At 49.2% G+C, this 140,578-nt stretch overlaps 5 protein-coding genes and 1 long non-coding RNA gene across 9 annotated transcripts in view; 2 read left to right on the forward strand and 4 right to left on the reverse strand.

Moving 5' to 3' along the window:
- Window positions 1-35,651: 35,651 nt before the first annotated feature.
- LOC125114327 (leucine-rich repeat-containing protein 37A3-like) lies at window positions 35,652-74,781 on the reverse strand. Of its 2 annotated transcripts, XM_047757552.1 has the most exons (15): window positions 74,393-74,781; window positions 71,008-74,176; window positions 67,528-67,599; window positions 63,032-63,103; window positions 58,805-58,876; window positions 58,100-58,180; window positions 47,170-47,241; window positions 46,526-46,600; window positions 43,027-43,142; window positions 39,098-40,905; window positions 38,430-38,534; window positions 38,123-38,172; window positions 36,471-36,525; window positions 36,244-36,383; window positions 35,652-35,875 (listed from the first exon to the last, which is right to left on the reverse strand). In XM_047757552.1, exons 1-15 carry the CDS (start codon window positions 74,703-74,705, stop codon window positions 35,773-35,775), a joined length of 6,303 nt encoding a protein of 2,100 aa, XP_047613508.1. In that variant the 5' UTR covers window positions 74,706-74,781; the 3' UTR covers window positions 35,652-35,772. The 2 variants fall into 2 exon arrangements, with proteins under 2 accessions (XP_047613508.1, XP_047613507.1); XM_047757551.1 differs by having other exon boundaries at window positions 71,008-74,781.
- A 295-nt stretch (window positions 74,782-75,076) lies between these two features.
- RDM1 (RAD52 motif containing 1) lies at window positions 75,077-85,641 on the reverse strand. Of its 2 annotated transcripts, XM_047758826.1 has the most exons (7): window positions 85,188-85,641; window positions 84,641-84,820; window positions 82,338-82,460; window positions 81,796-81,964; window positions 80,780-80,878; window positions 78,063-78,148; window positions 75,077-75,318 (listed from the first exon to the last, which is right to left on the reverse strand). In XM_047758826.1, exons 1-7 carry the CDS (start codon window positions 85,281-85,283, stop codon window positions 75,232-75,234), a joined length of 840 nt encoding a protein of 279 aa, XP_047614782.1. In that variant the 5' UTR covers window positions 85,284-85,641; the 3' UTR covers window positions 75,077-75,231. The 2 variants fall into 2 exon arrangements, with proteins under 2 accessions (XP_047614782.1, XP_047614783.1); XM_047758827.1 differs by lacking the exon at window positions 78,063-78,148 and having other exon boundaries at window positions 85,188-85,639.
- Window positions 85,642-104,320: 18,679 nt separating this feature from the next.
- On the forward strand, window positions 104,321-120,529 carry XYLT2 (xylosyltransferase 2). 2 transcript variants are annotated; one of them, XM_047757355.1, is made up of 11 exons: window positions 104,321-104,511; window positions 112,094-112,583; window positions 112,842-113,017; window positions 113,300-113,502; window positions 113,924-114,004; window positions 114,416-114,632; window positions 114,722-114,898; window positions 115,429-115,691; window positions 115,983-116,181; window positions 116,925-117,258; window positions 119,344-120,529. In XM_047757355.1, exons 1-11 carry the CDS (start codon window positions 104,377-104,379, stop codon window positions 119,664-119,666), a joined length of 2,598 nt encoding a protein of 865 aa, XP_047613311.1. In that variant the 5' UTR covers window positions 104,321-104,376; the 3' UTR covers window positions 119,667-120,529. The 2 variants fall into 2 exon arrangements, with proteins under 2 accessions (XP_047613311.1, XP_047613312.1); XM_047757356.1 differs by having other exon boundaries at window positions 115,983-116,178.
- A 7,167-nt stretch (window positions 120,530-127,696) lies between these two features.
- Window positions 127,697-133,958, reverse strand: MRPL27 (mitochondrial ribosomal protein L27). The gene is made up of 4 exons (XM_047757181.1): window positions 133,876-133,958; window positions 132,120-132,251; window positions 131,650-131,717; window positions 127,697-128,130 (listed from the first exon to the last, which is right to left on the reverse strand). Exons 1-4 carry the CDS (start codon window positions 133,913-133,915, stop codon window positions 127,924-127,926), a joined length of 447 nt encoding a protein of 148 aa, XP_047613137.1. The 5' UTR covers window positions 133,916-133,958; the 3' UTR covers window positions 127,697-127,923.
- LOC125114100 (uncharacterized) lies at window positions 129,535-131,643 on the reverse strand. The gene is made up of 2 exons (XR_007131696.1): window positions 131,375-131,643; window positions 129,535-129,613 (listed from the first exon to the last, which is right to left on the reverse strand). It is a non-coding gene; the product is annotated as an uncharacterized LOC125114100 (long non-coding RNA).
- EME1 (essential meiotic structure-specific endonuclease 1) overlaps window positions 133,944-140,578 on the forward strand; it is an 8,301-nt gene continuing 1,666 nt past the window's right edge. Inside the window, exons 1-7 of the mRNA XM_047757179.1 lie at window positions 133,944-134,025; window positions 135,801-136,609; window positions 136,693-136,820; window positions 138,553-138,642; window positions 138,736-138,857; window positions 139,061-139,184; window positions 139,407-139,522. Coding sequence (XP_047613135.1) covers window positions 135,826-136,609; window positions 136,693-136,820; window positions 138,553-138,642; window positions 138,736-138,857; window positions 139,061-139,184; window positions 139,407-139,522 — 1,364 coding nt within the window. The 5' untranslated portion in view covers window positions 133,944-134,025; window positions 135,801-135,825. The remainder of the gene's footprint in view (window positions 134,026-135,800; window positions 136,610-136,692; window positions 136,821-138,552; window positions 138,643-138,735; window positions 138,858-139,060; window positions 139,185-139,406; window positions 139,523-140,578) is intronic.

Here is a 140,578-nt window from a genome sequence, read left to right on the forward strand (position 1 = left end):
ACCACTGGCTGTGGCCAAAAACAACCCCAGAAGTCCATTAGATGGAGAGGAGCGACTGGGGCCTCTGTTAGCCACTTTGTGAAGAAACTGTCACCCAGTCCAAGCTCATAACTGCTAGCCACACTCCAGGCCAATGAATAAAGCTGTTGGGGCAAGGAAGAGCAACTTTATTAGGAAAGGCAGCAGTCGGAGAAGATGGTAGACTAGTGTCCCCCAAAACCATCTTACCCAAGTTAGAATTCAAGCTGCTTTTATACTGAAGTGGAGCAGGTGTGGCTGGCTGGTGCAAACTTCTTGCTGCCCAGTTCCTTTCTTCTTGCAGCTGTCCACGTAGGACGGGTCAACGTTTGCCTATAAACTACCAGCAAGACAGGAGTTATTATCTATCTATGACTTTTTTCTTTTTCAGTCGCACCCCCAGCATATGGGAGTTCCTTGGCCAGGGATTGAATCTGAGCCACAGCTTCGACCTAGGCCACAGTGACCTATGTATGCCACAGCCATGGCAACCCTGGATTCTTTTTTTGGGGGGGGGGGGGCTCCACCCAAGGCATGTGGAGGTTCCCAGGTAGAGGTGAAATTGGAGCCATAGCTGCTGGCCTATACCACAGTCACACCAATGACAGATCCAAGCCGAGTCTGCAGCCTACACCACAGCTCACAACAATCCTTAACCCACTGAGCGAGGCCAGGGATCGAACCTGCATCCTCATGGATGCTAGTCAGATTCCTTTCCAGTGAGGCACGATGGGAAAAACCCTGGATTCTTAACCACTGTGCCAGGCTAGGGATTGAACTGGTGCCACCACAGAGACAAAGCCAGATCCTTAACCTGCTGCACCACAGCAGGAACTCTGAACTTTTTTTTTTTTTTTTTTTGGTTGTACCTGCTGCACGCAGAAGTTCCTGGGCCAGGGACTGAACTCACATCACAGCAGCAAACCAAGCTGCTGCAGTGACAATGCCAGATCCTTAACCCACTGAGTCACAAAGGAACTCCTTGTCTGCAACTTTTTATCTCTATATGAATAGAAAAATGTTATACATTTAAAGGTCAGAGCCTTGGGAATGGGCTATTACACATATTTCAAGCTATAGGCAACATTCTTTTACAAAGGTGCAGAGCCAGCATGACTCAGCACAAGGCAGCAGAGCACAAAGGATAGAGCTAAAAGAACAAATCCAAAATGGAGTCAGGTTTGTTCTTCACTGTTACAAAACTGGTTGAATGAGAAAAAAGCCAGTATTCAGAAGAAAACAGAGACAGGAGACAGAGAATGTCCTAATGGCCATGAGATGCCTGGTTCCATTTGTTCCTGAGGTCCAGCACCTTCTCATAGCCTGCCGACTCCACCATTCTTTGGCAACCAATAGCTATGCATCCCTAGCTCAAGTTAGTGTGAGTTGATTTATTGTCACTTGCAACCCAAAGAGCCCAGAGTAGCCTGCTAGATCAACCCCTTTACTTCACAGACGAAAAAACAGATTCTCTTTTTTTTTTTTTTGTCTTTTTGCCATTTCTTGGGCCACTCCCTCGGCATATGGAGGTTCCCAGGCTAGGGGTTCAATCGGAGCTGTAGCTGCTGGCCTACACCGCAGCCACAGCAACGTGGGATCTGAGCCGCATCTGCGACCTACATCACAGCTCATGGCAACGCCAGATCCTTAACCCACTGAGCAAGGGCAGGGATCGAACCCGCAACCTCATGGTTCCTAGTCGGATTCGTTAACCACTGAGCCACAACGGGAACTCCGAAAAAATAGATTCTGAGTAAAACTATAAGTTCTCTGGGTCTACAAGATTAGTGAGTAGCTTGGCTGGAATTAAACCCAAAGTCTCCTGATTAGAGCTCCCATGTGTGTCTCTAGCTGTAGCTCCCATGTGCATTTCTAACACCTGGCAGAGATTTCCACTGTCCTCAGTTGGAGGGAAATGCACAGAACAAAGAAGAAAAGCTAAAAATAGACCATCAAACTACAACTGGAGACCTGGGATCTGGAGGGTTGGCACAGGAAATGGAGACAGCGAAGAACAAAGTCAGACTCAGAAGTGAAAACTAAAAGGAAGCCACGCTATTTGTGGCTGAGCTCTCACACGAGGAAGACGGGATCAAAGGAAATCTTCACCTCCTGCAAAATGCTCATGCAGGATTCAGATTAAACTGAGCTAATAGATCCCCTAGCTGAGGCTAAAGGGAGATCAGAGACCAGGTGCTGGCTGCCACAAGCCTTCTACCCATCAGAGGTCACCCTTACCTTGAATATAAAATAGGACAGTCCCCCTTATTCCTCACCCCACGCTAGACACAGCCGTCCTTCCCACTTCCCATGTCCCAAGCACCCCTGACAAAGTCGTGTGTATGTAGCTGTCCCTAAAGGTTTGGGATGACGGAGAGGGGTGAGGGGCCCTGGCAGGTCTGTGGGTGTTTTGGTTCCCAGCGTTAGTTACAGCCCTGTGACCTGCCACACTACAAGCAGGTTTTACAACCCGTGAGACGATTATGCAGGGAAGAAGTGGCAATTACTCAGGAAGAAGTGGCTGGAGGAACAGGTTGGTGAGACCTCCTTAGAGCTACTCAGGACGAGGCAGATCTGTACCCAGGACAGGCAGAATTCCTTGGCCACCACTTTAAGGACCCAGGGGGACCCAAGAAGCCACAATGGCTGACACCTCCTTGCTTATTGTCTTCTGATCATTTTTGAGTCTCCCACAGTCTAATGGTACTTCGGTGGCTTTCCAGGGCAAGAGGCAATTTCAAGGCAACTCCCAACCCCACCCTCCGCAGAACTTGTCCAGAGGGTCATATTTCATGCACATACACGACACCTTATCAGTTATCCCTGACCTCGACCTCAGGGACACCTCACCTGGTCTTTTCCTGGGCCCCCCTGAGGCTGGGCTTCCCTTCTTCCCTTCGAGTTCCCAACAGAACCCCCAAACCCTCACCTACGGCCCCTCTGAAGGTCATTTTAACCCCCTTTCTCTAAGACGTTCCATTCCTTGGAGATCTTGCCTTCCAGGAAGGAACGTGTTCATCAAGGTGTTTTTTTCATCCAAAGAGTAATAATTGTCTCTCTAAAGGCCAGTCCGCCTGATTCTGGACCAACAGCTGCAATTCAGAAACCCTAGCAAACATTTTTAAATAGCAAAAAATGCCCCTGACCCCCATCTCCAAATCAACAACCAGGCCCATGTCATTCCACTTCCCATATTCCACGCTGGGACAGATATTCTGACAACGGGACAGAATTTTCTTGATCAGAACTATCCTAGAGGAGTTCCCGTCTTGGTGCAGTAGAAATGAATCGGACTAGGAACTATGAGGTTGCGGGTTCGATCCCTGGCCTCGCTCAGTGGGTGAAGGATCTGGTGTTGCCGTGAGCTGTGGTGTAGGCTTGGCAGCTGTAGCTCTGACTTGAGCCCTAGCCTGGGACCCTCCATATGCCGTGAGTTCGGCCCAAAAAAGCAAAAAAAAAAAAAGAACTATCCTAGAAATTCAGGATGTACTGTCATCCAATCTACTTTCTGTACATCTACCACTCACACTTGAAATGGAAATGGATCCATTCCTTGACTCTCCTTTGCCTGGGAAGCCTCAGGACTCGCAGAGAAGTCAGAGTCTTGGTCACGGGAGAATGCCTTGGGGAGCCTTTAGACTCCAAGAATAAGCTGTGAGAATCAGATGGGTTTAATTTCAAGCACTCCTAGCTGTCCCACAGAAAACTCCTGCATGACAATTATCCTCAGAGGCCCTGGACACAACGTGCAGGCTGACCACCAACCACATTCCTCTTTGGGGTTTCTCCTCCTTTAGCTCCTGTTCAGTTCCAGTCCCACCAGGTCCCCTGGGACTGACCCACAAAACTTGTGGAGCACTCCAGCTCCATCTTCGCTTGGGGGTCCCTTCCAATCCCAGCCACAAAGGGTAGGACACCCCACCTGTCCCGGTCTCCGGCAGGAGTAGTGTCCAGATAGCCTGCAAGCAGGTGGCAGAATGCCTGACTGGTGAGAGACCTGTTTCTCACTCCTTCCAGATCCAACCAAAATCAAGCCTTGCAGGTCTGCTGTTCTTCTTCACTAAGATTCCAACATTTTACATCCTTGTTGGAAAAGAGTAGTCTTTCTTTTATTCTTTTTAGTATTCTTATTTTTTTTTTCTTCCGAGGCACATGGAAGCAATGCTGGATCCGAGCCTCATCTGTGACCTACACATGGCAACACCGAATCCTTAACCTACTGAACAAGGCCAGGGATCGGACCCACATCTTCATGGCTACCAGCTGGGTTCATTACCCCTGAGCCACAAAGGGAACTCCAATTTAGTATTTTATTAAAAAGTACATGTATTGGAGTTCCCGTCGTGGATCAGCAGTTAATGAACCCGACTAGCATCCATGAGGTTTCGGGTTTGATCCCTGGCCTTGCTCAGCGGATTAAGGATCCGGTGTTGCCGTGAGCTGTGGTTGCAGATGCAGCTGGGATCTGGTGTTGCTGTAGCTATGGTGTAGGCCGGCAGCTACAGCTCCAATTCAACCTCTAGCCTGGGAACCTCCATATGCCCTGGGCATGGCCCTAAAAAGACAAAAGACAAAAATTAAAATAAAAATAAAATAGTACATGTATTATTTTATTGCAATTTTCTGAATATTTTGGTTATTGCATTTTAACACAATTCGTTCCCTTTGTTCCAATTTTTTTAATTTTATGCAGTGAAAATGCATTTATGCATTTTTCAGAGAAGGGGTGCACAGACTTCACCAGATTGACAAAGGGGCCCAGGGCAAAAAATGAAAAATAAAAATCAAAGATCTGGGGAGTTCCCGTCGTGGTGCAGTGGTTAATGAATCCAACTAGGAACCATGAGGTTGCGGGTTTGGTCCCTGGCCTTGCTCAGTGGGTTAAGGATCCAGCGTTGCCATGAGTGAGCTGTGGTGTGGGTTGTGGATGCGGCTCGGATCCCACGTTGCTGTAGGCTGGTGGCTGCAGCTCTGATTAGACCCCTAGCCTGGGAACCTCCATAGCTGTGGGAGCGGCCCAAGAAATGGCAAAAAAAAAGACAAAAAAAAAATCAAAGATCTCTGAACTTTGGGGATAGAGTCCATGCATAAGGATGTTTCTACAAAAAAATCTGCTTTTTGTAAGGAAAGCAAAAATTGTTTGCTTGGAAGGGGCGTCTCTTTATGCAGAGACTTCTGCATTGTAAGGAGGAAGGCTCACGAGGTCCCTGCAGTGGCATTTCTGTAGGGTGTGACGAGCCTCACCTTCCATGCACTTGCCATCTGTGTGGTCCCCTCTGTCACTGTCACGTTCTGTCCCCTCTGTTCCCTCGGGCTGTGCCGTCACGTTCCCATCCCCTCTTACATCTTGTCACTTGGTTTACATGTGTCTGCATGTGTGCTGCATGTTCCTTTCAAGGCTCTGTCACATTTTGGTCCAGTGCCTGCCCCAGTGGGTCATGTGCCCCCCATATGTCAGCTCCATGTCCACATATGGATTTCATGTGTTAGCCATTTGTCCCCTGGGTAATATTTCCCTCATAGGCCAGCAGGTGCTTGACACGTAGCTGTCAGGGTAACTCATTCAACATCCCATTGAAAATTACTATTCAACCTATAACAACATAGTAGTAGTAAGCATATAAATAAATAAATAGCATAATGCCTCATCAGTTGTGCAGAGTGTCCTAGAGGGTGAGGACTGCTATGGGAAAAAACAGGGCAAGGGGAATAGGGCTGTGGGGCAGAATGGATGCAACCAAAAGCAGGGAGGCCAGGGGAGCCCTTTGAAGAGTCATTTGAGCAAAGACTTGAAGGAGGCAAATAAGCGACCTTTGTTGATATCAAGGAAACTTGTTCCAGGAAGAGGGAACAGCAGGTGCCGAAAGCCAGCAGTAGGATCACATCAGGAGTGTTGGCGGACATTGAGGAGGCCGGCGTGGCTGCAGTGGAGGAGATCTTCAGAAAATAATACGACTGGGTGCTCCCTTTGTGGCTCAGTGGAAATGAATATGGCTAGCATCCATGAAGACAAAGGTTCGATCCCTGGCCTTGCTCAGTGGGTCGGGGATCCGGCGTTGCCAGGAGTTGTAGTGTAGGTTGCAGACGCGGCTCAGATCTGGCATTGCTGTGGCTGTGGCGTAGGCTGGCGGCTACAGCTCTGATTAGACCCCTAGCCTGGGAACCTCCATATGCCTCAGGTGCAGCCCTAAAAAGACAAAAAAGAAAATAACAGGACTGAACCAGTGGATTCAGTTTTCCTGATAACTCCAGCCTTTGATGTGGTTTAGCACATACCCATTTGTGACTTAGAGTCTGGGCCTAAACAACTGTCCTGGGCAACACTGTGGTCCCGGGTCACTTTACTACATTCTGAAGGGTTTAATCTCAAGGAAACAAGCAAACCCTTCTCTCTGCAAAGGGGGGTAAAAAATGAAAATGGGCCAGAAAATGAAAATTGTGTCACCCAAAGGAGGCAGAGGGATGTGCAGGAAGGGTCCCAGTTCTGCCACTTAGAACAAGTCCCCATGCTGGCCTCACTGCATCTGCTTCCACATATGTAAAATGGGGAGATAACCTCCAAGACTATGAGGCTAGAATTCAAAAACAAGCCCCCAGCCCTCAGCATATGGCCATGCCCCCTGTCTCCCCCCAGATCTCAAATCCACAGGCAGCTCAGGTGCCAGGTGAAATCTCTGCATGGCTTTGTCTATTTTTTAATACTGAATTCTTCCACTTAGAATAATGCTGGGGAAAAAATGTTGGAGCCTAAATCCTAAACAAATAAAACTCATGAAACAGCTGGCACCGTTCACCTTGTAACCATTCAAAAGGACATGGCCTAATGCCCACTTGACTCCCTTGGTTGCTGGGCAGCTTGCCCTCTGGGACTCCTTGTCCTCTGCTGCCATCGCCTGGAAGGAAGAGGGACTGCAGGGACACAGAGGGAGGGAGACCCATGGAGAGGACAATTAGCAAGGACCCTTCTTGCCGGTATGGAGGCTCTGGACGTACCCCACAGAGGCCAGCAGTGCATCTCGCATGAAAAGGCAAGTGGTGTGGCTTGAAAAGCTTGGTTTATAGGCCCTTTTTCAGCACCCACAGATGGTTCACTCTCCAAGGAGGAAGTCCTAACAATGAGAGATCTAGTCCACCGCCTTCCCCAAGGCTGAACTACACCACAGGGTAGAATCAGAATTCCAACTCACAGCCCTAAATCCAAATCCAGGGTTGTTTTAGAGCCTGGCTCCTCAGAGTACAGTCCTCGGACCAGCTGCCACTGCATCATCTGGAAACTTGTTAGAAAAAGGCAGAATCTCAGTCCCAGCAGAAATCTATCAAATCAGCATTTTAATAGGTCCCACAGGCACGTGTGTGAGAGCACATGGAGCAGTGACTTTGAACACACTGCCTTCCAATTCTCCTAGGCACATTACAATGCTTATTTCCCCCAATGAAAATCATATTGTTTTTCCCTGCTTATAAAGAAATTCAGACAATATAGGAACATTTAAAGTGGAAAGCCATAAATATTGTGATGTATAAATATCCTTCTAAACATCTACCATGTGCGTACACAGACACTTTTACAAAAATCAGATTGTATTCTAAATACTCTCTTATAGTCTGCTTTTTACTTAAGATTCTCTTCTCTTTTTTTAATTTTAATTTTAGTTTTTTGTCTTTTTGTCTTTTTAAGGGCCCACCTGAGGCATATGGACGTTCCCAGGCTAGGGGTCAAGTCGGAGCTGTAGCTGCCAGTCTACGCCATGGCCACAGCAACCGGATCCGAGCCGCATCTGCAACCTACCCCACAGCTCACGGCAATGCCGGATCCTTAACCCACTGAGTGAGGCCAGGGATCAAACCTATGTCCTCATGGATCCTAGATGGGTTTGTTAGCAATTGAGCCACGATGGGAACTCCTAAGATTCTTTTCTTTGCGATATGCAGAGGTTCCTGGGCCAGGGATTGAACCTGTTCCATAGCAGTGACAATGCCAGATCCTTAACCCATTGAGCCACAAGGGAACTCCTTACTTAAGATGCTTTAAATGAGCACTTGCTCAGTGAATATTTGTCAAATGAAAAAAACAGAGTAAACAGGAGTTACTGTTGTGGCTTAGCGGGCTACAAACCCAACTACCATCCATGAGGATGCAGGTTCAATCCCTGGCCTAGCTCAGTGGGTTAAGGATTGGCATCGCCATGAGCTATGGCATAGGTTGCAGATACAGCTCAGATCTGGCATTGCTGTGGCTGTGGCATAGGCCAGCAGCTGCAGCTCAGATTCCACCCTTAGCCTGGGAATTTCCATATGCTTCAGGTGCTGCCCTTAAAAAAAATTAAAAAATCAGGAGTATTAGTTTATCTACCGCTACATTAAAAGTTACTCCAAAACTTAGTAGTTGGAAACAACAAATACTTTTTACTTCAGAGTGTCTCTGAGGGCCAGGATCTGGGAATGGCCTAGAAGGGGTGATGCCGGCTCTCAGGCTCTCAGGGCATTGACTTCAGTTGTAGATGGGCACAGTCATCTGAAGGCAGTGTCACCTCCCACTCGAAGCCCTCGCTGTCACTTACCTGACGTCATACAATGGCCACATGTCCTGTCAATTCCCCCAACATCTGTGCTTACCTCCCACCCCACCTCAACCATCTTTTCATTTGCCAGCCAGAGTGCGCTTAGACAAGGCAAATCCAATCTTATGGCCCCTGCTTAATATCCATCCGCAGTTTCCTATGGCTCTTAGAATAAAGTATAAAAAATTAAACAAGAAAAGGTCTTCAAAGCCCACCTTCACCTCCTGGCTTTGTCTCCTTACCTCCCTCTCTCAGCCCCTCCTGTGTGCCAAGCTTTGTCCCACCTGGACTTCTCCCCGGATGCAGTTCCCTCTGACCGGCCCTCCATCCAGGCCCCTTCACCACCACACTTACATGCACACACAGGCCACTCACAAAGCTGCTACTCCAGCCTTCCTTTCTGCTCCCCAGTGCCCAGTAAACAGCCCTCAATAAACATTTGTTCAACTTTTGTATCTCTGATATTGTTTATGCCTTACACTAGTGGCAAATATTTCCCCCCTAGATTGTGATTGCCTTTAACTTTGCTTAAATTCAACCTTCAGAAGTTTTACATTTTTTTTTTTTTTAAGGCCGCACCTGCTGCATAATGGAGGTTCTCAGGCTAGGGGTTAAATCGGAGCTGCAGCTGCCAGGCCTACACCACAACCACAGTAACGTGGGATCCAAGCCATGTCCGCCACCTACACCACAGCTCATGGCAACTGGATGCCGGATCCTTAACCCACTGAGCAAGGCCTGGGATCGAACCTGCATCCTCACGGACACTAGTCAGATTCATTTCCACTGAACCACAACGGGAACTCCTTACATTTTTTTTTTTAATAACTTTTTTTTTTTTTTTTTTTTGCATGTGGAAGTTCCTGGGCCAGGGATTGAATCTATGTCACAGCAGTTATCAGAGCAGCTGCAGTGGCAATGCCAGATTCTTAACCCACTGAGCCACAAGGGAACGCCAGGAAAAGTTCTACGCTTGGATGTAGTCAAATCAGTCAGTTTTTCTTTGGAGATTTGTCTGTTGCTCTAAGCGCAAAAGTTCTAGAGTTTTTTAAGAAGAGCAGGTGCCCAAGCGTGGGACCAAGTCTGTGGAATTCAGATGGGAAAGAACAGGAGCTGATGAGGAGGCTGGAAACTGACAGAGGAAGCTGCGTGGGGGTGGGGCCAGGTATGCAGGCAAGGTTTGGTGGGGGTGGCATTCGCTGTTGACCAGTTTTCTCATGGTGCATACCACCCCCTTATAGGCTGGGACAGTATTTGTGCCCAGCTCATGTCAAGTGAAACCATTTGCCAGGCCGTGTGTGAAGCCCTGGGGAACTGACTTTTTAGGTAAGAATTGAAGGAGGGAGTGGTAGTTTATTAGGTTCAGGGGTGTGTGTGTGTGTGTGTGTGTGTGTGTGAAGGAGGGAATGGTAGTTTATCAGGTTCACGGGTGTGTGCGTCTGTCTGTCTGTCTGGAAGAAAGTTCAGGGGGATGGAAGAGTATCTGGCAAGAGCCCAAGGTGGGATATGTTTAGGTGGGCTTTATTAAATCCCCAAAGAGGCTGCAATCATCGCTCCCTCATTCAAACTCATTGCTTCTTCATGGAGCAAGGAGAGGGTATTACCCTGATGTGTGTTCTTGAGGGTCTCTGCCCAACCTCGGCTTCCAGCCAGCTCTGGTGCTGCCATGCTTCTCCACACCTGCCACGAGAATCAAAGGCAAAACCATGAGTGTAACACAGCCGTCGTCCCAGGTGAAGCCCTCATTCACAGGTGGCCTCGGCTCCCCGGCTGGCTGGCCCATCTTTGGCTGTGAGAAGAGGGCAGCCTTCAGAAAAACACCTGTAAACTGCAGCAGTTTGGGCACAGGTGTGGCTCAGCCCTGCTCAGCCCTGCTCAGCCCTCAACCCAGCAAGGTGACATTGCCAGGGGAGGGGGGGTGTTGCTCACTGTCTTGTGGGGACAAATCAGAATGTAGGAGTAATACAATACGATGACTCCCAGGGGCCAGGCCTGTGCTTGCGTTTCCCCTGGTAAACTTTTTTTTTTTTTTCCTTTCCCCTTTTAGGGCCACACCCACTGCATATGGAAGTTCCCAGGCTATGGGTAGAATCCGAGCTGCAGCTGCTGGCCTATACCACAGTCACAGCAACACAGGGTCCAAGCCACATCTGCAAGCTACACCAGAGCTCACTGCAACCCTGGAACCTTAACCTGCTGAGCGAAGCCAGGGATGGAACCCGAATCCTCATGGATACTAGTTGGGTTTGTTACCGCTGAGCCTCAATGGGAACTCCCCTTAGTACAACCTTAGACAATAGGCGTGACTCATCCTCAGCTTAGGGGTAAGAACTGGAGGCTCAGAGAGGCTCTGTGATTTGTCCAGGGTCACTCAGCTATATCTGGAGACATCCAGGATCCGGACCCAGGTTGCTTGGCTCTAAAGCCCATGAGAGGACCTGGGATGCCACAGACCATGGTGGACAAAATGTGTCCAGGGGCCAGGCGTGGGCACGCATGAGGCAGCACTGGGACCTCGATGTCTGGCACCTGGGGGAGGAGCCTGTCAAGGACTTTGATTCCAAAAAGGAAGAACTCTGTGGGACGCAGGGCTGCACAGCTCTTTCTCTGTATCCCTCTGAGTGCCCACTGTGGCTCAGCGGGTTAAGAACCTGACATAGTTTCCAAGGGGATGCATGTTGGACCCCTGGCCTCCCTCAGTGGGTTAAGGATCTGGTGTGGCCACAAGCTGTGGGATAGGTTGCAGACGCAGCTCAGACCCCGTGTTGCTGTGGCTGTGGGGTAGATCTTCGGGGCAGCTCCAATTCCACCCCTTCTCTGGGAACTTCCATATGCCAGGGGTGTGATGGTAAAAAGAAAAAGAAAAAAATACATCCTCTGCCCCACTGCAGGGCTGGAAGAGGGCTATTTTAGTAGCAGCAGAACTATGTGGCCCCCAGATGAGTGGCAGGGAGCTAGCAAGCCATGTATGGACAAAGCTGAGGAAACAGTGAAATGGGGCCGTTAGAACAAAACATTACATGCAAGGAAGGCTGATGGGGTCTGGGCTGTGGAAGCTGTGAGGGGCACAGGCGTGCCGACAAAGACTGGAGAGAGGCTGCCTCCCCCTGCAGCAAGAGCCCTGCCGCCTGCCTGGAGGAGGGGGCCCTGGAATGAGGACCAGAGACAAATGGGGAAAAGAGTGAGGTGCAGCAACTGAGGTAGAGGTCTGGGAACTTGGACAAGCACGCTGGACTCATGAGCTGGTGATTCCTGGCAGCATTTGTGGGTGTTCAGAAACAAACCCCCTTCCAAGTTGGACTCAAGACTTATTTGGCAAAGAACACTGTCTCGGCGAAAGAGACATTGCCCAGAGACGGGAACATGTAGGTGCTTTCATTTCCCAGAGTTCTAGATACAGTGTATTTATCCACCGCTCTGGTATTTTTCTAAGATAAGTAATTGAATTGCTGAAACTGTGAAAATGAACACTTGTGTAAACTTCGGAAGAATTCTAGTGTATAAGTCCATGGGTCTGTGTTGGTGAAGCTCGTGTATACAGTAACTGCTTATTTTATTGTTATTATTATTATTTTGCTTTTTTAGGGCCCACATGTGGCATATGGAGGTTCCCAGGCTAGGGGGCCAGTCAGAGATGCAGCTGCTGGCCTATGGCACAGCCACAGCAACACAGGATCCGGGCCATGTCTGTGAGCTTTGCCACCACTTGTGGCAACGCCAGATCCATAACCCCCTGAGCAAGGCCAGGGATCAAACCCGCATCCTCATGGATGTTAGTCGGATTCATTACCACTGAGCCACAATGGGAACTTCCTGGAACTTCTTTTAAAAGTGATAAACTTGGAGTTCTCATTGTGGCTCAGTGGTTAACGAATTTGACTAGGAACCATGAGGTTGCGGATTCAATCCCTGGCCTTGCTCAGTGGGTTAAGGATCCGGCGTTGCCGTGAGCTGTGGTGTAGGTTGCAGATGTGGCTCAGATCCCTCGTTGCTGTGGCTCTGGTGTAGGCCGGTGGCTATAGCTCTGATTTGACTCCTAGCCTGGGAACCTCCATATGCCGCGGGAGTGGCCCAAGAAATGGCAAAAAGACCAAAAAAAAAAGTGATAAACTTTGAGGCTTACGTCTTTTTTTTTTTCCCCTGTGTGTTAAATGGTTTTCTTTGCAGAGAATATAGATATAGTGATAATGCAGTATAATTTTTAATTGGAGGAGACTAGAAATATAATCTTCTATTAGTAGGTTTGTTTTATTTTAATTAATTAACAGACTTTATTTTTTAGAGCAGTTTTAGATTTACAATAACATTCAGGGAAAAGTACAGGAAGTTCTCACACACACACCCCTCGCCCCCCACGCCTGCAGTTTCCCTGTTGTTAGTATCTTGTATTATTGTGGTCTATTTGTTATCATTGAGCCAAGAGTGATGCATTATCATTCACTGAAGTCCGTATTTATATTAGGGTTCGCTCTGCCTGTTGCACATTCCAGGCATGTGGACAAACGTGTAATGACATGGACCCACCAGTATTACATCACTCAGAATAATTTCACTGCCCTAAAAATCCCCTGTGCTCCCCCTATTGTACGTAGATTTGTAGAAGGAAGACTTTAGTTTTAAGCGATTTTCTCCTCTGCTTTTTTTTCTTTTTTGGCTGCACCTGTGGCACGCGGAAATTCGAGTCATGGCAGTGACAACATTGGAGCCTTAACTTGCCCAGCCATCAGGGGACGCCTCCACTTTCTTTTATGTATTTGTGTATTTATTTCTGTACTTATTTATGTATTTTGGGCCACACCCATGGCATGTGGAAGTTCCTGGGGCCAGGAACTAGACCCGAGCCACCGCAGTGACAATACCAGATCCTTAACCCACTGAGCCAATAGGGGAACTCCTCCTCCTTTTAGAAAGTAGAAGTTATATTGTGCCCCTTCCTATGCCATGTCCACTTCCTCCCAATTCTAGGAAGCAGGTCAAATTGGTTCCTCACTGACAGCCTCCGAAGAGGTGGCCAGGATATGCTCAGCCCCTCAATTCCATATAGCCACATGGTGGCACCTGAGGAACTCAGCAGATTAGTGGCATTGTCGTCTTCTGAGGCTATGGGAGACAGTTACCCACAGTCCTAGCCTCGAGCTCCTGGACAGAATCCTCTCAGCAAATCTACATGCTGGTGTCACTTTTGGTTGAGAGCAACAGAAACCCAACACAAACTAACTTAGGCAGCAGAAAAAATCTAAATATGTAGTTCCCTTGGTGGCTCAGCAGTAATGAACTCAACTAGGCTCCATGAGGACACAGGTTGGATCCCTGGCCTTGATCAGTGGGTTAAGGATCCCAGCGTTGCCGTGAGCTGTGGGGCAGGTCCCAGATGAGGCTTGGATCTGGCGTTGCTATGGCTGTGGCGTAGGCTGGCAGTTACAGCTTCCAATTCAACCCCTAGCCTGGGAACCTCCATGAGCCACCCATGCAGCCCTAAAAAGAGCAAAACATAAAAACTAAATGGGGAGTTCCCGTCGTGGTGCAGTGGTTAACAAATCCGACTAGGAACCATGAGGTTGTGGGTTCGGTCCCTGCCCTTGCTCAGTGGGTTAAGGATCCGGCGTTGCCGTGAGCTGTGGTGTAGGTTGCAGATGCGGCTCGGATCCCGTGTTGCTGTGGCTCTGGCGTAGGCGGATGACTACGGCTCTGATTCGACCCCTAGCCTGGAAACCTCCATATGCTGCGGGAGCGGCCCAAAGAAATAGCAAAAAGACAAAAAAAAAAAAAACCTGAATGAATGAATGAATAAATAAATATCATACCATGGACCAGATTTGGAGCTGGCCCTGTACCAGGTTAACTCTCAGTGGTGCCTGGCACTTAGGGATCCGTCTCCCAATGGCCTCTTGCTCTTGCTGAGATGATGATGCCTTTCATCTTTCATTATTTGGAGGATCTGACTCAATCTAGAAGAGCTGCATGTTCTCTCCAGCCGGTGTGCCTCCAGGCATCAAACGTCAGGGTCTCCTGTCCCTCCTTCCTTTTGTACGGAAGGGGAGACTCCCTGACCTAATCTCTGTTCAATGGCAGTTGCAGAGTTTCCGGCGCCTCGGTGAGTTAAGGATCTGGCATTGTCACTGCTGCGGCTCGGGTCCACTTGCTGTGGTGTGGGTTTGAGCCCTGGCCCAGGAACTTCCAGGTGCCTTGGGCATGGCCAATAAATAAATAAATAAGTACGACTTTTTTGTAAATGGCAGTTGCATTGTCTTGCAGGGAGGGGCTGGTTTAATATGTTATCTTGAAGAGCACAGATGGGTTTTGACGCTAGGGCCGCATACCTGCGGCTGAGATACATTTAACTGTTCCTGTGAAGCTGAACAAGGAGGACTCCTGAGGAAGAGCCATTCTAAAGCAGCTTCCCTGTGGTTTCCCACTGCCTCTCAATTCCCCTGGACCAGGGCTTCCAGCCTTGGCTGAAAACCCACTCTGACCCCTCTGGTCATCCTTTCTTCCAGTCCCTTCAAGTCACAAAACATTGTCCCTTTCGTCATTAAAAGGTCAAGTTCCACAAAACAGTGGAAACAGCAATCCTTTTTTTCAAGACTTCTCTCCAAACTGGGGCCCATGCTGGGGTGAAATCTGTGTCTGGAGAGAGGCAGGGGCATCGGCTTTGCTGCTTCAACAAGGACTTGCCGCCCCAGCTGCTGGCCACCCTGTAGTCTCCCTCAGGTTTTGCCTCGCGGCTTCACCAGGAGCAGCCCCCACACCTGATGCCAGGACTGGCCATGGCCCTGCTGAGAGGTACCACACCTGCCTAGCCCCTCTGCCCACTCTCGCTCCCTCCCCTTCCCTTATTCAGGTGTAAGAAATACCCTGCAGGCCAAACCCCACCCCTCAGCATCTGCTTCCACCCAGAGAAGCCCTCCCCCACCCCCTTTCCACTAACCAAGGTTTCCTTTCTGAGCAGTCCAGGGGTGGAGTTCAAGGTGCTGACCCGGCTTCTGTGTGCTCTGGACCTGGGATGTATCTCAAAAAGACCCCTTAACCTTCTCACCAGCACTTACAAGGTTTTCTGAGGTTGGGGCTCAACCCTCTCCCTAATGAGGGGAATCGCCCACCTTATCATCAAGGACTGGCTCCTCTGATATCACCTACATAACCTACTGATAAGACAAAGCTTGCTGCTCACCACACCCAAGTCACCACCTTGCACAAAACTAGTAGAACCAATACATGAATTCAGCAAGGTCGCAGGATACATTAACATACAGAAATCTGTTGCATTTCATTACACTGACAATGAAATATCAGAAGGAGACAGTAAAAAAAAAAAAAAAAAAAAAAGCCATTTACAATCACTTCCCCAAAAAGCACCTATGAATAAATTTAACCAAAGAGTTAAAAGACCTATACGCTGAAAACTATAAAACACTGATAAGGGAAACTGAAGATTATGCAAGGAAATGGAAAGATATTCCCATGTTCTTAGATGGGAAGTGTTAATATTGTTAAAAATGGCCATACGACCTGAAGCAATCTACAGATTTAATGTAATCTCTATTGGAAGGCCCACAACATTTTTTCACAGAACTAGAAAAAATAATGCTAAAATTTATATGGAACCACAAAAACCCCAGAATTGTCAAAGCAATTCTGAGGTAAAAGAACAAAGCTAGCGAGTTCAGAAGATATTGCAAAGCTACAGTCATCAAAACAGTATGGTATCAGCCCCCAAAAGACACATAGATCAATGGAAAAAAATAGCCCAGAAATAAGCCTACACATCTATGATCAATTAATCTATGACAAAGGAGGCGAGACTATACAATGGAGAAGAGACAAGCCCTTCAGCAAGTAATGTAGGGAAAGCCGGACAGCTGCATGTAAATCAATGAAATTAGAACATTCACTCGTGTATATATATAAAAATAAACTCAAAATGGTTTCATGACTTAAATATAAGACATGATGCCATATAGCTCCTAGAAGAGAACATAGGCAAAGCATTCTCAGGCCCAAGTCATAGCAATATTTTCTTAGGTCAGTCTCACGAGGCAAAAGAAATAAAAGCATAAATAAACAAATGAAATTTAAAAGTTTTTGCACAGCAAAGGACACCATCGACAAAATGAAAAGACAACATATGGAATGGGAGAAGATATTTACAGGTAATGCAATTGACAAGGGGTTAATAACCAAAATATATATGGTTCATACAACGCATTATCAAAAAACCCCAAAATAACCCAATCAAAAAAGTGGTGAGAAGACCTAAATAGACATATTGCCAAAGAAGACATACAGATGGCCAACAAGCACATGAAAAAATGCTCAACCTCACTAATTGTTAGCAAATCAAAACCACAATTAGGCATCACCCCATATGGGTCAGAATGGCTGTCATCAGGGAGTTCTCATTGCAGCTCAGTACCTTAGGAACCCAACATAGTGTCTGTGAGGATGCGGGTTCAATCACTGGCTTCACTCAGTGGGTTAAGCCCCTGGTGTGGCCCTAAAAAGACAAATAAATAAGTAACTTAGTTTACTAATAAATTTTCCAGTTCACAAACTTAATCATAGCTTCTGGTTTTTAAAAAGGCAATAAACTATTAATGTCTGTGCTTGGATTCATAGATCATGGAGCGTATTCATGTTCTAACTGATAGAAGGCACTGGTGGAAGAAAATTCCCTGGCATTTAATAAGTTCAAGGGAAGTCATAAGGACAGAGGAATCACACGGCTTAAAGAAAGACAATGAGGAGTTCCCTGGTGGCCTAGCAGGTTAAGGATCCAGCATTGTCAATGCTATGGCTCAGGTCATTGCTGTGGCTCGGTTCTATTCCTGGCTGGGGAACTTTTGCATGCCAGCAGTGTGTTCCCACCGCCAGCCCCTCCTTGCAAAAAGGGAGAAAGCCTGAGGATACTTAATCACCAATTCAAGGCAACACGTGAAACTCTCCTTGGCAGCAAGTAAAGATTCTCATCAGGTCTGGGATTTAACCATCCCAGGAGAAGCTCTGGAGCTCTGGAGAAGGTCAAGTTCTCAACCAAGACCTTTATCAACCTTGATAAAGAAGGAGTGGGACTCAGAGACTTGGGATGGCAACATCTGGGTCGATGCACTCGATAATCTTGAATCTCCAGATTCCACTGAACCCTTTGGACCTACAGAGGTGACCCTTCCTCCATGTTAAGGGCTCCCTCTTGCTTTTAGGTGATACAGAGCCTCTGCTTTGTAAGACAGGATGCATCCGCCTCCTGGCCACCAGGCAAAGAACCAGAGTCAAGTCACAACATCCAGCCTGGAAAGTATTACAAGAACTTGCCAACATGTACTGGCAGGAGTCAGAGCAAATACGGGACTGGATTCTGAAAATGAGGACCAAAGGGGCAGAATATAAAGTTTTATTAGAGAGATTTTATTAGTATGGAGCACTCTCCTGATGCAGGATTTCACTCCCTGCCAAGAACCCCAGAGAAAGGTGCTAGGATAGCTCCTGAAGCCTGAGCATGGCAATGGCCCACCCTAAGTGAAGTGAAAAGGCCCAAACTGCCATGGCTGGTGGTAGAAGAAGGGGTGAAACTGTTATAGAAAGTGAGGTCTGCATGAGGTTGAGGGATCAATCCCTGGCCTCACTCAGTGGGTTAAGGATCTGGCATTGCCGTGAGCTGTGCTGTAGGTCACAGACACGGCTCAGATCTGGTGTTGCTGTGGCTGTGGTGTAGGCCAGTGGCTACAGCTCTGACTAGACCCCTAGCCTGGGAACCTCCATATGCCACGGGTACAGCCCTAGAAAAGACAAAAAGAAAAAAGAAAAAAAAAGTGAGGTCTGGATGCTCCCTGCTCTAAAGCCAATAAAGAGGCAAGGCTGGTGGAAAGGAAAGTTTGCTTTATTTCATATGCCAGCAATGGGGGTCTGGGGTGTGGGTGGACTCCTGTCCAAAGGCCAACTCCCCCTCATTGACAATCAGTGGGCAAAGATTTTATAGGTGGAGGGAGGGGCTACATGCAGAAACAGCACAGTCAGCTCTGACAGTCCTCTTGAAATTGGTCCTGCAGTGGTCTAACCAGTGTTACCTTGATAGTTTAAGTACAGTTAATCTTTAGTTCCAAGGATTCTTGCCACATCCAGCACTGCAGGGGAATGGGAGATCCTGAAAGAGGAACAGCGCGGTATAACAAAACACACAAGACTCTGTTACATCTAGAAAGTGGGGGACCAGGAGGCACTCTGTTCTGCAGAACAAAGGTGCCTAGGCTTTAGCCCACATGACTTTTATTAAGGGAAGGTGACGTATGTAGGTTAGTGAGCAAAATCAGGCGTAGGCAATGACAAAGCTATCTCGTAGTGAATAACGAAGGACACTGCTAGCATCAAAGTTACTGCTGCACACCTCTGGGGCATAGCGCAGCTGCTTATAGAACAGCATGGCTAAGGCATAACTCCTTTGTCTTTGAAGAAGACCCTGTACCTTAGAACTCTGCGTCAGCAGACATGCTTTTCTGGCTTTGCCATCGTAAGCATTCCTTCGTTTATTGTGCTTTTGTAAGTACACCAAGTTTGCTTTCTGCAGAGTTCAGCAGTTCAGTGGTCTCCAACAGTTTTTGTTGCCTTTTTTTTTTTTTTTTTTTCCTGCCACATGGAGGTTCCCAGGCTAGGGAGTCTAACCGGAGCTGTAGCTGTCAACCTACACCACAGCCACAGCAACACCAGATGCTTAACCCACTAAGTGAGGTCAAAGATCAAACCCACATCCTTTGTTAACCACTGGGCCACAAGAGGAACTCCAGTTCCAAGGTTTGTTCCCATTTCTTTGAGGCCAGTTCTTGGAGTTGTGGCAGCTTAATGGCATGGCTACCACAGGCTGGTCATCATGTAGTTAACTTCTTCCACCTCATGGGGGTTTCTTTTTTTTTTTTTTGTCTTCTTGCCTTTCTCTGGGGCTGCTCCCACGGCATATGGAGGTTTCCAGGCTAGGGGTCGAATCAGAGCTGTAGCCGCCAGCCTACACCAGAGCCATAGCAACTCAGGATCCGAGTCACGTCTGCGACCCACACCACAGCTCACGGCAACGCCGGATCCTTAACCCACTGAGCAAGGCCAGGGATCGAACCTGCAACCTCATGGTTCCTAGTTGGATTCGTTAACCACTGAGCCACAACAGGAACTCCCAAGTTTTCAGTAACTGTAAGACAGCTCGTAGGACATGGCTCAGAAAATTATCTATAGCCCTTGAGGAGGAATGAAAGGTCCTTGACTTTGCTTAATGGCTAAACTATTATTATTTGCTCTCATTTGACTGTTTTCCTTTACTCCTGCATTTTCTCACTTCTCTGATTAAACTTATTCTTTAGCTAAAGTTTTTCTACAGAGAAAAAGCAGATGGAAGACATGGAGCGGAAGGACCACAGGGTCTGCTCTGTTCCAAAATGGCTCAAAGGAGAGGGCCTACTAGACCGGGTTATCCAACGGAGGGCCTGCAAGACTGCCCAGCTGTGTTCTCTGGGAGGGCACATGGGACACTCTTAGCCAAGCCTGTAGGAGGGGCATCAGCATCACTGAGAAGTTCATGCTGGCCGTATGCTCCACAGGCCAAGGCTGAGGGTGGGAGATGCTGTTACAGATCAGGGCTCCCTGAGAGTAATGGGGATAAGAGCAGCCTAGACTAACAGAGGCCAAGTGGTAGCATTTATCTGTCAGAAGTGGCCATGATTCTAATAATGAGCAGCAAGTTCAGACAGGCAGCCAGAGGCCCTGACACTCAGAGAGCCATGGAAATGGTTATAGGACATGGTGTTCCTAGAGGCAAGACAAGGAGGCAACCAGAAAGAGCACTGCTTAGAATTCCTGTCCTTTTTCTATCATTTAAGATGAACACAGGAGTTCCCGTTGTGGTTCAGTGGAAATGAATCTCACTAGTATCCATGAAGATGCGGGTTCGATCCCTGGCCCTGCTCCATGGACTAAGGATCTGGCAGTGCTATGAGCTGCGGTGTGGGTCACAGAGGTGGCTTGGATCTGGCAGTGCTGTGGCTGTGGTGTAGGCCAGCTGTTGGAGCTCCCATTCAACGCCTAGCCTGGGAACATCCATGTGCCACAGGTGTGGCCCGAAAAAGGAGGGGAAAAAAACCAAGATGAACTCAGAGATTCAAGAGGAACCACTGGGTGCCTCTTCCATAGGCATCTTTTCCAATTCTCTACTTCCCATTCCCACTACCCATTCTCCACCTCCTCCCCCACCCCCACCTGCTACCCGGCTGCATGGCTTTCATGTTTTCATCCACATATCCATCTTTCTCCCTCCGGTGTGGAAGGTTCTCAGGGACAAAGTCCCTGTCCTACTCTTCTTCACACCCCCAGTACTTATCACAGTGCTGACACACAGTGGGCATGGCCCTCAGTAAATGATTTTGAAGGAATCCATGAACTTTCATCAACTGTGATTCCACAATTTATTTCCCTGTGCTGCCTACGTTACCATAGTGACACTCTCCTATAAGGGACTCTCGGTGTTATAAAATGTTCAGAAAATGTGGTGAGTTTAAGACCCTGTATTGATGCTGTTACTAAAACCTCCTGGTGGAGGGCCCTAATGAGCCTGCTCTCAGATGGGTCAGTTAAAAAAACAAACAAAAAACAGGAGTTCCCATTGTGGTGCAGTGGAAATGAATTCGACTAGGAACTGTGAGGTTGCAGGGGTTCCATCACCAGTCTCGCTCAGTGGGTTAAGGATCCAGGGTTGCCAAGAGCCGTGGTGTAGTTCACAGACACGGCTCAGATCTGGCATTGCAGTGGCTACAGAGTAGGCCAGCAGCTATAGCTCCATCTGATTAGACCCATAGCCTGGAAACCTCCATATGCCACAGGTGCGGCCCTAAAAAAGACAAACACACAAACAAAAAACCACTGACCCTGCTGCTCACTCCCCAAGCAGGTGTCAGCAAATTAATGAGGGGATGAGGGAGGCCACCACAGACAGGCAGCTGCAGGAACTGTTCCTCTAGCTCCAGGCACACCCTCAAGACCATCATTACCCTGAAGGGAACCATGTGAAGCTGGATGTCTGAATTCAGGGAAGGGAGTCTTTTCCAAAGCCAGGTTTAGAAGACGCTCTTCACCTTAGGTCTAAAATCCACAGGCAGGCCACTGAACGTACCCACTCTGATTCCCTTGAGTCACAGAGAAATCACAGAATTTTCTAGCTGCAGGAGTATAAAACCCACCTCTCCTGCTGAAGAGTAAGCAGGAAAGAAAGCATATAGAATCGTATGTGCTTGTATGTATGTGTTTTCTTGATGTTTTCCACACTACAGCTGAACACAAACCGCATCTCTGGCCATACTTCAAGGTTCCTGTTGGCCACAGATAACTCACCTTAGAGGTGTATACTTGCTGAACAATAATGTTCTGGGCGGTTGGGGAGCGAAGTGCCCGTGGTGGGCGTTCAGGAATTCCTTCTGCTTTGCTACTTAAAAGTAGCTCATGGTGAGGAAGCAGCCACACCTTTTGCTCCCTAAAGAACTTTATGCTAAACATGGTTCTTTGCACCTCTGTGCTGCATATAGTTTAAGCAGCTAGGAACTCAGCACAGGAGCAGGAAGCAAAGGTCAATTCAGAAGGGGAATTTGGGAGTTCCCGCTGTGGCCCAGTGGTTAACAAATCCGACTAGGAACCATGGGGTTGTTGGATCAATCCCTGGCCTTGCTCAGTGGGTCAACGATCCGGCGTTGCTGTGAGCTGACTCGGCTCGGATCCTGCGTTGCTGTGGCTCTGGCGTAGGCTGGCAGCTACAGCTCCAATTAGACCTCCAGCCTGGGAACCTCCCCTATGCCGCGGGAGCAGGCCCAAGAAATGGCAAAAAGACAAAAAAAAAAAAAAAAAAGAAGGGCAATTTCATGGACCGGCCACAGACTGGAGCAGCATCAATGGGATTCCATGACAATGCTAATTTGGATGATCTGCTTGGTGCCTTTTGCTGCCCCTGCCAAACACCAGTACGATGGAGAGTAGAGCATTTCACCTCTGAGTTGGACAAGGCTCTTGGCCTCTTTGTACCTTCGTTTCCTCATTTGGAAAATATATACATAAATGGACCTCAAGACGTACTTTCCAGAATTCATACTGGGCTTACGCCCAACTCACCAATAACTGCCTGATTTCTTTTTCCCTTTTTTTTTTTTTTTTTTTTTTGGCCACCCCAGGGCATACGGAGTTCCCAGGCCAGGGATCACATACGAGCCGCAGTTGTGACTTAGGCAGCAGCGGCAGTAAGGAAGGATCCTTAACCCATTGTGCTGGGCCGGGGCTCGAACCTACATCCCAATGCTCCTCAGATGCCGCCGATCCCACTGCTCCACAGCAGGAACGCCTGTCTTAGGTTTTAATGCATGGTGTTTTTTACATGTATTCATCTTCTATTTCACTTACAACTTGTGTAAAAACTGCATTCCATGCCAGGCCTGAAACGTTCCAAAGCTCACTTCTGTGATTAAATTGCAACCAAGATTTCTACAAAAGACACAAGCACAAGAAGCAAAACATTTATTCTTTCAGAACATTTCACCATTGCCAGTCATTCTAATCTATATATGATGACACATAACCTCAACACCCCCTCCACACTTTAGAGAAACCTCACTGGGGAAGGCATTTGCTTAGGATTCTATATGCGGTGCCTTAGATACCAACCAGCAGATGTTCAATAAACATGTGTGTCAAGTGATTTGTATTTCTCCAGAAAAGGGCAGCGCTCTTGACACTCGGGGCCGGATGATTCTTCGTTGGGGGCTCTCCCGTATACTGCAGGATGTTGAGCCGCACCCCTGGCCTCCGTCCACTGGATGCCAGGAGCGTATCTACAGTTCTGACAACCACACACAGCTCCAGACATGGCCAGATGTCACCGGCGTGCAACATCACCCTGGTTCCTGGGGGAGAACCGCTGCCCTATCATGATTCACTCCCATATGCATAATCATTCTCACATGAATCTTTGCTTAGAGACAAAAAAGGTTTCCTTCCTAATTTTTGCAGTTAAACTTTTAATGTTTCAAAATGAGTAACACATTCATTTCTTTAAACAAATCACTTTTACAAAAATTCCAATATAATGAACTTCTATTTGTAACTTACACATATTGCAAAAAGGGTAGTGATTCAAAGGTACGTCTCTCAATAGACTGTATTTTATTGCAGGATAAGTCCCTAGGAAAAGCAAAAGGAAAAGAGGGCCTCAGTTAGCTGTTAGACATCCAATTCGTAGGAATAACCAGTAGAGGTCAGAATGAGAACAATGACCAAGCAGCTTTCGTCTAAACTCTAAACCTCAGGAAATGTTATTTGAACCTTCCAGAGCCCCAAACCCTGTCTTTGCCTCTCTGAAGTGTCACACCTTCACGAGCTTCATAAACAAACTATAGACCTTGATAGATCTGGGAGGTAATCTTTCCTGAGAGCAGAAGAATTGATTAATGAACTTTCACGGTCTCAACAAATTCTAGATTATGAGCTCAAAGTTTTAGTCTCCACATTTAATTACCATTTCTTATATTAAAAGGACTGTTCTTTTTTTTTTTTTTTAAAGAGACACTTTTTTTTTTTTTTTTTTTGTCATTTGCTATTTCTTGGGCCGCTTCTGCGGAACATGGAGGTTCCCAGGCTAGGGGTCCAATCAGAGCTGTAGCCACCGGCCTTCGCCAGAGCCACAGCAACGCGGGATCCGAGCCAAGTCTGCAACCTACACCACAGCTCACAGCAACGCCGGATCGTTGACCCACTGAGCAAGGGCAGGGACCGAACCCTCAACCTCATGGTTCCTAGTTGGATTTGATAACCACTGCGCCACGGCGTGAACTCCAAAAGGACTATTCTAACATTTACACCCCTTCCAGTTTCGTTCTGTTTTTCTAGGCTAATTCCATACCTGAAGAAATAAAAGATAGCCTTCTTGGGAGTTCCCATCAGGGCTCGGCAGAGACAAATCTAACTAGCATCCATGAGGATGCAGGTTCCATCCCTGACCTCACGCAGTGGGTTAAGGAGCTGGTATTGCCGTGAGCTATGGTGTAGGTCACAGACATGGCCAGCATCTGGCGTTGCTGTTGCAGCCTGGAGACTTCAGCTCCAGTTGAACCCTTCCACCCCTAGCCTGGGAACCTCCATATGCCGTGGGTGTCGCCCGCAAAATCCAATCCAAAGATATCCTTCGATACAACTTGAAAGGAAGGCACTCCTCTCATGAATGCGTGACTCCCAGCTAACTCGGTACTATACTTCACCACCAGTCTCTCCCTTTCGAAGCCATCCTGTACACAATCGCCACATTAACTCTACACAATGGTTCTCAAATATCAGCACCATTTGTGAACTCACTGAAGACACACATACTCAGCGCTACTCTGGACCAATTGAATCAGTACCTGTGGGGGTGGAGCTTGTGTTTTAACAAGCCAACTGACTGATGCTGCTGCAGGCTAAAGTCTGTTCTAGAGCTCTGCTGCGGGAATGTGATAGGGCCTGTTAGCCTTGGCTTGGCCTCCCAAACCCCAGAGGATCTGGCTCTAATCTCCTACTCTCCCTACTTGGACTCTACAGGTACTCAAAAGTATTTTTCTGTGTTTTGCCTTTCTCCCACTGTCCTTTGCAAGCTTATTCTTCCCAAGATGTCTGATGATACGCAATGGCCCTCTTGGTCCATTTAAACAGCACTGTTTTCGTAACATCTCTCCCGATCCAATTTGAAGTGTTCTCTCCTTCTGTGTTCCAAATCAACTTACAGCTCTCACTGCCCATATCCATTTCTTCTTCTTTTTTTTTTATCTTTTTGCCTTTTCTAGGGCTGCTCCCGCGGCATACGGAGGTTCCCAGGCCAGGGGTCTAACCGGAACTACAGCTGCCAGCCTACACCACAGCCACAGTAATGCCAGATCCAAGCCGCATCTGCGACCTACACCACAGCTCAGGGCAACGCCGGATCCTTAACTCACTGAGCGAGGCCAGGGATCGAACCCACAACCTCATGGTTTCTAGTCGGATTCGTTTCTGCTGTGCCACGATGGGAAGTCCGTGTGTTCAGCCTTTCGATAGCTCCCTGGTGCCTAAAGAACACAGTGACAAAGTCTGATCTTGGCAGACAGAGCCCTCTTCACTGGCCATATGTCTGGCCACCTCCCCCATCCTAACTAGAGTAATTATATTCTCACAAGGGCTTTTGTGTCCTCTGGCCTTTGCATGCATTGTTCCCTGTGCTTCAAACACCCTTCCTTCTGCCTCAAGCCTGACTAACTCATTCAAGTCTCATCTCTGGTTACACCTCCTTGGGCCCCTGACACCCAGGCTGATTGGAACTCAGCCCTGGTGCCCCTTGGCACCTGGTGCTCCTTCTCAGTGCTTATCACAAGTAGCCCCAGTCTCTGTCCACCAGCCCGGGAGCAGGAGGTGTGTCTTTCATTCCTGTATCTTCCTAGCATCCAGCTCAGAGGTTGGTACGAGTTAGGTGCTTATTACATATCTATTGCCTTGAAATGGACTCCATCTAGTCACACCACCCAAGTATTCCACCTGCCTGCCAGTTCGGAAGCCCAGCTATTTGAAAGTTGACTTTTTTTTCTTGACTGGGAAGGGCCACACTTGTGGCATATGGAAGTTCCCAGACTAGAGGTTAAGTTGAAGCTGCAGCTGCTGGCCAATGCCACGGCAACACCAGATCCGAGCCACGTCTGTGACCTACGCTGTGGCTTGCGGCAACGCCAGCTCCTTAACCCACTGAGCAAGGCCCGGGATTGAACCCGCATTCTCACAGACCTTATGTCAGCTGCTTAACCCACCTCAGCCACCGTGCAAACGCCTGGGAAAGTTGACTTGTAGGTATTATAAACTGCCTGCATCAGGAGAGCCATTTGTGCCGAAAGCCTCGTCGCTTGGAATCCGAGCAGAGGGGGAAACAAAATTGCCTCCTCTTCGAGCACCTTCACGACGGTTTCTCATTCTGTGCTCACAACCACCTGACTGGAGGCAGGACAGGCGGCAGCACCCCGGTTTTCTGCACAGTGTACTGAGCTGCAGAGACGCACTTGCCCGCGCTGACCGCGGCAGAGGGGAGCTAAGTCCAGGCTGCAGTCTCACACCCCCTCCGGGCAGCTGCTCTGTCATCCTGTCTTTTTGACTCCAAGAGGGTCTTGCCCAGATAAGTACAACACCTCTGATGGCTTCTGTTGTGGACAGCCACAAAACCCTGGTCACCTCCCGTCCCCAAAGCCAGAAACATAATCCCACTGCCTCTGATTTTCTCCCCAGCCCCTTCCGTTAAAGCTGAGCAGACAGAAATTATGACATCTCTGAATTCAGAGGCTGCAATGAGCTGAGAAAAACAAGCATCTGTGGCTCCTTCCAGGACCCACCAGGTGGAGGAGATGTTGCCCAGGGTGGGGGGTGAGGGTTGGGGGGAAGCAGGGAGGAGGCACCAAGGAAACTGCCCCCCTGCAGAGAGTCCATCCGCAAATTGTCTCCTGTAGCCAGAACAGCCAGGAGCAAGGTCAGGGGAGCAGAGTTTGGTCTGAGGAGAGCCAGTGTATTGTCAACAGGAGAAGAGGGGTGGAAAGCCCCACTTATCACTGACTAATGTGTCCCCGGGTCCTCGGGAAGCTGGACCCCCACCAGTAGCCCTGAGTGCAAAGGAATTCCCGATGAACCCCATGGGAATTGGATCAGGGGCAGAGCCAGGGCAAAGCTCTGGCTTTTCCCCTTGCTAAGTGAGCCCAATGGTCATTAAGCCTTTGTGGGGCTCAGCACAGTTTCTAGGGAGCCCTGAGCCAGACGGGAGAAGTGTCTCCTGGGGTCCCCTGGAGTGGGGCCTGCGTGTGGGCATCCTTGGAAGGAGAGGGGTCTGGAAGAAGGCAGAGGCAGTGGGAGGCCGGAGGCAGTTGCAGGAGCAGCTTACTTTCCTGCTTAATCATGGAGGTGGGGAGGCTTGAGGGTCAGCACATGGAGCAGTGGGTTGGCTAAATTTGTTTACGTTTATTCTAGCTGATGTACAGTGTTCTGTCATTTTCTGCTGTCCAGCAAAGTGACCCCGTCATACATACATATATACACACACACACACATTTTTTTTTTCTCACATTCTCTCCATCACGTTCCATCACAAGTGCCTTAATGTAGACTTGAGGGACTGACCGAGGGCTCCATCTCTCTGGACCCTAATGATCTCATTCATTCCTTACAGACCCCTTGTGTGCAGGTGTCTTATAGCTGAGAAACCAGAGATTAAGTCAAGTGTCCAAAGTAAACAGTGGGTCAGTGGCCCGCTGGGAACTGAACTCAGGCCTGGCTGATCCCAGCCTGGGCACTTCAGGTCAGTTGGACCAGATGCCCCCCATCGGTGTTTGAGTGTGAATCCCTCCAGGGGGCCTTCCGTGGTCATCTCTGTCTCCTTTGGGGCCCCCATTTTCCTGGGCCCCTGAGCATGGCATAGTAGCAAGAGTTCAGAGTGTGATACAGAGAGTGTGGGTTTGTTTCTCCAACTTGTGCCCTTTCGCCAAATCGGTTAATTCCTCCAAGCCTCAGTTTCTTTATCTGTTAGATGGGGACACTAGTAGTATCCACTCTCAGTATTTCTCCAGGGTGAAGGAGGATTAAATGAGAAGGGCTCTGCCCATGATTTGAAGGCTAATTATATTCACAGTGATTGTCGTGGGACCTCCTGAGTGAATTTCTTGCCTCCAGTGTTCAGCCCCTTCGACCTCCTGTCTCTCAGGAATATTGCCTTCATATTCACCTGCCTAAACCTCACCCAGGGCATGTCTCCTGCTCAGGAGCCATCCTGTTTTTTTTCTCCACTTGAAATGAAGATGCTGTCACCATAGCCCAAGCCACGTGGTCTGGGGCTGCCCTGTCCAATATGCTGTCTGCTAACCACATGTGGCTATTGAGTACTGGAAGGGTGCGAATTGGCTTTTGCTGCAAGTGTAAGACACCCACTGACTTCCAAAAACTTAATACAGCAAACTGCAAAAGACATCAGTACTTCTTTTACATTGACTCATGTTGAAACAAAGGTTTAGATGTCAGGCTTAAATGAAATGTATCATTAAAATGAGGAGTCCTCTTATAGCACAGTAGGTTAAGGACCCAGGCAGGAGCCACATCTCCCCAGAGGTCCATGGCTGAACTCAGCACAGTCCCAGAGAGGTCCTCACAGCCCCCACATCCCATGGGCAAAACCCCCACTCAACAGACACCACATTGGCCTCGAATGATCAAGCCAGGAGTCTTCAGTAGCCAAGGCTTTCTCGCCTGACATTCAGGGCCTCTGGGAGACGAGCTGCATTCATGGCGATAATGTTGCCGCTTGGAAAGGGAAGCGCCCCAAAGCCCCTAGGCCTGGGGCTAGAGGAGCCCTCTGAGGAGAGAGCCAGACAGCAGGCATCCCTCAGAGCCAACACGTCCCAACACCAACAGGCTTTCTCGCACAAGCCAGACCTCACAGAGGGAGGGGGCGCGCCAGGAGGGTCGGGAGCTCATCCATCAAGAACCATCAAACAGCAGGGCCACAGGCTGTTTCAAGGGGCCTTCTGCACCCCCACCCCACCCTCCAAACCTTAGCCTCCTGGAATCAAGCACATTCCACTGGTGGGGGATTAGGGGGTCGGCAACCCAGGCTGGGCTGCCCCACCCACACAGTGCAGTGACCCATCTCCTATACGCCCCACCCCACCCCCAGCTGGAGCTGTGGTTAAGGGGCCCAGGGCAAAATAGAAATTGGCAGGGCCGCTTCGTCTGCCTCTGCTTTTCAGAAAATAGCACACACATGGAGACACAGTCTTGACTGTCTTGTCTTTTTTTAAGTCAGAAGAGCTGGATTGTACAGAGGATCTCCACAGCTTTGTTTATACCAAGAGCTGGGGCTGGGCAGTGTGGGAGGGATCCCTGAAATGAAAGCAGAGGACCCCCCGTCCTGCCTACCCAGCCTGACACCTGCACCTGGCTCGGTCTCCTGAAGCTGACCAGGGGTCAGCCGGCCTCAGGTGCCCTGAGTGCTCACAGCCAGGTCCTCCCTGCCAGGTGGGACAAGAGTGTGGACTTCCCTTCTCTCCTTCCCACGCAAGGGAGCCCTGGCTGGGGGTCTGCTGTCCTGACTACAGCAGGGCCAAGAAACACCCCAAGCCTTGGCCATTGCTCCTGGAGGCATCAGAAAGGCCTGCGTCCGACTCCTAACTTAGCCCCATTTCTTTAATTGCCATGCTCCGCATGTATTCTTGGTAGCGTGGAAAGCCAGCTGGCCTTCCTATCAGAGAGATGTGGGTTGGGCCGGTGGCTACCTGTGCATCCTTGGAGACTTGACTACTCTGATCTTTATTTTCCTTATGAACTTCTACAAGGATTCAGTGAAATCCAGGAATTGAAAAGACCTGGCGCAATACACAGTGGATGCTGCCATTAGATGGAATTCCTCCTTCTCCCTCCTGCCCTCCCACTTCTCTCGGTACTTTCACAAGGTAGCCCTGATCACACTAACCGCCCTAACTACAGTGGAGCTAAGGCATCGTTATATGCAGGGCTCCCAAGTGGTGGGCTCCTGGCAGGACCCCGTAACAGAGCCTAGTACCCTTGTGGTGCTCAGGCAATGTGCTTATGTTTATATCTTGGGGAGGTAGGGTTGCATATTAGTTCCGAGCATAACTCTGCAGCCTGAGTTCAAATCTGGACTCTGCCATTTACTGGCTGGGCATCCTCAGGCTAGATACTTCTCTGTGCCTCAACCTCCTCATTAGTAAAATGGGCATAATGATGGCACCTTGCTCTTAGGGTTGTCGTGGGGTTTAAAGAAGGTGATAATTCCAAAGGGCACATGATACATGCTACAGGAGTGTTCTTGGTTTTGGTTTTGGTCTTTTCTAGGGCCACACTCATGGCATATGGAAGTTCCCAGACTAGGGGTCTAATTGGAGCTGTAGCCACTGCCCTACGCCAGAGCAATGCAGGATGCTAGCCGTGTTTGCGACCGACACCACAGCTCATGGCAACGCCATATCCTTAACCCACTGAACAAGGCCAGGGATCGAACCCGCAACCCCATGGTTCCTAGTCGGATTCGCTACCCACTGCGCCACGACGGGAACTCCTGCAGGAGTGTTTTAACAGGTGAAGTTTATTGACCACCTTTCCTGACCAGAGATGCTCACCATCCACCTGCTGGCCCCGGCCCAGGGCTCGTCCTGCTAGGTTAGGGAAGTCCTTTCTGACCCTGTGTCTATTTCCTTATAAGATGGGTAGGCAGGACCCAAGCTCCTGAAGAGGCCGGGTGAAGGACTTGGCTTGGCGGCTGCTCCTTGTCTCCCACCCTGCCATCAGCGCTGGTCAGGACCAGCAGCTCCTTACCTGCACTGGTTTCTCGTGAGTGGGAGCTGGGCTGGGGTGGGCTAGCTGCCTCTCACGGCTCAGGGAGGGTCTGACAGGCCGGGAACGCGTCTGTAACCACCCCATGGTGAGCGCAAAGGACCCCAAGGAGGCATGAATGCCTCATCCCCAGGGGAGGGGCAGAGTTCTAGGCAAGAGGCTCTTTCTGAGATCTTTGTGAGAAAGACGATGGTTTTCCTGGCAGCCCCAGGCATAGTTCAGGTCTGTGTTCACATAGAGGCTTCATGCAGGTCTCCTGAGTCTGAGACTATGCTTCTTCAGTGACCTCTGATCAGGATAAAATGCAAACTAGAAGAGCAGATACTACAACAAAAAAGATGCTGTGAGAGAAGGTGAGCTCTGTGCATCTGTCCACCTGTCCATCCGCTGAGCATCCACAATAAGGCAGGCTTGGCCGTGGGTGCTAGTGAGCTAGAAGCGAGGAAGCCAAGGCCCTTACTTTCAAATTGTTTTCCAGTGAGGAAATGAACATTGGTTAGAAGAACCTGGGAGCCCTGCTGAACTGGCTTAAATAACAAGGGAAACTTATTTCACATGGCAAGAAGGCCAGCGGGAGAGGCTCTGGGATTAGTCAATTTAGAGACTCAGTGGTATTACTGAGAGCCTGGATTTTCTTTTTTTTTTTTTAATTTCTGCCTGACTACCCTCCAAGTGCCAGCCATCTCACCTCATGGTATCAAAGTGGCTGCCACACATCCAGGTATTGCAGGCCAATACTGTAAACAACTGAAGCATGAGAGGACGTTTCTTCTGTTGTCTCTTTTTAAGAGAGAGGAGATGGTTCCCACAAGCCCACAAGAAATTGCCTTCAACTCTCATTGGCTGGTGTTTTTATCACCTGCCCATGCTCAAATTAATCTCTGACGGGACTGACCACATGTGGCTTAGGTGAATCCGGGTTTACCCCTGAGGTGGTGATCCCTTCCCTAGCGAGGATGGCTGTCTTATTAGAACCGGGGTTCTCCTTACCAAGGAGGAGGAGGAGTTGGCTACACACGGTGCGTGTTGGCAACCAGATGGAAATGCCCAGCATTCTGTGTTTCTTCCCCCAACCCAGGAGCAGCTCAGTAAATCCATCCCTGCCTTTCTCAGCCCCCTGCGGTATTTGTTTGTCCCTCAAGACTGACAGCTTGGCCACAAACTGCTCTTTTTTTGTTGTTAAAAGTTGGCCATGTGAAAACCTCCTGCCATAGCGTTCTCACTCAGTCTTACAACACACACATGTGCATGTGTGTGCGCGTGCACACACACACACACACACACACACACACACACACAGAGTCCAGATGTCCACTGAATTGCTCTAAATCCAACATCTATATAAGGAAAATCCCTATTCCAATGCGTTGCCCCCTCCCCAGTACAGACACCACCATCCGTGTGTAACATGATTTGCAGAAGTAGGCATCTCTGAGCCTCCATTACCTCACAAATAATTCCTAGCCCAAGACTGGGCTGGATCTAAAGCAAATGGAAAACGAGACCCAATCCCATGTGCTCCACTGGCCCATCTAGGAGGAAGATGCTGACGAGGCAGTTTTCAGGGAGGGGAGGCTGCTTATCCAGTCGGGTCCATAGCAGGCACCAGAAGGAATCTCAGTGATTAAAAAAAACTTTGCTCCACTGAGCCCAGAGACTGTGTGTGGCAGCCGGATATTGTGGAGAAAACCAAGAGATTTGTTGCAAATAACTCAACCCTTAGCTCACTGCCATAAGCACAAAGAGATTCTAGATATAGTCCTTAAGATTCTGCTATTCCCTTCCCCATCAAAAGAAGTGCAGCCAAGTGCACCAGAGGCAAAAACCAAGACCCGGAGTTCCCACTGTGGTACAGTGGGCCAAGAATCCGACTGTAGCAGCTCTGGTCGCTGCCAAGGCATGGGTTCAATCCCCAGGCCGGCCCAGTGGGTTAAAGTATGACATTGCGGCAGCAGTGGCTCGGATTCGATCTCTGGCCCAGGAACTTTCATATGCTGTGGGTGCAGCCATTTGAAAGAAAAAAAAAAAAAAAACCTAAAAAACAAGTCCCTAACACCGACCTGCTCACTGTGTCTTACAGGGCCTGTGCCTACCTTGGGGGCTTTCCATCACTCAGATCTCAGTAAGGAGCTGGGATCTGAGCCAGCTTGTCCATTGCTAAGGTGGAGACAGAGGCAGTCCTAGGCAGTTCTGTTTTGTACCACCTGGCCCTGGGCACCCCTCTCCCTTCCAGGCTATAGCCGAAGGTGTGGCCCAACTCAGGAGGAGACCGCTCACGCACAGGCTGGCTAGGTGAAATCTCTGGGCTCTGGCTCAAACACTGTCCAGTCCAGGACTAGGTGGGCAAAGCAGAATCTCACTCCTGGGAAAGTGAATTCAGAAATAGGGTAGGGTAGCACTGGAGACTAATAAAGAATTGTGGGAGTCCCCGTCGTGGCTCAGTGGTTAGCAAATCCGACTAGGAACCATGGGGTTGCAGGTCTGGTCCCTGGCCTCGCTCAGTGCGTTGAGGATCTGGCGTTGCTGTGAGCTGTGGTGTAGGTTGCGGACACGGCCTGGATCCCACATTGCTGTGGCTCTGGGGTAGGCTGGCGGCTACAGTTCCGATAGGACCCCTAACCTGGGAACCTCCATATGCCATGGGAGCGGCCCTAGAAAAGGCAAAACAAAACAAAACAAAAAAGTATTGTGCAAATCTGAGGTAGTGGGATATAAAAAAATAGCATCTAAGCCTCACTTTCTGTACCACCTCTGAAAGAATGGAAATACCCCTTTGGGTATAGCTGGAGCTACCTGGGATCCTGGCCCACACTTTGGTAAGCCCCACAGTGCAAGGATCTTGCTCCTTGGTTTCTCTTCAGCTCCCTGTCTTTGTGTCCACCTCTTACTGAAATCAACCCCCCCTCCCCAGAACAGAGTTTGAGCAGCATGGGGACTTTCTGCTCTTGTGACCTAATCGTGCAGCCAAAGCACCTAGTATTGTCCCTGGCCCACAGCAGGTGCTCGATGAACAGTCACTGCCATCATCTTCCCCCTCATTACTGTCATCACTGTTATTGTTGACTCTTGGGTGGCAACCGCAGCTTACATTTCTCTGCATCCCTACACTCAGGGCACTGTGATGGTTTGCAGGTTTGGCGTCTAACTGTCCTGGGCTACAATCCTAGCTCGAAATGTTGGATGTGTGGCTTTGGGCACTCGCACAGGTTCCCTCTGTTTTTGAACACTGTTCCCTGTCTGTCAAGTGAGAACAACAACATATGCTGCCAGGGTTGTTGGGCTAAATAAGACCGTGAAATGCCTAACCCAGGGCTTGCCACCAAGTAAGCGAATAGTAAGTGTTAGCTGCTGCTGCCTCCTAGTATCGCTACTACTTACTTGTGCACTTTATTTATGTTTTGGCTGCGCCCATGGCACGCAGGGGTTCCCAGGCCAGGGATGGAACCTGCACCACAGCAGTGACTCGAGCTACGGCAGTGACAACACCAGATCCTTAACCTACTGAGCCACCAGGGAACTCCAGTTGTACGCTTTCAACACAGTACCTTTTTCTTAATGGCCACACCCACAGCAGATGGAAGATCCTGGACCAGGGATGGAATCCGAGCCACAGCTGCAACCGACACCACAGCCGCTGCAAACCCCCGATCCTTAACCCAAACCCACTGCACTGGGCCAGGGATTGAACTTGTGTTGCCCCAGACACAACGCTGGATTCTTAACCTGCTGCACCACAGTGGGAACTCCAAACACAGTCAGTATTCATTGGCTCACTGAAATTCAGATGACCCAGAGAAAAACACTTGTTTTTCATTCTCAGGAAGAAGCTTTGGGAGGCAACTTGGCAGGCCTGGAGAGAAGAGACGTCTCTCCCGCAGCATCAGCAAACTAACACATCAGAAGAGGGACTGATGGGCTGTCCACTTTGCCCGGAACCCCACCCAGCTGCTAGACCCTGCTGGCTGTCTCCCGGGCCCTCCGCTCCTCCGGGGACCCTGTGCTGTTGTCCTGCGGTTTGCGCCATTCCTTAGCTCACGTTACCAAACCAATAGCACTATTTGTGGTCATTTTTGGCAGATTACCACAGCTTGTTCATTGAGAATGTCTTTTACTCCCTAATGTATTTAACTCTCGTGGACTTACTCCATGTGACTGAATAATGACTGTCTTTGCAGGAACAGAAGCGCCTTTGCAACTACTGGCATTACATAAACACTTGGAATCTTGCAGCCGTGGGCCTGTGCTGGGTGAGGGAGGAAGTGGGAAGGTTTGGTGCTGGGCTGAGCGGCACACGGCAGACCCTCAGCGGGGTCAGGAGAGGCCAGGGAGGCCCTTGTGAGGCCTGCCCTTGCTTGGGCAGTGGCTGCTCTCACACCTCCTGCTCCTTTTTTTTTGCTTGTTAGGGCCTGTAAACATGCTGTAAACAACTGGTAGTTGAAGAACCAGGAGAGAGCGAGCACCAGGACACGCTGTTATGTAATTGAACCCTCGACGCCCCTTGAGAATGACAAGTTTGCAAGTTCCCAGGGACTGATGCTACTGGGGCAACGAGGGAGAGAAGCCCCTCTTCATCCTCCCCTTCCTCCTCCTCGGCCCACATTTCCTCCTGTGGAAGTACCGGCTACCACGAGGGGTTCTAGCTTCAGCGCTGCGTTTTCTTGCCTGTGGCCCTTGTGACTGCCATAGAAATAATTCAGCTGTTTACATTTTAATTCCTCACCACATGGCCAGAATTGCTTATCAATGTATATTTTAAAAGCGATTCCCAGAATCGAGGGTTATACTCTGCAGGTGGCCTGAGCCAGGAAAGGGCTCACTCGGGAGGACCCTCGGGTGCCGTGTCAGTCTCCTCCCCCAGGTCTTCCACATCCGATTCTATGGTCAGAATCACATCTGCCGGGGCTTCACTGACCTCCCTGGAATGACAAGAATAATGCCAAGGCTTTTACTCTCCGAAGCAGCACGTAAACTTTTCATTATTTCCTTATTTTACTGTTGCTTTTGAGGGCCGCACTAGTGGCATATGGAAGTTCCCAGGCTAGGGGTCACATCAGAGCTGCAGCTGCTGGCCTACCCCACAGCCACAGCAACAACAGGCCTGAGCCTCATCTGTGACCTACACCACAGCTCACGGCAGTGCTGGATCCTTAACCCACTGAGCGGGGCTGGGGATGGAACCCAAGTCCTCATGGATACTGGTCGGGTTCATACCCCACGGAACCATAAGAGGAACTCCTGTGTCCTCATTTTAGACGAGAACTTCAAACTGTCCCCAGTCATTTACCCTGCACCCGTGTTGAAGATCTCTTCCTCATCAGAAGACTCCTTATCGTGCAGCTTCTCTGCCATGTTTTTCTTGCGTGTAGCACTGAGAGGTCTGTACGTATCCCGAAGCCAGAGTGGCCGCCTTCTCCAGAAAAACCCCTGCCTCGGCAACACAGAAAGGGAAATGTTAAGTCTGCATCTCCCCTGCTTTCTCCGGCCACGGGACGTTATGCTCCCGAAATTTACCTCGCTCTCGCTTTCTCCTGAGCGTCTCTTACGCAGCAGAAATCCAAAAAAGCCCCTTGGAGGAAAACACACACAGTGAGTGACCCACGCGCTCTCCATCTCCCTTCCCGTGTGCTTGCTCTGGTCCTATTAGGACGAAATGGATAACTCAGTCCATGATCACAACAAGCACAATCACCCCAGATCTGCGATCGGGAAAATAATGCCGTGCAGGCTGGCCTTCCAGAAGTTGTCCATGTCTGTCCAAAACGGCCCTCCCGTTGTGTCTCTGGGGAGCCTTTGGCCTGTGGCTTAGCACGGAGCATGGGTGGGATTTTCAGCCCCACTCAGCTTTGTGGCCCTTCCCCAAGTGCCCCTGTGCAGCGCAAACACTGCCCCAGTCAGGCGGGGCAGAAGAGCATTAACCCTCTAGAAGCATTTTACACGAGTCCCCTTCAGACCTAGGGTCTCGTGTGGCATTTGCTGGGCGGTAGGGGAGAAGGTGATTCTCTTTTCCTAGGTGCTTTACTCCAGAAGTTGAATCCCACCAAGTAAACACCTGAGTCCAACCAGTAAAGTTATCTAGCTTGCTGACTTTGGTTTTTTGGTTTGTTTTGTTGCTTTTTAGGGCCAAATCTGCGACATATGGAAGTTCCCAGGCTAGGGGTCAAATTGGAGCTGCAGCTGCCGGCCTACACCACAGCCACAGCACAGCAGGATCCAAGCCATGTCTGTGACCTACACCACGGCTCACAGCAACGCTGGACCCTTAACTCACTGAGTGAGGCCAGGGATCGAACCCGTGTCCTCGTGGTTACTAGCTGGATTCGTTTCCCCCGAGCCAAGACAGGAACTCCCAGCTTGCCAACTTTCATACTGCAGGCTGTCACTGAATTGTGAGATCAGTTAAAGGCCAGGACTAGCCACAAAAAATCTTCTTGTTGAATGCAAAGAGAATAGAAAAAAAGTCAGAGTGTATGCTAAGTTTGTTTTAGAAATGACTGACGTCCATATAGTATGTGTATACTGACTTGTGATAGAAAATGGGGCTCACAGCCCAGGCTTGGTGGGACGTCCCCAGTGGAAAGGGCCCGTCTTCTTTTTGATGCTCACTAGCGGTAAGGCAACGGGGCAAGACATTTTCCCTTGCTCTTTCTCCACTTCCTTATTAGAAAAGGCAGAAACAAACTACTGTCTCAAGTTTCTTCCAGTTCAAATTCTATGAGGTTTGGGTAAAGGGAATAGAGAACGGGGGCCGGAAGGCCAGCAGGACGGAAAGGGAAGTTTTCCTGCCACTTTATCGGAAGGGTCATACTCTACATTTCATCCGCTTTGAGTGAGTCTAGCCCCCAAACTCCCAAAACCATGCGGCCTTCCCTACCCCAGAGCCTCCACGAAGGCCTCTCCTGGTCTGATGCCCACCACCAGCAGGAACAGGTACCACCCAAACTGCTGCCCCTCCACCCTTGTCCCTTAAAGGACTAGAGAAAGCGGATGAAGCTGCACCAGTCTCATTCGAACTCAGCTTTGGCTGGGAGCTAATTCTGCATTTAGGTAAAGACACAGTCTTCCCGCCTTCAGCCGTTTCTTCACTGTAAAATGAGGAGACCGAAAGAGATGAGTTCTAAGTTCTCTAGTTCCAAAAAACGCTGTTTTAAAAGACCAGTGTTTACCTTTTGCGGCCTACTTTCCCTTCCCGTAATGTTCTCCTTCGAGAATAAACCTGTTTGGGAAGAAAACATGACCACGATTAGCCATCACAACCATTTTCTCCCAATCTTTATTCATTCCTTTTTATTTTATCTTGAGATCAACTCTACAGAGATCTCCTTTAAAAATCCTGGGAATATACTTTCAGTAAAAGAACCACACGTATTTCAGTCCTCATGACTAAGGAGGGGGTTCGAGCAGTAGTAAGCGGAAAGGTGGCTGTGATTTTCAGTCTGCGGGTTCTGAATCTGAATGAATTGTTGTCCTTACCTCGATGAGACATAAAATTACAATCAAAAGCATCACCACTACAGCCACAGATATTGTCAAGATGAGTTTGTTATTATAGCCATATCCTGGAACATCTTTTGTGAGCTAAAAAAAAATAAAGAACAATGTTTTAAAAAACAAGGGGAGAGAAAGGATACAAGCTAACTATTTTTAAACCTATTCTAAACAATAGCTAGCCATTCCCTTTTTTTTTTGGCCGAGCATGCATGCAGAAGTTCCGGGCCAGGGACCAAATCTGCCCCACAGGAGTGACCCAAGCCATAGCAATGACAGCTCTGGATCCTTCACCCGCTGCATCGCAAGGGAACTCCAATAGCTAATTCTTCTTAAACTATTCCAAAACCCCATTCTTTCAGGTAAGCAGCTTATAGTTCTTAAGAAGAGAGCAAATCCAAAATGCTATTACGCTTATGGTCAGCATTTCCTTCTACCACTTGTGTATCTTGCATCTTAGGCCCTCTTCTCCTCTCCCTAGGAATAGTGGCACATGCCCTGAATGAGCAAAGAGGGAGAGCACTGGCTTAGCCAGTTTTAGGGCTGAGACAAAATACAGACTAGGAGCCCCTGGTCTTCCTGCGTGGGCACTTTATGGGCCTGTCCTAAGCGGACGAAAAGCCCAGCTCCCATGTTTCAGGCATTGTCTTCACCTCACTCGACTCCTTCTGTTCCCCCTGGGCTTCTGTGTTCTCGTTGATGTAGTTCTCGGTTTTCCACTGGTCCGTATCCCATTCTGCCTTGGACGCCTTGGCTTCTTGCTGCTCACTGAGAAGCTTCATCAGGAGGCCTGTCCTGGAGATGAGCTTGGCACAGGCCAGCTGCACTTGGGGCTCGGAGCAGTCCATCTTCAACGTCCGGATAACATGCGAAATAAGCTGCCTCACGTCATTGTTGGGGATGAGGGACTGCAGCTGCTGGTTCAGCTGAGCTTCAAACTGAGTCCCCGGGGAGGGAACTCCTGGGGCAATGAAGCTTGTGGGCGTAGAGGCCATGTCAGTGCCCACACCGTGGTACTCCCACTGTATTTTGTGGGTGTGTTGTTGAACAGTGGGCATAACGTTGTCTGCAGGAGTAGCAGAATATCCTGAAGGAAGAGTGCTCTGGGCGGTGCTTGCAGGGAGAGTGCCCGACAAAGTAGTTGTGCCTGAAGCAGTAGCAAGTTCTTCAAAAACAACCTGTGGAGTATTGTTTTCTGAGATGTGTTCTGTAGAAGGTTCTGAAGGAGAAAAGGATTCTGGAGAAGGCTTTTCCTGAAGAGTCAGTTCTCCTGAAGGTGAGGAAGCCTCTTGCGAAGGGGAGTTTATGAGGCTCCTCATGGCAGAGGACAGAGGCCTCAATGCAAGCAGCAGTCTGTACCTTGAGCCTTTGTCTCTGAACGCCTGTCTGTTTTGGGGCTCAGGTGTTCTGTGAAGCACAGGAGAGTGAGAAGGATGGAAGGAGTCTATTTTTCTGGGATATGAGATTGTCTCAGAAGCCTTCCTATTCTTGACTCTCGCATTGGCATCTACCAGAACAAAAAGTGTGTCCGATAGGTCCTCTGATGTCTTTTTGACTGTTGCTGGGGCTTTTGGATGGATAGAGGCAGCAGGCCTGCCCCTCGAGTACTGTTTCAGGAAAGAAGAGACTTCTGCTTCCTGTTCCCTTCCGAATAAAGGCTCTTTTTGCAAGGAGTCTGCCACTCGCTTCCTGGGCCTCTGCACCATGCGCAGCTGTTCCAGTTCCCTGGCAGAGGGCCCCCCGAGCTTGCTTCCTTTGGTAGTGGTCTCTACAAATGGCTGGGCGGTCTCTTTTCTCCTGATGCTCTGCCTTCTCATTGCTCTGAAGTGCCTTTTCTTTATGCCCCTTGGGCCCTTGAGGACCCTGTTCACCTTCAGCGGCCTTTTGTCTACGCTCTCAATCTCCTCGAGGCTCTCTGCCTGTGTTCGGGCGGTTTCCAATTTCTTTCGAAGGATCTGGCGTCTCAGTTTTGGACTTAAGATGTTGGAATATATCAGCATGGCAGTTTTTTCTTTCTTTACAACTTCATCAATTTTTTCTTGAATTTCTGCATCTAACAAATTTTCCAGAAAACGGAGTTGCCTCAATTTATTTGTATAACCTGACGTGCCGGATTCAGGGTTAACAGGAGGGTTCCCGGTGTGGGTTTTCAAGTGGCCCGGTGGGAGGTCTGCCTCTGCTACATTTGAAAACAGAAGCTGGATGAATGGCAGTAATGTTGATTCCACATCTTCTAGATTTCCCTCTGAGAAATACGGCAGGATGTAATTGAGTGCACTGATAACATCACTTTCGTCACTAAAGTCCAACTGCTCATTCATGAGGGCTGGCAAGCTGACACCACTCTTGTCTGAGGACGGCCTCTCTGGTTCAATCATCAGCTCGGTGCTGGTGTTCTTCTTCCGGGCTTGTAACACCTTCATGAACGATCCTTCTACATCCCCTAGAGATGTCTCTTTATCTGTCAAAAGAGAAGAGACTGCTTTTGATCCTTGAAGGCTGATGGCACGGCTCTTGTCCACAGCCGTGCATTCCAGTCAAATACATTAGGCATCAGCAAACCTCTGAGTGCCACTTAGAGAGCAGACAAAGAAACCCAAACTTCGACCTATGATTGGCAACAACCAAAGGTGCAAAAGATAGCCTCCGAAAAAGCGGCTCTTTATTCAGAGAATTCCATAACGTCTGAAATACAGCAACTATATTTAGGAGTATTCCCCGGGTCCCCAGGGGCCAACTGCCCAGGACTCGAGAAAAGCCGAGGCTGGAAGACAAACACTCCCCGACTCAGCCGGGCCCTGCGGGTCTACTGCGACTCCTCCCTCAGGCTCACACACCCCATCCTGTCCTGCCTCAGAAGCAGAGGGGCTGCCTCCCCCCACCTCTTCAGTGTGCTTGTGTTCTGGCTGCTATCACAGATGACCACGACCACACCTGCAGCTCCCAGGTCCTCGCCTGGACTTGTCTTTCTCCATCTGCCCACCGAGTCCTTTGCTCGGCCCCTGCTTCCATATATCCCAGCCCTCACGACAGAAGGCTCTACCCAGAAAAAAACACTATGTCCACCCCGGTTCTTTGCGAAAATTTGGGCAGGGATCTGGGGTGCAGGTTAAGAGATTTTCCAGGCTGTATGCCAATGTGGAAGGTTAATATGTGAGGCCCTAGAAGGCAAAAGGGAAAAAGCAACTTCTGTCAGAAGCCTACTTTGCTTTCATTTCACTTTGAATATCTCCAGCTCTGCTTGTGGAACCATCCAAAGCTTCTGACTAGGTGAAGGTAATGTGTACCACTGTGTAGCTGGGCTTCTCCTCCAGAAGGATTAAAAGCATTTGGGGGGGTGGTGGTGAGGGTCAGGGGAGGAGGTAAGAGTCACAAGAAAGGAGGAGCACAGGTCGGGAGAGAGCCCAAAACCGGGGACAGGAGGTCTGGGCACTAGGCCTCTGAGCACTTAACGCCTCTGATCTTGCTTTTCCTCACCTGTAAAAGGAGATTAAAAATGCCTTTTCTGGAGTTCCCGTTGTGGCGCAGTGGTTAACGAATCCGACTAGGAACCATGAGGTTGCGGGTTCGGTCCCTGCCCTTGCTCAGTGGGTTAACGATCCGGCGTTGCCGTGAGCTGTGGTGTAGGTTGCAGACGCGGCTCGGATCCCACGTTGCTGTGGCTCTGGTGTAGGCCAGTGGCTACGGCTCCGATTAGACCCCTAGTCTGGGAACCTCCATATGCTGCGGGAGCGGCCCAAGAAATAGCAACAACAACAACAACAAAATAAAATAAAATGAAATAAAAATAAAAATGCCTTTTCTGCCCACTTCTGGGGGAGAAGGGAGTAATACCATTGGTTAAAAATTTTTTTTTGAAAAATAAGCAACCTCGACTTTATATAAATAGCAAAGTGTTATCTATAATGTGTTCTAGGATCATTGATAGAGACGCGTATTCAAGCCATCTGGGCAGGAAAGCAGGTTTGGGAAGTTGCTAAGTTAGTGTCGATAAATCTACTATATAGAAAAATAGTTGAAAGCACCCAAGTGTTTTGTGGCTAGAGAAGCTTGAGATTTAGAGCAAGTTCAGAGCTGGACAGTCTAAGAATAAAATAGCTCTCCTACCCATTAGAAGGGCTAGATCACAGCTTCTGGTTATGGAACCAAAAATTCTCAGATTCCAAATAAAACATAAAACAGCATCACTTGTACTCTTTTATACAATTGCAAAAAAACAAAATAAAAATACATTTACACTCATTGTGTAAGACAAAGGGTACTTGAGACTTAACGTATATAAAATCAGTTTACAAACTGGGATGCACTAGAGGAATAAGTTCTCATTTGCAGGGAGCACCGAATATAATATGTTAATTCCCTTCCCCTCTGCATTCCTTTCTCTTGCTCCTGTATGTGGATCTGTCACATAATTAAGCTAAGGTAGCTGAGCTATTATTAGCTTAATAATGTAACCAAGAATCTAGGGAGTTGGAACTCTGAATGAATAAAAAGAATGCAATTACATCATTAATTTAACAATTTATCATAATTGATGAAAAACAAACATGAAAAAGTTCATCATCAGGCGATTCGGACTCACCACAACGTGTGCTGTTTTTCAGGCATCTGTCACAATGCAGCTTGACTGTCTTGCAGACAACTTCAATGTTACTTTTAAATTGGCAGAGGCAGCAAGCCATATGGCTAGGCAAGATCCTGTAAATGGAAATGCAGAGAATTAAATTTGTGGTAGAGGAGTTATTTGAGTAGGGAGGAGAGGCAGGCCACAGCCACCACAGGGTGGTGCCAAAAGGAGGTCTTGGGGCAGAAGAACTGGAGAATTGGAGAGGGACTAGTTGGTCAATTGCTGCTCTTGGCTGTTGTAAATTATGGAGGACGACAGAGGTTCCCCACAGAAGGATAAGGATGGCAGCAGATAGAGCGTGCCTAGAGAAAAAGGTGATACGTATTAGAGTAGGGTGACACTGGCCTGTAGTTTAATTCAGAAGTATCTCCTCCCAACCCAAAAGCTCACTTGGGGTTGTGGAAGGTAACATAGTGTCTTTTCTATCAAAGGAAATCTTGGTTACTCCATTTTGCTCCAGCTCCTCCGGCCTCCGCTGAATCAACCCTGCGACCCCCTTCCTCTTTACCTATTTTCCCAGTAACAATTTGCCCCTTCCTCTTTACCTATTTTCCCAGTAACAATTTGTTTCAAATTAACCAACCGGGAAGAATGTGCGCCCTGACCCGGCCCATGGGAAGGGGACAGGTTCATCACCTGCGTTAGGGATAAATAGGGGAGGGTCCTTTGTTCGGCGTGCACACTTTTTGGAGAGCCCGCGCCCTTCTGCAGAAGTAAAGAGCCTTGTCGAGATTTCTCCTTGTCCACGTGTCTCACTTTCCGACACTGACGACCTGAGCCAGAGTTATTGTAATTTCCAACAGAGTTGACAGAACACACGAAGAGGGCAGACTTCTAAGAAAAGTCTGAACAAGTCCCCAACTTCTGGAGTCCCTTTCTCAATTCCTAGTTGTGAGTCGTAAAGATATTAGAAATTACTAATCAACATGTGGCTAAACAATAACAGAGATTGTAGTGGCCAAATCCGGACAATCTGAACATTCAAAAGAAGAATATGAGCATTACAATAAGGTATAACATAACTAATTCGAAGAAGAGCACATGAGTCCCTAATGATTCTTATAAAGAAAAGAGGGAGAGCTCTTCTTTACAGAGTAATATTAGCTAATAAATGCATAAGGAATGATAGCGTCATCTTGGGAATTCCCGCTGCGGTACAGCGGGTTAAGGACCTGGTTGTCTCTGTGGAGGCGCCGGTTTGATTCCTGGCCGAGTGCCATGGTAAAGGATCTGGAATCGCCACAGCTGTAGCAGCTCTGGCTCAGATCTGATCCCTGGCCCAGGAGCTTCCATATGCTGTGGGGGCAGCCAAAAAAAGGGAAAGTGTCATTTTGCAACTACCAATGTAATAACTGATTCCGACAGAGATTATCATGGATGCACAGCTGGGTGACGAGTCGTTTGACAGTAGGATCCTCACTGATCCCAAAGCATCACCCGGATTATTTATTAATTACCAAGGGGGAAAATAACTTTACAATGGAGAGACATGGAACATATCACCCTAAGCAAATGATCAAACATAGCACTGGGCCACCGAAACTGAGGAAGTAGGAAGGATACAATGTCTATGAAGTAGTCATCCCCAAAATGTTTACTTTGAATCTAATGAAGAAACAAACAAATCCAGATTGTAGGGCAACTTACAAGACAACTGGCTTGGACTCTTCCAAAATGCCAATTTCAGAAAAGACCGAAAAGAAAAAAGAAAAATAGTAGAGAAATACTCTCAATTAAAAGAGACAAAGATATGACATGAGATGCCTAATCTTTGATTGGACCCTGTAGCAAAACAAAACAGACTTAAAGAATGTCATTGGTGGGGTTCCCGCTGTGGGACAATGCGATTAGGTGGCGTCCTGGGAGCACTGGGATGCAGGTTTGATCCCCAGCCTGGCCCAGTGGGTTAAGGATCCACAGCTGTGGCTTAGGTTGCAACTGCAGCTCAGATCTGATCTGGCCTGGGAACTCCATATGCTACGGAGTGGCCAAAAATATGAAACAACAGTTTTTCAAGAAACTGCATCTCAGGCAGTAAGGTTCAGTGATCCCCAAGTGATGGAACAGAAGGGAGTGAGCCCTATGATTGCCCCGTTCACTTCTTTGAGAGAGTTTCCCGGTCATAGGACAGGGAAGAGAAACCCAAGCAGAGACTGATGGACTCCCTGACTGATGAAATGGAGCTGAGAGGCCGGGAAAACCAAGGTGAACGGCTTCACAAAGCAAAGTACTAGAGAGAAAAGAAATGCACAGACACAGAACTCTGGAGATAGGCAGAGGGATGTCTTGAGTATTCAACAAAGTGTTGGGCAGTGCAGGTGTGTGAGGACGTACTTGAGGCCAGGAAAATAACCACATGAAAGGAGTAATAATAATAAATGGCTATCGCACTATCACACAGCAATGGAAACAGCACCTGTTCCTACAAGCCAGACAGGAAAACCTTATGATACGCAGGAAGGACTTGTCTCCGTAGCTGCAAATAATGAGCTCCAGACTAAGGGCTACTTGGGGTCATACCTAACAAATCTTAAAAACTAGACCTAGGGAGTTCCCGTCGTGGTGCAGCGGAAATTAATCTGACTAGTATCCATGAGGATGAGCTTTCAATCCCTGACCTCGCTCGAGTGGGTCAGGGATGTGGCACTGCCATGAGCTGTGGTATAGGTCACGACACGGCTTGGATCCGGCGTTGCTGTGGCTGTGGTGTGGGCTGGCAGCTGTAGCTCTGGTTCGACCCCTAGCCTGAGGACTTCCATGTGCCACAGGTGCAGCCTTAAAAAGCAACAACAACAACAACAAACCCTAGACCTAAAAGATAAAACAAAGCTCAGGCATTTTATAAGAATATACCAATATATAGCACACAATAAACCAAAATTCACAATGTCTGGAATTTGAGAAAAATCACCAAGCATGCAAAGCAGCAGGAAAATAGGACCCACATCGAGGCGAAAAAGGAATCAAAACCAACCCATAATCTATGCAGATGTTAGAATTAGCAGAAAAGAACATTTAAAATTGTATTTACATAGGAAACAAGTTATTATAACTGTATTTCGTATGTTCAAAAAATCCAGGCGGAAGTCTGAAAATATAAAGTAGAAGCACAGAAGATGTAAAACACACCCAAATTGAGCTTCTAGAGATTAAAAACAATTTCTAAATGAAAAAGATACAGGACGGTGTTGAGGGCAGACTAGACACTGCAGAAGAAAGGGTCAGTAAACCTTAAGGCATAGAAACTATCCACAATGAAACACAGAGGGTAACAAAACAACAGAAATCACATAAAGGCTGGGAGGGGAGAAATGAAAGGACATTCGTTTAAGTTTCCTATACTAGTCAGGAATTTTATTGATGAAAATTACACATGAATCAATCTGACGTCGGAAAATAATAAAACAAACCTAAAAAAACTAAGGGAAAACAAATGTAAGAAAAATCAACTCACAGTTTCTCCAACTCAAGGGTCATCATGAGGATACTTTCAACTGTTGTAAGTGACACTTGCGTCGTTCCCAGGTCTCTGAAGGAAAAGCCCAAACATGCATGATATAAACACAAAGACAAAAATCCTAGCCTTAAAAAAAGATGCTTAACATGGAATGACTTCCATTCTGGCTTCCTACTTGCCATCGATGATAATGCCCTTGGGAGCTCTTGTTGAAGAAATTTAAATTTACTTGCATCATCAAATTAATGGCCTTGGTGCTGAACAGTATAATCTTTTTTTATTATTTTTTTGGTCTTTTTAGGGCCACAGGTGTGGCATATGGAAGTTCCTAGGCTGAGGGTCGAATCAGAGCTGGAGCTGCCGGCCCACACCACAGCCACAGCAACTAGTGATCCGAGGCGTGTCTGCGGCCTACACCACAGCTCACGGCAACACCGGATCCCCAACCCACTAAGCGAGGCCAGAGAGCAAACCCAGGTCCTCATGGATACTAGTCAGCTTCATTACCACTGAGCCAGGACAGGAACTCACACCAGTTAAAATTTAAATTGTCACTTTCTAGGCAAAAATACTCAATCTCTGATGAAAGTGCAAAAGAACAGAAATCATCTCATGAGCCATGAGACTGTTGGGATACTTACAAATATCTTAATGCTGGTAATTTATAAAGATATGAATCTTCAACCGTTGTCAAAGGATTACGGCTGAGAACTCTGAAAAATGGAATGGAATTAAAATTATCTGCATTTTCAATTACTTCCATGAAAGTTTATATTCATTTTTTTGGTATGGAACTTGAAGGAAAAAATCATTTTCCGTCTTTACTTATAAATCACCCTTCGAATCCATAAAGCACTCTTTCTTTGGAAACTACCCACGTATCCAGGAGATAAAGACAAGAGAAAGAAATGGAAAAAAAAAAAAAGCCGATAGCAAAGAAAAAATATTCCAAAGAACTTTTTAGTTCAAAGACCCTAGAAGTGACTACGCTGGCAGGAAGCCCTTGCTCTGTAAGAAATGCTTCTCTTTTTTTTTTCATTTTGGGCTGTCCTGCGGCACATGGAGTTCCTGGGCCAGGGATCAGATCTGAGTTTCAGTCATGACCTGAGCCACAGCTGCGGGATCCTTAACCCACCGTCAGGTGGAGATCAAATCTGCCACCCAGCACTCCCAAGAGGCCACCGATCCCGTTGCACCTCAGCAGGAACTTGAAGAAATGCCATTTTTTAGTGTCCTCCATAATTCAAAGTGTTTTTCATCTCTAGAAATTTTTTTACATTTCATGGTTTAAACTACATAGCTGAAAACAAAAATAGGAGCCAAAGAGGAGGAGAGAAATCCAAGAGAAACTGGTAAAAGCCATACCCCCTTCACATGATCCCATATGTATTCTTTTTTCTTCTTTTTATAAAAGCTGTACCCATGGCACGTGGAAGTTCCCAGGCTAGGGGTCAAATTGGAGCTCTAGCTGCTGGCCTCCACCACAGCAACACCGGATCCAAGACGCATCTATGACCTACACCACAGCTCACGGCAACATCAGACCCTTAACCCACGGAGCAAGGCCAGGGATTGAACCCACATCCTCATGGATACTACTAGGGTTGGTTACCGCTGAGCCACTCTGGGAACTCCTCCCATGGGTATTCCTGTACCACAGCCTTTGTTACTGTGTGTGTCATCGCTTCTTTATCTGTCAGTCTCCTGGAATGCTAGCTCCTTGACAGCACGAACCACACTTTAGTGTCATTGCTGTCTCTGTGTTAGTCATGGCGCCTAATATTTACTAGGTATTTAATAAGTATTTGTTGGATAAGTCAATAACATTTGTTTATATATCAATAAAATGAACACATTCGCTTTTGGAATACATTTTTATTCCAAAATGCTGGAATAGATTTTCTTCTCAACTCTTTAAAATAAATAAGCAAAACCAAACCAAAACAAACAAAACAAAAACCCCAGAACAGGAAGAAAGAAAATAAAAATGGAGTTCCCGTCGTGGCCCAGTGGTTAACGAATCCGACTAGAAACCATGAGGTTGTGGGTTTGATCCCTGACCTTGCTCAGTGGGTTGGGGATCCGGCATTGCCGTGAGCTGTGGGGTAGGTCACAGACGCGGCTCGGGTCCTGAGTTGCTGTGGCTCTGGCGTAGGACAGGGGCTACAGCTGCGATTTGACCCCTAGCCTGGGAACCTCCATATGCCGTGGGAGCAGCCTAAGAAAGAGCAAAAAGACAAAAAAAAAAAAAGAAAGAAAGAAAGAAAATAAAAATCTTTCTTGGGTTAACTTCATTCAAAAATCATTCGTGTATTTTTGCAGAATATTGTAAAGATAATGATCATAACTAATGTTTGGGGGGTTGCCAGGCACCTGTGATTAGCATTTAACATTTAATTCTCACAGTAACCTTATGGGATAGATATTATTATTACCCCATTGTACAAATGAGGCAACTGAGGCACAGAGAGGGTAGATAACTTGTCCTAACCTCATCAAGCTCAGAAGAGGGACAGCTGTAATTTGAACTCAGTTCTGACTCTAAAGCCTGTGTCTAACCTGTATGAAAAAAAAAAGGGGGGTTAAAATGTGTTATCTTCACCTTAATGTTGAGAGTACTACATATAGAAAATACCTTTTCAGACTTCATCAACCCGTCTGGGAGAGCCTCTGTGAGAATTATATTTTCTCCTTTTATTTTCCCTCATCATCTCCCATGATTAAAACATTAGCCTGTGGTCATTGAGACTTGTGACATTTTTTATTCATTCATTCATTCATTCATTCATTCATTCATTGCTTTCTTAGGGCTGCACCCTTGGCATTTGGAAGGTCCCAGGCTAGGGGTCAAATTGGAGCAGCCTCTGCCAGCCTACGCCACAGCCGCAGAAACACAGAATCCTTAAACACACTGAGCAAGGCCAGGGATCAAAGCCTCATCCTCATGGATACTGGTCAGATTCCTAACCCGCTGAGCCACAAAAGGAACTCCTTAGAGATTTTAAACCACGTGGCAGGCAAATCATTAAAAAAAGCTGGAGTAATAACATCCGAAAAGTCATCCCTCCATAAAAACAACAACAACAACAAAGTTGACAAAAGTGGTCAGAGACACCTTTTTGCAGAACGCTGGAAATTCAGCCAACAGGCCTGCAGCAAACTGGGGAGCACTTTAGTTAAGGAAAACAAATTAATTTCTGTAAGAACAATGAGATGTGTTGCCTTAACTTGTCTTAGACCTCTGCCCTCCATGCCAGTGGAGGCCTGGAAAAAGAGCCCACGTTCCCAGTACCAGAGGGAGCAGAATGGAGCTTGAGTTCCCTCAAAGACTCATTCCCAAGGCTCTGTCATTGTTGTGCATGTCTGGTGGTTCCCTGGAAGACCTCATTTGAAAGGCTTGCCTCTGACCCCACTGAGAGCTGCCTAGTGCTAAAAGCCTCCCCTCGGGTGGCATTTTCGGAAAATATTTGCAGGTCAATGTTTTAACAGGGCAGTTGCATGAAGGAGTAGATAACAGCTTGGGGCAAAAAACTGAATAACTAATAACTATTAGCTTTAAGAAATGAGTTCAGCAAGGCTGCAGGATATAACATCGAGATGCAAAACGTAGCTGGATTTCTATACCCCAGTAATACGGAATCTAAAAATGAAACTGAGAAAACAATTCCATGTATAACAGCATCAAAAAGAATCAAATGCTTAGGAAAAAACTTTAACCAAAGAAATGCAAGACTCACACGGCAAAGTGCAACACACTGTTGAAAGAAGTTGAAGATCCAAATAAGTGAAAGACGTCATGTTCACGGCTCAGAAGACAGTATCATTAAATTTTTACTCCTTCCCAAGCTGATCTACATTTGCAGGGAAAGGCCTACCCAAATCCCAGCTGACTTCATTCCAGAAATTGCCAAGCTGATTCTAAAATCCACATGGCAATTGAAGGGACCCGGAATAACCAAAACCATGTTGGTAAAGAGCAAAGTAGGAGGCCTCACACGTCCTGGTTTGCAAACCCAGGTCAAAGCCACTGCAGTCACAGGGTGGGACTGGAATGAGAACATACACGGAAATCAAGGGAACGGAATTGACACCACAGAAATAAATCCTCATATTTATGGCCTATTGATTTTCAACAAGGTGCCAAAGTAATTCAGTGTGGAAAGAAGAGTCCTAATTGGTGCTGGGACAACTGTACATCCACACACAAAATAACGAGGCTGGACTCCTACACTGGACATTATGTACGAAAATGAACTCAAAATGGATCAAATAGCCAAATGTAAGAGCAAAAGCTACAAAATTCTTCGAAGAAAACGCAGGAGTAAATATGTATGACCTTATATGAGGCAACAGTTTCTTACAACCACCCAACCAAAGGAAAACAGAGATAAATTGGACTTTGTAAAAATTAAAAGTGTTTGTCTTCAAAGGACACTATCAAGAAAGTGAAAAACAACTCATGTATGGGAGAAAATATTTGCAAATGATATATCTGATAAAGGTCTAGTATCCAGAACTTCCAGAGTACATCAAGAAATCTTACAGCTCAATAATAAGATGACTAATTTCCTTTTTTTGCTTTTTAGGGCTGAACCCATGGCACATGGAAATTCCCAGGCTAGGAGTTGAATTGGAGCTATGGCTACCAGCCTACGCCACAGCAATGTGGGATCCAAGCCACATCTATGACCTACACCACAGTTCATGGCAATGCTGGATCCTTAACCCACTGAGCAAGGTCAGGGATTGAACCCGAATCCACACACTAGTCGGATTCGTTTCTGCTGCACCACAACAGGAACTCCAAAGATAACTAATTTTAAAATGGGCACAGTGGGGTTCCCTAGTGCCTCAGCACGTTAAGCATCCATTGTTGTCATGGCTGTGGCTCCAGCTGACGCTGAGGCACAGGTTCTATCCCTTGCCTGGGAACTTCCACACACTGTGGATGTGGCCCAAAAAAAAGGTAAAAATTTAGCAAGTAAAATGGGTAGGAGTTCCCATTGTGGCACGGTGGACATGAGCCGGAATCATATCCATGAGGACGCAGGTTCGATTTCTGACCTTGCTCGGTGGGTCAAGGATCTGGCGTTGCCGTGAGCTGTGATGTAGGTTGCAGATGCGGCTTAGATCCTGCATTGTTGTGGCTGTGGTTGGCAGCTGCAGATTAGACCCCTAGCCTGGGAAATTCCACATGCCGCAGGTGCGGCCCTAAAACACACACACACACACACAAAGTGAAACGGGCAGAAAATTTGAAAAGACATTTCTCCAAAGAAGACATACTAATGGCCAGTAAGAACATGAAAACTTCTCAGTGTATTAAAATCATTAGGGAAATACAAATCAAAGCCACAATGAGATACTCGCTAAGTACTCACTACAATAGCTATAGTCACACAGTAACAAATGCTGGCAAGTATATGGAGAAACTGGAACCCTCAGACATTGCTGTGTGCAACCATATGCCAATAAAACGGAAAACCTGGAAGAAATGGACAAATTCCTAGAAAAGTACAATCTTCCAAGACGGAACCAAGATGAAAAAGAAAAGATGAATAGACCCATCACAAGTACTGAAATGGAAACTGTGATTTAAAACCTTCCAACAAACAAAAGTCCAGGACCAGATGGCTTCACAGGGGAATTCTATCAAACATTTAGAGAAGAGCTAACACCTCTCCTTCTGAAACTATTCCAAAAAATTGCAGAGGAAGGAACACTCCCAAACTCATTCTCTGAGGGCATCACCCTGACACTAAAACCAGACAAAGATACCACACACAAAAAAGAAAACTACAGGCCAATTTCACTCATCAACAGAGATGCAAACATCCTCAACAGAATATCAGCAAACCAAATCCAACAATACATTAAAAGGACTGTGCATCATGATCCCGTGGGATTTCTCCCAGGGATTCAAGGATTCTTCAATATCCACAAATCCATCAGTGTGATACACCACATTAACAAACTGAAGAATTGAAAACCATATGATCCTCTCAATAGATGCGGAAAAAGCCTTTGACAAAAGCCAACACCCGTTGCTGATAAAAACCCTCCAAAAAGTGGGCAGAGAGGGAACTTACCTCAACATAATAGAGGCCACATATGACAAACCCAGAGCTAACAGCATTCTCAATGGTGAAAAGCTGAAAGAATTCCTGCTGAGATCAGGAACGAGACAAGAATGTCCGCTCTCGCCACTACTCTTCAACATAGTTTTGGAAGTCCTAGCCACGGCAATCGGAGAAGTAAAAGAAATAAAAGGAATCCAAATTGGAAAGGAAGAAGTAAAATGATCACTATTCGAAGATGACATGATACTGTACCTAGAGAATCCTAAAGACTCTGCCAGAAAACTGTTAGAGCTCATCAGTGAATTTCGCAAAGTCTCAGCATACAAAATTAATACACAGAAATCGACTGCATTTCTACAGACTACAAAAGATCAGAAAGAGAAATTAGGGAAGCAATTCTGTTTACCATCACATCAAAAAGAATAAAACGCTTAGGAATAAACCTACCTAAAGAGACAAAAGAGGAGTTCCTGTTGTGGCGCAGAAGAAAACGAATCCAACTAGGAACCATGAGGTTGTGGGTTTGATCCCTGGCCTCGCTCAGCAGGTTAAGGATGCGGCATTGCCAAGATCTGTGGTGTAGGTCACAGACGTGGCTCGGATCTGGCATTGCTATGGCTCTGGCGTAGGCCAGCAGCAACTGCTCTGATTAGACCCCCAGCCGGGGAACCTCCATATGCCACAGGTGTGGCCCTAAAAAAGATAAAAAGACAAAAACTGTAAGACACTGATGAAAGAAATTAAAGATGGCACATAGAGATGGAAAGACATATCATGCTCTTGGAGTGGAAGAGTCAATTTTATCCAAATGACTATACTACCCAAGGCAATCTACAGATTCAATGCAATCCCTATCAGATCACCAAGGACATTTTTCACAGAACTCAAACAAAATATTTTAGTTTGTTTGGAAGCACAAAAGACCCAGAATAGCCAAAGACGTCCTGAAAAAGAAAAATGGAGTCAGAGGAATCAGGGTCCCGGATTCCAGACCATACTACAAAGCTACAGTCATCAAAACCCTATGGTACTGGCACAAAGACAGTCATATACATCAGCGGAGCAGGATAGAAAGCCCAGAAATAAACTCCCAGACCTACAGTCAACTAATCTATGACAAAGGAGGCAAAAATACACAATGGAGAAAAGACAGCCCATTCAATAAGTGGTACCGGGAAAACTGGAAAAGAATGCAATTAGAACACTTCCTAACACCATACACAAAAACAAACTCAAAATGGATTAAAGACCTAAATATAAGACCAGGTACCATCAAACTCTTAGAGGGAAACGCAGGCCAAACACTCTCCAACATAAACAACAGCAACATCTCCTCAGATCCACCTCCTACAGTAATGACAATAAAAACAAAAATAAACAAATGGGACTTAATTAAGCGTAAAGATGTCTGCACAGCAAAGGAAACCCTAAACAAAACGAAAAGACAACCCACAGAATGGGAGAACATATTTGCAAATGAAGCAACTGACAAGGGATTAATCTCCAAAATTTATAAACACCTCCTACACCTCAATACCAAAAAAACAAACAACCCCATTACAAATGGGCAGAAGAAGTTGCCGTTGTGGCGCAGTGGTTAACAAATCCGACTAGGAACCATGAGGTTGCGGGTTCGGTCCCTGCCCTTGCTCAGTGGGTTAACCACCCGGCGTTGCCGTGAGCTGTGGTGTAGGTTGCAGACGCGGCTCGGATCCAGCGTTGCTGTGGCTCTGGCGTAGGCTGGTGGCTGCAGCTCCAATTCGACCCTTAGCCTGGGAACCTCCATATGCCACGGGAGCGGCCCAAGAAATAGCAAAAAGACCAAAAAAAACCCCAAAAAAACCAAAAAAACAAAAATGGGCAGACGATTGAAACAGACAATTTGCCAAAGAAGACATACGGATGGCCAAAAAACACATGAAAACATGTTCAGCATCACCCATTATTAGAGAAATGCAAATCAAAACCACTATGAGGTACCACCTTACACTGGCCAGAATGGCCATCATCCAAAAGTCTACAAACAAGAAGTGCTGGAGAGGGTGTAGAGAAAAAGGAACCCTGTCACACTGTTGGTGGGAATGTAAATTGATGCCGCCACTGTGGAAAACAGTATGGAGATTCCTCAGAAAACTACAAAGAGAACTACTATTTGACCCAGCAATCCCACTCCTGGGCATTGATCCACAGAAAACCATGACTCGCAAAGATGCATGTACTCCAGTGTTCACTGCAGCACTATATACAATAGCCAAGACATGGAAACAACCTAAATGTCCAACAGAGGAGCAGATCAAGAAGATATGGTACATATACACAGTGGAATATTACTCAGCCATTAAAAGCAAAGAAATACCAGCATTTTTAGCAACATGGATGGACCTAGAAATGATCATGCTAAGCAAAGTCAGTCAGACAGAGACACCAACATCATATGCTGTCACTTACATGAGGAATCTAAAAAAGGGATACAACGACCTTCTTTGCAGAGCAGATACTGACTCAAGGACTTTGAAAAACATATGGTATCCAAAGAATACACTTCGGGGGGTGGGGGGATGCACGGAGGGTTTGGGATGGAAATGCTATAGAACTTGGTTGTGATGACTGTTGTACAACTATAAATGTAATAAAATTCATTGAGTTTTATATATATATACACACATATATACACATACATATATACATATATATACACATATATATACATATATACATATATATACATATACATATATATATAGTAAATCAACGACACTTCAAGAAAAAATTAATAAAAGGAAAAAAAATCGCTAGGACCCCTCCGAAGACCTTAGAAGGGACCGATGTAAGTGAGGAGCCCTGAAGCTTAAGCTTCATTCAATGCATGATAAATCAACCTCAGCTGAGGCCCCTTTCCAAACTTATTTAATGCAGGGTAAAAACAAAGTTTCAACTTCTAAACACCCAGTCTTCTTTCATTAGAGGTATTAAAATGACATAACCAGAGGGGTGAAACCTTCCCTTGGTGGCTTGCCTTTGGAAAGACTTTAGCAATCAAGTTTACACCTCACAATGGCAACTGCTTCCTGAAGCAAATGAGCTTTGTCTACTAGAAAAATTTAGCCCAACCACAGCTCACACTGAACTATATTATGACAACCACTTGAACGTAACTTGGAATGAGCTTTAGAACTATGGTGTCATGTTCAACACCAGATAGCTCTGATTTTTCATTACCCTTTTCTGTCATTTAGGATGAACACAGGAGTTCCCGTTGTGGTTCAGTGGAAATGAATCTCACTAGTATCCATGAAGATGTGGGTTCGATCCCTGGCCTTGCTCCACGGACTAAGGATCTGGCAGTGCTGTGGCTGCGGTGTAGGCCAGCTGTTGGAGCGCCCATTCAACGCCTAGCCTGGGAACATCCATGTGCCACAGGTGTGGCCCGAAAAAGGAGGGGAAAAAAACCAAGATGAACTCAGAGATTCAAGAGGAACCAGTGGGTGCCTCTTCCATAGGCATCTTTTCCAATTCTCTACTTCCCATTCCCACTACCCATTCTCCACCTCCTCCCCCACCCCCACCTGCTACCCGGCTGCATGGCTTTCATGTTTTCATCCACATATCCATCTTTCTCCCTCCGGTGTGGAAGGTTCTCAGGGACAAAGTCCCTGTCCTACTCTTCTTCACACCCCCAGTACTTATCACAGTGCTGACACACGGTGGGCATGGCCCTCAGTAAATGATTTTGAAGGAATCCATGAACTTTCATCAACTGTGATTCCACAATTTATTTCCCTGTGCTGCCTACATTACCATAGTGACACTCTCCTATAAGGGACTCTCGGTGTTATAAAATGTTCAGAAAATGTGGTGAGTTTAAGACCCTGTATTGATGCTGTTACTAAAACTCCTGGTGGAGGGCCCTAATGAGCCTGCTCTTGGATGTGTCAGTTACAAACAAACAAAAAACACAAAAAAACCACTGACCCTGCTGCTCACTCCCCAAGCAGGTGTCAGCAAATTAATGAGGGGATGAGGGAGGCCACCACAGACAGGCAGCTGCAGGAACTGTTCCTCTAGCTCCAGGCACACCCTCAAGACCATCATTACCCTGAAGGGAACCATGTGAAGCTGGATGTCTGAATTCAGGGAAGGGAGTCTTTTCCAAAGCCAGGTTTAGAAGACGCTCTTCACCTTAGGTCTAAAATCCACAGGCAGGCCACTGAACGTACCCACTCTGATTCCCTTGAGTCACAGAGAAATCACAGAATTTTCTAGCTGCAGGAGTATAAAACCCACCTCTCCTGCTGAAGAGTAGGCAGGAAAGAAAGCATATAGAATCGTATGTGCTTGTACGTATGTGTTTTCTTGATGTTTTCCACACTACAGCTGAACACAAACCGCATCTCTGGCCATACTTCAAGGTTCCTGTTGGCCACAGATAACTCACCTTAGAGGTGTATACTTGCTGAACAATAATGTTCTGGGCGGTTGGGGAGCGAAGTGCCCGTGGTGGGCGTTCAGGAATTCCTTCTGCTTTGCTACTTAAAAGTAGCTCATGGTGAGGAAGCAGCCACACCTTTTGCTCCCTGGAGAACTTTATGCTAAACATGGTTCTTTGCACCTCTGTGCTGCATATAGTTTAAGCAGCTAGGAACTCAGCACAGGAGCAGGAAGCAAAGGTCAATTCAGAAGGGGAATTTGGGAGTTCCCGCTGTGGCCCAGTGGTTAACAAATCCGACTAGGAACCATGAGGTTGTTGGATCAATCCCTGGCCTTGCTCAGTGGGTCAACGATCCGGCGTTGCTGTGAGCTGACTCGGCTCGGATCCTGCGTTGCTGTGGCTCTGGCGTAGGCTGGCAGCTACAGCTCCAATTAGACCTCCAGCCTGGGAACCTCCCCTATGCCACGGGAGCAGGCCCAAGAAATGGCAAAAAGACAAAAAAAAAAAAAAAAAGAAGAAGGGCAATTTCATGGACCGGCCACAGACTGGAGCAGCATCAATGGGATTCCATGACAATGCTAATTTGGATGATCTGCTTGGTGCCTTTTGCTGCCCCTGCCAAACACCAGTACGATGGAGAGTAGAGCATTTCACCTCTGAGTTGGACAAGGCTCTTGGCCTCTTTGTACCTTCGTTTCCTCATTTGGAAAATATATACATAAATGGACCTCAAGACGTACTTTCCAGAATTCATACTGGGCTTACGCCCAACTCACCAATAACTGCCTGATTTCTTTTTCCCTTTTTTTTTTTTTTTTTTTTTTTGGCCACCCCAGGGCATATGGAGTTCCCAGGCCAGGGATCACATACGAGCCGAAGTTGTGACTTAGGCAGCAGCGGCAGTAAGGAAGGATCCTTAACCCATTGTGCTGGGCCGGGGCTCGAACCTACATCCCAATGCTCCTCAGATGCCACCGATCCCACTGCTCCACAGCAGGAACGCCTGTCTTAGGTTTTAATGCATGGTGTTTTTTACATGTATTCATCTTCTATTTCACTTACAACTTGTGTAAAAACTGCATTCCATGCCAGGCCTGAAACGTTCCAAAGCTCACTTCTGTGATTAAATTGCAACCAAGATTTCTACAAAAGACACAAGCACAAGAAGCAAAACATTTATTCTTTCAGAACATTTCACCATTGCCAGTCATTCTAATCTATATATGATGACACATAACCTCAACACCCCCTCCACACTTTAGAGAAACCTCACTGGGGAAGGCATTTGCTTAGGATTCTATATGCGGTGCCTTAGATACCAACCAGCAGATGTTCAATAAACATGTGTGTCAAGTGATTTGTATTTCTCCAGAAAAGGGCAGCGCTCTTGACATTCAGGGCCGGATGATTCTTCGTTGGGGGCTCTCCCGTATACTGCAGGATGTTGAGCCGCACCCCTGGCCTCCGTCCACTGGATGCCAGGAGCGTATCTACAGTTCTGACAACCACACACAGCTCCAGACATGGCCAGATGTCACCGGCGTGCAACATCACCCTGGTTCCTGGGGGAGAACCGCTGCTCTATCATGATTCACTCCCATATGCATAATCATTCTCACATGAATCTTTGCTTAGAGACAAAAAAGGTTTCCTTCCTAATTTTTGCAGTTAAACTTTTAATGTTTCAAAATGAGTAACACATTCATTTCTTTAAACAAATCACTTTTACAAAAATTCCAATATAATGAACTTCTATTTGTAACTTACACATATTGCAAAAAGGGTAGTGATTCAAAGGTACGTCTCTCAATAGACTGTATTTTATTGCAGGATAAGTCCCTAGGAAAAGCAAAAGGAAAAGAGGGCCTCAGTTAGCTGTTAGACATCCAATCGAAGGAATAACCAGTAGAGGTCAGAATGAGAACAATGACCAAGCAGCTTTCGTCTAAACTCTAAACCTCAGGAAATGTTATTTGAACCTTCCAGAGCCCCAAACCCTGTCTTTGCCTCTCTGAAGTGTCACACCTTCACGAGCTTCATAAACAAAACATACAACTATAGACCTTGATAGATCTGGGAGGTAATCTTTCCTGAGAGCAGAAGAATTGATTAATGAACTTTCACGGTCTCATCAAATTCTAGATTATGAGCTCAAAGTTTTAGTCTCCACATTTAATTACCATTTCTTATATTAAAAGGACTGTTCTTTTTTTTTTTTTTTAAAGAGACACTTTTTTTTTTTTTTTTTGTCATTTGCTATTTCTTGGGCCGCTTCTGCGGAACATGGAGGTTCCCAGGCTAGGGGTCCAGTCAGAGCTGTAGCCACCGGCCTTCACCAGAGCCACAGCAACGCGGGATCCAAGCCAAGTCTGCAACCTACACCACAGCTCACAGCAACGCTGGAGCGTTGACCCACTGAGCAAGGGCAGGGACCGAACCCTCAACCTCATGGTTCCTAGTCGGATTTGATAACCACTGCGCCACGGCGTGAACTCCAAAAGGACTATTCTAACATTTACACCCCTTCCAGTTTCGTTCTGTTTTTCTAGGCCAATTCCATACCTGAAGAAATAAAAGATAGCCTTCTTGGGAGTTCCCATCAGGGCTCGGCAGAGACAAATCTGACTAGCATCCATGAGGATGCAGGTTCCATCCCTGGCCTCACGCAGTGGGTTAAGGAGCTGGTATTGCCGTGAGCTATGGTGTAGGTCACAGACATGGCCAGCATCTGGCGTTGCTGTTGCAGCCTGGAGACTTCAGCTCCAGTTGAACCCTTCCATCCCTAGCCTGGGAACCTCCATATGCCGTGGGTGTCGCCCGCAAAATCCAATCCAAAGATATCCTTCGATACAACTTGAAAGGAAGGCACTCCTCTCATGAATGCGTGACTCCCAGCTAACTCGGTACTGTACTTCACCACCAGTCTCTCCCTTTCGAAGCCATCCTGTACACAATCGCCACATTAACTCTACACAAGTGGTTCTCAAATATCAGCACCATTTGTGAACTACTGAAGACACACATACTCAGCGCTACTCTGGACCAACTGAATCAGTACCTGTGGGGGTGGAGCTTGTGTTTTAACAAGCCTCCAACTGACTGATGCTGCTGCAGGCTAAAGTCTGTTCTAGAGCTCTGCTGCGGGAATGTGATAGGGCCTGTTAGCCTTGGCTTGGCCTCCCAAACCCCAGAGGATCTGGCTCTAATCTCCTACTCTCCCTACTTGGACTCTACAGGTACTCAAAAGTATTCTTCTGTGTTTTGCCTTTCTCCCACTGTCCTTTGCAAGCTTATTCTTCCCAAGATGTCTGATGATACGCAATGGCCCTCTTGGTCCATTTAAATAGCACTGTTTTCCTAACATCTCTTCCGATCCAATTTGAAGTGTTCTCTCCTTCTGTGCTCCAAATCAACTTACAGCTCTCACTGCCCATATCCATTTCTTCTTCTTCTTCTTTTTTTTTTCTTTTTATCTTTTTGCCTTTTCTAGGGCCGCTCCCACAGCATATGGAGGTTCCCAGGCTAGGGGTCGAATCAGAGCTGTAGCCACTGGCCTACGACAGAGCCACAGCAACACGGGATCCGAGCCAAGTCTGCAACCTACACCACAGCTCACGGCAACGCCGGATCCTGAACCCGCTGAGCAAGGACAGGGATCGAACCCGCAACCTCATGGTTCCTATTCAGGCTCGTTTCCCCTGCGCCACAATGAGAACTCCTCCATTTCTTCTTTTTAAGATAGCCATTTTTGCATCCCATTTCCTCTGAGCATAAACACCGTAAAGTATGGACTGGATCATGCTCATGTGCACTGTCTATCTTGGCTGCACTTGCGGCACATGGAATTCCCAGGCTAGGGGTCTAACTGGAGCTGCAGCTGCCGACCTACACCACAGCCACAGCAACGTCAGATCCTAGCCGAGTCTTCAACCTACACTACAGCTCATGGCAACGCTGGATCCTTAACCCACCCAGCAAGGCCAGGGATCGAACCTGCAACCTCATGGTTCCCAGTCAGATTCCTTTCTGCTGTGCCACGACGGAAACACCTTGTCTGTCATTTCTCAAGGCAATGCATGGACATAAAGCAAACTCTAATATTTACAACATAAACAAACACCTGGGGGAAAAAGTAAGAGAAATAGGAGGGAAGTGACTGTTTGAAAAGAGGTGTGCTTTTATTACTTCATGGCTCCCGCTTTTGTGCCTCTACAGCCCTCTGTCATCCATCCGGTGCTTGTGTCCTGTGGTTCGCACTCACATATTTATGTTTCCTAGGAGATCGTGAGTTGCTAGAAGGAATCCTGTCTTCCCCACCTTTATGTTTACCACACGAGGCACAGTGCTTGACGTATTCTTGTTTAGATTTTTTATGGACTGGTATTTTTTGAATGAAATAGAACACTTAGGCTCACATGAAATCATCAGCTTAGAAAGCATTTCACAGTAGAAGTAATGAAGGGCCTAATCCACTGAGCAGTTATCAGACTTGTTTTTCTCCAAACTATGTTTGAAAGGCTTGGAGCCCAGATGGCAGAGGCCCTCAACAAGACGCAAACAAAAGTGGTTGTATTCGCTGGTTGCCCCTTAAGGCCTCAAAGGTTTGATCATTCAAAGAACTATTCTTAAGGCCACAGGAGGCTTTGTATACCCATTCCATTCACTTAAGCCTTCTGTATTTGCAAGAAGGACCTAGTTGCTAAAGAGCATCATTCCTTAGCTTAATAATGATTAATGACATAGACAGCTGTGGATGCTGTGGACAAATGACACAACCTGAGCTTTTATAGCCAAGAACACAGTACCTCTTTACCTCTAAATAAACAGAAATACGATACAAGCATTTTCTCCTCAACAAAGAGGCTAGAGAGACACTCATTTTTACTTAGTGAAGTGAGGGGCACTTCTGATATGCTTGTTTAGGGTAAACATATCACTTACCCATCACCTGAAACATTTTTAATATTGGTATAATAATTCCTGTATTGAAATCCTCAACACCAGTCTGTCCTTTGGTAATTTAATGTGTTCTTGACAATAGCATTTACATAATCCACCTGCTTAAATATTTAAAAGTTAATTTAGGTTAAATTCCCAAAATTGGAGTTCCCGTCATGGCGCAGTGGTTAACGAACCCGACTGGGAACCATGAGGTTGCGGGTTCGGTCCCTGCCCTTGCTCAGTGGGTTAATGATCCGGCGTTGCCATGAGCTGTGGTGTAGGTTGCAGATGCAGTTCGGATCCAGCGTTGCTGTGGCTCTGGCGTAGGCCGGTGGCTACAGCGCCGATTGGACCCCTAGCCTGGGAACCTCCATATGCCGCGGGAGCGGCCCAAGAAATAGCAAAAAGACAAAAAACCAAAAACAAAAATTCCCAAAATTATGAGTTCGTGGCATTTGGATTAATCTAAGTGTTCTGTATTTTCTTGTCCTATAGGTGACTATTTGAGGATAACCTTAATTCCGCTTGTTTTACTCAACTACCTTTTTCAAACCTTTTCTATAAAAGCCAGAGGGTACATATTTAGGATTTGCCTTCCACATACAGTTTGTTGCATATTTTTCTTTGTTTCTCTCTCTCCTGTTTTCATTTCCAGGCCTTTAAAAATCATCCTCAACTTATGGACTGTATCACAGTGGACCATGGGCCAGATTTGATCCATGGATCATAAACTCAATATAAGTGGATGATAGAGGAACACTTCTAAGGGTCCTGTGCGTGTCTATAAGGGCCCAGACCTCATTACCACCCTTCCTCTACAACTAAAGGGTGTTTTTCTATATATATCTCATCTCGGTCATTTAAAAAATTTAAATGAACGGGAGATATTTAAGTAGAGATGGGCTGGGGCCCTACACAGACTTATAAAATTGTAGATTTTATTGCTTGTAGAAACTGTAGAGATTATCTAACTTGAACCAGTCAGTCACTTTATACATAATTGACTGTCTAGATAAGAACTCAGAAGAAAATAGGATTAACTAATTAACTTACAAATACCGGAGGGACAGCAAGCCTTCAAATGAATCCTTATGTAACTCCGTCAAAGCATTATCCCTGAGAATTCTGAAATGAAAAGGTTATTTCTGAATCAAAATGCAAACCAACCACAACTATTTATTTACTACATAGGACTTAACGCCCAGATGTGGGGAAAACCTGGGCAAGGGAGCCACCTAAACATCCTAAATCTTGTTTTTAATTTATTATCATTATTTCTTAAATTTTATGGCCACACCCAGGCTAGGGACTGAATCTGAGTGGCAGCTGCAACCTATGCTGCAGCTGCATCAAATCTCGGATCCTTTAACCCACTGTGCCTGGCCAGGGATCAAACCCTTGCCTCTATAGAGACCTGAGCCCCTGCAGTTGGATTCTTAACCCACTGTGCCACAGCAGGAACTCCCGCCCCAATTTCTTTAATGATTTTTATGTTTTCCTTTATAATCGATTTACAGTGGTCTGTCAATTTCTACTGTACAGCAAAGTGAACCAGTCATACATATATATATTCTTTTTCTCACATTATCCTCCATCAGGCTCTAGCGCAACCCAATTCTTATTTAGGGATGGTGATCTCTGCTCTGTCTTAATTTATTTTCTTTTTAAATTTTGACCGTGCCCACAAGCATTTGGAAGTTCTCGGGCCAGGGATCAAACCCGCACCACAGCTGTAATCAGAACCACAGCAGTGGTGACATCGGATCCTTCACTGCTAGGCCACCAGGAAACTCTCTGCTCTGTTTTCATTTAAACCTTTCTTCTCGTGCCCTCCTTTTGTGTCCATCTCTCCCTCTCTCTCTCTCTCACACACACTCACATCCACTCTTCCCACCAAATCATATAGTTAATGTCTACTCTTTAGATCACAAAGTCTCTATCAGTGGCATCTGAGTGGCATCTGGGTGGCGTCAATGTTGCAGAGCTGCCCTTCCCTTCTCTTCCCAAACCTTATTAGGAAGCCCCTCACAGGACTCTGTGAAGGTTGCATATGAAGTCCTTTGATTTTTCTCCCACATTAAATTTGTTTTGTTTTGTTTCGCCTTTTTTTAGGGCCACACCCACAGCATACGGAGGTTCCCAGGCTAGGGCTCCAATGAGAACTATAGCTACCGGCCTACACCACAGCCACAGCAATGTGGGATCTGAGCCATGTCTGTGACTACACCACAGCTCACAGACACACCGGATCCTTAACCCACTGAGAGAGGCCAGGGACCAAACCCACAGCCTCATGGTTCCTGGTCAGATTCGTTTCTGCTGGGCCACGACGGGAACGCCCTAAATTTTTTAAAAACACTAAAATGTGGGAGTTCCCATCCTGGCTCAGCGATCAGCCAACCCAACTAGCATCCAAGAGGACCTGGGTTCAATCCCTGGCCTCACTCAGTGGGTTAAAGTGTGCCTAAAATATACAGAACTGTTCCGTTTAATAGTCATAAAACAAATCCTCATGTAACACCATTCATGTCAAGAAAGAATACCACCAGCATCCCTGTTTTTCTCTATATTTTAACTTCTTACACAACGAAAATTGTACATATATGTATAACATCTCAATCTTTTGAGACAAGAATCCCTCGAGAATTTCATAAAAGCAATGGTCCTCTTCCCTAGAAAACCGAACTTTCTTGAATACATGCAAAGATATGCATGCAATTTCCATTTGTGGATTATCCCTTTATGGCAGAGGTCTGGCAATTGAGTCGACTGAATTCAGAGGGCCACACTTGGATGGGAAATCAAATTACATCTCGATTTTCACTAATCTCTAACTAAAATGAGCATTTCCTTCTACTGTGAATATAGGCAACAAACCACAGTAGATAGCAACATGGTGAATTTGGTCCCCAGTAGAAATCACAGATCATTTCATATCACACATTTGCTGCACATTTTTTTTTTTTTACACTCATCCTAATGAATATGTCAACAGTTACATGTACCGGTGCATGTAATGAACCCAAAACACAGTGGCTTTGAAGTAAATGGTGGCCTAGTGGTTCAACATAGGAGCTCAGGGTTCCAGGGCCTTGGTTCAAATGTTGGCTCCTTCACTTTATAAAAAGAGAGACCTTAGCCAACATGCCTCATTTCGCCAAGACACAACTTCTTCATGGGGATCATAACGCCGTCCCCCACAGGGTGGTTGTGAGGAGTAAATGAACCAGAGCCACATAATGGGCTTAGGACCCTGTCCAGCACCGTCAACAGTCCCACACATGCAGCTCCCACTACTATTACTACTTCCCAACGATGCAAAGCCTCAACTGAGTTCTTTTTCCTGATGCTATGTGCATGCCAGAGAAACCAAATTAACCTTAGGAAGCTTACTACCTTTAATTCCTGATTGCACACGTGTCCCGTCCTCCCCCTCCCACCCCCGCAAGACTCTCATCCGCTCAATTCCTCTGTTAATACTTCCCTTGCACATACCCTGAAATATCATTTCTTCTCATCACTGCCTGGCAGTTACAATAGTTATTAGACCTATCACTATATCTTGGTCTTTGAGTTAAGAGAAGCCTATTTATTGCTATAACATTAATTTTTTTTTTTTTGGTCTTTTTTTCTTTTTTCTTAGGGCCACATCCACGGCACATGGAGGTTCCCAGGCTAGGGTTAAAGTGGAGCTATAGCTGCTGGCCTGCGCCACAGTCACGGCAACGCAGGATCTGAGCCACATCTGCACCCTACACCACAGCTCACGGTGGCAACGCCAGATCCTTAACCCACTGAGCAAGGCCAGGGATCGAACCTGCATCCTCATGGGTGCTGGTCAGATTTGGTTAGCCACGACAGGAGCTCCTATGGCATTAATTTAAAAAATATGCTGAAAACCCATTTCAATATAATTGGTTTCCTTTGTTTTTCTATATTCTTTAACTCATTATAATTTATTTTTTTATAAAAATGCATTGTCTCACTAAGGCAAGTCAGCCATACAACGAGACACCAACATCAAATGCTTTCACTGACATGTGGAATTTGAAAAAAGGACAGACTGAACTTCTTTGCCGAACAGATGCTGACTCACAGACATTGAAAAACCTATGGTCTCCGGAGGAGACAGTTTGGGGGGTGGGCGGATGTGCTTGGGTTATGGGATGGAGATCCTGTGAAATTGGATTGTTATGATCATTACATTTTAAAAAAATGCATTGTCTCAGTTCTGTAAGTGAGAAGTCTGAGATCAAGGTGTTGGCAGGGACATGCCCTCTCTGAAGTTCCTAGGGAAGGATCTGCTCCAGGCCCCTCTCCTAATTTCTCATAGTTCTTTGACTCCTGGTAGCATAACTCCAGTGTTCATGTGGGGTTTGTTTGTTTCTTTGTCTTTGTAGGGCGGCACCCATGGCATATGTAAGTTCCCAAGCTAGCGGTTGAATCAGAGCTGCAGCTGCCAGCCACAGCCACAGCCACAGCCACAGCCGCAGCCACAGCAACGCCAGTTCTGAGCTGCGTCTGTGACCTACACCACAGCTTAAGGCAATGCCAGCGCCTTAACCCACTGAGTAAGGCCAGGGATCAAACCTGCATCCTCATGGATACTAGTCAGGTGTGTTACTGCTGAGCCACAATGGGAACTCCCTGACTTATACATTTAAAAACAGTATCCCAAGAACACAGTTTTTATAGATTGCCAAAGAGGTATATGTGGGGACTGGGCATAAGTTAAGAATTCCTTCCCTGGGGAACCGGTGACCCCAAGTTAGGAACCTCTGTTTGTAAGGCATAAACCTCAAGCTGACTTAGAAATCCTCAAACCTTACGAGATTCATGTCATAGCGTATCAACTCCCAAACACATGCTTTTTAAATATTTTTAAATTTCAATTTAAAAAAATATGTAACATATGCTCACCTGGCTCAAAAGTCCAAAGGTACACAGTCCAAAGTTCCTCTCTTACCCCTCACCCTCAGTCTACCAGCCCGCTCCACTCCCCAGAGGAAACTAACATTATCTATTTCTTGTGCCAAAGGACTTTCATTTTTCTTACAAGTTTGAAAAAATCTCCAAGTCAGATACTATCATGGACAATAAAAACTACATATAATATCTAGGAAATCCATAAATTACAAAAAAAAATTGGAGTTCCCATTGTGGCTCTGCAGGTTAAGAACCCATCATACTGTCTGTGAGGATGCAGGTTTGATTCCTGACTCTGCTCAGTGGGTTGAGGATCCAGCGTAATTGTGAGCTGCGGTGTAGGTCACAGATACACCTCAGATCCCCTGTTGCTGTGGCATAAGCATGCGGCTGCAGCTCCAATTCAACCCCTGGCCTGGGAACTTCCATATGCTGCGGGTATGACCCTCCCCCCACAAAAAAGACAAAAAATAAATGAATAAACTTAGAATTTCAATCAATATGTTGCTTTGGAATATGGAGAAGGAAATACTTTTCTCACAGCTACTGACCTCAAAATTCTGGACCAAGAAGGATCTTACAACCTAAGATTTTAAAATCCTATTTGGAGAGAATATACTCACAGTTTCTCAACCCAACGGAATCCCTTCCATGTATTCCCATCAATGTAAGAAATAGAGTTTCCTTGGAAATCTCTGTGAAGAAACACAGTTCATAACTTTAATAGGCAGCAAAAGAACAAAGAGAATAAGTAAGAGAATCATGGCCACCTTGCGGGGACTATTCAAATGCAGAAAAGACCAGCTTCCCAATTTCGCGGCTTATCATCTTCCACGTGGGCACAATTAATAAAGATGCAATTTGAGGCCACTGGCACAAACAATGAGGCATTACCTCAGAACCTGACTTCCTAGCTGTCCAATTTCTTGGATAGATAACGCCAATTACTCTGAATGTAAGTATTTTTCCCCAAAATCACTTAAAATGACTCCCCTGGGAGTTCCCGTCATGGCTCAGCGGAAACCAATCCGACTAGTATCCATGAGGAGGCAGGTTCCATCCCTGGCCTTGCTCAGTGGGTTAAGGATCCCACATTGCCATGGGCCATGGTGTACATGGCAGACACGGCTCGGGCTCCTGTCTGGTGTTGCTGTGGCTGTGGCATAGGCAACTGTAGCCCTGATTTGACCCCTAGCCTGGGAACTTCCATATGCCACAGATGTGGCCCTAAAGAGCAAAATAAATAAATAGATAACTCCTTCTGCAAATCAATGAGGAAAATGGCAAAAACTTATCATTATCAGCAAAATAAAGAAATCCTAAGTCAAGCAACATCAACGCTTTGGCTCAGTGGCCTCTGAATCTCTCCAGGCGTTCGAAGGGTAAAGGCAATTAGAAATTAGAGGGACCAGTGTGGACATCTCTCTTAGACACACTGCATAGGAAAAAGCACACTGAACAAGGAGTAAAGTTATGACCTCCCTGGGGAAAAATGCAAAGGAAAGAGACTGGAAGGAAAGACATACATCAAAACAGTAACAGGACTTTTCTTATGGATGGGGTGGGATTTTCACAATTTATTCTATAGACTTTGGTGATTTTTTTTTTTTAAACCGGTGAGAATGTATCCACGAATCAGACATGTTTAAATGAAGCTATTAAGGGAGTTCCCATCATGGCTCAGCGGAATCCAATCTGACTAGCATCCATGAGGACACAGGTTCGGATCCCTGGCCTTGCTCAGTGGGTTAAAGATCCGGCATTGCTGTGAGCTGTGGTGCAGGTCAAAGACGTGGCTTGGACCTTGTGTTGCTGTGGCTGTGGCATAGCCGGCACCTGCAGCTCCAATTCAGCCCTAGTCTGGAGACCTCCATATGCCAAGGGTGCAGCCCTAAAAAGCCAAAAGAAAAAAAAAATTTTTTTTAAAGAAGCTATTAAATACCTGAAGTTCAGTTTCAACCACGTATGACTCTGAATCTTCACCTTTAGCTTTGTCCTCTTCCCTCAGCAACAGCATAACTATGCAGTTTATGTGCACATTTTTCAGGGGGTCAGAACAAGTCAAAACAGATGCCTGTATGCCCATCTGCCTAGGGGACATTTCCACTCAAACAGAAGCCTTCTCATTGCCTTATGCTCACCAGTAAAAGAGGCCTATGACTCCACTCATCTCCCTCAAACTAGTTCTCCTTCCAAACGGCTGTGTTTCCACCTGTTATACCATCCCTCGCATCAACATTCGAGATTTTTCTCTTTCCTGTACCCCACCCCCACCTCCAGTCACCTGCTAAATCTTGTCAGTTCTTCCTTCGTCGTGCTCTCAGCATTTCCTTTCTACTCACTCCTATCACAACCACTCCAACTTCTCACTTTACTCCTCCATTTCACTGGAGCATTCAGTTTGGGCTCCCTGAATTCAACTTTTCCCCTCCACATCACTCTGTATGTGGCATCTAATATAATCCTCTTGTTTCAATCATCTGTGTCTCTTGCTTTATTAAGAACTTTCAGGGGCTCCCCATGTCTTAGAGCGTTACCTTCCAAACCTCCATGGCGGACAGTCAAGGGTTTTCCATGATCATATTTTTCACTGTTGCCTAACCCAATTCTGGGCAGCCAGACGGATCTATTACGTCCTGATCATTCCTACAGCCACCCCTTTGCCGAAACTGTACCCCCTATTTTTTCTCTAACAAATCACAGCTAATCTTTAAGTCCCAGCTGACGTTTCAGCTTATCCAGGCAGCTTTCCTTGACTTCCGCACCCCAGGGATGACAGGTTCTTGTGAGTTATAGCACCTTTCTATAGCTCTTCCAATACTTCATTCTATATCACCTCCCTTTAAAGGCATAATCCTTTGCTTCCCACATTATCATTGTCCTGTTCTGGAGACAATGCTCTACTTCTGTGGCTCTCACAGTATTCAGCCCTGAATTAGGCACAAAATGGGAACTATCTATAGAAAGCCAGGTGACAAAGATGAGTTCTAGACATAACTGATGGACTGAAGAATAAAAGCTAACAATCAGGAGTTCTCGTTATGGATCAGCGGTTAACGAACCCGACTAGGATCCATGAGGATGCGCGTTCGATCCCTGACCCCGCTCAGTGGGTTAAGGATCCGGCGTTGCTGTGAGCTGTGGGGTAGGTTGCAGACATGACTCAGATCCCGCGTTGCTGGGGCTGTGGCACAGGTCAACAGCTGTAGCTCTGATTCGACCCTTAGCCTGGGAATTTCCATGTGCTGCGGATGCGACCCTAAAGAAAAAAAAAAAAAAAGCTAACAATCAAACATATGCTAGGCACTGATATAAAAGATTTACCTGCATTAACTCATCTAAATCTCCCAATAATTCTGTGAGATGGTGACTATCATAATTCCCATTTTACAGACGAGGAAATTAAGTCACAAAGCTAATAAATGACAGATCTGGGTTCCAACCCACAAAGTCTGGTTCCAGAACCTCCATTTTGTTGTATTATCACCAATAAGATGGGGAAGGGACACGTTGCTGTAAAGAGGATGGAGCAAAGGCAGGAGAAGAGCAGATGTTAACTAAATAATGGGGTAGAAAATGGAGACATTGCTGTAAAGAGGATGGAGCAAAGGCAGGAGAAGAGCAGATATTAACTAAATAATGGGGTAAAAAATAGAGAATGAAAAAGGATAAGGGCAATTATATGCAATAGACTGGAGAAGAGGGAACAACAGTGAAAAGAAAGAAAATACAGAATCACTGACAAACAAAAAGTAATAAAAACAGAAAATCTGTCAACACGGGTTGGGGAGATGAGGAAGACCTTTAAGAGAGGCTGCCGGAGTTCCCGTCATGGCGCAGTGGTTAATGAATCCAACTGGGAACCATGAGGTTGTGGGTTCGATCCCTGGCCTCGCTCAGTGGATTAAGGATCCAGCGTTGCCGTGAGCTGTGGTGTAGGTCACAGATGCGGCTCGGATCCCACGTTGCTGTGGCTGTGGTGTTGGGTGGCAGCTACTGCTCCGATTCCACCCCTAGCCTGGGAACTTCCATATGTTGTGGGTGCAGTCCGAAAAAAAAAGAAAGACAGAAGACAAAAAAAAAAAAAAAAAGGCAATTCTTACAAGACGGTGAAGGTGTGGTTGTAGCTGTTGGGCCCTAGAACAGGCACACTGCGGAGCCTCTGATTTGGGCTGAGACCAGTACACGACAGCGTCTCGTTTCTGCAGGTACAGAGCTCACATATGTCGATGGCATTCTGTTCTGACTGCTCCTTTTCTGGGGTATGTTTTGCAGAATGCACCACTGAAGACTGAGTAGAAGGAAGAAGAATTGTCTCAGTTGATCCTGGTTGAGAAGTTATGCTAACAGGTGGAGCTGTGTGTTGAGTCAGGCCTGGGTAAGGAAGTGTCCCTGCAGGGTATCCTGGCAGGGGAGATGTCGTCTCTTGCAGGACTGTAGAAGGTCCAGCCTCTGCAGGAGGGCGTAGAGTGGTGGTAGGCCCTTGACCTTGATCCTTACTTGGATTTGGAACTGTCGCCTCCTGAGGCAATGGCTCTGGAGGCTGAGGTGGGGTCTCTTGCCCGGTTGGAGAAGGTTCAGCCTCCACACTGGATCCTGGAGTTAGAGTAAGTTCCACGTCCACAGGTTGAACTGTGACTTGGGTCAGGCCTGGATGTGGAGGTATGGCCTCAGGGTGTTCTAAAGGGGGAGCTGCAGCCTGCTGCAGGCCTGTAGAATGTTCGGCCTCCGTGGTAGGTTCTGGAGTTACGGTAGGCTCCTGGTGCACAGGCTTAACTGTGACACTGGCTGACGGTGGATGCTCAGCCTGACCCTGATTTGGTGTTAGAACTGTCTGGCTCTGACTCACTGGAGGCTGGGTTAGGGTCTCCTGCATGGTTGGAGAAGGTTCATTCTCCTTGGTGGGTTCTGCACGTATGGTAAGCTCCAGGTCCAAAGGTTGAACGGTGACCTCAGTCAAGGTTGGATCCTGAGCCTGAACCTGCTCTGGACGTGGAAGCGTCACCTCAGGGGGGTTGGGAGGGGGAGTTGTAGAGTGTTCAACCTCTGTAGTAGGTTCTGGAGTTACAGTAAGCACCACGTCAAAAGGCTGAACTGGGATTTTGGACGACGTTGGATCCAGAGCTTGATCCGGACCTGGAGCTGCATTTGTCACTGACTGATACAATGTGGGCTGGGCTACAACCTCTTTAGGTGGCTCCAGACTCTGAGCTGGGGTCTCTTGCATCGCTGCAGAAGGTTCATCCTCCTTAGTGGGTTCTGCCCTTATGGTAAGTTCCAGGTCCAAAGGTTGAACTGTGAATTCAGTCAGGTATGGATGCTGAGCCTGAAGCTGCTCTGGACGGGGAAGTGTTGCCTCAAGGTATGTTGGAGGAGCTGTCGTCTGCTGCAGGGTGCTACCGTCTGCTGCAATAGCTTCTGGAGGTTTAACTGTGACACTCGGCTGAGCTTGATCCTGTCCTAGTGTCGGAACTGTCATCTCAGGATGCACTGGAGTTTGTGCCTCAACCTCCTTAGGTGGCTCTGGAGGCTGAGACTGGGCCTCCTGCTGGGCTGGAGAAGGTTCCGCCTCTTCAAGGGGCTCCAAAGTTTCCTGCTGGGTGGGAGATTCTACATCCTCATGGGACTGCAGAACCTCAGGAAGGGTCCCTTGAGGGACTAAAAATGGCTCCGCCTTCTCAGGAGGCTCTGACGGCTGAGCCTGAAGCTCCTGCTGCGTGGGAGAAGGTTCTACCTCCTTAGGGGGCTCAGGAGATACAGCTGGCTCCCCCAGGGGAACTGGAGACTGAGCTGGAGCCTCCTCCTGGACTAAAGGAAGCTCCACTCCCCCAGGGGGATCTAGAGTCTGAGCAGGGGCCTCCTGCTGCACGGGAGAGGTTTCAACCTCCTTAATGGGCTCTAGAGTTAAGACAAGTGCCGGATCCACAGGATTGGCAGTGACACTGGGTAAGTTTGAATGCTGAGCGTGATGGTGACTTGGAGGTGAGACTGTCACTTCGTGATGCTCCACAGGTTGAGCTGGCTGTTCCTGTTGAGGTGGAGGAGATTCCGCCTCCCCAGAAGCTGGCTCTGGAGGCTGAGCTGGTTGCTCCTGCAGGGCTGCAGAAGGTTCTACCTCCTCTGCAGAGAGAGCTGGGGTCTCTTCCTCAGTTGGAGATGTTTCAGCTTGTTCCAAGGACTCTGAAAGCTGAGCTGGGCTCTCCTGCTGGGTTGGAAAGTGTTCATCTTCCCCAGGAAGCTCAGAAGGCGGAGCTGGTTGCTCCGGCTCACTCAAAGGCTCAACCTCCTCAGGAGGCTCTGGAGGCTTCTCTGAGGTCTCCTGCTGGATTGGAGAAAGTTCCACCTCCTCAGGATGCTCAACAGGCGGAGCCAGGGCCTCCTGCTGGACTGGAGTAGACTCAGTTTCCTTAGTAGGCTCTGGAGTAATCGTAAGCCCCAAATCTAGAGGCTGAAGGGTCACATTGGGCAAGAGTGAATGAACGGGATGAGGCGGATGATGCGGAGCTCCTGGCTCTTCACTTGCTGGCTTTTCAAGTACATCCTGGGTAGGGAACCCTGGAGCATGAGCTGGGGACGCTAGCTGGATTGGAGAAGGTTCAACCTCCTCAGGGCGCTCTGGAGGCTGCGATGGGGACTCCAGGACTGGAGGCTGAGATAAGGCCTCCTGCTGGACTGGAGCAGGTTCAAACTCTTTAGTGACCTCTGGGGTTATGGTAAGGGCCAGATCCAGAGGTGTACCAGTGATGCTGTGCAAGTCCGACTGCTGAGTTTCATTTACCCTAAAATGTACTGACGGTTGAACTCCAGCCTCCTTCATTGTCTCTGAAGGCTCCGCTAGGGCCTCCTCCACTTCCTCAGGAGCCTCTGAAGGCTGAAAGAGAGCCTCCTGCTCAAGCAGAGGGGATTCTACCTCCTCGGTGGGCTGTGGATGCTGAGCCTGGGCCTCTGCCTGGAGTGAAAAAGAGTCAAACTCCTCGGGGGCCTGTGGATGCTGAGCAGGGGCCTCTTTCTGGGCTGAGGATTCAACCTCCTCAGTGGGCTCAGGAGGTTGAGCTTGGCTCTCTACAGAAGCTGTAGGGAGGTTATCCTCAGGATAAAACACGTTCGTACTGGGATCTAAGAAATTATCCTCCAACTCTTCTAGTTGCTGACTTTTTTCAGATTGGCCCCTGTTGCCGACAACAACTTTGGCAAGCTGTCGATGCCGAAGCAGATCTTTTTTCAAGTTGGTGGGTGAAACAATAAGTCTTGTTGGCTTTGAACTCTTACTGCCTAGAGGCGGAACAAGTATTTCAAATAACTGGTGATCTTCAGCCTGATCTGGATCTATCCCTTCAGTCTTACTTTTGAGTAGAGGCAGAACTAAGTCCTGATTCTGACCCCAACCCAGCACTTGAGGAACCTCTGGCAGATTTGGATGCGGGGTTAGCCCGGCATTCAGATCCTGAGGTTCCACAGAAAAGTGATCTGGCCCTGCGGGCAACTCACCAACCGAATCCCAGGCCGGGTCTGGAACCAAAGTCTCGGTTAACGCCGGATTGGGCGGCGCGAACATCTGGTCTGGAGGGAAGGCCGGCAAGTAATCAAAGCCCCCTGGCTCGGCCCCGGGTGGAAGCACCGGGGGCAGTTCCGGCGAGCGTTCCGAGGAGTGGGAAAGCCAGGGTTCGGTGAGACCTCGGGGGTCGGAGGTCAAGGGGACATGGTCCAGGACCCAGTCCGAAGCCTGAGCTACCTGGACCAGAAGCCACCACGGTTGCCACGAAAGGAGGAACCATGGGAAACAAAGGTAAATGCGAGACATGATAGGACGCTCCCTGAGCGGGAGCTGAACCAATAAGGCAGCAGAATGAAGCGCACGGCTCGGTTAGCAACCGTGTGCCCCTCCCCCGCCTCACGTCACACAGCTTAGCCCCGCCCTCCATTGACACGCCCCCCAGCCCCGCCCCCTTAGTTCGGTTCCCTTTGGCTACGTCCCTTTAGCTCCACCCCCTTGATTAGGTTCAGGTGGGGAACCAACCAATCTGCGCCTCAGGAGTGAGCATTTCTCCCAGGGACACCAGGACCCGCCCCTTGCAAAGGCAACAATTACCTCCCGCCCAGCCCTCTCCCCAACCCCTTGCCCCACCCCGCCCCGCGGTGCCACCCCTCCCATCCGCCCCACCCCCACCCGCCACCCCCCACAACTGGGCGGTATTTGGGCGCCAGACACGAGTGGCGCCGGACTCCAGAGGCCCAGGGGTGGCGGGAGGGAAGGTGCAGAGCTTCCCAAGAGAGCCACAGGGGGGCCTGGCATTCCAGGAAACTCAAAAACGCAAGTCCAGTTCTGGTCATTTCAACTCTTCCTCCTCAAAGCTGAAATCGGAGAGACAGTCTTCCTCCCCTTGGCCACACTGCTTCCAAGAGAAGTAGTTGACCTGCAAAATGAGCACCAGTTAGGGGAGCAGGAGGGGAACACACCTTACAGTTACTTATTCTACAATGATGCCATGTCCCCTAAACTCAGTATCCATGTGTGATTATCAATTCACAACTGTATTTTATTTATTTTATTTTATTTTATTGCTTTTTAGGGTCATACCAAGGGCATATGGAGGTTCCCAGGCTAGGGGGTCCAATCAGAGCTGTAGCTGCCAGCCTACGCCATAGCTACAGCAACGTGGGATCCAAGCCATGTTTGCGACCTACACCACAGCTCATGGCAACGCCGGAGCTTTAATCCACTGAGTGAGACCACGGATGGAACCCGCAACCTCACGGTTCCTAGTCGGATGTTTCCCCTGCGCCACCACGGGACCTCCCTAATTCACCAGTGTATTATTAGGGGGTGCCACTGAATCAGTGATGATGCCCAAATTTCTCTAAGAGGGTTTTGGGGGCTGGACAATTCATTCTGGGAAAGAGTCTAAAACCAAGTGAATGGCCCTTTACATTATTAGCCTGGGAAAACTTCCCCATCCACTTGTCTCAACCCAGCCATTAACCTAGAAAAAACTTACAATGCCGCTATTCCGAGGGCTACTGTGTGTGCACACATGAAGACACTTAAGATGTTAAGTCGGCACGATAAGTAAGTTTCTGGAAAAGCGGTAACTAGCACCCAGGTTACTTCCTTCATAGCCCTTTTAATAATCAATTTAAGTTTCGTCCTTTTTAATTGTCTGGTGCAACGTCTAACAGCTAAACTCCGAGAGAGGAGTGTCACCTTCTTCCTGCTGTCTAGCACACAATGGTTTTGTTTTTGTTTTGTTTTGTATTGTTTTAGGGCTGCACTCGCAGCAGATGGAAGTTCCCAGGCTAGGGGTCTAATCAGAACTGTAGCTGCCAGCCTACACCACAGCCATTGCAATGCCAGATCCGAGCCACAGCTGCGACCTACACCACAGCTCATGGCAATTCCAGATCCTTATCCACTGCGCAAGCCAGGGGTGGAACCCACATCCCATGGATGCTCGTCAGGTTCGTTACTGCTGAGCCACAGCAGGAACTCCACACTCAAAATGGTTTTTTTTTTTTTTTGTCTTTTTAGCTATTTCTTGGGCCGCTCCCGCGGCATATGGAGGTTCCCAGGCTAGGGGTCCAATTGGAGCTGTAGCCACCGGCCTACACCACAGCCACAGCAATTCGGGATCCGAGCCGTGTCTGCAACCTACACCACAGCTCACGGCAACGCCGGATCGTTAATCCACTGAGCAAGGGCAGGGATCGAACCCGCAACCTCATGGTTCCTAGTCGGATTCGTAAACCACTGCACCACGATGGGAACTCCCTCAAAATGGTTTTTAAGTGGAATTGATTGGCCTCATTTAGGAATGGATCTGCTATTAAAATCAGGTTTCGGAAATCTTTAGCATCAATACTGAATCCTTTCCTCTCACATTTTACATTCTTAAAGCCCAAACTGGATATGTTTGACAGTTCCTTGACTGATTTGATTAAAACTGAATTAATTATTCTGCATGGGAAATCTTTCCTATGTACATTTTTCAGAACATAGCCACCTTTTCTTTCTCTACTTTCCTCCCTTCAAAACAAGCTTGGCGGAGTTCCCATCATGGAGCAGTGCTTAACGAATCCGACTAGGAACCATGGGGTTGCGGGTTCGATCCCTGCCCTTGCTCAGTGAGTTAGGGATCAGGCGTTGCCGTGAGCTGTGGTGTGGGTCGCAGATGCGGCTCGGATCCCACGTTGCTGTGGCTCTGGCCTAGACCGGTGGCTGCAGCTCCGATTCGACCCCTAGCCTGGGAACCTCCATGTGCCGCGGGAAGCGGCCCTAGAAAAGGCAAAAGACAAAAAACAACTTGGCAACACTGGGGTGAGTTAAATAATCAGAAACCTAGTTGCAAATTAAGTTCTCAAGGCTATGAAACACACTTTTTGCTCCTTTAAAAAATAAATCCCAGGAGTTCCTGTCGTGGTTCGGCAGTAAGGAACCCGACTAGGATCCATGAGGATGCAGTTTCAAATCTGGCCTTGCTCGCTGGGTTAAGGATCTGGCGTTGCCACGAGCTGTGGTGCAGGTCACAGACAGGGCTCAGATCCTGTGTTGCTGTGGTGACTATAGCGTCCATGAAACCCCTAGCCTGGGAACTTCCATATGCTGTGGGTGCGGCCATAAAAAAAAAAATCTATATGTAATACATTAATGTTTTCTTTTAGACATTACTTTGACAATTTAAGCTCTACTTTAGGGCATCCATAACTGGCTCTCAGAAAGGTTCTTCAGCAAAATATTTCACACACGATACACAGAAGTTACTAAGATCCAGGTAGTACACCTTATTTGAAAGGCATTAATACTTTTCAAACCCTGCAGTATAACCCCGCTGAAGGCCATAGTTCCTCTGTTCCCAAATCCCTAGGATTCTGTTTGCGGCAGTTCTAAAAGGCCTGTGTCTTCTCCTGTGTCCCCGACTGCAGAAGTCCTCTCCAGGCCCTCAGTCCCACTCTCCAAATTTCAAATAAGGGGTCAGAGCCAAGGCTCAGGACTTCAGGAAAAGCCCCAGAAACTTCCTCCTGCCTCAAAAGCAGTTTCAGAGTTTCATGCTTTCCTAGGGATGACAGAGCTGAGTCGTCATGCCAGAGTCTTCCGAATCCTGCTGGTTGTTCTCAATTATGGCTACACTGGCTCTATACCCCTTGAGTTTTTGTCTCCACATACTTGAATTAAATCCTGAAGTTCCTCTTCGGTTCTAGCATCTGTGACCTCGTCACAGGGTCTATACACCACAGCTATTTTACCACTTTCTGAAAGAAAGTTAACAAGGATCAATGCAGAAATCTTCTTCTTTTAAAACTTCCTGTATACAATAGTAGCACTCAATCAGTAGACATTCTTTTGATTTCAAAAAGTAAAAAATGGCAACTGAAGTGCAACACTTCAGTTTTTGTCACAACTGTTTATGAAAACATATGTAAGATGTATCCACCCTGCTTCAAAAACCTGTATGATCTTAGAAATAAGAACTAAGGAATAATGACAAAGGAAGTAAAAGCTGTGAGAACAAAAATGTTCCATCCTAATATGACTACATAGTAAGGCATTAAGTAGGGGTCAAAGTGAGTGCAAACCTGGGATAGATACCATTGGGCTACATTATTATTATTATTTTTTTTTTTTTTTTTTTGGCTGCACCTGTAGCACATAGAAATGCCCAGGTCAGGAATCAAACCCGAGCCACAGCAATGACAATGCTGAGTCCTTAACCTCTAGGCCACCAGGGAACTCCTAGACTATAATAGCTACTTCCTATTAGAAGCAAGGCAAGTGTCTACTCCTTGGGATCAAATCTCACCAGATACAATGAACACAGCTTTGGAGAGACCGAGGCAACGTTTGAACACTCTACAGGCAGAAACTGGCTCATGCGCCTTTTGGAAAATACAGCTTCCCTCAAGGCAAACTACAGACACAAGGCTTTTTGGTCTAAGGAGTTTTAAGCTCATACAAGGAAGTACCTTAGCATATGAGGAATAGGCAAACAACCCAGGCGTTTCATCTGGTTCTTAAAGGTTGTTACTCAGAGTTGCCAGCTGATGAAGCTTCTGCCTGATGACCAGGGAAGTCAACCTTCACTGGAATGAGTGCCCAGGCTGGAAGACTGAGACCAATCCACGCTCAACACCATTACAAGCAAATGAGGTCTCTGACAACTTCGCTAGGGTTTCTCAGTCTCTCAGCCTCCAGGGCTGTGAATCAGGGGAGCAGTTCTGTTCTGAGAATCTACCAATCATCACGTTTCCTTTGGGCACAGCCTGTGATAGTCTCCCACTGTTTTGAACACAGTCAACACTATTCAACAGCATGACCACTTTCCAGGCTCACCCAAGGGTAACTGATTAGCACGGAAGAATCATACTCGCCCAATGTATCAGGAATGAAAACTGAAACTAAAGGGATTCCAAAAACATAATCTAATGAACGCGTCAATGGGAAAACATCAATGATAATAATAATCGTCAATACATTTTGGCAGTTCCCAGTGTGGCACAGCACACCCGACTAGTACCCATGAGGACGTGGGTATGAGCTCAGGGGGTCAAGGATCCAGCATTGCCATGAGCTGTGGTGTAGGTCGCAGATGTGGGCTGGATCCCATGTTGCTGTGGCTGTGGTGTAGGCCGGCAGCGTTAGCTCCGATTTGACCCCTGGCCTGGGAACCTCCATGTGCCACAGTTGCAGCCCTAAAATATACATCTATCCATCGTCTGTTTACCATCATCCAGGCATAGTTTTAAGCTTTTTACATTCATCATCTCATTGACTCTTACAATATCCCCCAAGAGGTAAGCTAAATTACTAACTCTATTTTGTAGATAAAGAAATTGCAGCATAGAGATATTAAATACCTTCAAGTCTCTCTGGCTAGAAAACCTAAAATTGCATTTTTAAAAAATCTAAGAATTGGCACAACATTGTAAATCAACTACGCTTTCATAAAAAAAATTTAAAATTTAGGAGTTCCCGTCGTGGCTCAGTGGTTAAGGAATCCGACTAGGAACCATGAGGTTGCGAATTCGATCCCTGGCCTTGCTCAGTGGGTTAACGATCCGGCGTTGCCGTGAGCTGTGGTGTAGGTTACAGATGCGGCTTGGATCCCGCGTTGCTGTGGCTCTGGCGTCAGCCTGCCGCTACAACTCCAATTAGACCCCTAGCCTGGGAACCTCCATATGCCGCAGGTGCGGCCCTAGAAAAGACAAAAAAAGACACCAAAAAAAAAAAAAGATTTTTTTTTTAATTGAAAAAAAAAAATCTAAGGACAAAGACAGGACTCAAACATAGGTGTCCAAGGCTTATGATCACTATACTATTCCATGTGATGAGCAAGCAACTGAGAAAGAAGAACTGGATCAAATCCTTTCTGTATGAACTGAGTGAGGCAAGTCATTCTACATCTAAACACTGGACACGGTAATATCTGCTGTCATTTTTCTTACAAATGCCACAAGCAACAAATTTGAGACCACTGCTGTAAAAGCATCTGGCCAATGAAAGAATAGGTAGTGTTTTACGCAACCATTATTTTCACCCAATTTACTTTTCAAATAAGTTTATTTGCTCGGTCAAACTGAAGTACTTCAAGGACCATCCAAAAAGTCTTACCTGGAGTTCCCGTCCTGGCGCAGTGGTTAACGAATCCGACTAGGAACCATGAGGTTACGGGTTCGATCCCTGCCCTTGTTCAGTGGGTTAACGATCCAGCGTTGCGTTGAGCTGTGGTGTAGGTTGCAGACACGGCTCGGATCCCGCTTTGCTGTGGCTCTGGCTTAGGCCGGCAGCTACAGCTCTGATTTGATCCCTAGCCTGGGAACCTCCATATGCCGTGGGAGCGGCCCAAAGAAATAGCAAAAAGACAAAAAAAAAAAAAAAAGTCTTACCTAAAACCACAATCAGCAGTTTCCGGAACGCATCTGTCATAGCCTTCTGAAGAGCAAGCTTCTGGGTTCTCTTCCTTTTCAGAAGGAGGGATGAGGGCCCTAAATCCAACCAAAACAAGCGGATGTAAAGTGCCTATCTGGGTGACAATTTCTCTGTTACATATTTAAAAATAAAAAAGCACCTGTGACTCTTGCGTCATTATCTGATTAAGAGCAGGCACAACTCAAGGGTATGGTTAGGCATATCCTCTCAGGGCACATTTTCATCGCTCACATCTATTCTGGAAGTTCCTGAAGTACTAGATGGGAGATGCAAGCCAAGAACGTGGCACACATCTCACATTACTCACAGATTTCAAATGGACAAGCAGAAGCTACAGTCCCACGAGCCCTGCTCTCCTGGGCATAAAGGGCTGGATTCAGCACAACGAGACAGATTTGGTGCTAGTGCAGATGATCCAGCCTCTCCGCAAGCATCCCCCACTCAGGGGGATGGGGGCGCCTCCTCCACTCCATTCACTAACAGCCCTGCCTCTGACTTACATCCTGAAGCCCCAGTGCCACACATTCTAGGGAGAAACTCAGTACCGACTGGAATACCCTTTCTACAGATCTGCAGTGGACTTTTTCCATTCAGGCCCTTCTAGAGGAGGCCAAGGACTACACATGTACACAGGAATTATGGAAATCTTTAGATGATGATTTTGTCGGGATAACTAAAGGTCACAGAGACCTGTATTTGAAGGACTATTTTACATGAAGCACGTTAATTTACCAAAAATGGGAAAAAACATTTTTTTCCCTCCTCCTAAGCTTCTTGGCAGGCAGTCAGCTCTAAATTTCTAAAGTTCAAGGTTCTGTCAGGTACGGCCTATCTTGCAAGGCAGGAAAACTCTGCCCAGGGCTTTATTTGCTTATCAAGGGTGATGATGTATCTGAAAAGATGTTTTAGAAAGAGAGGGAAAAAGAGAAATCCCCACCCCCTCCCAGCCCTCCATACATAGAGGAAAACAGACCTTCCTCTAGCTTATCCACAGGTTCCTCAGCCATGCCAACTCCAGTACTTCTGCACTCATAGGATGGCAACACCACCTCTAAAGCACAGAAGAACTTCAGGCTGTGCTTCTCAACTGGTGCCACAATATCTTCATTTTCCCTTTCTTCAAGGTCGGAAAGATCCTGAAGCTGTTAGGATTTGGAATTAAAGGCTAGACTTCCAACTATGTTGTCGTTAGAAATAAAAACTACATTCCAGCAATCCCAGTTAATCGTTGAGAGGCCCTACAGCTTCAAAACCAAGCAAGACTTGCAAATGAATTACTACATAGGGACAACTTTTTTTGATTATATACCATACAAACACCGGAGGAAATAATGGACACCACCATCCAAGTCATTGAGATCATCACTCATGCTAGGAGGCAGGCCGGTGCTCCGATGCTTTCCCTTGAGGGCCTCTCATCTCCTCCCCACAGCCCAGTTCTAGTCTTCTCTCTAAAGTCCAGGATTTCAACATTACAAGGAGTCTGGTGCGTCAAAGAAAATCTGTCAAGTTTACCTTGATAATCCTTTTTGACCATCCATTGAAACCAAAGTAGTAATTTGCCACCTGTTGGCATTTGGAGCTGTTTAGGGCAAGGGCGTTTTCTTGAACTGCCTCACGTCTGGTGCCAAGGCGAACCTAAAGACATGAGACCTAAAATATCACAACCTGACACAGAGACTTACTTTTTCTGGTTTTGTTTTTGTTTTGGTCTTTTTAGGGCCACACCCGCAGCATATGGAAGTTCCCAGGCTACAGCTGCCAGCCACAGCCACAGCAACACAGGATCCGAGCCACATCTGTGACCTACACCACAGTTCACGGCAACGCCGGATCTTTAACCCACTCAGCAAGGCCAGGGATCAAACCCACGTCCTCATGGATTCTAGTTGGGTTTGTTAACCACTGGGCCACGACAGGAACTCCAACACTTATTTTGGATACACCCGAGAATTATCAATCCCAATTGCATAGAGTGGTAGTGAAGATTAAATGGGACAACATTTTAAGTCATGAATTCAAGTAAGCCCTAATTAAATGTTATTATTTCTAAGTCAGTACTTCTCTGCATCATTTCCAGGGTCCTTGAGTCACATCTGAGGAAAGCTCTCCGACTGCATCAGGGTTAAATCAGTGAGGAAAGACATAGGCGTAAGAAATGGCAGCAAGGTCAGTAGGAAGGAGCCAGATCCAGAAGCCAGTCAGAGAAAGCTTATGAAGACATCAACTAGAAAGCCAAGAGTTTGAGACACGTAAGCCTCTCTCACCTATACAGAGGAACTGAAATAGTCCCTGAGAAAGGAATGGTGGCTGAATAGAGGCACATAATGAAATGTAATTCTGGGGATCTGGGGAAGTAAAACTGCATGGCATGTTTATACGGAATAAGGTTTCTACAATGCATTCAGGAATAGTTGAACCAGGAGTTCCCGTGGTGGCTCAGTGGTTGACGAATCCGACTAGGAACCATGAGGTTACAGGTTCGATCCCTGGCCTTGCTCAGTGGGTTAAGGATCCTGCATTGCCATGAGCTGTGGTGTAGGTCGCAGATGCGGCTCAGATCCCACGTTACTGTGGCTCTGGCGTAGCTGGCGGCTACAGCTCCGATTCGACCCCTAGCCTGGGAACCTCCATATGCCATGGGAGCGGCCCAAGAAATAGCAAAAAGACAAAAAAAAAAAAAGCATATTTGAACCATTTTCCAGGAAGTGAAGGGAGTTCTGAGTATCTAAACTTTTTTTTTTGTTTTGGCCTTGCCTGTGACATATGGAAGTTCCCGGGCCAGGGGTGGAGCCAAGTGACCCAAGCCACTGCAGTGACAATGCCGGATCCTTAACCTACGGCGCCACAGGAGAATTCCACTGAAGGGAGTTCTGAATAGGCAGTTTGAGAGCAATGGTGGTGATGATGATAGCATATCATTTATGTTATAAGTGACAGAGGGGTTTATCAAGATCACACGCATAAAAGCAAACATAAGCAAGACTTGTGAAAATGTCTTAAATGAAGGGGCAGATAAAATCACATGGGGTTTAACAGCAGGAAGTTTGGGTTTGACCTCGAGCTTCCCCATTTATTATCATGAACCCTAAGTCACTAAACCATCCTGAATTCAAGTTTCTCCATCTTTTTTTTCGTTTGTTTTTGTCTTTTTGCGATTTCTAGGGCCGCTCCTGAGGCATATGGAGGTTCCCAGGCTAGGGGTCTAATCGGAGCTGTAGCCACTGGCCTACGCCACAGCCACAGCAACTGGGGATCCGAGCCGCATCTGCGGCCTACACCACAGCTAACGGCAACACCAGATCCTTTACCCACTGACCAAGGGCAGGGATCGAACCCGCAACCTCATGGTTCCTAGTTGGATTCGTCAACCACTGCGCCATGACAGGAACTCCTCAAGTTTCTCCATCTTAAAACATAAAAGAGGGAGCTCCTTTCGTGGCTCAGCGGTTAACAAACTGACTAGGATCCATGAGGTTTCGGCTTCCATCCCTGGCCTCGCTTAAGGAGATTAGGATCCTGAGCTCTGGTATAGGTCCAAGACACGGCTGGGATCTGGCAGTTGCTGGGGCTGTGGCCTGGGCCCGCACCTCTATCTCCGATGCAACCCCTAGCCTAGAAACTTCCATATGCTCTGGGCGCAGCCCTAGAAACATTTAAAAATAATTTAAAGAAAGAAACGGGGAACCAGGGGGAATCAGTGGAGCAGTGCACCTGAAAGCATTCTGGAATCCAGAGGGCTGTACGAATGCTGGCCTGTTATTTTTAAAGTCAGCACTTCCTCCCAGTGGACCGAGGAATTCCACATTTGGACCCACCTTCACTGGAGAGTTCTGGAAAAGCTGCTTCCCGTCGCATGCCTTCTGGGCTCTGTGGGCATCCCTTGCTGAATAAAACCTGACGATGGCATAGAACCCGGGACCGGCCACCACAGCGTTTGGGAAGACTCGGACCGAATACACAAGGCCAAACTGGGAGAAGACTGTCAACAGAAAATGCTGTGGGGTGGTCCCACGCTAAGTAAGTGCAGGAAAGAACACGCACAGCAAACACAACTACACATTGCCTTAGGTTCCCCCAGCCCCTCACCACAGGCAACCGGAGGGAGCCTGCAACTCCAAACGCTTCTCATTTCATGAACGAGTCTGCTTCTGAAATCCGAAGCTTCGAACGAATATACTAGTAGGCAGTGTGCCGGCCGTCGGGAGCTATCTCTCAACTCTCTGGGGGCGAGCAAACTGCTCAGATTCCTCCCAGCAGAGACTACGGGCGCCCGAGCGCTGAGGCGGGACTCCCCGGGTCCCAGTTATTGGGGCGGGGGCGACCTCCTCCATCCCTCCCTCCCTCCACCCCAGCCCGGCTCACTTGCAAGTCCTCGGCCGTGGGTCCAGAGCTCAGCTCCCACACAAGCAAGGTTTTGTCACTGCCGGTGGGAACCTCAAAAGGAATCAACGCCGCCATTCTCCGCTCACCGCGCGTGCGCAGCTCAAAGCACGCTGCACTGCGCCTGCGCAAGGCGCTCCCGCGCCTTTTTTAAAGAGGCGAGCGAGAGGGGCGTGGCCATTTTGAGTCTGGGGGAGGAGAGGGCGGTGCTCGGACCTCTTCTTTGCTCCTTCCAGTCTGGGAGGGCCTCTGCCTCCAGTGTATCACCTGCAGGCCCACCATCCCGAGGTCTTGGAGTTTAGTGCTTCTCTTCAAGTGTATTTTCAGGGTAGACTCCAAAGGGCGAGTTTACAGGATCAAATCTTTATAGCAGGGGTTCTCATTGTGGCACAGAGGAAATGCAGCTGACCCGGAACCACGAGGTTGAGGATTCGATCCCTGGCCTTGCTCAGTGGGTTAAGGACCCAGGCGTTGCCATGCACGGTGGTGTAGGTCGCAGACACCGCTGGGATCTGGCGTGGCTGTGGCTGTGGCTGGCAGCTGTAGCTCCGATTAGTCCCCTCACCCGGGAACTTCCATTCCCCCAGCTACGGCCCTAAAGGGCAAAAAAAAAAAAAAAAAAAAACTTTATAGCAGCTGGCTGGCTTCATCTTCAGACTCCCAGAGAAGACCACATTACTAGCTACTATCCACAATAGAAGATGCAAAATATTACATTTAGAATGAATAAGCAATGAAGTCCTGCTGTATAGAGCAGGGAACTATATTCAATCGCTTGTGATAGAACATGATGGAAGAGAATATGAGAAAAAGAACATATATATGTATGTGCCTATGACTGGGTCACTTTGCTATACAGCAGAAACTGACACATTGTAAATCAACTCTAATTTTAAAAAAAAATTTACTGAACTTTAAAAATTTTGCTTTCCGGACCCCGTGCAGGGGACGGAAGGTGTCCCCTGGGCGCAGAGCCAGCGGCCGCTGCCCAAGGGCACACTCGGGAGTGCGTTGCTACGCTTGCAGTGGGCTTTGTGGCTGCGAGTGCGCGTGTATGTGCGCGCGATTCTCCAGCTGTGGGCGGGTGCGCCTGCCCGCCAGCCAGCAGGAGGCACCGCGCTCCCGGCCTCCCCAACCAACCAGGTGACCGAGCCTCAGGAGGGAAGTTGCTGCAGCCGCCCGGGCCTTTGGCCCTCTCCTACCCGCGGGGTCCGGGACCTGCCCAAGTGACACGTACAGTTGCCCCTGGCATGACTGCGATCTGATCAACAACCACAAGAACCCGACTCCTGGGTCCGCGCCTTAGTGCTGGGGCCTGGTCACTGCCCAACACTCCGGACTGCCCATGGCTGCTGCCCCCATGTCGACCCCTGTCATTTCACAGCCCCAGTTCACAGCCATGAATGAACCTCAGTGCTTCTACAACGAATCCATCTCCTTTTTATCTTGCCACAGAATGGAACACAAGGAGCAAGCTGGTGATGGGACTTGGAATCACTGTGTCTTCATCATGTTGGCCAAGCTACTGGCCATGGTGGCAATCTATGTCAACCGCCGCTTCCATTTTCCTGTTTATTACTTAATGGTGAATCTGCCTGCTGCAGGTTTTTTTTGTTTGTTTGTTTGTTTGTTTTTGTTTTTTTGCTTTTTAGGACGGCGAGTCATACGGAGGTGCCCAGGCTAGGGGTCCAATCGGAGCTACAGCTTCCAGCCTATGCCACAGCCACAGCAATGCCAGATCCTTATCCCACTGAGCAAGGCCAGGGATCAAACCCGAAACCTCGTGGCTCCTAGTCAGATTCCTTTCCACTGCGCCACAGCGGCAACTCCTAGACTGTTTTTGAACTATCATAACTCCATTTTTTTCCTTATGTAGGAAAACTGTAAGTTAGAATTACTTTTTTAGAAAACATGCACGTAATGTGTGTATGCAGTACGCCTTACTTCAAAAGAGTAACTTTTTTTAAAATTTAATTTTATTTATTTATTTATTATTTTTTTGGTCTTTTTGCTATTTCTTGGGCCGCTCCCGCGGCATATGGAGGTTCCTAGGGGTTGAATCGGAGCTGTAGCTGCCAGGCTACGCCAGAGCCACAGCAATGCGGGACCCGAGCCACGTCTGCAACCTACACCACAGCTCACAGCAACGCTGGATCGTTAACCCACTGAGCAAGGGCAGGGACCGAACCTGCACCCTGATGGTTCCTAGTCGGATTCGTTAACCACTGCGCCACGACGGGAACTCCAAAAAAGATTAACTTTCAATCTTCTAGGAGGAAATAGGAAAACCTAGATGTCAAACCAGTGTTCGTTTGGGTTATGAAACAGTGATCTGATCACGATATTACCTTTTGTTAAAGTGTTGTAATATGCGTAAAACAAACAGGAATGTAAAATTATTATCAGAAGAGCATGTACTGCATAAAAGTTATAGAAGATGAGCACCGTGGTATGGTTCCCACCTATTTCTAATACCCAAGTACATTCTAATTATCAGTTCATCAGAAGAATTTTTTAATAACCTGTGTTTTTCTGTATTATTATACATAGCCATTGTAGAAAACTTGAAAAATGCAGAAATGTATAAAATAGAAAAAATACTGATGATATCACAACCCAGAAGAAACCACCAGGAACAGCTTTTCCCCCTGTGATGCCTGTATGTATATGATATACATTCTTATATACCTGGCATCATACAATTTTGTAACTAGTTTGTTTTTTTCCACTGCAGAAATGCCGCATTTTCCTATAGCATTAAAAAAGTTACAAAAATATAATTTTAATGACTATATAATATTCCATTTAATGGACACAGCTCGGTTTAACCATTCCTGCATTGTTGACTACTTAGGCTATGTCTAATTTCATTATTATAAATAATATTGTGAAAAATTTTATGTTCAAAAACTTTGTCCATATACTTGATTATTTACTTAGGACACATTCCTGTGAAGGATCTTTTTTTTTTTGTCTTTTTGCCTTTTCTAAGGCTGCTCCTGCGGCATATGGATGTTCCCAGGCTGGGGTCTACTTGGAGCTGTAGCCGCTGGCCTACGCCAGAGCCACAGCAACAGGGATCCGAGCCACGTCTGCGACCCACACCACAGCTCATGGCAACGCCGGATCCTTAACCCACTGAGCGAGGCCAGGGATCGAAGCTGCAACCTCATGGTTCCTAGTCGGATTTGTTAACCACTGCGCCACAACGGGAATGCCAGGATTATTATTATTTTTTTTAATGTGAACTATTGGGAGTTCCCTTGGTGGTGCAGCGGAAATGAATCTGACTAGGAACCATGAGGTTGCAGGTTCGATCCCTGGCCTTGCTCAGTGGGTTAAGGATCTGGCATTGCCATGAGCTTCGGTGTAGGTCGCAGACACAGCTCAGATCTCGTGTAGCTGTGGCTCTGGTGTAGGCTGGCAGCAACAGCTCCAATTCGACCCCTAGCCTGGGAACCTCCATATGCTGCAGAGGTGGCCCTCAAAAGACAAAAAAAAAAAAAAATTAGCTTTCTGGACTCTGTACGGGAAATGACCACAATCCTTTGACTTAACCATGTTTTCATGAGTTTTAAACACACAAATTAAAGTGTAACTCATTAAAGCTGTCAACAGTCTAGTATGAAATCCATAAAAAGATAGTTTCTGGGAGTTGCCATCATGGCTCAGCAGTTAACAAACCTGACTAGGATCCATGAAGGATGCAAGTTCAATCCCTGGCCTCACTCAGTGGGTTAAGGATCCAAAGTTGCCGTGAGTTGTGGTTTAGAAGTGGCTCGGATCTAGCGTTGCTCTGGCTGTGGCATAGCTGGCAGCTGTAGCTCCGATTCAACCCCTGGCCTGGTAACTTCCATATGCTGCGGGTATAGCCCTAAAAAGGACAAAAAAAGTAAAAGAAGTAAATTTTCCTACACCATCCTGGAGGTTCTGACTGTAGGGCTGATTGTCTAATGGTATGGTTTTGCCTTCCCATCTTTTCCAATTTGAGGGGTTATACTTACCTTTAGCTTAAACCAGCACTCATGATTTCTGAATATAACCCAAACGCCTCTTGGTAGAGCCAGGTTAAGAGGAAGGCCAGCATGGCAGTTGCCTAGGGTAGACCCTTGGCATTGACCATAAAGGTGGTGCTGGTTAACTCAGTTTTCTACAAGTGACTCCTTACAAAAGAGACAAGATGAAAAAAAAAAAAAAAAAAAAGGAGTTCCCATCGTGGTGCAGTGGTTAACGAATCCGACTAGGAACCATGAGGTTTCGGGGTCAATCCCTGCCTTGCGCAGTGGTTTAACGATCCGGCATTGCCATGAGCTGTGGTGTAGGTTGCAGACGTGGCTCGGATCCCGCGTTGCTGTGGCTGTGGCTGCGGCGTGGGCCGGTGGCTACAGCTCCGATTGGACCCCTAGCCTGGGAACCTCCATATCCCGAGGGAGCAGCCCAAGAAATGGCAAAAAGACAAAACATAAAAATAAAAAAATAAAAAAATAAAAAATAATGAGACAAGATGGCCTGAGTGGGCAATGCCCTTGGGTACAAATTTTAAAATACTATTCATCAGCCACAAACAATTTTTCTGAGTATTTCTTTACTTTGTTTCTTTGGTTTTTTTTTTTTTTTTTCTTTTTTAGGGCCGCACCTGGGGCATATGGAAGTTCCTAGGCTAGGGGTCAATTTGGAGCTGTAGCCACCGGCCTACACCGCAGCCACAGCAATGCCAGATCTGAACCATATCTGTGACCTACACCATAGCTCACGGCCACACCGGATCCCCAACCCACTGAGCGAGGCCAGGGATCGAACTGGCATCCTCATGGATACTAGTTGGGTTTGTTTCCAATGCACCACAACAGGAACTCCCTCTTCTGAGTATCTCTACAAACATGTAAGTCAGAAGGTGCGGCCACAGGCACGGCACCAACTCTAAACCAGCTGGCCACGCTGACGGGCTTCCCTGAAGTCGGCAGCTGCAGTCAGCTGAAATCGCAAAGCCAAATCACACCAGGGGAAGGCTGCTTACCCGGAAGGAGAGATTTATTTTATTGTCTAATATTTCAACAGTTCACTATGCCTCCCCATAGATTGTCTGAATGGTTCAGTAAAAAAAAAAAAAAAAAAAGTGTAACAAATACATGCAATAAATCCCTCATTTTTAACATAAAGGAATATACACACAGATTTTATTAACAGAGCATCTGTTTCTCTCCATCGACACTTAGCAAGTGTTTAGAGAATCCTAGTTTGAAAGCGCAGCCCCATCTCTCAGCAGCCCCCACCACATCCCCGGGCTCTCGGCCTCAACAGCCTGTGGGTGCCAGTGAGGCCACATTATCATTAGTGCCCAAACCACAAAAGCTCTTTGCTCTGGCCGGCAGCACCTCAGAGGCTCGGCCACCCCCTCCCTAGAGTCTCTGAGCGAGGGGCCTCTCTGTGCCCAAGGACAAGCCTCCTGTCAGGCCTCCTGCACCGCCTCCTCGAAGGGGGCCCAGAAGCGTGCTGCTTCCGCTTTGACTGAGGACTCTCCTGATGCCCAAGGGCCAGCTGGTCTGTGCTGGGGGCCCCAGAGCCCTTGGGCCATGAAAGCTGTGGGTCCAAGGTCCGTGGACCCCAAGGGGTGGAGGAGCAAGGGGGGACAGCCCCCACCGCACTCCACACACGTCCTGTCACACGGACTTCAGCGGGGAGAGGGGTGTCCAGAGTCTCCCCACGTCCTTGAGCTACCAGCCCTGTCCCTGTGGCCACCGAGGTCCCAAACCAATTCCTCCAGCTGGGCCAGGACACACGGCCACTTCATACCCTTCCTTGTCATTCTCCCTCACTTCCTCTCTCTCCTGGATTTTCGTGTGTGTGCGTGTGTATGCGTGTGTGTGTGTGCGTGTGTGCGCGCGCGTGTGCACATGTACATATAAGCATGCTGCATGAGGAAAGGGTTATTTTTGCCATTTCATTCACCCAGAAGAGTACCCAGCACATAATGATGCTCAAGAAACTTTGCAGGAGTTCCTGTTGTGGCTCAGCAGTAACGAACCCAACCAGCATCCATGAGGATGCAGGTTCAATCCCTGGCCTCGCTCAGTGGGTTAAGGAACCACTGTTGCCATGAGCTGTGGTGTAGGTCACAGACGTGGCTCGGATCTGGCATTGCTGTGGCTGTGGTGTAGGCTGGTGGCTGTAGCTCCAATTCGACCCCTGGCCTGGGAACTTCCACATGCTGCAGGAGTAGCCCTAAAAAGGCAAAACAAAACAAGACAAAACTTTGGAGAATGAATGGGGGAAAAAAAAAAAAAGTGAATCTAAGAAATCCTCCTGCTCCTCCCTCAGCACGAAAGGCCCTGTCCCCGTGCGTATCATGTCACAGAGAGCCCAGTCCACCAGTCCACCAATCCACCGGTTTTACAGCTCAGCTGGCCTCAGCCAGGACACCCAGCTCTGGGAGGATGCTGTGGTCATAGCTGTGTTATCAGCATGCCCGGACCTCAGCAGCCTGTGCCACACATTGGGCCCAAGTCGCCGGGGCTCCAGTCGCCCTCCCACTCAACTATTGGAAGTCCAGCCTCCCATGTACACCAGGGATCCATGGGGGATGGTGACCGCTGTCCTTATGCCATCCTGTGCCCCTCATCGCCTCCCTTGGCCTTCTGCCCCTATTGCTGTTCTGCTCTCTGAAGTCACCCACTGCCTGCTCTGTCTCAGTCTGTCCCCAGATGCCCTCAGGCCAGCCCTCCTCATCCCCAGCCCTGGCCCAGACCCTTCGTGCAGTTCTACACAATAGCAGGAGACTAGGTTCCCACTACTAAACACTTGACTGGATATTTGAGGGGAGAAGAGGAAAGGCAAAGAGAGAGAACCACTTTCGACTGCCTCTCGCTGACCCTGGGCCCTTTATCCAGGGCCTCTACCATGTCTTGGACCACCCCCCTCTGGCTGCCGTGGACAGGGCAGCTGCTTTCAGGTGCATGGCCTGGCCTTGACCATCATTCCTGCATCGTTTCCTCTCCTTGCTCATCAACCTGCAGCCCCCTGAGACCTTCATTCTGTTCCAAGAATGCCAGCTCACTCCCGCTGCAGGACATTTACTTCAGGATATATATATATATTTTTTGTCTTTTTGCCATTTCTTGGACCGCTCCCGCTGCGTATGGTGGTTCCCAGGCTAGAGGTCTAATCGGAGCTGTAGCTGCCAGCCTATACCACAGCCACAGCAACGTGGGATCCCAGCCGCATTTGCAACCTACACCACAGCTCGCGGCAACTGGATCCTTATCCCACTGAGCAAGGCCAGGGATCGAACCCGCAACCTAGTCGGATTCATTTCTACTGCGCCACGACGGGAACTCCTACTTCAGGATATTTGTTGCCTGGTTGGCCTCTTCTGATCTTTACTACCTTACTTTTTTGTCTTTTTTAGGGCCGCACCTGTGGCCTATGGAGGTTCCCAGGCTAGGGGTCTAATTGGAGCAACAGCTGCCAGCCTACGCCAGAACCACAGCAACGCGTCTGCGACCTACACCACAGCTCGAGGCAACACTGGATCCTTATCCCACTGAGCAAGGCCAGGGATCGAACCCACAACCTCATGGTTCCTAGTCAGATTCGTTAACCACTGTGCCATGACAGGAGCTCCTTTACTACCTTTCCTAATGTCACTCCAGGAGCCTTTCTCCGAACCCAGCATCTGCAATTGCCATCTAGCCCCTCATTGTCACCTCTGCCTGTTTTATGGTCCTCATAACACTTGCTATTATTTGAGTCAATTTTACTTTTTTTTTTTTTTCTTTTTAGGGCCATACCTGTTGCCTATGGAAGTTTCCAAGCCAGTGATTGAATTGGAGCTACAGCTGCCAGCCTCTGCCACAGCCACAGCGGCAGCAACAGCAGATCCCTGCTGCATCTTCGACCTGTGCCACAGGTTGTGGCAACGCCGATCCTTAATCCACTGATCAAGGCTAGGGATTGAACCTACATCCTCACAGAGACAATGTTGGGTTCTTAGCCAACCTAGCCACAATGGGAACTCCTTGTCTGTTTATTTTTGCTTGTGTACCATGTATCCCTTCAGGCGATTATAAGGCCCATTCGAGCAACGGCTTTGTTCTCTTCCCTGCTGTATCCCAACTTTCAGAATGTTAGTACTCAACTAAAATCCTTACTTGGAGTCCCAGTCCAGCCACCACCAACCCCAGGGAGGAGAGGTCCCCCTCTCAGCTGAGCTCTGTCCTCTGAGGTACTGTGACGGGATCTGGCTCTTCCCAGCCTGCCTCACGGTGGAACTCTTGACCTCCTCAGGGGGGGAAGCCACAGGGTGTGGTCTAGCCCTTAGGCCCAGCCAACCCAGACAGATTCTCCAACATCGGTATGCTTCCTAGGGATGGTCATTAGCACTGAAGACTGCTCCGTGAGGGCATCAGTGGGCCAGCCAAAGTCAAGCCCTGTCAAATCCAAACCAGTCCTTCCAGCCAATCAGCATAAATACAGTGCTAAGCCTATGATCTTCCTCAGAGCCTGGATGCCCTGATCTGTGGGTGTGTGAAACACACACACACACACGCACATGCATAGACACACAGAAACGTTGAAACCCTTTCTCTTTTTTTTTCTTTTTCTTTCTTTCTTTCTTTTATTTATTTATTTATTTATTTTTTGTCTTTTTGCCATTTCTTGGGCCGCTCCCATGGCATATGGAGGCTCCCAGCCTAGGGGTCGAATCGGAGCTGTAGCCGCCAGCTACGCCAGAGCCACAGTAACGTGGGATCTGAGCCGCATCTGCGACCTACACCACAGCTCACGGCAATGCTGGATCCTTAACCCACTGAGCAAGGCCAGGGATCGAACCTGCAACCTCATGGTTCCTAGTCGGATTCGTTAACCACTGCACCACGACGGGAACTCCTCTTCCTTCCTTTCTTTCTTTCTTTCTTTCTTTCTTCCGTTCGTTCATTCGTTCGTTCGTTCTTTCTTTGTTTTTTTTGCTTTTCAGGGCTGTACCCATGGCATATGGAAGTTCCCAGGAAGTTCGAATCAGAGCCACAGCTGCAAACCTACACCACAGCTCACGGCAATGCCAGATCCTTGACCCACTGAGCGAGGCCGGGGATCGAACCCATATCTTCATGGGTTCCTCACTGCTGAGCCATGACAGAACACCTGAAATCCTTTCTGAAAAGCTGTGAGTCTGCAGACCAAGGTCCTGTTACATGCAGACACGCGCCTCATTAACTTTTGGAAGCAGATCACTCACTTCATTTTCAGGCATGAAGTGGTCAGTGACTCAATGGGCACCCACAGCAGGACAAGTGGGAACTTGCTATTCATCCATGTAAATCATATCTCCTCTTGGTGTTTTGCTCAGAATAACAATCCCCTTGGCACAAATGTGAACTCAAGTGTTTAGCACAACTGCTTCCACTCTTCAAAAGGCGGTGTTTTAGAGTTTCCATCATGGCGCAGCGGAAACGAATCCAACTAGGAACCATGAGGTTGCGGGTTCGATCCCTGGCCTTGCTCAGTGGGTTAAGGATCCTGCGTTGCTGTGGCTGTGGCTTAGGTCTGTGGCTACAGCTCCAATTAGACCCCTAGCCTGGGAACCTCCATACGCCATGGCTGTGGCCCTCAAAAAGACAAGAAAAAAAAAAGACAAAAGTCAGTGTTTTCAGGCCCTGCCATCAAGCTTTCACAAGGCCTCCAGGCCACCATGACACCCCTACACCCTGTTACAGTCCTGCCCTGGGCTTTGCTGTTGGGAAGCAGATTTGCCTGCATTATCTCCTCTGGTGCAGAAACACGGGGGAGGCTCGATGACCTGAAAATGGCTTTAGTCCTTTTAGCCTGTCTATGATAATTTTTTATTTTTTTTAATTATTTTTTATTTTGTCTTTTTAGGGCTGCACCCACGGCATAAGGAGGTTCCCAGGCTAGGAGTCGAACTGGAGCTGCAGCAGCCAGCCTACCCCACAGCCAGAGCAATGGCAGATCCTAACCCACTGAGCAGGTCCAGGGATTGAACTGGCATCCTCATGGATACTAGTTGGGTTCCTAAGTTGCTGAGCCACAGTGGTAACTCCATCCAACACCATTTTCATGTAGAAATCTTCATCTTCAGTGCCTTTAATCATCAGAAAATTGTGTCATGGTAACTGGGAGAAAAAGATCCAAAAAGCCTGGAATATGGAGTTAGAGTAGAAGAAAAATTAAGTTTCTTGTTTTCAAGTGTTCTGGTAGACCAAAGAATTGTGCATGAGTGAGTGGTACCTAGCTGGGAATTCCTGCAGGATGGTGGCTGGCATAGGGCTCTCCCAACATCATTCTTGGGATGAGAATGAACTGAAAACCCCTGAAATAGCCATCAGCAAAGTGGAAGGCTTGCACAGCACTGGACACTAGCCATCCACAACAAGGAAACTTGACGACTTTCTGCAAGACTGCGGAAACAGAAGGCATCATTGAGAGGAGGCAGCCTGCTACCCTATCAGGCAGGGGCCATGTGTTTGGGACAAATAAGAGATGCTGGCTGCCTGGGGAGTCCCCTGCACTCAGCGGGCAAGGGCTGGAAGCCAGGGTGGCTCAGGAATGATGGGGTGAGAGTGCACCCCAGCAGCTTTTGCACCACCCCAAGTGCTCCCTGGGTGCCTGGCCGGCCACTCCTGGGCTCAGCCATCCAGAACCCCTGAGAAGCAGCTGGTGGCTCCATGAAGCAGAAAAGCATGCCAGCACCTTGCCAGGAATTCCCAAAAGCCTTTGATGAACTTATTTGCAGAGGTTATGTCTTCTGGAGAATTTAAAAGTAAGTCCCTTTTTTCCCCCTTTTCTAGAAGTGCATCCATGTAGGAGGCACTAAATCTCCAGCAGTGCGAGCTCAGCTCCTGCTTTCTCCCGCTCCTCCAGGGCATCACACATCTGAAATGTCCATTCCTGCTGTGTCTCCTGTCAATTTTCCTCCGATCCTTTTTTTTTTTTTTTGTCTTTTTAGGGCTGCACCCTCGGCATATGGAAGTTCCCAGGATAAGAGTCAAATTGGAGCTGTAACCACCAGCCTACACCACAGCCACAGCAACGCTGGATTCTTTTAACCCACTGAGCGAGGCCAGGGATCGAACCGTGTCCTTATGGATACTAGTCGGGTTTGTTACTGCTGAGCCACAACAGGAACGCCTCCATTCCTTTGATCTGAGTCTTAATGATCCTCTGGGGGAGATTCAGGCCGCTGCTCTTTCACGTAATCTGAGTCGTTGTTGGATAGGCCAAAAAATGCTATTCCCTTTCTTCCCCTCCTGAGCACGAGATCATCTGAAGAAAAGTGACAGCAATTAGGCAAATGGGTGTGAAACAGTCAGGGTCCTCACTAACAAAGGGGACTGGAGAATGTGACATCCGCTCCTTAGGCAAATGGGCTCCCTAGTCCTTGCCACCTGAACTAGATTCATTTTGCCATCAGGCCCTGATACACTGCCCCCTGTAGGGCCAAGCCAATTATTGCCAGCAAAGAGCAAACACTCTAAGGAGCAGCCACATTCACCAATCAGATTCCTCTGAGAATGGGGGGCAGACATTGCCCCTCACCCCCACTCCTGACCTCATCCCCATATGGAGGAATGAAACCAGAGAAATCAAGATTCCCCCCTCACCGCCTTGCTGGGCAGACAGACATTCCTCTGTAAGGATGAGGCAAAGAAACCTCTTTGGATCTGGTTCTGCAGCTCAAAAGCTAAACAACCCCTAAAGGTTAAAGGTTCTGAGTAAACCGCCTCCCAGGGGGAAACAAAAACAAAAAATATTTATGGCAACACAAGTTTTTTTTTTTTTTTTAAACCATCTGAATGTCTGACTTGAATTCTCAATGAGATTCCAGGGGCCTCTGGAAAAGATCTAGAAACTAGAAAAGACCATTATAATAAGGCAGAAAATAAGAGCAGGAAGTATAGCAGGGAGACAGAAACCACAATAGCTGGGTTAAAACAAACCCACGATACAGGCTGTAAATAGCAGCCAAGACACTGGAGAAAATAGAATTAACATGGTCAAGGGTAAAACGGTAAAGAGATGAAAAGGAAAGAGACAGGCAGTCAGACACAGGGGGTATAACCTGGGGATGATGGGAATTCCAGAGAGAAAAGAATAGATGCAGCAAAAGCAATAATCAAAGACATGAGAGGAGGGAAATTTTTGGTCCACACAAAGAACTCAGTTGGAAATAAGAGTATGTTCTGAATCCTGAGCAAAGTTAATGGAACGAAGACCACATTTTGACACACCGTGGTGGTGTAATTCTCAAAGTAAAAAAAGTTCAGAAAATTTCTGGAACACCCACACCCACACCCACACACACGCAACCTTGGAACAAGGAACGGACGGGGGAGAAAGATTTTATTTTTCTTTTTATATCCTCAGTTCTATTGTTTGTTTGTTTTTTAAAACACCATGTGCTTTTTAAAAACCAATTTTAGGAGTTCTGTCATGGCACATTGGAAATGAATCCAACTAGGAACCATGAGGTTTCAGGTTCGACTCCTGGCCTCACTCAGTGGGTAAAGGATCTGGCGTTGCCGTGAGCTGTGGGGTAGGTCACAGACATGGCTTGGATCCTGTGTGGCCGTGGCTATGGCTGTGGCTGTGGCTGGCAGCTACAGCTCCAATTGGACCTCTAGCCTGGGAGACTCCACATGCCGAGAGTGTGGCCCTAAAAAGAAAAAAGAAAAGAAAGAAAAGAAAAGAAAGTGATAAACCAGGGGTTGCAAACTCAAGTGTCTCTAAGAGCCAGAAAGTAATATAAATGGGTGAAGTTGGTTGGTGTGTGAAATTTCAGGAAAAAGTGGGAGCTGTAGGACCTAGAGCATGTGCACCCTTTATTCAAGAATTCAGAATCAGAGTCCCCTAGTGGCCTAGAGGGTTAAGTATCCTGCATTGTCACTGCTGTGGCTCAGGTCACTGCTGTGGTGTGGGTTCAGTCCCTGGCCCATGCTACCGGCACAGCAAAAAAATAAAATAAAATAAAAAGTCAAAATCAAATGCTTCAAAACCTTGTGCTGATCGCTTAAGTCCCATGAGTCACCAGTTTGCAGTCTCTGGCATAGGTCCATCTCTGTCATAAAACAGATGTAAAAATCCTAAATAAAATTAAAAAAAAAAAAAGGAAATTCAACATATACTGCAATTTTTAAAAAAACATCTGGAGTTCCCATTGTGGCTCAGTGGAAACGAACCCTACTAGTATCCATAAAGATGTGGGTTCGATCTTTGGCCCCACTTGCTGGGTTAAGGATCTGGCATTGTCATGAGCTGTGGTCACAGACATGGCTTGGATCCCACTTTGCTGTGGCTGTGGCATAGGCTGCAGCTCTGATTGGACCCCTAGCCTGGGAACTTCCACATGCCGTGGGCACGGCCCTAAAAAGACCACACATGCACCAAAAAAATCTGTTAAGACTAAGACCTTTACTCTAAAGGATACAAAAATGGGAGTTCCTGTCGTGGCGCAGTGGTTAACAAATCCGACTAGGAACCATGAGGTTGCGGGTTCCATCCCTACCTTTGCTCAGAGAGTTAACTGTCCGGTGTTGCGGTGAGCTGTGGTGTAGGTTGCAGCCGTGGCTTGGATCCCGCGTTGCTGTGGCCCTGGCATAGGCCGGTGGCTACAGCTCCGATTCGACCCCTAGCCTGGGAACCTCCATATGCCGCGGGAGCGGCCCAAGAAATGGCAAAAAGACAAAAACAAAAATCAAACAAACAAAAAACAGGATGCAAAAATGTTTTAATATGCAGAAATTATTTTTACAATAATCCATCATCTCACATTAGAAAAATCCATATAATCATTTCAATAGATATTAGAACTTAATTCCTGACAAACAGGGGCCCAGGTATCCAGAGCTATGTTGGGAGACCACTGGCAAGTGGTCTCCCAAAGGTAGCATCTAGGGGTAAAATTAGAACCAGTCCCGACAGTCAAACAGCCCAGTGAAATGTCGACCCAAAAAACTGGACAGATAAGCCAAAATTAGATAAAGACAAGAAGGCAGGGCCAGGGGAGATGCTTAGGAAACACAACATGGGGACTTTACTGCAGGGGCCTCCTCTTCCTCTGGTCCTGAGCCAAGGTGGGACTCTAGCTGCTGAAAACACATTTGAAAACATTCAGTATCCATGTCTCCCATAATATTTCTCCTAAAACTAAAGCTCTAAGGATTATGTTCTCACTTGAGAAAGGATATGTCACAGAAGCAGCCCATCTAAAATGAAAAAATGCTTTCCTACTTGGCTTTTCTGAGGAGCCATTTTGTATTTTCAAGACTTTCTACAATAAAAGAGAAAAAAACCACACACGCACATGGAAGTTACAGGGGAACTGGAGAGAAGAGGCGTGGGGGTGAGCCATGAACCTCACATTTTATATGGTCAAATCTAAATCAATCAAGGCATGTAATACCTCAATAACTAATTCGTTTTAAATAAATAGTAGAATTTAAGAGACAAGGAATAAGAGCAGGATTGCACACCTATATCTCATACCATATACACCAAAATTTTTAGATGGATTAAAGACTTAAATATAAAAGACATGTCATAAAGACTTAAATATAAAAGAAATATCATGGGAAAAAAAATATGAGACCGTATAACTCGTCAAGGATCAAGGAGATCAGCTTAGCCAGAAGAGAAAATGAGAAGCCATAAAACAAGAGGAATATAATTGGTTACCAAAAAAAAACTTTAAAATTGTTAAAAGATCCTAAGAAGTCAAAATGCAGTGGTAAATTGAAGGAAACTTTCAATTTTAAAAGGATAAAAACTCTCAAAATTGTTAAGAAAAAGACAAATAGTGCAATAGCAATAGATAATAAACTCACAAAGATTGTGAAGAGGTAATTCTAGGGGAAAAAAATCCAATCGAGAAACCAGAAAATCACAAATGAAAAGCCAAGGCATTCATCTTTCTATCACATTAGCAAAAATTAAACAGTGATAACACCTGCTGTTGGAAGAGATGCAGGAATATCAGACTCTCATATAACGCTGATGGAAAAATGAATTGTCCACTTTGAAAAAGCTGTCTGGCAATAGCTATTAACACTTAAAATGCCCTTTGCCCCAGTAATTCCATTCCTAGGAAACACTACCATAGAAATGAACACATCAGTGCATAGGGATAAATGTAAGACCATGTTTATTATAGCTGTGGTAGTCGCAAAACTGGAAACCAGGAGTTCCCGTCATGGCGCAGTGGTTAACGAATCCGACTAGGAACCATGAGGTTGCGGGTTCGGTCCCTGCCCTTGCTCAGTGGGTTAACGATCTGGCATTGCCGTGAGCTGTGGTGTAGTTCGCAGACGCAGCTTGGATCCCGTGTTTCTGTGGCTCTGGTGTAGGCCAGCGGCTACAGCTCCAATTCAACCCCTAGCCTGGGAACCTCCATATGCCACAATAGCGGCCCTAAAAAAGGCAAGAAGACAAAAAACCCCACAAAAAACAAAAAAAAAAAACCCTGGAAACCAAATGAATGCCCATTCAAGAAGAGTGACAAGAGTTCCCTGGTGGCTCAGTGAGTTAAGGTCTGGCATTGTCACTACTGTGGCTTGATAACTGCTGTGGTGTCGGTTTAATCCCTGGCCTGAGAGCCCAAAAAAAAAAGGAATGGGTTAAATCTGCCCAGTCTGTCCTGGGGGAATTTCGACTACGTATTTATGGTTAAGGGAGAAAAGCAAGATACAAGTGTAACACGGATGAATACATGTAATATTATTCAACTTTAAAAATATAATGACAGGAGTTCCTATCGTAGCACAGTGGAAACGAATCCAACTAGGAACCATGAGATTGCAGGTTTGATCCCTGGCCTTGCTCAGTGGGTTAAGGATCCGGTGTTGCCGTGAGCTGTGGTATAGGTTGCTGACATGGCTCGGATCTGGCCTTCCCGCGGTTCTGGCATAGGCCTGCGGCTACAGCTCTGATTTGACCTCTAGCCTGGGAACCTCCATATGCCACGGGTGCGGTCCTAGAAAAGACAAAAAGACAAAGAATAAAATAAAATAAAATAAAATAAATCTCTCCCCCTCAAATAAAAAACCCATGCATGCATGAACTCGAATTGTTACAAAAGAAGGAGGAAGGAAGGAAAGAAGGTATGAGGGAAGTCAGACTTAATATGGAGGGGAAGGGGACAGAAATATTTAAAAGTAAGTTTCTGGGAGTTCCCGTCGTGGCACAATGGTTAACGAATCCAACTAAGGACCATGAGGTTGCGGGTTTGATCCCTGCCCTTGCTCAGTGGGTTAAGGATCCGGCATTGCCGTGAGCTGTGGTGTAGGTTGCAGACGCGGCTTGGATCCCGCGTTGCTGTGGCTCTGGCGTAGGCCGGTGGCTACAGCTCCGATTCAACCCCTAGCCTGGGAACGTCCATATGCCACGGGAGCGGCCCAAGAAATGGCAAAAAGACAAAAAAATAATAATAATAGAAGTAAGTTTCTACATTTAAAAATCATTTGTGGGGAGTTCTGGCTGTGGCTTAGCGGGTTAAGACTCTGACTAATATCCATGAGGATGTGGGTTCAATCCTTGGACTCATTCGATGGAGTAAAGAATCTGGCATTGCCACAGGCTGTGGTGTAGGTCACAACAGTGACTCGGATCTGGCGTGGCTGTGGCTGTGGTGTAGGCTGGCAGCTGCAGCTCTGATTCGACCCCTAGCCTGGGAACTTCCATATGCCTTGGGTGCAGCCCTAAAAAGACAAAAACCTGTTTGTGCAACGTGATACCATTCATGCAATGTTCTGTACACACAAAGAGAAGGGGACAGGATCATCATCAAATATTAATGATGATTATCTCAGGGAGAAGGATTGCAGGTAACTTTTACATCTTCCCCCCCTTTTTTTTTCTTTTTGCCATTTCTTGGGCCGCTCCCACAGCATATGGAGGTTCCCAGGCTAGGGGTCGAATCAGAGCTGTAGCCACCGGTCTAGGCCAGAGCCACAGCAACGTGGGATCCGAGCCGCATCTGCGACCTACACCACAGCTCACGGCAACGCTGGATCCTTAACGCACTGAGCAAGGCCAGGGATCAAACCCGCAATCTCAAGGTTCCTAGTCGGATTCCTTAACCACTGAGCCACGACGGGAACTCCTTTCTTCCCTTATTTTTTTCTATGTTTGAAATGTTATATAATTACTATATATTATACAATCAGTGGAAAATAAAGCTATTTTCATTGTTGGGTACATGGGAGAATTGGCGGGTAGACAGTCCCTAGGGGACCTGATTTAATGAGCAAAAAGACCGATATTTAATTAACATATCAATGGCTGGCATGCCAACTGATGGCTCCAAAAATCTTGAAGTGTAGATTCTCTTAAGTAGCCAAACTGTCATCCGAAACATTGTTTACAATTCTCCCACTTAACTAATGCTGAAGAATGGAATGATTACAAATACCAAAGGCACAGGAGATGATTAAAGGAGGTTTTATTTAAGTGCCATCAAATAACTGCATCTCCTGTACTTATCACAGTTTAGCATTCCCTCATCAAGCTAATCTTCTGGCAACTTCCAAACCCTTTGATCAATGCTTTCAAACTTTAAAAAAAATTTTTTTTAATCTTTAAATTTTTTTTGTCTTTTGTCCTTTTTTATACCGCGGCACCCACGGTATATGGAGGTTCCCAGGCTAGGGGTCTAAGAGGAGTTGCAGCCACCAGCCTACGCCACAGCCACAGCAATGCCAGATCCGAGCCGTGTCTGCAACCTCCACCACAGCTCAGGGCATCGCCAGATCCTTAACCCACTCAGCAAGGCCAGGGATCGAACCCGCAACCTCACGGTTCTTAGTCGGATTCGTTTCCACTTCGCCACGATGGGAACTCCTAAACCGTTTCTTTTTTCAGACTTCTGTGTAGTGATTCTTAAAGTCTTCATTGCAAATCTTCAGTCTTGGCATTGTTCTTTTTATTGCTTCCTGCTCACAGAGCTTGCGCCTGGCTACCCTGGGCGCTGCTCTCCGTCTTCTTCCCTTTTCTTTCTCAGTGCACCTGCCAGGTTTGGGGGAGGGTTCCAGGGGTTCAGGCCTTGTCTCTACGGTGCTTGAACATGTCAGATTTTCCAAAAATGGTAGGACGAGCTGATGAAACGGAAAGTTGGACTGCACTTGCTCTTTCTTTCGCAGCATTTATTGAGCATTGCTGGGTGTCCATTGCCGGGCTAAGGGTTCAAAGGTGAAGAAGGCATGATTCCAGAGAAATCGCAACCGAGTATATGAACAGTACGCGACTGCCCAGTGCTAGGGAAGCCTTTGGGGAGGATACCACCAATGAGAAGGGGGAGTGGAGCAGAGGAGCAGCTGCTAAGTGTTGGGCACAGGAAAGAGCTCGTGCGAAGGTCTAGTGATTCTCTAAGTGTGTTCCCAGACTAGGAGCTTCACCATCACCTGGGAACTTGAAAATTCGAATTCTCGGCTTCCACTCCCGACCTACCAGAGCAGAAACTCTGGGAATGGGGAACAGCAATCTGTTTTATCAAGTCCTCGGGGGTGATTCCGACAGCACCCCGTCAGAATCTGACAGAGAACCACGGCTCCAGTACAGGTCAGAGGGTGCTTAGAGGAGAGTGAAAGCAAGACTTTGCGAAGGGCCTCAGACGCCAGTCAAAGTAGTTAGACTTTGTTCCTTAGGTGCGGCCTCCAGGGTTTTTAGGCACGGGCTGTGGCACTCAATCTCCCCCAACTCAGCGCTTCTAGGAGCTCCAGCATTCCCTGTGCATTCGAGGACTGCGCGAGAGCTGATCTGCGCGGGGCTGAGCTCCCCCATCCCCAGCGACACCAGGCGGCTAGCCAGAGAGAGGTCGGGCCGCAGACTTATCCGCACCCTTGTTCCAGGAGGAGGTGACCACACACGTAGGAGCTGGTGCAGGGACCGAGACGCGGAAGGTACCGCCCGGGAAGCAGACCTGGAGAGGGAGGCCCGAAACCCGCTCCAAACACCGGGGAGCAGAGGCCGGCAGCTCCGCGGGCCCAGACTCCGCCCCTGGCCTGCAGGGCGCGGCATTTCGGGCCCGCGGGCCCCGCCCCTGGCCCCGCCCCCAGCGCGCGCCAGTCCCTCCTCCCTTGGGGCAAGCCTGTTCTGCCCGCGCCCGTGCGCGCGCCCGCGGCCGGGTTGCAGGGCTGGGCGCGCGCCCCGCGTCCGGGGCAGGAAGATGGTGGCGAGCGCGCGGGTGCAGAAGCTGGTTCGGCGCTACAAGCTGGCAATAGCCACGGCGCTGGCCATTTTGCTGCTACAGGGCCTGGTGGTGTGGAGCTTCAGCGTCCTGGAGGACGACGAGCCGGGCGAGGTGCTCCGATGGCCGGGCGGGCAGGCGGGCAGGCCCGGCGCGGGGGCGCGCGGGGTCCTGGCGGGGCTGCAGGCGGCCCCAGCCGGGAAGTGGGGCACCCGCCGCCTGAGTCTCGCACGAGAGCGGCCGCCTGGAGCAGGACTTCAGACCCCTGGCGCTCCCTTCCCAGGAGGGCCCAGGGCCCTGTGCGCGGGGGCGGTGCGGGACCCGAAGGCCCGGGCCGCGGGGGACAGGGGCCCAGGAAGAGGGGAGCAGGTGTTAGTGGGGTGGTCTCCAGCCAGCGGAGCAATGAAGGTCAGGCGCTAGTGGCGGAGAGTGGGGCAGGGAGGCGGGTCCGGGTCCGAGCCTGCTCGGGAGATGGGGAGCCCCAGGCCAAACTTTCTGAAGTTGGGAGGGGGCGGGGGTTTGCGCGCCATGGGCAGAGGAGTGGGGCGGAGGGACCCCAGGAATCCATGCCCAGCCCCGCCTGAGGGGCACTGGCCAGTGGGGAAGTAGAGCTTGGGTGTGGAACTCTGACAACTGAGGGAAGAGGCAGTGACCCCAGGGGAGAGAATTGGAGTGTCCCTGAGGCGTGGCTTCTTCAGTCTGGGATCTGAGGAACCTGCTGGGTCTCCAGGAGTGGCTGGCAGAGGGCTCGAGCTGGTGAGATGGCCTCAGAACATTAGGAATTGGGGGCTGCCCCTCGAAGGGTGACAGCAGTAGCTGGTTTAGCAGAGCCCCAGGCCTGGGGCAGGGGCAAACCCTGTCCTGCTGAGTCCCTAGGCCCTTGCCCGGAGGGTCTCACTCACTCTTGGCTGTTGTGATTTCAGCTGGAGGTCCAGACCTGTCTTCCCTAACATGGTCGGAGGGTCCAGTGGGGTCTGGGACCACCTTGGAGGATGGGGGAGGATAGGCCAAACTCTGGCCCTAAGCTTTGGGCCAGAGGGCAGGCCTTCTCTGCCCTCATGCCTTGGTTCTGGTGCCTGTAGGGCTCTGTGTCAGACCCTCTGCTGGCCATGTCCTTTCGGGCCCCTCCACCTGGACAGGTGAAGGCCAGAGGAGCCCTGATGTCCGCTTCCCCTTCCTGCATCTGGGCGGACTGGAAGGCCTGGGGTGGACACTGGGAGCTGCCTTTGCCTTTTTGGAAGAACCAAGAGACTGGGATGGTGAGGGGAGCTGGGACAGTGTCACATGAGACCCCAGCTCCAAAGGGAGCCGAGGGTGGGGGGTGGGGGAGGCTGACTCTGACATCTGAAAGGAGTGAGCTGTGGTCGGGTGATTAGGAGGAAGGGGAAGAGAATATTCTGGACTCAGTGCGTGAAGATTCTTTGGGCAGATAAAGCATTCTGCGATGGAAGGGGCTGCCGAGGAGTTGGGTAGTCCTGGGACCCTGGATTATGTGAGAAGAGGCTGGTGACCCCCCCTGGAGAGGGGCATGGCAAAGCCTGGGAGGCTGCTCAGAAACAAATGGCCCTGAGCCGCTTGGCTCTGTGAATCTCTGGATAGGCTGAGAGATTGTCCAGGCCTCAAAGTCCCTGCTGTTCTGCCCCCAGCCTCGGGGGGGAGGGGAAGGGGGCAGAGAACTGGGGCAGTAGAGTCGCCTGGAATCCTGCCTCCTACCTCCTCGTCCAGCTTCCTAGCAGAACCCGATAGGGGGAATCCCTGGACTAGAATGGAAACAAGATCCTTGATGACCTAGAGGTTGTGCAGTGCAAGTAGCCATTGGTGCTTGAACCCCTTCGGCAGCCACCTCAGGGTTGCCGCAGCATAACCTGGTGCTCTGGACGGTGAGTGTGGAAGTTGGACCACCCCACTTCACCATCCAGTGCTGCTGCTAGTACGTGATGTGACCACCAGCAAATCACCTAAGCTCTTTCAGGTCCTCATTGGTATCCCCTGCCCCCAAGATGGAAGTAATAATAGCGCCTCTCTCATTGGGTGATGCCTGGGAAGTAGTTGCAGGAGTTGCTGGCACATGCTAAACTGTCGGTAAATAACTCTTATTATGTCAACACTGCCCAATGGTAGTAGGGATTCAGTCAGTCAGTCAACAACTATTAAGTCCTACTTCATACCATATATTGTGCTCATAATACCGGGGATACAAAAATTAACTAGGAGTTCCTATTGTGGCTCAGTGGTAACAAACCCAGCTAGTATCCATAAGGACGCAGGTTCGCTCCCTGGCCTCTCTCAGTAGGTTAAGGATCCAGCATTGCCATGAGCTGTGGTGTAGGTCACAGGCATGGGTCAGATCCCGTGTTGCTGTGGCTGTGGTGTAGGCTGGGAGCTACAGCTCTGATTCAACCCCAAGCCTGAGAACTTCCATATGCCGCAGGTGTGGCACCAAAAAGAAGAAAGAAAGAAATTAATAGACGAGGTCTTGGTCCTCATGGGCAGACAGTCTGCAGGGAGAGGCTGACCGTGAAAAGGAAACGCAGTAACAAGGGGACCGGTTTAGAGAGGTGGTTGGGGAAGGCTTCTGCAGGATGTGGCCTGTGCACTGAAAGCTCCAGTCTGGGGAATACGTGGCCAGCGTTCAGGCAGATGAGCCTGAGGACAATGGGCTTAGCTGGAGGTGATTTCAGGGAATGGGAAGGCGTGTATGGTGGGATCCCAAGAAGAAGCTTCCGGAGTTAGTCCAGGCACAGCCTGGAGATGCAGAGAGGCTGAGGCTTTGTTCTAAGTGCAGGGGGAGAGCACTTAGTCCAAAGGGGTTTTGCGGCGGTGGGATGAGATGTGCATTTAGACGTGTGCTCTGCCCGTCTATGGAGGGGCTAGAGTGGAGACAAGAGATGACCATTAACATCCAAAGAGCCGTTTTATGGTTTTCAAAGCGCTCACAAATGTTGTCTCACCACGTACTTTTAACACGGTCTGAGAAGTCCAAAGGTGCATTGCTGGGTCCTCTGTCTCCGTGGCTCAGAGAAGGATTCCAAGGAGAAGCTGCAAAGCCAGAAAATGGCAGAGGACTTTGAATTCCTCCGTCCCCAGTGGGGAGGAAGGGGCCTTGGAGGCCAGAATATATCCAGGCAATTGTCAGAGGGCTAGTCCCCGTCCTCAGTAATTAGAGGGGACTCTGGCCTCAGGGGCTACTGGGGGCAGCTCCTCTAGGGGCACAGTATGGGGCCTGCGGCTGCACCTGTGCACATGCTTGGTGTGGGGCAGTGGTGAGGGCTGGCTGCTCCCCGCCCCAGTTCCTTGCTGCTGCCTTCTGGTCCCCCAGCCTCCTCTGGGATTGTCCTTCTCAGGGTCAGCCAGCTCCCTGCTGCAGTGCAGGCCACCGTCATGCCCATCTCCTCCCACATCCCGTCCCCCACCACCGCTAGCCTGGCCCCATGCCCCAGGCCCTGCCCTCCTGACCAGCTTCCTGACTCGCTGACACTGGCTTCCATCCTGAGAGCCCACAGCTCTTCTGCCATCTCTACCCACCTAAGCTTGAACATGTCTTTCTCTGCCCACCGTGTGGCCAGGTCAGACATCACTAGGTTGATGCACCCTCAGTTCAGTGGGGCCGCCGCCACCTTTCCGGGGGGCTGCCCGGTCCAGGGTGCCCTCCCCAGTGTGGTTGCAGCAGGGGGTCTGCTGCCGCTTCCCTCACCTCCCTCTTGCAGGTGTTTTTTCCTCAGATGGAGCTAACTATCCCCTGCTCTCACTGGGTGCCTCCCAAGAGATCAGAGGCTGCCAGGTACAGAAGGCTTGGGTGCCAGGGTATAGGGGTGGCCCCTGGATAGCCCTAAGGTGGCTGTGAGTTTGTCATGTGAGGCCCCTGCCACGCTGGCCGGGGAGGAGAGGGAGGTCCTAGCGAGGGGAGGGGCAGGGAAAACTCAACCCAATGGTCCAAAGTGTCTAAAGACCTTGGCTTCTCTCCTGACCTCACGTTTGACTGTTTCCTATTCCCCTTTGTTTAATGCTAATGATGATAACAGCATTAACTAAACGCTGAGCCTGTGCCAAGAGCTCTTCGTTCATTCATCATTCATTCATTCATTCATTCATTCTACAAATACTGCGTGTCTCTCATTGCCAGACATTCTTCTGGGCTCTAGGAATATATCCCTGAACAAAACAACAAAAAAACCAGCCTTGTGGACAATACATTCTTGAAAAGGGAGAGACACAGAGTGACATAATACACACTTACACATATAAATAAAGTACATTATAGGATGAGAGATGGTAATATTTGCTCTGGGAGAAACAAAGTGGAGGATGAGGGAGGGCTGGAGGTTTTTTTTTTTTTTTTGTCTTTTTGCCTTTTCTAGGGCCCTTCCCTCGGCGTGTGGAGGTTCCCAGGCTAGGGGTCGAATCGGAGCTGTAGCCACCGGCCTACGCCACAGCCACAGCAATGCGGGATCCGAGCCGCGTCTGCGACCTACACCACAGCTAACGGCAACGCTGGATCCTTAACCCACTGAGCGAGGCCAGGGATCGAACCTGCAACCTCATGGTTCCTAGTTAGATTCGTTAACCACTGTGCAGTGACGGGAACTCCAGGAGTTTTAAATACAGTGGTCAGGACAGCCTCCCTGAGAAGAGGCCACCTGAGCCAGGGGCTGTGGGGACACCTAGGGGAGAGCATTCCAGGCACAGGGGACAGTGAGTGCCAGGTGGGATGGAGGGACGCTGACAAGGCCACTGTGGCTGGAGGAGAGTTAGCCTTGTTAGGAGGTGAGGTCAGAGAAGGGAGGGGGGCAGCCACACGCGGCTCACGTGGCCTTTGTAGGCTCATGTAAGGGCTTTGGGCTTTGTCCTCAGAGGGGGAACCATGGGTGGCTTCAGGCAGAGGCGTGGTGAGATGGGACTTGTTTTAAAGGGAATCCTGAGAGTTCCCGTCGTGGCTCAGTGGTCAACGAATCCGACTAGGAACCATGAGGTTGCAGGTTCGATCCCTGGCCTTGCTCAGTGCGTTAAGGATCCGGCGTTGCCGTGAGCTGTGGTGTAGGTCGCAGATGTGGCTTGGATCCCGAGTTGCTGTGGCTCTGGCATAGGCCGCTGGCTACAGCTCCAATTCGACCCCTAGCCTGGGAACTTCCATATGCCATGGGAGCGGCCCTAGAAATGGTAAAAAAAAAAAAAAAAAAAAAAGGAACCCTGGCAGCTGTGACGGGAGGGGACTGTAGGAAGCCAGAGTGAGAGCAGCTTCTAGGCAGGGGTGGTAGCCTTGGGGCAGTGAGAGGTGATCAAATTCTGGAGGTGCCCTTAAGGGCACCCCAACAGGGTTTACTGATTGCCGAAGTGGGAGGGAAGTGAGTCAAATCTGACTTCCCAAAGTTTCGGGCTTGAGCGCCTTGAAGGATGGAGTGGTCGTTAACTGGGATGGGGTGGGCTGAAGTAGGAGCCAGCTGGGGGACCATCAGGAGCTCACATTTGGGGGTTGAGCGCATGGTCTCTGAAGCTCCCAGGGGAGGCATCAGGGAGGCTGGCAGTTAGACACCTCAAGGTTCAGGGGAGCGATCCAGGCCAGAGAGATCTGGAAGTGGATGGAATTAGGAAATGGAATGAGGTCTCCTGGGAAGCCAGGATGAGGAAAGACCCCAGAGTAGCCTTGGAGTTAAGGAAGGGTCAGCCAAGAGGGCTGATAAAGAGTGGCCAGGGGGACAGGGAAAACACCAGGAGGGCATCCTGGAAGGAGGCCGAGGGAGAGGGGTGCTTCAGAGGCTGTGGTCCAGCGAGTCATGCTGCTGGGAGGCCAGGCCAGGAGAGGACTCTTGCACAGAGAGTGCTGAGAGAGGAAGGGGACAGCTGGCGGAACCAGCTCTTTCTAACTGCGCTGTCTCCCGCTCTGTCTCATTGGACACTCATTCTTGTATTTTATAGCTGAGAGCACCCGCTCAGAGGTGGGTACCTGTGGCAGAGCTGGGCAGGGAGCTTGGGAGACTGCAGGCTAGTCTCACGGTGCCTCTCACCCCTCCATCCCTTCCATGTCTCACCCACCAGACACCAACCTGACCTCCTATGTTCCAGCCACTCCGCTAAGCACTGGGGAGATGGGGCTGACATGACAGCCTCTCCCAAGGGGTCAGTGAGCTAGAACATCCTGCCATGGGGCAGATGGGATGGCTTCACACAAGGGGACTCAGGGCTGGATCTTACAGGATAGATGGGATTTGGTCAGGCAGGGAAGGGGAGTTCCCATCGTGGCTCAGCGGAAACAATCCACTAGTATCCAGGACACAGGTTTGATCCCTGGCCTCACTCAGTGGGTTAAGGATCCAGTGTTGCCACGAGCTGCAGTGTAGGTCGCAGACATGGCTTGGGTCTGGTGTTGCTTGGGGCTGTGGCAAAGGCCGGCGGCTATGGCTCCAATGTGACCCCTAGCCTGGGAACCTCCATATGCCACGGGTGCAGCCCTTAAAGGGGGGAAGGGCGCGGGGACAGGAAGTTCCCAGGTGGTACAGCAGGTTAAGGGTCCAGTGTTGTTACTGCTGTGGTGTGGGTTTGATCCCTGGCCTGGGAACTTCCACCTGCCATGGGTGCAGCCAAAAAAAAGTGGGAGGACAGAGAGAGTTGGGAAGAGGGTGGGTATACACACTTCAAGGGTGACAGGACCATCTAGGGAAGTGCCTGGGTTTGGGTAGAGGCTGCAGGAGCCAGGAAGCAAGCATGGAGCCATGGAGGTAGAGCGCTTAGCTTTTCCTTCAAGAGTGACCCTGCCACAAGGAACAGTGAGGTCCCAGCCTCCAGCTGCAGTGCCTGCAGGCTGCACCTCAGCCTTCTAGCTGTGGCCTTGCACCTCCTGGGCCACCCACACCCCCCCGCCTCTGCGGTGGTCCTAGGGCTCCCATCTCCAGGCCCTCTTTGCCCTGGAGCTTCCCATTAGCTGGCCAAGGCCCTCTGTAAGCCAAACTGTCTTTGGAAGCACTTCCTTCCCCTCCTTGCACAGATGTCAAGCCGGCCTGGCCGTCTGCAGGCTTTCTGCTCCTGCTTCCTCATCATCCTGAGATGTGACTCCCGCCCAGTAAAGCTCTTGCACTCTGACTCTCTTGCTCTCTGTTTCCCAGAAGACACAGGCAGTAAGGGGGTCTCAGATTTCACCTCTCTCCTCTGCACCAGGCAGGACCCCTTTGCTCGATTGTGGCCTCTGCACTCCCACGTGGAAATACTGTAGTCTGCAGGATGCTTTCCTTCTGAGAAAAACTGTCTCTTCCCAGCCAGGACTGGGCGGAAGGACCAGTGTTCTTGTGTCTTCTGCAGGGCCCTTACGCACTTTTCTTGTGAAATATGTGGATGTTCACTTTCATATTTGCTGAAAAAGATAGTGGTTTCTGAGGCAGTCTCCTTGCCCGCCCACTTGCATCTCTCACAAGCACCCTGTCTTAATAAGGGTGCCTATCAAAAAGAAAGAAAGAGGAAGGAAGGAAAGAAGGAAGAAAGAAAGAAAGAAAGGTATTTGAACCCAAGGCATAAAAGAGACGTAGTGCCCTGTGATCTGTGTGGTCGTGGGTATGGAGGTGCCATGATGCCCGGGCGCTGGTCTCAGCAGAAGTGCTGTAGAGTCCTTGGGCGAATCGTGCTTTTCTAGCAAAGGGTGGCAGGGGCTTCTAGGCCCAAGGCCAGCAGGAGGCTGTCCCAGTGACCTGTGTCTGCCTATTTTTTACAGAAAGGAAGGCAGAAGAAGCCACGGCCACTAGACCCCGGCGAGGGCTCCAAGGACACAGATAGTTCAGCTGGGCGGCGGGGCAGTGCGGGCAGAAGGCATGGGCGCTGGCGGGGCCGTGCTGAGAGCCCCGGCGTGCCTGTGGCCAAGGTGGTACGGGCAGTAACCAGCCGGCACAGAGCCAGCCGGCGGGTCCCGCCCCCCCTGCCCCCAGAGGCCCCAGGCCGCCAGAACCTGAGTGGGGCAGCGGCCGGGGAGGCCCTGGTTGGGGCAGCTGGCTTCCCGCATGGAGACACAGGGAGTGTGGAGGGCGCCCCCCAGCCTACAGACAATGGCTTCACGCCCAAGTGTGAGATCGTGGGCAAGGATGCGCTGTCTGCACTGGCCCGGGCCAGCTCCAAGCAGTGCCAGCAGGAGATCGCCAACGTGGTGTGCCTGCACCAGGCCGGGAGCCTCATGCCCAAGGCTGTGCCCCGGCACTGCCAGCGGGCTGGTAAGCGATGTGTGGGTGGAGGGGTGGCAGCCTGGGAGGGAGCATGGCAGGAACCCTCACCCCTGTTTCTCAAGGGGGAAAGCTCAGAGGGGCCCACCTCTCTGCCCTAAGTGGCAGAGATGGAGCTGGGGCCCAGGAGCCTCAGGCTCCAAGTCCAGGGTTCTTCCTCTGGGAGGCAGGCAGCCCCCTCTTCCTCTCTCGCCTGCATTCTGCCACCCAGGATGGGACCTCACCAATGGCCTTGATTTCTGCTCTCAGGGAAGATGAGTCCTGGCATCCAGTGGGATGAGCCCCGGGTCCAGCAGCCCGTGGACGGCCCCCCAGTGCGGATCGCCTACATGCTGGTGGTTCATGGCCGCGCCATCCGCCAGCTGAAGCGTCTCCTCAAGGCTGTCTACCACGAGCGGCACTTCTTCTATATTCATGTGGACAAGGTACCATGGCCGGGGCAGACCAAGGGCACCTGAGTGAGCAGAGCAGAGCCCCAGAAGGTGACAGACAGACAGTACCTCTGACCTGCTTTCAGGTGGCCTAGAGATGGGGGAGCAAGCCAACACCAGGTGACACGGCCGCTTTGGAGCTGGAGCCCTGGCCTGTGCCCTCTCCATTCCGTGTCGCTTGTACTCTGCCCTGGGTTGGGGTGGGATGGGGAGGTCGTAATGCTGGGGGTCCGTCTGCCCCTGTGGAGTTGCCATCGCCATCTCCAACTCCCACAGCGCTCCAACTACCTGCACCGCGAGGTGGTAGAGCTGGCCCGGCAGTACGATAACGTGCGGGTGACACCCTGGCGCATGATCACCATCTGGGGTGGGGCCAGCCTGCTGAGGATGTATCTGCGGAGCATGCAGGACCTGCTAGAGGTGCCCGGCTGGGCCTGGGACTTCTTCATCAACCTCAGTGCCACTGACTACCCGACCAGGTGTGAGGTGGCGCTCTGAGCCCTCTGGATGGGAGGGGGGGGCCCCATCTGGGCACTCAGAGTCCTTCCCTCCCCAAAGCTTTATTCTGGGATCTGCACGGCCCAGATGTGGTCCCTTGGCCCCAGCCATGTTTTAGGGGAGGGGTTGGTAAAAGATGATGTGAGGATTGAGTGACACGGGATGGGAAGAAGGAGGAGCCAGAGGTCTGTACTGGGGGTCCTGGGTCAGACAGCAAGGGGTGGAGCAAGGACGGGGTGGTCTTCCTTGGCCCACACCCCAAAGCATCAACCTGGGGTAGAGCCCTTGGTCAGAATGGCTCTCAGTGAGACAGGAAGGAGCCCAGGAGTGAAGCTCAGGATGCTGGAGGGCCGGTAACTGAGCCACCCTCACAAAGCTGCCCACACCCCATTTCCTCTCCAGGACCAATGAGGAGCTGGTAGCTTTCCTGTCCAAGAACCGAGACAAAAATTTCCTCAAGTCCCATGGCCGGGACAACTCCAGGTGAGGGGGTAGGGGAGGAGGCCTCAGCCCTGGGTTCCAGAGTTTCCAAACCAATCACAGATTGACAGAGTTCCCGTCACGGTGCAGTGAAAATGAACCCAACTAGGAACCATGAGGTTGCGGGTTCGATCCCTGGCGCCGCTCAGTGGGTTAAGGATCCGGCGTTGCCGTGAGCTATGGTGTAGGTTGCAGATGCGGCTCGGATCTGGCCTTGCTGTGGCTGTGGTGTAGGCCTGCGGCTACAGCTCCAATTGGACCCGTAGCCTGGGAACCTCCATATGCCGCAGGTGCAGCCCCAAAAAGACAAAAAAAAAAAAAAGGACGGATTGAGGAGCACTCGTTCCTAGAAGGGTGGGAGCCAGGGCCCCATCCTGCAAGACCTTTGGCCACGGGCCTGACTGCCTCCCATAGGTTCATCAAGAAACAGGGCTTGGACCGGCTCTTCCATGAGTGCGATTCGCACATGTGGCGCCTGGGCGAGCGGCAGATCCCAGCGGGCATCGTGGTGGACGGCGGCTCGGACTGGTTTGTGCTGACACGCAGCTTCGTGGAGTACGTGGTGTACACCGACGACCCGCTGGTGGCCCAGCTCCGTCAATTCTACACGTACACACTGCTCCCAGCCGAGGTGGGTGACCTGGGCCCGCCCCCAGGCTGAGGAGGGCGCATGGTGGGTGGCCATGGCTCACCGTCTCCACCCTGCCCTGCCACCTGCAGTCCTTCTTCCACACGGTGCTGGAGAATAGCCCGGCCTGCGAGAGCCTCGTGGACAACAACCTGCGGGTCACCAACTGGAACCGCAAGCTGGGCTGCAAGTGCCAGTACAAGCACATCGTGGACTGGTGCGGCTGCTCCCCCAACGACTTCAAGCCGCAGGACTTCCTCCGGCTGCAGGTGCTTCCCCGTGACCCCCAACCTCCGCCCCTTGGTAGGGCCTCATCCCAGGTCTTTTTTTTTTTTTTTTTTGTCTTTTTGCCATTTCTAGGGCCGCTCCCATGGCATATGGAGGTTCCCAGGCTAGGGGTCCAATTATAGCTGTAGCCGCCGGCCTACACCACAGCCACAGCAACGTGGGATCCGAGCCTCGTCTGCGACCTACACCGCAGCTCACGGCAACGCCGGATCCTTAACCCACGGAGCAAGGCCAGGGATTGAACCCGCAACCTCATAGTTTCTAGTCGGATTCGTTAACCACTGAGCCACGATGGGAACTCCCTCATCCCAGCTTTTGCCAGGTTCTTTGCAGGGTCAGAAATGAGTCAGCGTGGCCCGGTCAGAGGATCTGAGGGCCGTGCTCTGGGAGCACCCCTCGGGGATCAGCCCTGGGAGGCTGATCTCTAAGCAGGGCCGGGAAGGGCCCCTCCCCTGCCATGTTCTCTGGCACCCTCCAGCCTCCTTCACCCTCCTTGCCTCTCCTGCTCCAGCAAGTCTCCAGACCTACCTTCTTCGCCCGGAAGTTTGAGTCGACTGTGAACCAGGAGGTACTGGAAATCCTGGACTTCCACCTCTATGGCAGCTACCCCCCTGGCACCCCAGCCCTCAAGGCCTACTGGGAGAACACCTACGATGTGGCCGATGGTCCCAGTGGGCTCAGTGATGTCATGCTCACTGCTTACACCGCTTTTGCCCGCCTCAGCCTGCGCCATGCCGCCACCGCTGCATCCCCACTGGCCGACCCCCTCTGCAGGTGAGACCTTCTTCTGACTTTTTGCAGACCCCCAGGGTGTAGAGCCCTACGAGGATGCCAGTTGGAAAGAGACAGCCCCTGCCCTCAGGGACCCCTCCCAGTTCGAGGCAGGGAAAAAAATGCAAATAAAACAAAGATGGCAAGAGCCAGGCGCATAGGTTCTGTGGGTGTGAGATTTGGGGCAAAGGAAGCACCTGGGGATGGGACTTGCCAGAGCCCCCTCCCTGGGATTCCAGGCCATGTCGGGTGTGCTGATGGCCTCTCCCTTTCTCCCTGCTGGAACCTTCTTAGGTTTGAGCCCAAGGGCTTGCCGTCCAGCGTGCACCTGTATTTCTATGACGACCATTTCCAGGGCTACCTGGTGACGCAGGCGGTGCAGCCCTCAGCCCAGGGGCCGGCAGAGACGCTTGAGATGTGGCTGATGCCCCAGGGGTCGCTGAAGCTGTTGGGGCGCAGTGACCAGGCCAGCCGGCTCCAGAGTTTGGAGGTGGGACAGGTCCTCCCCTTGCTTTCTCCTGACCCCCAGCAAGACTCAGGGAGCGGGGAGAGAGGGACAGACACCAGGGGAGGGCTAAGGTCTGGGTTTGGCCTTTCCCGACTGGATTCATGGGTCTTCTTTCCCAGTGATGGCAGCCTTGGGTGCACAGAAGACATGCGGTCAGCAGGGAGGGGACTGTGGTTTCACTACAAGCCCAATCTTCTGAACCCCAGGGAGCTGCTTCTAAAGGGACTCGGATCTTCCAATTGGGCCAGGAAGTTAGGCTTTTGAGTGTCTCCTAGGTCTCTTCCTCAGAGGCCTTTGCTTTGTGTCGGGGTGATCTCTGGGCAGGGCTTCGAACCTCATCCCTGCCTTACTGCCCCCAACACTGCAGAGCAGATCAGAGCAGGAGCCTAGCATGAATCTCAGAGAGATGTTACAGAAATCATAGTTTGAGGAGTTCCCTGATGGCGCAGAGGGTTAAGGATCAGGCGTTGTCACTGTTGTGGCTTGGGTTGCTGACACGGTGTGGGTGTGATCCCTGGCCTGGGACTTTCTCCATGCCATGGGCCTGGCTGAAAAAAAAAAAAGAAAAGAAAAATAATCCTAGTCTGAACCCATCATTTTGCAGATGGGGAAACGGAGGACCAGAAAGAAACAGTGACTGACCCAAGGTCACACAGGATTTAGAAGCAGCGGCAGGGAGAGAGAAGGCCTTTACCCCAGCTCCTACCCAGCTGCTTCCCTCCCTACAGGTTGGCACTGAATGGGACCCCAAAGAGCGTCTTTTCCGGAACTTTGGGGGGTTGCTGGGGCCGCTGGACGAGCCTGTGGCCATGCAGCGCTGGGCCCGGGGCCCCAACCTCACAGCCACCGTGGTGTGGATCGACCCCACCTATGTGGTGGCCACGTCCTACGACATCGTGGTAGACGCGGAAACGGAGGTCACGCAGTACAAGCCCCCACTCAGCCGCCCCCTGCGGCCGGGGGCCTGGACGGTTCGACTGCTTCACTTCTGGGAACCCCTGGGTGAGACCCGCTTCCTCGTGCTGCCCTTGACCTTCAACCGCAAACTACCTCTCAGGAAAGGTAAGGATCTAGTTCCCAAGTGATGCCCAGGAGCCAGACAGGATAGGATGTGCCAGGCAGGGGACCCCGAGAAGCCGACCATCAGAGGAGGGGGAGGGGGAAGCTTGCGGCCTTGATCCTCCCCTCGCTAAGCCTCCCGTGGCCCTGTGCTGCGTGTGGCGCTTTGGAGTCAGGCAGACTGGCTTTAGATTACAGCTCTGCTGCTTTAATTGGGCTTTTATTCTTGGCAAGTTTTGGCCTTCCTGAGCCTCAGTCTTATTACATATCGGTAAGAAAGCGTAATTCACCTGTTGGAGACCTGGGTGTGTGAACACAAATCCACTCCACCTATAGCTCCAGTGAAAAAGGGGACATTATTGGGAGAATGGAGGCCTTTCCCCAGACAGCCCAGGAAATGTCTCAGCCTCACTGGGAACCCAAAGTGCTCTCTCACTGCCTCTGGGGCCATCTTGGCCCTCATCCTGGGTTCTCCCCGAGTATCAGCCCCAGGCTCTGACTTCTTGATATGTGATACATGGCCTCTCGGTGCAGCAGAGACTAACCAGGGCCTCTTGGTCCCCCAGTTCCCCATTTGGGGGACAGCAAATCTGCTTGGCCATCCTCCCAGTCCATTGGTAGCCACGTGGGCAGGGGCCACATGGCCCTTTATCCGCTTGGCTGAGGCTAAGAGAGCAGACTCTGAACAGAGGCATGGGCTGCAGGTTCCTGCAAGGGGATCCTAACCCAGGTTACCCCCTGGGAACTATTAGGGATATTAGGAATATTAGGGACTGGGATGTAATTCGTGCTCAATAAGTTGGTAGAGGTTTCCTTCCTCTGGCCTCGTTCTAACACAGAAAAGGTGGGTCAGAGCAGGGCTAACCCAGAGGAGGATGGGGTACTGGGGTGGGGTGGGGCGGCAGCTGCAGCAGATCAGAAAGGGCAAGCTGCACCCATGCTCTCCTGGGACTCACGGCCTGATGGAGGAGATGGGAGGAAGAATGGAGGCAAGCTTTACAGCAGGCGGCTACTGGAGCTGAGCCTCAAATGGGCTAGGTTTTTTTTTTGGTCATTTTGACATTTCTTGGGCCGCTCCTGCGGTATGTGGAGGTTCCCAGGCTAGGGGGTCGAATCGGAGCTGTAGCCGCCAGCCTACGCCACAGCCACAGCAACGCGGGATCCAAGCCACGTCTGCAACCTACACCACAGCTCACGGCAACGCCGGATCCTTAACGCACTGAGCAAGGCCAGGGATCGAACCCACAACCTCATGGTTCCTAGTCGGATTCGTTAACCACTGAGCCATGATGGAAACTCCTGGGCTAGATTTTTAATAGGCAGAGAGGGGTGTGCTAAACTGAGGGAACAAAGTTGGCAGGTGTCTGGTGCCTGAGGGGAACAGGAGGTGGAGGATAGCACAATGCAGGGAGTGGCGGGAAGGAAGGTTGGCAAAGTAAGCAGAAAGCCACAGCTGGAGGGCCTGGTACTAGGCTTCTCATGGCTCTGGGAACCGCTGGAGGTGGTTGAGAAAGGGCCTGGGTAACACCAACCAGGCCATGATCAGAAAGTAACCTTACTTTTAAAAGTGCCTTGCTGGAGTTCCCGTCGTGGCGCAGTGGTTAACGAATCCGACTAGGAACCATGAGGTTGCGGGTTCGGTCCCTGCCCTTGCTCAGTGGGTTAACGATCCGGCGTTGCCGTGGGCTGTGGTGTAGGTTGCAGATGCAGTTCGGATCCAGCGTTGCTGTGGCTCTGGCGTAGGCCTGTGGCTACAGCTCCAATTAGACCCCTAGCCTGGGAGCCTCCATATGCCGCGGAAGCGGCCCAAAGAAATAGAAAAAAAAAAAAAAAGATAAAGGTGCCTTGCACTCACTGTTTTATTTAATCCTCAAGTTGGGGATTCAGGGATTACCGTCTTGATTTTGTAAAACTAACAGTTTTGCAGGCACAAAAAGGTCTGCGGATTAGCCCAAGGTTACTCAGCAAACTGCGACTCAGTGGAAAGAGCTGGGACAGGAATTGGGGTGCCCAGACCTGACTCCCAGGGTCTGGCCTTTGTAGAATCATTCGGGCAGGGCATGCTTACTCCCTGCTCTGCACCCCTAGATGATGCCAGCTGGCTGCACGCCGGGCCCCCCCACAACGAGTATATGGAGCAGAGTTTCCAGGGCCTGAGCGGCATCCTGAACCTGCCTCAGCCAGAGCCCGCGGAGGAGGCTGCCCGCCTGCACGCAGAGCTCACGGGCCCCGCGCTAGAGGCCTGGACAGATGGGGAACTGAGCGGCTTCTGGTCTGTGGCTGGACTGTGTGCCACGGGCCCCTCGGCCTGTCCCTCCCTGGAGCTCTGCAGACTGACCAGCTGGAGCTCTCTCTTTCCCGACCCCAAATCGGAGCTGGGGCCTGTCAAAGCAGATGGGCGACTCAGGTAGCAGGGCCCCAGCCAGTGCCTCCGGCAGACCGGGGGAATTGCACCTTACAGACAGCGGAGGGGTGTCCCCCTCACGGGCAAGAACCAGAGGCCCCAGCAGTACACCCACATCAGCCATCAAGAACCCGTAGAAGACAGGGAAGGTGGGCCTAGTGTTACCACTGCTGATGGCTCTGCCGGGGACCAGAGGTGGGCAGAAACGTGGGGAGAAGGGCTCCAGCCTCCATGGCCCACTCTTCCACCTTCCCCTCTAATTTTTTTTTTAAAGGAAAATGGGTGGCGGGGGGCTGAACTGGAACCAGAAGACGTGCAATAGGGCTCAAAGCAGCCCCAGAAAATGGGCCAGGGCTCTGGGGAGCAGGGGCCTGACGAGCCCATCTGCTGCTGCTCTGGAGGAGGCTGGGCCTGCCTCGCTCTCCAGGGCCTCATCCCCCAGCCTCGGCCTGTGGTGCTCACAGCCGAGGCGCTGCAGGAGTGCAAGTGCTATGCCAGGCTCTGAGGCCCGGAGAACAGGTGACTTAGGGGAGCACGACAGAGCTGGGCTCTCATGGGTCAGCCTCTCCTCTTGTAGCCAGGGGACCATAGAAGAGAGGGTAGGGCTGGCTCTAGGGCTTTCCAGCACACGCTGCCCCTTGATGGGCAAGGCAGGGCACCAGGGCCTACTGAGACCATTGCAGAGTTTCCCAGGTACCCAGAACTGCAGGCAGGGCCCGGGCTTCCGCCCTGGAGGGGCGAGCCCTCATGAGCAGCATGGGAAGAAGACTCTGCCAGGGCTCTCAGGAGAACCTGGAGCAGCATTGTGCCTGAAGCTCAGTGTGAAGTCTGAAATATGCAACAGAAGAAATATATCTCTATCTCTCTAAACTGAGCCTCTGTGTTTTTCCTCCTGGGTCTCGGAGAGCCTTCTTCTCCTAAAAGTCTTGGCTGGTACTTTGGCAGAAGCTGGAGGTCTCATTTCCCCCAGAGTGGGAGCAGTTCAGAACCATCCAAGAGCCGGAAGGGACCCAAGAACCCAGCTAACCCAGATCCCTCTTTTTCTGATCGGTCAACAGGGCCCAGAGAGGCTCAGAGACTTCCTCACTGCTACCCAGGGGGCCAGCGGGAGAGCTGGTTCAGTTCTCTGGAGTCCTGACCCAGCACTTCCCCGCTGCCAGGCTGAGGCCGAGGCTGGTTTCTCTGCCTTCGGTGTCCCCAGGGCCCATCGCAGAAGCCCTCATCGCTCTGTTTCCTGCCCAGCCCTGAGTTATGGGGCATCCTGAAGAACAGAGGCAGTCCCAGCCAGGGCCTGGTGGTTACCATCGTCCCTTTAGGGGCAGGGGCAGCGGTGGCATGGGTTCCTGGGCCCAGCAGCAGGACCTGGAAGGGCCATGTTTGAAGAGTTTGTCTCAAGCCCTTTCTCCCCTCCGGCGCTTGTGCCATTGTCAGCAAGGGTTCGGCATCAGTCCTTCACACCTTACTTAATGTGGGAGCAAGGGTGAAGGTTTCAGACCTTCAAAATCACCCTCTCGGGAGTTTCTGTCATGGCACAGTGGAAACAAATCCGACTAGTATCCATGAGGATGTGGGTTTGATCCCTGGTCTTGCTCAGTGGGTCAGTGATCCGGCCTTGCTCTGAGCTGTGGTGTAGGCCGAAGATGCGGCTTGGATCCCTTGTGGCAGTGGCTGTAGTGCAGGCTGGCAGCTGTAACTCTGATTTGACCCCTAGCCCTGGGAACTTCTATGTGCCGTGGATGCAGCCCTAAAAAGCAAAATAAAATAAAATAATATCACCCTCTCAGCCAGTCATCCTGACCTGGGTCAGCTCAGTTTGGGGAACAAAGGGTTCAGTTTCAGCCCAGGCTGTCACATGTCAAGTTTTTCATGTTGCCAGCAGAGGGCACCCCTGACCAGCAATAGCAGTCCTGAGGTTGCTGTTTGTTCAGCCACTGCGTTGACCCCACATGTAATATTTCATTTAGTCTTCACAACCCTTTGAGGCACGCTTTTTTTTTTTTTAATGGCTGTACCTGTGGCATATGGAAGTTCCCAGGCCAAGGATCGAATCCTAGCTACAGCTGCAGCAATGCTGGATCCTTTCACCCACTGCTCTAGGCTGGGGATTGAACCTGCACAACCACAGCAACCTGAGCTGCTGCAGTCGGATTCTTAACCCACTGTACCACAGCGGGAACTCCTGAGGCAGGCACTTTTATTATTTTCATTTAGCATGTCAGGGAAGTGAAATGATAAGCCCAATGTCCAAGCTATTTGGTGGCTGCAGGCTCCAGATGGAGGCAGGGGGTCTCCATTCTCACTGGAGTCTCCTGCTCTCCTAAGGTGGGTAACAAGGAAGGAACGGAGAGCAAGAACTCCAAGGAAATAGTGTTTGCTTTGAGGGTTGTTCTGGCCCCTATTTTATTTAGTTAGTTTTATTTTTACAGCCGCACCTGAGGCATATCGAAACTCCCAAGTGAGGGGTGGAATCAGAGCTGCAGCTGCCAGCCTCCACCACAGCCACAGCAACGCCAGATCTGAGCCACATCTGCAACGTACACTGCAGCTAGCGGCAAGGCTGGATCCTTAACCCACTGAGGGAGGCTAGGGATGGAATCCACATCCTCATGGATGCTAGCCGGGTTCTTAACCCACTAAGCCACAACGGGAACTCCCTGGCTCCTATTTTAAAGAATGTCTGAAGCTCGACTCTGGTTCTCTAAAAGATTTCTTTTTACATTAACCTTTAGATCAATGTAAAAAACATTAATAACTGGGTTTGGCCTATCAGGCACAGCAGTAGATATCAAAACATTTAGACTCTGCTGGCTAAAGATTCATAGACCAGCCTGCAGCTTTAACCCTAGCTGTGGCTATGCTGTTATTGGGCCAACAACAGTTTTCAAAGACTTATTTTTGGAGTTAGGTGGCACATGGACTCTGTTTCAGCCCCTGTCACTCCTATCCTATCACACTGAGTCCTGGTCACTCAGTCACCTGCTGTGAGCATTTTGAGCTTGAACCTTCAGCCCAGTGGATCAGGATCCTGAGGGTTTGGAGTTAATGGGTCTGAGATGGCAACCCAATACTGGTGTGGGTTCAGAGCTTCCCCAGGCAATTCTAACTTGAAGGTTGGCAGGAGAACTGTGAAATCCAGCCCACCCCTACTGCTCTGGCCCCATGCATTTAGAGGCACTGCAGGACAGGGTGCAGACTCCATGACTCCTGACGCGTCCAGGAGGCAGGGGTGGTGGTAGAGGCCCTACTCGTCCCTCCTCTCCCATCCGGGCCACTGAGGCAAGTGTGATGGCAGCTCCTCTGGTGGACAGTGTTCCCCGCCTGCATCTTTCTGCAGGGTTAGCTCAGCCTGGAGGCGAGCTTTTTGAGGCTTCGAAATCATCCCCTGGCCAGGCCCCTGGAGTCAAAATCAGGATAGGAGCTGGGCGAAAGTTGGTTGGGGCTGGGGGCCCTGGGTCCCCAGAGCTGCACAGGAATGCCTTGGGGGGGGGGGGGCGGCGGGGAGGGGGGGAACCTGGCCAGAGAGGCTTTTGTATGTTGTGGCATTTTGTATTTTGTGCCTGGTTTCTAGGACAACCATGGACACCTTAGTTCCATCAGAGCTGGGAGCAAAGACCAGAAGACAGCCAACTGGCACCTGGAGCCCAGTTTCCTGGGCTGATGGGAAGTGGAGGGGGTGCAGAGACAGGCTGAGGGGGGTAATCAGGGCTGAGAAGTGCAGAGATCTGGGTGAGGTGGAGCTCATGGGCTATCTTCTGGGTTTAGCAGAAGCTGATCCTGTTCCCGTGAACACCTTCTGCAAGGTGCTGAGGTGCCAGGCCTGCAGAGGGCAGAGTGGAGTGCCATCCATGGAGCACTAGATTCTGGCCTGCTTTTGACCTGGCAAGCGGGGACAGAAGCCCTGGAGATGCGTTCACAGATACCCTGGCTCCAAATGAAGCTGCTCCTCTGGGCCGGGGCCCCTGGGTTGGGGGTAGCCCGCTGAGGTCCGGGGAGAGAGCCAGTCCTGTGGTTCTGCTGTCGTCAAGGCACACTTTCTTGGCACCCCTCTGCCACTGCTGCTCCCCATGCAGAGATTATCATGGACAAGAGCCTCCTGGCCCTAGCTGTGACCACTGGTGAGTATCTACCACCGTCAAGAGTCCCAGGAACCTCGTGGCCCCTCACCAGAGGCCAGAAGCCCAGCCTTTTCACCTCCAGGGTCACCTAGAGCAAGCCACTAGGGAAGAACACTGTGCATGGTTGGCATATGAACCCTGAAGTGGCGTCCCTGCTGAGTTCTATGATGCCACCGTCTGAGAGCAGAAGAGGGGCTGGGCGCCAGGAGGCTGACTCTGGCCTCTCGAGTCCTTCCTCCCCCAGGTCTGCAAATCCAGTGTCTAAGGGTGTCTGCCCCTGCACAAGCCCTTCTCCTCTGTAAGTCTGTCCCTCTGTAAACTCCCTCCCACCCATCACTCCTTCCCTGGGCTGGAGGAAGACAGGACAGGACATAGCTGCTCTGTCCTCCCTCACAGATCTCTGCTGCAGCAGCAAAAAGGGAGCTATCTGACCCTCAGTTTCCCCTGCATGTCAAGCTACTAGTCCCAGCCAGCCATTTTTACCCACTTCTAGAGTGGAATTCCAGTCTAGGGAGGTGAAGGTGGGGCCGTGAATGCCAGGACCAGGCTGAATGAACCGCTGATGGTGCCTCTGGGCGAAGAGTTTCATGCCAATGTGCTGCCATGCCACGTCCTCTGCTCTTGTCATTTCTTCTAGAGCCCCAACCGATGTGTAAACACCCCTTACCCACCAACCCCTCCCCTTCAGGCGCCCCCACCCCAATCTCAACAAAAGGCCACCTGCCCTCTGCTCAGTATGAAAGGGGCCTTTGAATCTACTCTACGGATGTTGCTTCTTCCAGTCTGGGTTCCCTTTGGGCCAGGAAGCAGTGTGGAAAGGGTTAATAACATCCTGGCCAGCCTCCTCCCTGGCCCTGGGGAAACAGGACCCAGTGCTGGGAGCTGCTGGTGAGGACAATGGCAAGCCTGGAGCCATCAGAACTACATGGTGATGACCTACTGTCAGTCCTTTTCCCAGGGAGGGGGCACCGCATGGGATGCCAAGTGCAAAAAAAAAAAAAAAAAAGCAAAAGAAACCTTCGGACTAGCAGTGTTTCCAGGCTCTGACCCCAACTCTGAGGACCAGACAGGATGGAGAGGTGGGAACAGGCGTCCTCTGACTCTCCCACAATGGTCGTCAGAGCTGGCTGCCAGTTCATGAATGAGCTAGTTGTCAGAAAGAAGTGGAATTTCTTTTTTTTTTTTTTTTTTTAATTTTCCCACTGTACAGCAAGGGGGTCAGGTTATCCTTACATGTATACATTACAATTATTTTTCCCCCTTAAATTTCTTTTTATCAGTGCATTTCCAAAATGCTGAGGGTCTGGGCTTCGTGCCTTGGACTGGTGGAGAGAGAACTAACAAGATGGGGAGAGGGACATGGGGACAAGAAAGGGTTTGGGTTCTGCTCTTGCTCACGGACCCCAAACCTGGAGCGTCACTGTCATCTTTCATGCCCCTCTCCTTGCTTCAGCACCACAGGACGCCCCGCTGTGACCAGGCAGTGGACGGGTGCTGAGTCCCAGGGGATGCAGATGTGGGAGGACCCCTGGGGCTGCCACTTGGGAGTGGGGTAGGGGGAGGTGCCAGCTGCAGCACTGATGCTAGGCTGGCGCCTAGTGTGGCTAGAAACGGACGGGAGGAAGGCTAGAGAGACTTTTTGGAGAGAAAGATGTGTGGTACCCTGATCTTAGACTCACCCCGGGGGGGAAGGGGTCCAGATGGAAGGTGGAGAACAGCTATTCAAGCCTGCCCGGCTCCTTTAGTCACAGGGCTATCTCGGCTGGGGGTGGGGGGGATTCTGTGCGGAGCTGCCAGCAGGTACCAGCCACCCCTCGGGAAGCCAGCTTGCCTGCCCAGCTGTGAGTGTTCTAAAGGCAGCAGCAGCAGATGCACCAACTGACTGCACCGTGCTTCTGGCTCTGGGCCTGTAGAGGTGAAAGTTCAGCCCTCCCACCCTTGAGTACCCTGGAGAACTGAGTTTTTGTTGGTTTTTTTTTTTGTCTTTTTGCCATTTCTTGGGCCGCTCCCATGGCATATGGAGGTTCCCAGGCTAGGGGTCCAATTGGAGCTGTAGCTGCAGGCCTACGCCAGAGCCACAGCAACGTGAGATCCGAGCCACGTCTGTGACCTACACCACAGCTCACGGCAACACCGGATCCTTAACCCACTGAGCAAGGCCAGGGATCGAACCCACAACCTCATGGTTCCTAGTCGGATTCATTAACCACTGAGCCACAACGGGAACTCCAAGAACTGAGCTTTTGTCCCTTACTTCCCTACTGTATATAAATGCCCAGAGCCCCTGGAACTGAGGATGGGGAGCCTGAGGATTTGGCTAGAGGCCCCACGTCCCCTCTTTGGGTAGACGAAAGGATGGTAGACCCCAGTCCAGGGAAGCGACTTAGGACGGGTTCCATGGAAGAGTTCCCATGGACCCAACAGTTCTAAGACTCAATTTGTTTCCAGGAAGGACTGTCACTGGGGGAGAGGAGACACAGAAAGCCAAGTCCAAAGAAAGAGCATGAGTGTACAGGGGCTGGGGGTAAGGGACTGGCTCATGTCTTTGCTCTCCTGTCTCTCCCAGCTGCCATCCAGCTATGAGAAGGCCTAAGGTCATGCCTGTGCCATCCACCAACTGTGGCCCAACTTGCCCACTCCAGGAAGCAGCCACTTGCCCTGCTCAGTGTAGCGGGGAGCAAGCTCCTCCGTCTTGCCCTTCCCACTTCTCCAGGGGGCTGGCAGGGGCAGCGCTGAGCTTATAGAGATGCCCCCACCAAAGGCTTGGTGCATGAGACCCCAGAGGGAAGGAAACCAAAGTGAACTTCAACAAACCCTGGGTCACCTGTGCAGGAGGTGGGAAATTTGGGGTCACGCCCTGAGAATAAGGTGACAAATTCAAAGCAGACCTCCAGAATGGGGAGACTTCTCTACCCTCAATCCCTGGAGCTCCTGCCTTCGGGACAGGAAAAAGTCATGGGAGGGAGCCACTGACTCTCCAAGCCCTCTGGGGCTGCAGCCAAACCACCGGACTCCAACGGCCAGGGTGACCATCCACCTCAGCTGAGACTTCCTTCCTCCGCCTTCTGCTCAAAGCCATGCTTCTAATGGTCTTGGGTTCCCAAGGAAGGCCCGCCCCCAGCCCATTCTAGGCCCAGGCTGAGTATTTATTTATTCCTGAAGCCTCAGTCTGTGCTGCTGTATCAACAGCCAAGAGGCAGAAAAGAATGTGAGCCTGGTTGTCTGGGTGAGCAGGAAGGAGCCCATCTGTCACTACTCTTGCCTCATCGGTGGAAGGACCTGGTATTCCGGGTTGGACGGGGCCTCTCTGCCCTGGACCCGCAAAAGCAGGAAGGGGTCTGCCACGTGGCCATTTCTAGGGCTATGTGGCTCCAGGAGAGAAACAGGACTGTGCACTTCCTCTGTTACGTGTCCCCCAACCCTCTTCCCCAGCCCCACTTCTGTGGGACCTGGGAGGGGAAGGAGCAGTGACACCCTCGAGCTCAAGCTCTCCTCTTCCTTGCCGTCTTGGGGATGGAGCAGAAATAATCCCCTCCTCAAAATGAAGTCCCCTCTTCTTATTCTGAGCTCTGACAGGCCTCTTTCCTGATTTGTTTGTTTTGGTTTTTTTTTTTTTTTTGCTTTTTAGGGCCACACTCGAGACATATGGAAGTTCCCAGGCTAGGGGTAGAGTTAGAGCTACAGCCACAGCCACAGCCACAGCCACCATGCCAGATCCAAGCCACATCTGTGACCACAGCTCATGGCAACATTGGATCCTTAATCCACTGAGAAAGGCCAGGTATTGAACCCACATCCTCATGGATCTTAGGTTTGTTAACTGCTGAGCCACAAAGGGAACTCCTCTTTCCTGCTTTGCGGCGCCCTGTTGTGTGCACTAGAGAACACGGACAAACAGATAAGGAAGCCGCTCCATCCGGGCTTGTCCTCCAACAGCACAAACTCCAGCTAACTTTTATTTCTGGCCCTGGCTCAGGTCTCCCCAAGGGCCTCCCAGCCAGTCACCTCACAGAGCCTTCCCACAGTCACCGCGGGCAGACTTCTGCCTTGGGAGGGCTTGTCACCACTCCAACCCTTGATGACTTCTGGTACCAGGCTCTCTTTTGTCATCTGGGCTCCAGTCTCTGTGCAAAGACCTCCTCCGGGAGCTCAAAGCATAGCTACCAGTTTGAAGGTGCCCTCAGGCTTGGCAGGAACCACGTGGACGAAAGTCTTGTACAGCACAGCCCCCTGGGGCAGCCTGGTGACCAGATCCACGGCCTCCGAGTTGCTGGGACTGGGCACGTAGACCTCCTTAGTGTAGCGGACTACTCCCTCCTCCAGGGCATACAGGCACTTGTTCTTCCCCAGGCCCACCTGCAACACACACACCTGGTCAGCTGGACAGAGAGGCGGCCCATCCCAGGGCTTCGGGAGAGACTTTTGACGAGGATTCAGGTCCTGGGGCCAGAGGAGAGGATTCAGAAAGCTCCACCTCAGCTTCCCCTTCCCACTGCTTGGTAACTACGCCATCACAAAGGTGGGAAAAGAAAACTGCAGCCGCCAATCCAGGTGATGACTCAGTCTCCTGAGGGCTGATACCTGGACCCATGTCTGAGCAGCTGGTCAGAAGCCACACTGGACCGAAGTCCACACTGGACAGATCCCCACACCAGGCCCAGGAAAATACCTCTAATCACTGCCCTTGGAGCTTGCTTCACTTAGGCTTGACACACCACTAGTTTGATGGACATTTTCATCTATATGGTAATCTTAGACATTTAGGCTCAAAGCTACATGGATAATGCATATGCTAATGAGACAATAATAATATTATCAGCTAGTACTTGTATCATGCTTACCGTGTATAAGCACTGGGCCAAGCACTGTTATACACATTAACTCACTTACGTCTCACCTTGTTAAGATACTATTTCTTTTTTTGTTGCTTTTTGTCTTTTGTCTTTTCAGGGCCATACACGCGGCATATGGAGGTTCCCAGGCTAGGGGTCGAATCAGAGCCACATCTGCTGGCCACAGCCACAGCCATGCGGGATCCAAGCCGTGTCTGCAACCTACACCACAGCTCACAGCAATGTTGGATCCTTAACCCTCTAGCAGAGCCAGGAATCAAACCCACATCCTCATGGATACTAGTCGGGTTCATTACCACTGCGCCACCACTGAAACTCCAAGAAGGTATTATTTCTATGCCTGATTTTCAGGTGAGAAATATAAGCAAAGAGATTAAATAAACCGTGTATTGTATGTATGGTGTTTAAACTATACATAACTGGGCTTTTTTCTTTTAGAACTTGAGAGCGGATGTGTGGCAATCTTTACCCTCATAGACCAGCATTATTCAATATTTCTCTGATTAAAAGAACAGACTCTGGTTCAAATCCCAGCATTAGGAGTTCCTGTTGTGGAGCAGGGAAACAAATCTGACTAGTAACCATGAGGACTTGGGCTTGATCCCTGGCCTTGCTCGGTGGGTTAAGGATCCGGCATTGCTGTGACTGTGGTGTAGGCCAGCAGCTGTAGTTCTGACTGGACCCCTAGCCTGGGAACTTCCATATACTGCAGGTGTGGCCCTAAAAAGCAAATAAAAATAAAAACTCCCGGGACTACTACTTACTATTGTGTGATCTGGGCACATTAATTAACTGTGTCTCACTTTTTTCAACTGCAAAATGAGGATAAGTATTAACCATTTTATAGGGTCATCTTGAGGATTAAATGAGTTAACAATGAAAAAGAGCTTAGAATACTGCCCAGATCTAAACATATTAGCTTTTATTATTGTTGTTATTATTAAGTCCCAGGAGTCAACATAGCCACATACTAAATGTCTCGAGTTCTAAAAAAAAAACAACAACAGTTACTTCACATACAAATCAGCATTTTGGAACTAATTATAGGTCACTGTATCAGTCTTTCTGTGTCTACTAAAGTTGCCAAAAGAGGTAAGAAGGGAGGAGGAAATTGATTACAAAGGAAACTAAACTAATTTGTGTGTGTGTGTGTGTATGTGTGTGTGTCTTTTTGCCATTTCTTGGGCTGCTCCCACGGCATATGGAGGTTCCCAGGCTAGGGGTCGAATCGGAGCTGTAGCTGCTGGCCTACGCCAGAGCCACAGCAACTCGGGATCCGAGCCAAGTCTGCGACCTACACCACAGCTCACGGCAACGCCAGATCGTTAACCCCCTGAGCAAGGGCAGGGACCGAACCCGCAACCTCATGGTTCCTAGTCAGATTTGTTAACCACTGCGCCACGACGGGAACTCCCTAATATTTTTATTTAATTTTTTTCTTCTTTTTTTTTTTTTCAGGGCTGCACCTGTGGCATATGGAACTTCCCAGGCCAGGGGCCGAAGAATTGGAGCTGCAGCCGCTGGCCTACACCACAGCCACAGCAACGCCAGATCATGCCACATCTGTGACCTATACCACAGCTCATGGCATCACCAGATGCTTAACCCATTGGGCAAGTGGGATACTAGTCAGGTTTGTTTCCACCGAGCCACAATGGGAACTCCCTAAACTAATATTTTATTTTATTTATTTTTGTCTTTTTGCTATTTCTTTGGGCCGCTCACGCAGTATATGGAGGTTCCCAGGCTAGGGGTCGAATCGGAGCTGTAGCCACCGGCCTACGCCAGAGCCACAGCAACGCGGGATCCGAGCCGCGTCTGCAACCTACACCACAGCTCACGGCAACGCTGGATCATTAACCCACTGAGCAAGGGCAGGGACCAAACCCAAAACCTCATGGTTCCTAGTCGGGTTCGTTAACCACTGCGCCACGACGGGAACTCCTAAACTAATATTTTAAATAAAGTAAAGAATACACAGTATAGACCTGTGTTAAAGAACATGAAGACCTAAGCAAGTAATACCAACTTGCTGAACCTGAAATCCATGCCTGGTAAGGACCTAATTTCTGGTTCATATGTTGAATTCTATTTTATTAAATTCAAGTTATCTTTCATTAATATTTTATTAGATTCAAGTTATAAGTCAATCATCTTTATCTACTGAATAATAACTTCATGCGATGGAGAAATTCTTTTTTTTTTTTGCCAAGTCTGTGGCATGTGGAAGTTCCCAAGCCAGGGACTGAACCTGAGCCCAGCAGGGACAATGCTGGATCCTTTAACCACTAGGCCACGAGGGAACTCTGAGGAATTCTTAACAATAGGGAAAAAAAATGGGAGTTCCCACTGTGGCTCAGCAGAAACAAATCTGACTAGCATCCATGAGGATGCAGGCTCGATCCCTGGCTTTGCTCAGTGGGTTAAGGATCCCACATTACTGTGAGCTGTGGTGTAGACTGCAGACAGGGCTCGATGCCTCATTCCTGTGGCTGTGGTGTAGGCTGGCAGCTGCAGCTCTGATTAGACCCCTAGCCTGGGAACCTCCATATGCCATGGGTGCAGTCCTAAAAAGCCAAAAAAAAAAAAAAAAAAGAATACATTGAAATTAGTTTCCCAAGATTAAAAAAGTATCTTAAATCACTAGACATCTCCTCTACCAAGAACAGGGGGTTAGAAAAGAGACCCAAGAGAACCAGGCTAATGCTATTATCAAGGCAAAAAAGTGATCTGAGATTCAGGCAGACCTGGTTCAAATCCCAGCTCTGTCACTTTCTCCCCTTCATTCCCTTTCCAAGTTTCTGGTGTCCTACCTGTAAAACAGAGATGATACCTATCTATCTTAGGAATAGGGGTAAGGATGAAATGAGATAATGTAAGCCCATCAATCAGCATGACCCTTGGCATTTAGTAAGCATTCAACAACTGCAACTGCTATAATTACTGTGCTCCAGACCATGGAGGGGTAGTCCTAGAAAAGAAAAAAAAGAAAGAAAGGGGGCGGGGGCACAGAGCAACTCACATGGGCACCTGGGTGCCAGCGGAAGTGGCGTTGAGTCGCAAGGATGTTGCCAGCATGAACATAGTGACCTAGAAGAGAAGTCCATGAGAATTCTAACTCTCAGCCCCCGTGATGAGGCAGCACAGCAAACTGCTAAAAAAAACATGACAGCCCTCACCTTCTCAGCCCAAATGCTGCACACCTCTAGGCCTGCCCATGGTAAGACTAACGCTCAGAGCCTGACACAAGCAGCCCCCTGTCCCCTAGCCAGGAGCCTCCTCTGCAGTCGCATGGCTAAGGTTCCCACCTATCTGCTCTTCCTCGGGCCTCCCATCTTGCCTCAGGTCTCATCTGCCTCTCATTTGGAGCCAAATGTTCTGGTGAGGGAAATGGAAACCAGGCTCTTGCCTGGTTTGCCCACTCTTCAAAGGAATGTCAAGGCAGCAGGGCAGGGTGCTAAGGCAGATGCAGAAGCCAGGCCACAGGCTCACCCTCCATTTTCTTGATGCCAAAGCGTTTGCCTGGTGACTTTCCACCGAGGTTCTTGGAGCTGCCACCTGTCTTCTTGGATGCATATCTGACAGCAAGAGCTGCAGCCTGAGGGGGGCTCAGCAGGGCTGTAACTGCAGAGAGAACAAAATGTTTTTCAAACAGAGGCTCCCAATCAGACTCTCTTTCTCTGTCTCGATGGGCCATTTGCTACGCTGAGAGGTGGCAGGAGGTAGTGTCAGGGGAGGTGAGGAAGATACATGAGCAGAAATGCCACTTGACTGTCTGGGTTTTCAGGGAGTGTTTGAAGTCCTTGGCCTTCTCCCATGACGGGGCACAAATCATTCCTTGTATTGTCCAGGGTGTAAGTACTACATGAATTGTGTGTGTGTGGCCTGGGGTGGGGGTTTGGGGAGTAAAATAGTAATGGAAAAAAAATAAACACCATCTGTCCTAGGTCCTGACACATTCATTCCTATTGAGGAGAAAAAATACCACAAAAACAGAAGCCAGCAAGAGGATACCAGAGGGCTGCCTGTTTCAGCTTCACTCACCATTATGTCCTCAAGCCTCCATGCACTGTGGAGGGGCCAGACCGCAGAGCCCAGCAAGAGGACACCCAGAGAGGAGGCTCCTGCTTTGACCTCATCCACCATTTTATTAGCCATCCACCCATCCACTGCACACCACGTACTTGTAAACAAAAAGGGCAGCCTCTCTGAGGGTGGCTCCCACAGGCTCCTGTCCACTTCAGAAGGCCGGATCCTTTCTTTGCTCAGCAACCCCATCGAGCACAGGTCCAACAAAGAAGACTGACACTCTGACCTTGTTAACCTGACCTCCCCATTCATTCCAAAGAGCACAATGACATTTATTTTTAAAAGGAAAGTGAACTAAAATTCATACTAACCAGGAGAGAAGCCCAGTGCTATATGACAAGCCCAGGACTGGCGGTCCCTGCATTCAGGTCTCCAGATACAGCTACAGTTAAACAGGGCCATGCCAGAGTCTTTAGAGAAGGCTTGTGGGTCCCTGGAGCCTATAAGTTTAGAGTTCCTAAATCCCAGGTTTCTGAAGTTTTAATGAGAACAGAGACTATCTGAAGCAAAGGAGCAGAGACAAGAACTTATGCAGGTATTTTCTTTTTGGTCACACCCACAACATGTGGCAGTTCCCTAGGCAGAGACTGCACCTAAGCCACAGCAGCAACAACGATGAATCCTTAACCTGCTGAGCCACAGAGGAACTCCTACAGCTATTTTATTTATATGCTCATTTACTGGCTTATCTACTAGAAAGAACAGTGCTGTGTGTGCAGACTATGTTTTCATCTTCTCTGTTGAAATTCTCAACACCTACCACAGTGTCTGGTACAAAGATAGACCTCAATCTGCTGAACGAACAGATTAACTTTTTGACCTCTAATATGCCAGCAGTAGTAACCAGTTTTTGCAGATGACGGAATCCAAATAAACCCATTTATTTACCCAAATAAATCGATGAACCGGCACCGACGGCCAAGGAAGCTTATTTGCACGCCAGCCAGTGGAAGGTCAGGAGCTACACGCCCTAGATGTCACGTGATCACCGGCTACCGCCCCTCAAACCTCGTGGGCCCTGCACACACACCCCCAGCCCCCTCCCGCCCCAGGGTCTTCCGCGAGATACAGCCTCCACCGCATCCCACCCCCTGGCTCCCAGTAAGATCTCCACTCTGCCTCCACCCCTTGCTCCGCGACGACCACAGCGTCCGGTTACCTGCAGCCCGGGTCCTTAGCGCCAGCACCGTCAACGCCATGTTTGCAGTACACTTGCTTCCGGTCTCAGAAATCTGCTTCCGCTACGTGGAGATCTACTTCCGGGTCTTACGTGGCGGTTGAAAGAGTGGCGGGAGAGGTTGCTGGTGAGGTTAGTCGGGCGGGCAGCCGGGTGGGCGGCCCGGTGGGGGGAGGGGCAGGGAGCTACCTTCTGAGCGGTAGGGGCCTCTACTGATCTGGTGCAGGTGGAGAGAGGCTGGAGCGCGATCAGCAGGGGCCCGCTTGCAGGGCCCCACATTCTGCCAGAGGCCACCGAGGCCCCAGCGGGGATAGGGATAAGGTCCCTCCCTAGTCGTGAAGCCTGCTTTTCTGAGCACTCCTGCATGCCAGATGCTGTTTGAAGTGCTGTAGATGTGTGACTTTGTTTTTTTTTTTTAACTTCTCACAGCCTTGTAAAATTGGTCTTGTTGTTATCCCTATTTTACTAAAAAAAAAAAAAGCAAGGCCCAGAGAGGTTACATAGCTCATCTGGGGTCACACCTACAGTGGTAGTGAATATTTGTTCAAAGAATGATTCTTGTGCACAATTCAGCAATTGCAATCCTAGATACAAGAGAATTGAAAACATGTTCCTACAAAAAACTAGGACATGAATGTTCGTGGCAGCATTATTTATAATGCCCAAAAAGGGGAATCAAACAGAATGTTCACCAGGTGTGAATGGATTAACTCACACATAAGATGGCATGTTATTCAGCCATGAAATGATGATGACAACATACACATGCTACATTGTAAATGAACTTTGAAAACATTATGTTAAGTCGGTCACAGGAGTTCCCATCATGGAGCAGCGGAAACGAATCTGACTAGGAACCTGAGGTTGCAGGTTCAATCCCTGGCCTCACTCAGTGGGTTAAGGATCTGGCGTTGCTGTGGCTATGGTGTAGGCCAGCAGCTGTAGCCCTGATTCGACCCCTAGTCTGGGAGCCTCCATGTGCCGCAGGCTCCGTCCTAAAAAGACAAAAGACAAAAAAAAAAAAAAAAAAACCAGTCACAAAAGATCATGTACTGTATGATTCCATTTATGTGAAATATCCAGAATAGGCAGATCCATAGAAAGAGAAGTAGATTTATGGGTGATGGTGTTGGTGGTGGGTGGGGAGATGGGGAATGGACAGACTGCTTCATGGCTATGGGATATCTGTTTGGGGTGATAAAAATGTTCTAAAATTAGTAGAGATGGTTGTACCTCCTTGCAAATGTACTAAACACCGCTGAACTGTGTACACTTTAAAAGGATAAATTTTATGGTATGCAAATAACATCTCACTTAAAAAGGAATAACTTTGGTATCTCTTATTTTATTTTATTTATTTATTTATTTGTCTTTTTAGGGCTACACCCATGGCACATGAAAGTTCTCACGCTAGGGCATGAATCGGAGCTGCAACTGCCAGCCTACGTCACAGCCACAGCAACACCAGATCCAAGCCACATCTGCAACCTACACCATAGGTCATGGCACTGAGCAAGTCCAGGGATCAAACCCACGTCCTCATGGATACTAGTCAGGTTCTTTACTGCTGAACCAGGACAGGACTCTTGGTATCTCCATTTTAAATGCAGAGATCAGTAAAGAGGTGGCGTTGAGTCTTGTTCCTAACCCCTTAACATTTTTTAATCTTAACTTCCACTTTGTTTATACCTCACCTTGACCTTGAAAGGCTTTGAGGAGGGTTCCTGTTAGACTACAGACATAGCTGTTCTGAGTTCCAGATTGTCCATGTTGGGACCATGTCCTAATTCTCTCTTTCTCCATTTTTCTGTGTATCATATTTATTTCCATAAAGCTTGGCCATCGAATACACTGAGTAGACTGGAATCACTGCTACAGTCTGTGTTCCATCCCTCTTTTTCTTTTAGGGAATTAATATGCTGGCACATACTGATGGCTCTGAAGGCATCACTCTCACTGGATTCCAGTGACAGTGACTCTGAGGAGTTGCCAACATTTGCCTTTCTGAAGAAGGAGCTGTTTTCAACAAAGAGGAGGCAGCCTCAGAAGGAGGAGAATGTGGTCGTGGTTGACATCTCAGATTCTGAGGCCTCCTGTCCCCCATCACCAAAACGGAAAGATCCATCACCTGTTCCAGAGACAGCTGAAACGCTCACACAAACAGAGCCAGTCAGGGTGCTAAGCAGTGAAAGTGAGGAGGAGGAGGAGGAATTTATTTCCCTGGCTGAGAGACTGACTTGTAAGTTTTTGACCCACAAGCATCTGAGTCCTGAGGACTCTAGCTCCCCAGTTAAAAGTGTTTCGGATCATCAGAATAATGGAGTATCACGTGACTGGCAAAAACAGCCCTTTCCAAAGATCCAAGGTATTCCCCTCCATGACACCGCAGGGAGGTGTGCATCAAATAACAAGGACCCTGTGGTAGACAGTCCATGCCATCAGCTTCCAGCCTCCCACGCTCCTTGCTCTGCCCAGAGCTACAGCTTGACAGGCACCAAAACAAGTGCTGAGGTACCCCCGCCTCAGAAGAGAACCAAGCACAAGCAGAAGGACGGGAAGAGAGGCTCACAGGGATGCCAGCAGCGTGGACAAACAAGCCAGAAGGAAAGCACGCAGAGGCAACAGGAAAGGAAGAAGAAGGCAGCCCTGGTTAATAGGCTGAGAGCTCAGAGGCCAGAGGAATGCTTAAAGCACATTGTGGTGCAGCTGGATCCAGGTCCTCCAGGCCTCTTTCTCTACCTTTTGCGGGGTGAACTGCTTTCTGGGCCCCACTGACAGCTTCTTTCTTGTCTGTTGCAGTGCTTTTGCAGATGGAAGGTGGGGGCCAGCTGCTCAGCGCCCTGCAGTCCATGGAATGCTGCTGTGTGATTGAGGCGCAGGCTGTGCCCCGCAGCATCACATGGAGGAGAAAGGCTGGCCCCACTGAGGTAGGGGTTTTCTGGCTGCTGTCTCTCCTCCTCCTTAGAGTTACAGGATAAATATGCTTTTATTCTAAGGATATTTATCAGTCAAGGCCCTGGCAGGAAAGCAGAGGGCACACTCAACCTAGGATATTTTCAGGAGGATTTAATAAAGGGACTACTTTCCAAGGCATGGGCGGGGTGCAAGGAAACTACAAGCAGTGGTGCCGTACCTCGGGATAATAACAGCTTTAACTTGGTTTCTCCATCTCAGGTACCATAGCCATTTCAGATTGGTCCATTCCTTGTTGTGCTAGGCTGTCCTGTGCATTATAGGATGTTTAGCAGTGTCCCCAGCATTTGCTCACTAGATACCTTGAGTACCTGTCCCAGTCATGACAATCGAAATGTCTCCATGGAGTTCCCGCCGTGGCTCAGCGGTTAACGAACCCAGCTAGGATCCATGAGGATGCAGGTACGATCCCTGGCCTGGCTCAATGGGTTAAGGATCCAGCGTTGCCGTGAGCTGTGTAGGTTACAGGTGCGGCTCGGATCTGGCATTGATACAGCTGTGATGTAGGCCAGCAGCAGTAGCTCCAATTGGACCCCTACCCTGGGAACCTCCATCTGCCGCCGGTGCCACCCTATAAAAACAACAACGACAACAAAATGTCTCCAGATATTGCCAGACATCAACTTGTGGGGGGAAAATTGCCTGTTTCTGTCACAGTTCCCCTATAAGGATGGAATTCTTACCCTACATCGCAGGTGGGGAAACTGAGGCCCTGAGAAGTTGAAAGCCTTGTTAAGGCTGAGTAATGGCTGGGGTGGAGGTGGGGGAGGACCAGAACCCAGAGCTCCTCCCACTCGTGCTTTGCTATATTGTGGGTCTTGGCTTTTGCTTAGAGGGACCTAATCAGAAAACTCTGCCCAAGTCCTGCTCTCAGTTACTCTGTAACACTGTGCTGCTGTACAATTGTGGACCGCAGGGAGGCCCTGGCTTTGTTTAATTATGCCCTAGTATGGTGAAGAAGAGATGCTCTCACAGACTGAAGTTTCCCTGGTGATTATCTTTGTGGCCCAAAACCTCTGTGTTTGTAAGGGCCACTCAGTTTATACTTAGCACCTACCCTCAAAGCCCAAGTTTTTTTTTTTAGGGCCGAACCCAGCGGTATATAGAGGTTCCCAGGCTAGGGGTCTAATCAGAGCTGTAGCCGCTGGCCTACACCATAGCCACAGCCACAGCCACGCCAGATCTGAGCCACGTCTGCGACCTACACCACAGCTCTCAGCAACACCGGATCCTTAACCCACTGAGCAAGGCCAGGGATCGAACCTGCGTCTTTATGGATGCAATTCCGTGAGCCACACGGGATTCATTTCTGCTGAGCCACAACGGGAACTCCCCAAGTTACTTATTTGTTCCAAATCCTTTGGAAGAGTTTCCTTCTCTCCATTCCCCAAGAATGTGTAGAAATCTTGGCAGTTACTTCTCAGTTCATTTCAGCTCACTAATGCTCCTTTCTTATTCATCGCCTCGGAGGTGGAGTACACCGTGAACAGCTGAGGACTGGGAGGGACAAGCTCATGGATGACCATTTCTTGCCTCCATGACTTCATTCCAGAAGGAAAAGGATAACGCAAAATGGACTAGGCTGATGGGGATGAATTGATTCACCCAAAAGCCCTGGGTCTCTCTCGCAGGTGCTGAGCACCTGCTGACCTGCCTCCCTCTGCTGGGTTCTGTGTCCTTTGACAGGATGGAGAGGAGAGCTGGGTGGAGGAGCCAGTGGTCCTGGCGCTGCTCCTGGCAGAGGCGTTCGTGTCCATGATCTCCAACTTCAAGCAGGTGGGCAAAGTCGATGGGGTGGGTGCTGAGACACGGGACAGAGGGCTGGCTCTAGGGGGCAGGCGTTCATGCAGTTCCTGCCCCTACACACAGGGAAGTCTGGACAGCACCGAGGAAGGGAAGGAAACACTTCGGAGCTTTGTAACTGACATCACAGCAAGGACAGCTGGGAAAGCTCTGACACTGGTGATTGTGGATCAGGAGAAATGCTTCAGGTTTGGATGTGTCCTCAAGACTTGGTGTTAAAAGGGGCAGCTCCTGGGCCAACGGGTGAATTTATTCATCCCAGATCTGAGATGGGATACAAAAATAGTGTCCCACTGCAAAACAGTGACCCTGCAAGCCCTGGTCCAGTCATGTGACACTTTTTGTGCCTGAGCTCAGCCTAGAGCTGCTGCCCTTCTTCAACTTCCTCCAGTGCTCCGAATCCTCCCAGGAGAAGAAAACAGGGAGTGGCAAATAGAGAACAGGCCAAGGAGAAGAAACAGAGGCAACCAGAGACCAACCCAGGGACCACGGTGACCAGGGTGGACGTGGAAGAGGTAAGAACTTCTATTGCCTGAGTCAACATGGGCACCCATGCTTACCAACCCGACTTGCTATTGATAAAGCATAATTTTGCCTCGGTACTAAGCAGGAGAGGAGGTGCCAGCCAGGCAGCCAAGGGGCTGGGGTGCAGCTTCAGCGAACAGTGAGAGATGACTGATCCCCAGCTAGTCTTTCTATATATACCCTTTCATTCCATCCTGTCTTTGTGTTTCTAGGCATTGGTGGATCTGCAGCTACACACGGAAGCCCAGGCTCAGATCGTGCGGAGCTGGAAAGAGCTGGCTGACCTCGCGTGCACATTCACAAAGGCTGTGGCTGAGGCACCATTCAAGTGAGTGCCCCCATCAAGTCCCAGCTGCATGGCTGGGTCTTGTCCTTCGCAGTGGTTCTGGTACCCACTGCTAAGCTCTGCTCCTAGTCTGTTGTTGCTCAAGCTTGAGGCAGAAGGAGCTGATCTAACCCTAGGGATTCTTAGAGCCCTCAAATCCAGTCCTTTTAAAATGTTCTCCCTGGAGCTCCCATTATGGTTCAGTGGGTTAAGAACCTGACATAGTGCCCATGAGGGTGCGGGTTCAATCCCTGGCCTCGCTCAGTGAGTTAAGGATCTGGAGTTGCTGCAAGCCACAGCTTAGCTCACAGATGCTGCTTGGATCCATTGTGGCTGTGGCTGTGGCACAGGCCAGCAGCTGCAGCTCTGATTCGATGCCTAGCCTGGGAACTTCCATTTGCTGCAGGTGTGACCATTTAAAAAAAAAAAAAGTTCTCCTTTAGCTTATGTGTAAGTTTGTGTCCTGCGGATTGCTACTGGGTTACCAATGGGCCAGGTTACCAGGGGTGGTTGCAGGTCAGGTCACAATGAAACAAGGCCTTGTAAAATAAATGTTTACCCTACTTAGCTAAAGGGCTGTTCATAGTCAGAATTTAAAATTAATGAGACCTCAGAGACAGCCCAGTCCAACTCCCTCATTTTACACCTGAGGGAAATGAGGGCTGAGGCGACTGACTTGTCCAAGTTCCCACCAAATTAGAAGAACTAGACTCCAAATTGCCTGATACCCAGTCCCCTGTGCCAACCCCATGTGTACCGAATCTCTGATCATCATTACAACCCGTCTCAACACAAGCAACAGTATGGTACTTTTCTGGTGATGTCTATTTATTTATCTTTTTAGAGCCACACCCGCAGCACATGGAGGTTCCCAGACTAGTGGCTGAACCGGAGCTACAGCCGCTGGCCTACACCACAGCCACAGTAATGCTGGATCCGAGCCACGTGTGCAACCTATACCACAGCTTACTGCAATGTCGGATCCTTCACCCACTGAGTGAGGCCAGGGATTGAACCTGTATCCTCATGGATGCTAGTCAGATTCATGCCATGACGGGA

This window comes from Phacochoerus africanus, chromosome 14, assembly GCF_016906955.1.
Source record: "Phacochoerus africanus isolate WHEZ1 chromosome 14, ROS_Pafr_v1, whole genome shotgun sequence".
NCBI classification, from domain to species: domain Eukaryota; kingdom Metazoa; phylum Chordata; class Mammalia; order Artiodactyla; family Suidae; genus Phacochoerus; species Phacochoerus africanus.

Excerpts from the sequence above, each read along its gene's own strand:
- LOC125114327 (XM_047757551.1), bottom strand. The coding sequence starts at position 74,705 with ATGTCTCGCATTTACCTTTGTTTCCCATGGTTCCTCCTTTCGTGGCAA. Across the intron at positions 36,526-38,122 it reads GGGAAAGTAGGCCGCAAAAG|GGGCTTTTTTGGATTTCTGC; the intron begins GTAAACACTGGT and ends TTTTCCTCCAAG. Across the intron at positions 36,384-36,470 it reads CAGGAGAAAGCGAGAGCGAG|GGGTTTTTCTGGAGAAGGCG; the intron begins GTAAATTTCGGG and ends TTGCCGAGGCAG.
- XYLT2 (XM_047757355.1), top strand. The coding sequence starts at position 104,377 with ATGGTGGCGAGCGCGCGGGTGCAGAAGCTGGTTCGGCGCTACAAGCTG. Across the intron at positions 113,503-113,923 it reads GCCACTGACTACCCGACCAG|GACCAATGAGGAGCTGGTAG; the intron begins GTGTGAGGTGGC and ends TTTCCTCTCCAG. Across the intron at positions 117,259-119,343 it reads CAAACTACCTCTCAGGAAAG|ATGATGCCAGCTGGCTGCAC; the intron begins GTAAGGATCTAG and ends CTGCACCCCTAG.
- MRPL27 (XM_047757181.1), bottom strand. The coding sequence starts at position 133,915 with ATGGCGTTGACGGTGCTGGCGCTAAGGACCCGGGCTGCAG. Across the intron at positions 132,252-133,875 it reads GCTAAGGACCCGGGCTGCAG|TTACAGCCCTGCTGAGCCCC; the intron begins GTAACCGGACGC and ends TTCTCTCTGCAG. Across the intron at positions 128,131-131,649 it reads GCTGGCACCCAGGTGCCCAT|GTGGGCCTGGGGAAGAACAA; the intron begins GTGAGTTGCTCT and ends TGTGTGTTGCAG.
- RDM1 (XM_047758826.1), bottom strand. The coding sequence starts at position 85,283 with ATGGCGGCGTTGATTCCTTTTGAGGTTCCCACCGGCAGTGACAAAACC. Across the intron at positions 82,461-84,640 it reads TCCAGAACTCTCCAGTGAAG|GTTCGCCTTGGCACCAGACG; the intron begins GTGGGTCCAAAT and ends TCATGTCTTTAG. Across the intron at positions 78,149-80,779 it reads ACTGCTGATTGTGGTTTTAG|AAAGTGGTAAAATAGCTGTG; the intron begins GTAAGACTTTTT and ends ACTTTCTTTCAG.